This window comes from Girardinichthys multiradiatus, chromosome 10, assembly GCF_021462225.1.
Source record: "Girardinichthys multiradiatus isolate DD_20200921_A chromosome 10, DD_fGirMul_XY1, whole genome shotgun sequence".
In the NCBI taxonomy this organism is placed as follows: domain Eukaryota; kingdom Metazoa; phylum Chordata; class Actinopteri; order Cyprinodontiformes; family Goodeidae; genus Girardinichthys; species Girardinichthys multiradiatus.
In genome coordinates this window covers 26,542,342-26,676,114 of record NC_061803.1, presented here as the reverse complement: position 1 = coordinate 26,676,114, position 133,773 = coordinate 26,542,342, and the positions used below count along the sequence as shown (strand labels likewise).

Below are 133,773 nucleotides of genomic sequence, written 5' to 3'. Positions count from 1 at the left end.
CGAGCATGGCGGTTTGTTCTAGCCCACATGCAATTCAAACAATACTGTAATACTGAGCAGTCTTTGTGACTCATGCGGTGCTCCCATGCGTGTGTGTGGGCTGGCTATAAGAGCCAGAAGACGGTCGACAGCAATATCTGTAATTTAGAAACAGAAATCACTTTTAATTGAAAAATTCAAAACACGATGCTTCAGACTATACAAACCTGTACATGCAGCTGTTCCATTTCTGCCTGCCCACCTAAACCAGATGTTAACTGGTTCTAACGTTAGTAACCTTGGTTACAGAGCGGTGCAGCAGAAAGGAACATTTTCAACACTTCATAAATTATACGTCTATAATGACATAGAAGAAAAATAGGGAAAGGAAGACTGAAAGGGAAAGAGCAAAATAAAAATCAGAAGAGATAAAATTGTCCTAAAAATGACAAAGAGGCAAAGATGGTAGGTTGTCCAACATGGGAGATAGTGAATAAGACATGGCGATTCAACCAACAAAGAGAATGAGAAAAATAAACTAATAAAAAAGGGAATGAAGGTTAAGGCAAAGAAAGGGGTAGAATATAAGTCAAAAAACAGAAACAAGGAAAGGGAGAAAAAGGAAGAGGAAAACTGGGATTGTGACACATGATGTGGAAGCCGACAGAGATATATGGATCAATAATGAAGAGTAAGAAGAGGTAAACAAGTTCATGACAGCTAAACCAGCAGTACTTTGGCATGCCTATGATGCACTATGATGACTAATAGATAAGTGCTGAGATGGGAACTCCACAACCTACTTTTGTTTTCTCTTTGATTTCCTTGCACGGACTAAAGCAAATTAAAACTTGAATGTGAACTGCATACAAAAGAAGTTGGTATTGCACCCCACAAAAAAAAAGGCGAGAAATGTGGAAAATGAAGACAAATGAAGGCAGCGTACAGGCCCTCAGCACTTCCCTTGCTGCCTTTCATCTCTTCTTTTTGAATCTCCTCCAGTTCCTTCAGCCTCAGCTCCCAAGAGTCCCATGCTCCCTCTAAGGGACTCAGAGAGTCAGCCCAGGACAAGATGCTGTCCCCTGGGTTAGGCAAGACGATGTGGGGGTCCTAATTTGGAGCTTGCACTTCTAATGTCTAAGGGCATAAATGCTGAAAAACCTGGAACATGACTTACTGATATTCCTACATGATATATATTTGTAGAGATATTTGATCATGTTTTTAAGTTTTTGTGAATATAAGTGCTTACAGCTAAAGTAAAAGTCTATTAAAAATTACCAAGAAATGCCATAAAAGAAACGTGCTACGGTTAGTCAGCTAAAATAATTTTGCCTCAAACACTTTTTACATTATGTGTGAACTACTTACATGCACTATGTTGCAGAAGGAATGCTTAAACCGAGAAAAAGCCAATAAACATGACAAGGAAACCAGTCTCACAACTGCATTTTTGCACAGCCAGACTCATATCCCCATTGTACTGTTGCGTCTCAGCTTTTTGTTTGAATGCTGTTGAAAGAAATGATACCACAAAAACAGTGATGCTCCCACATCGCCTTTCTACACCTTTAACTCTGTAGCACAGATAATTTGATGAGCACATTAACCATCCTGCCATGTATTTATGGATATGTCAAATAATTCTGTGTATATAAGCGCTACACACCTTATTTAATCCCACATGTGGACCACCACTACAGAATCAACACAACTGCAAGTCAAATGTGGCTGCAATTAACCAATATTATAACTTAATACCACATTACTATGCAAATACTTTACCGAATTTAAGTAAGTTTAGGTTTTTCATAAACCTTCAAACTATCTTTTTATATATGTTTTGGTATCCCCTGTTTTATCTTGATAAAGAAAACAATTGCAGGGTTGAATGTTTGGGCATTCCTCGGGAGGTGTTCCAGGAATGTCCCAGGGGACGGCCCAGGACACGCTGGAGGGACTATGTCTCTTGGCTGGCCTGGGAACGCCTTGGGCTCCCCCTGGAGGAGCTGGAGGAGGTGTCTGGGGCGAGGGATGTCTGGGTATCTCTGCTGAGTCTGCTGCCCCCTGCGACCCTGTCCCGGATAAGTGGAAGATGAGGAGTACGAGTACGAGAATGTTTGGGTATTTTTGTGTGTGTGTGTTTTTTCAAGACAATTTTGTGTTGCAGTAGTGCATATTATTTCTATGCAATATTACAAAAAAGTACAATAGAGGGGCTCAGCATATATTAGTAGACACACATATTATCAAAAGTGATAGCTAAATAAAGCAATCCAAAGAATGTTATTTGAATGAGCTTCAATGGAGATTCTGATAATTTTTAATAACTGTCAGAATACTTCAACTGCAAAACTGCTTGTCGATAACATTACTCAAGTTGCCATCTACTTTGCAGCCTCCTACTGGCACAAAAGAAAAGGTTATTGGACAGTTGTAATACGTCTTGACTGCATTTGATCATCTCTTGCTAAAAAGCTGAAGTATTTTTGACAGATAAAAGTTTAACTTGATCATTTTACACTGAAGAGAGAAATAATACTTTATAACACAATTTCAGATAGGTTTTTTGGCATCTCTTTGTGTATTTAAAATAAACTTAGACTTAGAAAAGCATAAAAACACTATACATGGACAAGTCTACCCTGGACTGGAAAATTCTACACAGACTACAGCATACTTTGGAATTTTTGAAATCTTTATTTAAATTAAGAATTTAAGGGTCTACACATATCGGCGAGTGGAAAAAAATATGCCCCTGATAATTTCACTTAAACCAACCCACACCTTGAGCATATGGCCATATACTGTCTCCTGCTTAATGGCTCAGCACTGATCCTGTTTTCTACTGTCCTTTTTCAACCATTGGCAATAGTGAGAAAATTAACCACAGGTGATTTCGAGTAACTTGTCTCTTCTCTGCACGCATCCAAAGTTTCTCAAACATGTGGCAATTCACAGCAGTGCTTACGACAAGCTTTCACCTTTAGTTTTTGTTGGGACCCAGCCATGGATTTCAACATTAAACTCCAGTACGGACTCTTCTGGAACTTTCAAAATAAATTGCACTTAACTGACTTCCAGCAACTGAGGAAACGGGGGTAGCAGCAGACTTCCCATGATTCCACTGTCTGAATAAGAGCACCCCCTCTCCAACAAGCCGACCTCTTCCACACGGCCTTCGAGAAGGACCAGATTGGGGACACAGCGCGCTGATGTCTCTTTGCTGGCAAACAGACATGAACTCTTCAACTGGATCCAAGGATGTCATACGATCATCGATCATATGCAAAGTTAAGTACGAATGAAATACTGTCTGTGTATCCGGTATTTTCATTCATGAACGGGGAAATTAAGGTGTAAGAATTGCTTACTTTCTCTCTGGGGCCTGCTGAAGCAAACTGTCCCAGAGAAGTTCCCTACAGAGAAGCGGTCTCTACGAAGCCGAGCGGAGCGGTCTCCCAGTCTGGAAGGAAGACAGGAAGACCCCATCACCATGGTAACGGTAACGTGCAGTGTGGTTAGCGGACAGAACGGGCCGTCTTTCATCCACAGCCACGGAGGTTAGCTAGAAGCTAATCGTTTGTTCACAGACCGGCTGACAGAACAGCCGCCACTCCCCACGGCTAAGGAGGTTAGCTGTGGCTAACCATTTAAAGACTGTGGACGTTTCTTCAAACTTCTCTGCCTTGGACAACGTTCCTCACCACAGTTCATGAGGTTAAGTGTTTGGGCAGAATAACATAGAAGAGATTTAGATTGAAATGATCTAAACGTTTTTCATTTTATGAAGTTTGGTTTTGTTTGTGTTGAACTCAACTATCTTGGTGCTAGCAGACTATCTGCAGCACACATGCTCAGGTTGTGTTCTATGTATGTTTTAAAGTTAAGACACACTTTATTAAAGGGTGATTTTAAACAGAAGATTGATCATAATGCGCCGTCCGCTCTTATGCATTTTAACCCTTTTAGTAATGGTATTTTAAAGGTATGTGTTTGATTCTGGTGCTAAGCTAGCACCTCCTTTGTTAGCGTAACTGCTAACAGCTAAGGACATGTGCTTGCTGCTAAATAATATTTACCCAGAAAGGTTAGTTTTCAATCCAATAAATAATGTGTCCCTAACATCATTTTACTAAATTTGATAACTAAGTAAACACCATTAAGCCCCATTTCTCCAGAAAGATTTGGCTCTTTCCAAAATATTCCCTTAATAATATTTCTTCAAATATTATTTTAATAAATAAAGGCAGCTAATGAGACACCATTGAGAATTCATCCAGAAGGTTGGTTTTATTCAGCAGATCATTCTTAAAACATTCTTTTATTAAAATAATATTTTACCTGATCTTGTATTGTGAAGGGTTGTCTGAAGGTATGCTGATTATTGTCTAAGTTGGTTCCAAGACTACCTTAACTTAATTTCCAGATTCTTCAAGATAATCCTTGGTTCTCAAACATAAACATTGCATGGTAATGTTTTATTACTCCTTTTGGTCATGATTTTCAATCATCTTTAATCAACTTGTTTATATTGTACATAGCCCATTAGTCTTCCCTATTCTTTAATTCTGCTTGGTAGTTTAGTTGGATTGTTTTAGCATAGTAAAGAGTTTGTTGATTGAACTATGTTTGACTTTGAGTTGACTTATTTTTGTCAATAAATTCTTGTATTTTAAGAAATTGTGTGAAATCATTCCATGTGTGTGCAGAGTTTATGCTGTTCAATAATGTCAGAGCTCGTCTCACACCTTTCTATTTTGTCCTAATAGCATCACCTTACTGGGCTGGTATTCACAGGACAACCCTTAACAGACCGAAATATTATTTGATAAAATATTAATATTAAATATTAAATAATATTCTCAGATTCATAATCCAAACATTTTATAAAAAGTATTTCTAAAATATCATCCTGGGCTTGTGAAACCCAATATGGGCATCACTTTAGGTTTTGATCTGAATGTTTTATAAGACCCTGAGAAACTACCATAAAAATTTGCAGATTCAGCAAGGTATCTAATAGTTGTTTACCCTCTATCTTGCAATCTGAAAGACTTGGGTTCAGTTTAATCTGTTTGGTTTTGGGTTCTGTGTCATTTAATATTGTCGTTTCCTCATTCAGTGAATGAAACTCACCTGTCTATTGAGTCACTATTCTCTCCTCCCAGTTTAATATATGCTCTCGGTTTCATTTCATCTTTGCTATATTCTTCTGTTGTTCCTCACTGCGGTTGCTTTTATGGACCACTGCTTGTTGTCGGTCTGATGCTACTTGTGATCTCATGTCACATTGCTTCTTCATTGTGTAGGTTTTTGGAAACTATCTCAGTAACCCTATAATAACCCTATAATAACCCAGATGTGTCGAGGGAGGATTTTGGGTCGGACCAAAGTGCAGACAAGAACTCGGTAAGCGCATCTTAGTAACTTCCTTGTTTATTCAAAGTCCAAAAACATAACAAAAACACTGCAGGGATGAAACAAAGACAAGATCAAAAACTTGCGCAAACCTGCAGGTACTCATGGCAAGGCATAGCATAGACAAAACGTAGCATAGTCGAAGCATAGTAATACAAAGCGAAGCATAAACAAAGCATAGACGTGATACGGAACGGGGTAGTAACAGAACACAAGGAACCCGCGAGGAACTAAGCACACAGAACAACTAATATACACAGAGCACATAGAAGGGAACAAAAGGCAGGTAATAAAAGAAACAGGGAACAGGTGTGACAAGGAACAGGTGAAACAAATACAAAGGCTGAAGAAGAGTGAAAGGACTAAACAAACAACTGAAAACATAAACTAAGCAAGAGAATAAATCAGAGGAGGAAATAAAGAACTAGAATAACTATGAACTAAAGTAAACAAAGAAACTAGAGGAGAACATAGAAACAACCTAAGAAATTAACAAAGAGCCATAAGGAGAATCTAAATTACAAAATAAACCATCACAAGAACCCACAAAGTCCAAAATGTCACTCCATGACAAGATGAGTTCCTGCAAAAAATGGTTATAATAATCATTTGCTTACAATTGCAAAGTTGAACATTTGGGCAGTTTTGTGTGTGTGTGTGTGTGTGTGTGTGTGTGTGTGTGTGTGTGTGTGTGTGTGTGTGTGTGTGTTTTTCAAGACAATTTTGTGTTGCAGTAGTACATATTATTTCTATGGAATATTACAAAAAATACAATAGAGGGGCCCAGAATGTATTAGAAGACACAGGGATTATCAAAAGTGCAAAATAAAGCAATCTGAAGAATGCTATTTGAATGAGCTTTAATGGGTACCTGTCTGGACCAAGGACCTATGTGCGCAGCATAATTCCAAAACAGTTTTGGAATATCCCCTTCCAATAGCGTCAACACAGTTATTGACTATTAAAAGTAAAACATGCCTTAAAAGATCAAATTGGCTCTCTGAAGTCTCCAGAGGATTAAACACCACTTTTCTTATTATTCAACACTTAAAGGTTTGAACTTCACGCTAAAAGTACAGAAGATAACCAGCGACATATAATCACTAGACACCGAGCTCGAGGGGCAAAAACTGAGATCTTATATTTCTGTAGGCTTCCATAGCCCGTTTAGCAACTGAAAGTGTCCCTGTTTGTCATAAAAGCAAGAAAAACAGATCAAAGTCTTTATGTTGCTCTTATGATTGAACAGCTTCTTCAGGGCCTTCCTTGCTGTGCCCTGTTTCATCAGACCATTTTTTTCTGTCCCTCATGACACAAACAGAATGCAGCCTACTAGAAGGATAGATGCTGTCCAGAGAAGACTGAATAAAGACTAGAACCCCCTCTCATCATTCCTGAGCCATTTCCCCAAATGAAACTAGCAGCTGAAACACAGATCAATATTTCCATTTGCGTGATGGCAAGAGTGTTTGTTTTGGAATGGAATGATGTGTAGGAGTTATTGAGTTGTGTGTGTGTGCAAAAAACTATAGAAACATTGGGATAAAAAGGAAAGAATGTCTGACTCTCACGGCATGTTTGCTATCTTTTGACTTTCTTGCAGTTCTCTAATTTTCTAATGTCATAGATTTTCAAGATATTTGGCTAATGACAGTAAATAAACAATACTCTGAAACATGAAATGATCTAATACGCTCATTATCAGGTAAGTCAAATTTTGAAACATTTGCAGCAAACATTTGTGTTTGCACCATCCTCCAAATGTTTATTATTATTTAAAAGGTCTTGGCATATATATTTCATTCCTTTGTGTTAATTACTGTCAATAAGTCTTACCATATTAGTTCATTCCTTTAGGTATAGTTTTTTTTCTTGTGTTCTGTTTGCTGTGTATTCTTAGTCTATTTCCCCTCTATTGTAGTTTCTTTTGTGACTTAGTTCAGCTTCCAATGTGTTAATTAGTTTCTCTTCCACAGTTTTACTGCATCCATTCAGCCCATGCTACTCCACATTATCCTATGACTTAATCACCTGTGAACCGTTCCAAATGGTTAGGTTGATGCCCCACTTCTGTTCTGGAGGGTCAGGTTGATGCCTCCATTCACATTCCGGAGGGTCTGATCGACGCAATTACTCCTATTCTGGATGGTATGGCCTCGTCTCAGGCTTTTAGTGCACTAGAGCCTACTCCTTGTCTCCTCAGAGTACCAGAACCGCCTCCTAGCCTGAGCACCAGATCCCCGGCCTTTCCTCAGAGCTCCCAAGCACTTGCTGCTTCTTTACCACCAGCTGCACCCCCAGCGCTGCTCAGCAGTCTACAGCACAGAGTAGCGTCCATGTACTTTTCTGCCAGTGTAGTAGCTTCCATGTCCTCATCAACAGTTTCGTCTGTTCCCAAGATCTCGAACGGGGTGGTCCTGGTGGGCTCGCCTCCGTCTCCTGATCCTGAGTTCTCCGACGAGGAGGTCCAGGTGGGGTTCCCTTCATCTCACATTTCTATCTCTGAGCTCCATCAAGGGTTCTTCCAGCTTGCACCTCAATGGTTCTTCCAGTTTCCACGCTGCTCTCCTGAGCTCCGTTGAGGGTTCTTCCAGCTTCCATGGTGCACTCCTGAGCAATGTCAAGGGCTCAAGTTTTAGGCTGTAAGGTGACAAAATGTAAAACAGTTCAACAGTTGCTAGCAAATTATGTACATGCAGCAACCCTAATTTCAAACCACCTATTCCTTGGAGTGGACTTACAAACATTAGCCAAGTTATGGAAAAGCAGCACTATATGTCAAGTCCTGAAAAGAGAAACAATGAGAGGTGATAAACTGGCAAAATATGGGTCATATACCCCACACTGCAGTGTTGTTATGGCTGACTCTAAAACAAATTGCTCCCACATCACTACATGTAGCCGCATGTTTCAAACTAAAGGTTAAAATAAAATTGCAACGATACAAATAGATGCTAAGAAATGGTTTTGGAACTATCAAAAAAGTTTGAATTATTTTATGATATAATCTCTAGTTTGCTACATCTGATCAGATAATCTCACTGTTTTAGGTCCTACACAGAAAACTATAACAGCTGGAGAAAAGTGACACAGAAAAAATAAACTCTTAAACAGCAGAGCAGACTGAACCTAGAACTTGTTTTTATAGCCTTATATCACCAAGTGCATTGCAAAATGCAATGATAAGCATCGGATGCAGTGCTGTGACGCATGTTGCCAATGGAGTCTAGAGAAGTCAAGATGTGTGATAAATCATAGTCTAATGTTTGGTGCAGAGGAGGTCATGGTATGAGTTGATTTTAAGGAGTTGAGCTTATCCCCAAGTTCCACTGAAACTAACTTCTAATGCTTCAGGATATCAACACATGTTGGACATTTTCTTGCTCTTAACTCTGTGGAACAGTTTGGGGATTGTGCCCTCAGTTCCAAAATGACTACACACCAGAGCACAAACTAGGGTTCATAAGGGGCGGAATAAAAGAACTTGGTGTGGAGAGACTTGACTGGCCTTGACTGGCCTGAGTCCTGACCTCAACCTGAGCATCTTTAGGATGACTCAGACTAAAGAATGCAAGGAAGAATTTCTCATCCAACATCAGTGTCTGGCCTCAGCAATTACGAATGACAAGGCCTATTTAGTATTCCCTCTAAACCAAGAAACAGCAAACAAAATGTGGACATAGTCTTTGATTTAAACAGGCCCAGCTTCGGTCCCACAGCATGTACCCAGAACGGGGTTTAAAGAAGTAACCCAACAGTGTTTAGAGTGTACTCAGTATATAACATGATATCAAATTTAAGTACAAGTAAAACATTTTCAAAATTACCTAATAAATACTCAACAGATGACAAGGATATTTAGCAAGATTTTCACATTTCTAACCTTTACATGTGGCCTGGAATCATATACAGCTTTTGATCGTGTGAATAATTTCAATTCTAGAGAAGTTGATGTACCATGGTGCAGAATGCAACCTCTATACAAGATTCCATATCAGCTGCAAAGCAACATTCCTTTGAAAGTTCCTCCTACACTATCATTGAAATGACCAACACTCTTTTGATAGGGACAAAAAAGAGATTCTGATGACAGATGCCTAGATAGGTGATCATTGTTCGAAAATGCACTTCATATTTCAGTCCCACTCAATACTGTCAAAGATTACTCAAGATTCTTAGCTCTGGTATTGGCAAGAGACAGACTAAACAGTTATGATTAATGTTTAATTAGGGTGAGCCAGAGTTTAAAGAGATGCACTTTCATAGAACTGTCTTTCTGTTACAGTGTTGGTATTTTTCTTCTTGACTTTAGCAAAATGTGTTGTGCTAGCTAAAATTCTTTACAGCAAAGAGAATATGTTGACTGACCTTGATTGAGCAAAACAATGACAATAGTGGAGCTTGTATTATTATCATGATTCACAGGTGCTTGGGTTTAGGCTTTGATCTGTGCTTGTGTTTTCATCACCTCTGAGTTCTTTATTAGTGTTGTTTAAAGTTTTGTGGTATTCAGTTTATTTCTCTGTGTTCATAAGTTTTGCCTTATTAGTTAATTTCTTTGTATTTAGTTTTTGTTTATTCCTGTGTCCTGTTCCCTGTGTATTCTATTTTATTCCTCTTAGGTACATATTTATCTTTCTCCCTTGTAAGGTGTTGCCTTGCGTCTTAGCTAAGCTTCTTTGAGTTTTTTAGTCTCCCTTCCTCAGTCTCCCCGCTTACCTTCTGCCTCAGCTGCTCCACATATCCCGATTGACACACTTGGATCAAATGTCATTCTCCATACCTATCTCAGTATATTAGGTCTGTGGTTCTCATTGTTTTCCACTAAATTCTTCCATATGACTTCCATGTAGCCCGTTACCTTCCTGCTCTCATGTCCTGCTGTTTTTTTCCTTCCGTGCTCCATGCCTTGTTCTCCTTGTGCTGCCTTTTGTAAGTTTGCTTAAAATTTTCTTTTTATAAAGCATTAATCCAATTATCCCACGTTCCTTTATGTGCTTGGCTCCTACTCCAAAAAACCACACTTTATGAAAATTATACAATTTCTATCCCTTAGTGTTGAATGGTTTGCATTTCACCTTGACATTTTTCTTCTACTTTTGCCTTTTCGTAAGCTGATCGGTGGCAAGAAGAGAAACTGTCATTCATGTAAACCAGCGCTGTCCATTTGTTGGCTGACTTTTTTTATGACAATGCGAGAAAACAATGTTTCTTAAGTGAAAACAAAATAACTTAATGCAAACTAGCTAATCTTTGAGAGTCAGGGGGAGAGGGAAGCTACATAGGGAGCATACATAGGGAGGACATGCAAACTCCATGTACAAAGTTCCCAGGTTGGGATTTTAACTCAGAACCTCTTTGCTGCAAGGCAGAGGCACAACCCTTGTCTTCCTGGGTGTGAGTGGGCATTGATTATTAATTACAATTGAGACAACATCAAGTTGTGTGCTCAGGAGAAGAGTAACTGCAAAACTGAGTTTGTTAAATCCCCTAAACTCAACTCACAACTAATTTATACACTTCAAGTGTTTAGACTTATCTTGAGTCTCACTTACCTCAGAGTAATAATACACTAGCGATTAAATAGTTGATACACTCTGTGTATGTGAAATAATAGATAGTGGATGCACTGTAATGCAAAATACATACAATGTTCAAACCAAACCTTACTTATGCTTATGTTTTATGCAATATATTATCCTAGAAATCAGCAAGCAACACATAGGATCACACTTTAGAACTTTCTTTAACATAAATTAAACTCAAACAAATTATACAATTCACAATAATGCAAAAATATTCCAATCTGTAATAAGGTATCTCAGTTCCTAATCATCCAAACAAAATAAAACCCATGCTGCAGGCCTGATGTGATACTTAAGAGTGAGAAGAGTGAAACTTGACTCCAAAGTCTTTGATCCCCTAGAATTTCACCTGACTTTTGGTCCCAGTTGAAGAAAGAAGACGGTGAAGGAATGTTTCAGCTCCTTTACCGGCGGTTTCTCGGTCCATGCCAAAACGGCACTGAGCAGAAAGCCCCAGTGAAGATGTAGTCCTTCAGCACAGTCATAAAAACCCTCAGTTTAGGCTCATCTCTCTGCATTAAACTTCCACTCTGGAAACATTAGTTAGGTCTCTTTCGGTTAGCTGGTTTAGCTTCACAGTACTCAATGTCCATTCACTTTGCTAATGAATGCTAATGCATTAGCAAGCATTTAAAACATGAACTCACGACTACTGTACTGTGAATTCAAACACAGATGTAGAATTGATATCTATACAAAGACTGTCGAGTTGAAAGTCAAAAATATCAGCTAAACACCCGTTTTTTACAAACTTCACCACATTTTTTCTTCTTGGTCAAACCTCAGCTCCTGCTCAAGGTAACTTCCTGTCTTCTCTCTACTCTCCTCCCATTTCCTGGATATTAACCAACGATTGACCAGTAAAGGTCTTATGCTCTACACCATTTTCTTTTTCAAACATGAGCTCTCCAAAATATATAGCAAAGCTTCTATTTGAGATTCAACATAACACATTAGTACATTTTTAAGCATCTTATGCCATACTGTTTTAACATATTTAACACAATGAATTTAACACAGTTCAAACTACTACTCCTTATATGAGCTTATCTTAACACAAAATACCACCATTTTGGACTGGGTTGCAAGTGTTTAGTGCAGTTATTTCAAAAGCTTGCTTCCATGCGTTTTTCTAAGAAAATGTGGATCCTTACCTTAAACCTAAATTTTTTTCCAAAAGGCTGCTAAGCTTTCCAAATCCAGGATGTTCCATAACAAACAAAGGTCAAAAAAAGATAAAATAGAGCACCTTTTTTGTCTTCATTTCATCCGGCCTGTTATCCGCTGGAAAGGCGCACTCTCTTTAATAGACTGGAGAAATGTCTCAAAAGTAAATGCACCTTTTCAATAGCTTCTTAAATCTTTGTGGTTACATTTTATTCTTGAGTCTTATTCCCTCAGTAATAACATCCACTTTGAAGAGGGTTGTTGTTAATACAGCCTGATAGCTCACTGAACTCATACTTGGTGTTTGAGTTTCTGACTGAACAAAAAAGGTTAACTGTAATTGGTTTGTTTAAGCCCTCAGATTTCATAGGTAAATTTAAAGAGGTAGAGACAACCATGTATTTTACCAATATTAGGTCCTTACACAAACATACACAAAGCAGACACCGCACTCAAGGAGAAATATTGTCAGTTGTCTCATGCATGACAGAGCTATAATCTTGACAGAATGAGCCATTCTCTGTTCACATCTGTCAATTAAAAATCATTTCAGTGTTCACAAAAATATTAACATTCTTCATCTACATTCTCCAAAGGTCAATGGTGGGATTTTGGGTTAACTTCCCCACAATTTTTAAGACCCCCATTGGAATATGATCTAGATGGCTGAACACGGGTAAAGCAGGAAAATAAAATGTAATTGAAAAATACAATTTTAAAGTAAAATGTTTACCATCTTGTATTGATTATAGAGAAAAGTATGAATCTGTTGGTATTATCCATTGGCATTAGCGCTGATTATTTCAGTTCAAGAGTTTTCATTTGTGGACCGGTACAAAGAATTCCTTGTAATAGGCTCCAGCCCCCCTCAGCCCAACACAGAAAGATGTTTCCATTTGTGTTTGTAGGTGGGATACAGCTCAAGACGGAGCTTTGCATTGTTCAGAATATAGATTAACAGTTTGTGATTAATTATACCATTCCCTATGATTTACTACATTTATTAATAATCCTGTATCCATAGAGCACAGCTCAAATACTCTGCTGTAGCACTGTGTGGTGTATTGATCATTTGATTACTGTTGCATTTCTATATGACTGCCTCGAGCTGAGAAGGCTCTAAAATGGGCAGTTATATTCTGCAGCTCACAGGGATGAGTTTATGTCTTTTCATGAGGGTCCAGCCGAGACTTAATTGTCAGCTTTTGCAGAATGCTCTATGACCAGCTAGAGAAGATATGTTCTAATTAAGTATATGTGTCAGGGACTCAAGGTGGACAAATTCAAAGATAAACTGAAACAACACTACAGTTTTAGACCACACTATTCCAATAATATACTGTTTTTAAAAATTTATTTTTCTCGACAAACTTTACACAACAATTACAGTGGCAGGTCTTGGGGTATGTCCATACCAGCTTTACACATCTATACACTAACAGTATTTCTGTCCACTTCATAGGAAAGTAGCTCAAGCTCAATCTAATTGGATTAGAGTGTCTGTAAACAGTAATTTCTTTAGTCTTGCTTCAGATTCTCATTTGAATTACCTCTAGACTTTAACTGGGACATTTTAACACATTAAAATGTTTTGATATCTCCCATTCCTGGAGCATTGGCTGTATGTTTAGGGTTGTGGTTCAGCTGAAAGGTGACCCTCTGCCGCAGTCCCAAGTCTTTTCCAACATCCCATGCCCAGTATTTAGCTCCATTCATCTTCCCATTAACTCTGATGATTTTTTTCCATTGATGCAAAGAAAAGGAATCCCCACAGCATGATGATGTCACTATTATGCTTCAAGGAAGGAATAGTATTTTCAGTGTCATCTGCAATATTAGGTTTCCTCCACACATTGAACGTTGCATGCAGACCAAAAATCAGTTTTGATCTCATCTCATGAACCCAATACTGTGTATTGTTTTGTCTCAGAGCTACGTGTATTTGTAAAACCCTAGCTGATGAAATGTTATACAATGGGAAAAGTTTCAAGAGGTATTAATACTTTTTTCAAGGCTCTTTATTGAAAGCTCACTGGTTCTTTAATATACAAATCAAGGCAATGCAACAAAAAAATATATAAAGCTATTCTCAGAAAAAGGAAGAATTTTCCTTTAAATATACTTAAGATGGGTGGGTATTTCCCATTCTCCACAAAGTTACAGAAACTTTTAATTTCAGTCATAACATGTTACATATTTTCTATATTTAAGCATGGCATGTCAGATCTGCAAGCTCCTTCACAGGCTCCTGGCCCCCTTGAAATAAGATTGGTAAAGTGGAAGTTGAATTCCATTTTGATGAGACATCTAAACTCCAAACAGAGCTGTGGCTACAAAGAACATGGATAAAAGCTGCAGATCATTTTTCTTCTGGATATGTTGCAGCGGAGAGCAAACACTTGCGTGGCTTCTTGCTATTGTGGCTGTAACTCTCTCCAGACCACTGGAAATAAAGCCGAAGGCCAGGGAATCATTTCCACACAAACACAAGCACACAGAAACACCGAAACACACACATTCCTGTCACCCTTTCTTTACTTAATGAAGTGTGATGGTCCTGACAGAAGAGACCTGCTCAAAGAAGGTTACTCCATTCATATTCCCAAAACAACACACAAACAAGCACACATGCGTCCAGGCCCACATCAGATCAGTCTTTGCTATATATCTGATAGCATCAGTGCTACATATGCCTGTGTTTGTGCATGCTATGGGCATGGGTTTGCTGTGGCTTATGGAAATGTTCTCCCACCTACGATACCACATCTGTTCCCCCCAGTAAAAGTCCCTTCTTCTCTCTGATCTTCATCCAAATGACATTCCAGCCTGGCCAGCCTCACCCCAGTCCCATGATAAATGAGAGCAATGCGTTTACATAATAAACTGGTGGACAGAGACATGGGAAAGATAGAAAATCTTCATGAACTCTATGTGTCTGTGTGAACTCAGTGTTGTTTCTTTTGGGGGTGGAAAAATCTGTTGTTTGACATGCAGATCGATTTTTTTATTTTATGTTACACGTTTTTTTATTGAAGCAAAAGAGATAAGATACCTGTGTAAAAGAGATTACATTAGTTTAGGCTAACCTGAGCTATTTACATATTAAAGTAGGTAGTTAGCATAGGCTAGTGCTAGTTATATTCAACATTTACACTTGGACCAAGAAATTGATCATAAATTCAATACAGAGGCAATATTTTGTGCAGTGTTTTTTATTAAACATATGCTAAATAGTGTGCTAAATAGGGGTATTGCTTTAGCCAAAATGGGTTCATGCTGTTGGGACGGCAGTTCAGGTGGCTTTAAACTTCTTTCAAATGATGAAATATGAAATGGTAAGATTATTTAGTGATGGTGCTATTGAATAATTTCTTGAATAAACGGATAAACACGTGCTTTCTTGAACAGATGGGACCCCTTCTGCTACCACCTCTGTTTCTTCTATATAAGTGTGCCTGCTCATATGCATGCACATATCCCTGCCCACTGTTTACAAACATTTCATTATGTTGATCATAGAACAGTGTTTCATTGAATATTCTTTTTTGGACTTTGGTTTACATAGTTTTCCAGGGATAATATTTTTTTTCAATACAATTCTTCCAGTTGGAGACAAAAGGATACAATTTAGTTTGATTTCTTTTCATTTCATTGATTTTATGCATTGCAAAATGGTACATTTTGATGATACACAGAGTAAATGTCATCGCCAAAAACTATGTCATATGCAGAAAGAATCCGACAATGAAAAAATGCACTTTTATATGCCCCTTTAGGTAAACAAAAACGCATGTGGCATAATTTGGACTAAATTTAGGCTAAATTAGTTAGGCTAAATTGTGCCAAAATGTCAGCTCAACCTCTTACACTGCCCACTAAAACATTTGAGGAACAAATGTGGTTCAATTACTTCAGTCCTACTTTGCTACAGTTTCAGTAAGATGATTTTAAAAATCTGAGGCTATTTTGGCTTTTTATGGTGTTTTGCATTGTTTATAAAGCAAAAAATGTAGGCAACGCTCCAAAAAATTATATTTACTTTGTTTTATCAAAAATTAGTCTTGAAAAATCTTCACCATCTCTGAAAACAGTAAGAACCCATAGCTCATCATCATCAAACTGAAAATCTTGTTGGGTTTTACTGTAAGTGGAAGCCAAATTTTAGCAAATGAGCACTGCCCACAGCACTCAAGAACTTATGACTTACTTTTCTGAGAACACAACATATTAAGACCTACATACTCCACAAGCACTTAGAAATTTGTTATCTATTGTTGGGCTGCAAAAGACAAATTGGTCTGAGAGTTGTTGCATCTTATTCTTGTATGGTGTCCAACACCAACTATATACCTCCAAAGGCCAGTTATAGTACATTTCAAATATATTCTTACAAGTCAGACAACATTATAAATCAGGCCAACTGTAGCCAGCAGTTCTTGACTTAAATTTCAGATATTGTAATATAATATGTTTTGTATGAAGTGGGTCAGTGTAGTGCTGTTTTTGTACTCATAAATATAAATCTATTTGTCTAACTGGAGTTGCTATAGAAGTAGTTCTAACTTTTTCAAACAGACGTTTTTAAGTTAGATCAACACAGCCTTAACTTTTCTTTTACTTTGAGGTAGCAACTACATTTCAGCTCTGGAATTTCAAAGCAAGTAGATGTCAAGAGAGAAAATCAGTCTCATGTTTCTTTCATTTACCATGAACAAGAACTACATCAGCCATTGTGTTTTTATTTTGACTGGATGAAAAACGATACGGCCTTGGCTCACGCTGGAGCTGTGGGTCAACCAAGTTTTGATTTAGTTTTCCAGTAAAAACTAATGTCACATGTATCCACTCATGGCTACTGGTGGGCTGAAAAACAGAACATGTGAGAACTAATCAGAATTTCAGTAGCAATACATAGTGAACACACCCTCTCCTAGTCCCTACTCACCCGTTTTCCACATAGATTCATCATAAGTGGCCAGGCCCACTGGTTTGGTGTGTAGGGAGGCAACCAGAGCTATGGAGGCAGAGGGGAGCTGAGCAACTAGTTCATCATATTAGCCTAGTTAGATGAAAGCAGAATAGAAGTAATGGCCAAAAATATTTTTATTCCTTCCTTAAAACTCCTTTTTCTCTGCTTTTTCTTCTCAGAAGGTCCTTGTTTCCCCCTCTTATTCCATGTCAAATCTTTGCGTCGTGCTTGGTGAGACAAACATAAGCTGTGCAAGGCAGTTGGATAATTACATGCTGCCTGTTTCTCATTTTGTCCACTAAATTGGAATCCCTGTCAGTGATGGTGAAAGGTAGAGGCTACCATCGCGGAAAATGTGTGTGTATTGGCTTTGCTGTTTATTAAACCAAAACGGCTTTTGACAAGCCCTTGGGTTATTTTAGATAAGCTAAGAAGACACATAATACAAGAGATGCATCAGTCCCAAATAAATATCTGCAAAATATTCCAGCCTGCCTGAGTCAATGTTTTAATCTGCTTCTGGTTAGCTATGTTTATATATATTTACTAAATGTATGTAGTGGATATCTCTTGTTACATCCTAAATATTATACAATACATATACAAGATAATTATTCTTTGGTTTTTATATACAAATGCAATGGTTTACACTGAGGACCCCGAAATTCAGTCACAACACAGGAGAAAGCATCATAAGAAAATAGGTGGAAACTTATTTGCTGTCTGTCTGTATGTCTTTTGATGATCTAGGTTTAAGGTTCAGGATCCCCACTCATATGTCTGTGGGAATAAAGCACAGGTTGGTGAGTTGAACACAATAGAGGAAGTGTGAGCTTGAAATTATCAGCTTCACTAACTATCAGTGCAGAGAAGCGGGCGGAAAACAGCAGTTTCAGTGATGTCAGAGTGGACAAAAGTCTGAGGACTCAGGGAAACTGTCTGATCTTGTGGAGGGAGAGTTTAAAGGAGAAGAATCCTTTAAGCATTCCTCTTCAGTCGGTGTGACATTACATCAGAAACGTCACAGATATAGAATAACTCAACAATCAAATGCTTAATACAAAATCCAAAGATCTTTGGAAGTCAGACCAAGGGTTGATGTTCAGATATCAGACTGGCAGTAGAGATCCCTTATGGGCAAGGCAAGAAATGAATGAATAGGTCAGAGGGCTCAAATTGTGATGTGGACACAGGTTTGACCCAGGACATATGAAAGTGGGGCCCCAGGGTACCTCACGGTACCTCAGGGTTCTTGGGAGGCCGAGACAGACAACCACTAGGTTCACCACTTTTGAGATCAGGAAAGATCTGATGAAGAGAGGGGCCAACTTCTGGCTCAACGTGAGGAGCAAGGTCTTTAGTCTCTCAATTAGCAGACTTGAAATATATAGCAGAGGATCTTTGTAAGACAAGGCAAGTTTATTTGTAACAACTAACCAACTCGTAAACAACCCCTTAAGGTGGACAAGATCAGCTAATTTTTTTCCAGACAAACCAATTCTTGGAATATGTCATGACATTTAGGGAGGACATGTAAGGGTAAGGCGACTGAACTGTAGTTCCTAATAAATTTTTGTTAGAATTTGGTGAAGGAACTTCTGGAGCTTTGTACAATTTTGGGGAACTGGCCAGTTCTTCATGCCTGTCATCTTGCAGGTGGATCCTTTTAGCAATTTTCTTCAGTCTGTGTGCCGGTATGTCAGAGGCGTCACAGACACAGAACAACTCCACAATTAAATCATTAATCCAAAATCCAAAGACATGGTCAATAAACAGGCAATTGCCATTTACAAGGAGGAAGATATAGACATACTTAGCAGGGGGTTCAGGCGAGACTCGGTTGTCGGATGTCAGACCGTGGGTTGATGTTCAGATATCAGACTGGCAGTAGAGATCCGTTATGGACAAGGCAAGAAAGGAATGAATAGGTCGATCACAAGGAGACAGATGAGAGCAGAGAAAAACTGAACTTCTACCAGCACAAGTCCATAGCCTGGTAAGGGGCAGATGCTGGGGAGAGCTTATGAAGTGGTGTGCACAGGTGAAACAGAAAGGCAATTAGGCATGGCACAGGTGGGCTGAATGACACTGACTGAAATAGGGAGACATGGAAGCAAGACGGTGGAGACATGAAAGCAAAATAAATCCCAGGCATGGCATGAAATCCTTAGCTGCTACAGAGCCGCTTTCCCTCATCAAGTTAAATCGCTCTCTATAATGATACTGTATATATATATATATATATATATATGCTATATACAGTAATATACCAATGTATTGTTTGCCAGCTGCCAATAAAACTTTAGTAAGAGTAGGATAAAGAACTTAGCTAATATGGATGACAAACAGCTTGCTGCCGCTGTGTTCTAAACTCTCTTTTCCAGTGGGTGTTCGCAGTATATTTGTTTGTTTGGTTAGAAGTTTACCCGACATATTTGTCTGACTCCGACTAAGGTCTGGTCTGTTACCCTCACAAATGTTTGTGCCAACAAGCCATGTCTGCTCTCCCCAACTAGTGCAGACTATGTCCAACTGGGAATTATGGGTAAAATCTGCCTAAATAATCTTATAGTGTGTACTCAGTTTAAGTGAATCAAAAAATGAAAATAATTTTATAACAATATTTTTTTTAAATAGATGAAGGCAAATTGGTAAATCTACTATACTAACTAAACCATTACAGAAACAATAAATAGTGGAAGGTCATTTTATGGTAATAATGAAAATGAAATTTGTTGGGACCGAAAGATGAGTTATTGACAAATTCTTCCAAATGTGCAAAAGTATGGATTTATTTCTAGACCGAGCATCACTGGTGCTCATCATTTTTGGTCAAAGTCTACAAAACAATCTGAGGATATAGAGATTGATGATTGGCAGGAAGAGGAATGAGGGTGGACAGAGATGATTTATGTAGTGATGAGCCAGAGGTGAGAAGGACTAGTGTTGGACTATAGCGGTGGAAGGTACGTTAGGTAGGTAGGTACTTTAATTCTGATCTACAGCAGTTTAAGGAACTGAGGATCTCTCCAGTGAATTCTTTAGTTAGGACCCCGTTTTGTAGTTTTAGGACACAGGGTGAATTTTATTACCATAGCTATAGGAGAGTCCTGCTGGTTATTTTAGGCCAGCCCCACCCTGGTGTAATGATTATGATAAATTAATATTTATCAAAAATTATAATTAAAAATCATATTTCAGAAAAATAGTTTTCTCAACCAAAAATCATTGCATACAAATAGAAATCAGAGATGTCCTGTGGTGTTGTGATTATGGGCTCGAAGCACTTAATAATTACAATTAGTTATTTATCATTAATAATTGATAATCATTAACCAAAACCACATTAAATGTCACTGTTTAATCAGCTGCTTCACCGAATGGTGGGGGAACGTTGACCTTATTTTGACAGATAAATCACTCTTGCACGAAATAAACAAAAACACTTCTCTTTATATATGTGAATATTTATTGAAACCATATGGCCCTGATATAATTACTATTCTGGTCCAAAAACCTTTACCTAACTAACAAGCACTATTCTACAAAAACAGTAAAATGATTACCTAACTAATAATAAAAACGAAACATATGCGCATTGAGTGTCCATGAAGATCAAACCAGCAGTTTTATGGACAAAATGTGCAATTTGGGTTTACTTGGAAAGAGAAGCCCTCCTAGTGCGCTGATGTCTCGATTGCAGCGATCAGCTGGTAAATGGTGGGACCGCGCCCCTTAGCCACTAGCAGCTGATTGCCCCAAATCTCTAACAAAGAGTCATAAAACTCTGAGGTGGAAACTCAGTGGAAAAACTCCATTTATAAAACTGGAACAAAGGAGTGGTCAGGCCACGAGGCCCTGACTGCTTTGACTGAAAAAACTTTTAAAAGTCCATCTTCTAACTCCTGGCTGATTTGGGATCAGCTGGACAAAAACATGAACATGCACCTTATTGGTTGCATCCGCACTCCATGATTCAGTGGCACTTGCACAGCAAATCAAAGCAGCTCAGCACAGCTCACCTAATTACCTTAATTATGTCTCACCCTGCCCAGACCTCTAAATACACCTATCCGATTTGATATAAAAAGAACAAAATTACTTTGACGTTGATTTCTGCTCTTCTGGAGGATGGGATGTAGGTCTGAAGAAAAAAACTGGGGGGGGGGGGAATCAACTCAAAACGGTCAACTTCTCCTCCATGCAGAATGGGGAAAATATGAGGAACTGTTGAAGTCGACTAAATCAACAAGGAGGAAAGCTCATCTCCTTGGAAACACCTCTGTGGGTTTTCACCTGCGCCGGTGTCGGCAGGGTCTTCGCTTCGATCGATTATGAATTTTCTGACCTTCTTGTACCAGACAGAATTCCAGCTTTCAAGCTCTTCCGGGAATCGCCGTGTGGAGGAAAAGTTTGACTGCGAGCTTTTGTCTCTCCAGATATGCGCCTCTGTTGCGTCATCCCGTGAGACACGCTGGAAATGGCGGCAAAAACAACAGCTTTTTATGGCTCTGATGACGTCAGCTTAAATTTCCATCACTGCGACAAATACTGAGCTGCGCATGTCGAACTGCGCAGCCCAGTTGGTCAATCCAACCAAAATCGATGACTCCAACAATGGGTTAAAATTGGAATACAAAACATGCACAACCATCTCAAGATCAGGAGAGATTGTTTAAACATGCACATATACTTGCATTGTTATCATTGCAGGGTTGTCTGTTTTTCTCAATATGTTAATTGTAAATTTGTGATTTTTGACTTGTTCTGCTTTACACTGGTTAATGATAAAAATGTGTTGTGTTTACATGACAGTTATCAGAAAAAGAAACCTTAAGTTGTTTATTTTGGTGCAATAGTATTTTCAGCAAGGTTAAACTGGTCAGTCTGGGTTTCACAATTACATGCTTTGCATAAATAGCCAAAAAAGTAATCTGCAGCAGCACAGGATGGATTATTAATGCATCAGTGGCCTCTGACCAGTGCCCATCTTTGGAGGTCAACACCATGTCTCTTGTAGCTCGTCTGATTAGTCACATAATCAATCAATTTGACAATTTTAGATTTGTCTTTAATCATTTTTTTATTGCAAAAAAAAAAAAATAAAGGACGCAGATGTGCATTGAATTTTAATAACTATCAAGTTATTTGCAAACACAGACGCTGGTCTTAATGTTCGAGCCCTTGACATTTCCTCGACATTTATTGACATTTGTGGTCACGTGTAAACCACAGGAGCTTAGATTTTATCAAAGACCAGAGCAGTAGCCTGATGAGCAAATGTCAACAGACTCCAGCCATCTGTTACGTACGGTGCCAAACATGAGATGAAGTGTATCATAGGACAAGTTGACACTGATCATTTCTGCCTCAACATGGCTCTATGTCAGGGCACTTTGAGGGCAGAGATGATTCAATGCATAACTGATAAAGTTGGTGCTAAAAGGACTGAAATTAAAAGCCAAATACTTTAAGAAAAGAGACCAATTGCTAAAGTGCATGACGTCCAGTAGGATTTCCCATGTTAGATGCTGGTCAGCTCTGTCACTTGGGCTTCTTAACCAACAAACTACCACAAATAAATAAAAGCAAGCACATTCAGCTTAGAGAAAGATGGTTGGAATCAAGATAGTCTTTAACACGTCGCAGCCAGGGTAACCGGTTATTCTACTGGAAAGAAATAAGCAAATTGCACCAACCGACCTGCCTTTCCTTTTTTTTTTTAGATATAGATATAAAAATAATTATTATTGTTATGATTTGGAGTTGTTTGGTTTTTGGTTGCTGGTTTTTCCTCATATGTTTCCCACAGTTAAGGTTTTGAATCATGCTTCTGTTTATTATTTTCCTGGTCATGCTTTAGTTTTTGTCTTCAAGTTCATGTTTTGTCAAATTAGGTTTTTGGATCTGGTTATGCTTTAGTTTCATGGTTTTCTAATTATGTTTCTATTAGTTTGTATCCTTGAATTTCTGTTGTGCTCCAGTCATGTTGTGTTCTATCCTGTTTGTCAATTAACTTTATTCGGTTCACCTGCACTAAGGAAATCAGTCTTCTTGTTTCACCTTGTTCTTGCTCCATTAATACACTTCTGTTCTGTTCTTTCCTTGCGGAAACATTTCGGATCATGTCACCCTGTGTTCAGCTAGTTTATGCTGTTCATGCCAAGCCTTTCCATGCCTGTATTTGCCACCACCTTCCTAAGTATGTTTCATTTATTAAACCATTTCACTTACCATCATGCTGCCTGCTCCTCTGCATTCCGGGGTCCTCCGTTACACCACACCTGACAATTATAATAATTATTATAAATTAGTTTTGTCATGATCCACAGCTGTATGTGTTTTTGTTGTCACTTATGTTTGTATTTAGATGCATTATGTGCCCATTAGCCTACCTTCCCTCAATTCCCTGATTAGTTTCTCCCTCAGCTGATCTGCATTCAGTTCATTGTACTCACCTGGTTTACATGTTGCTCATTACATATCTATTGTATGTGCCTGGTTATTGTTTCCTCTTCGCTGGATTATCCTGTTTGACTGTTGCTGTCTCCTCAGTTCCGGTGTGTTTCCTTGTGTCCTCTAAGTTTTTCAGTTGCATCATTATAATATATTTTTAACATGCGTCAACATGTGCTGCAAACCCAACATGCGTTTGCAGCAATCTCAAATCATGATATCCTTTTTGGCTACAACGTCACAAAAACACTTCGGAATAATCTTTTCCATCCCTGCCAGAAATCAGACATGGCACTTTTAAACCTAAGGTAACATGTTACTGGTTTACACCACTTTGGAGCTATTTTTTTTTAAAAGGTTGATCTTTCTCACAAATTTCCTAACATGTATACCTTGTTGAACCATATCTTAATAATATACTAACAATAACAGAACTAACATGTAACAGATTCTTAGGTTTTTTAACAAAGCATCCCTTGTTGTCAGGTTTCTAGCAACGGATATACTATAATGATATCCAAGGATGTTTATGTGACTAAATGTGAATATCAAAATGCTGCAAGTAGATCTGAGGTCCATAACGTTGTCTGGAGAAGAGAGGAACAACTTTACAGACATTCTGGTTAGTCTGTAGATTGAATTATTATAATACTATACCTGATCTGTGGTAGGATATTTGTGACTGTGAAGGTTATCAGTCCAGGAGAACTGCAAATTTCCAGGTGGTTTCAAGGAGGAGGCCAAACAGCTAGATGAAGGTAGGTGGAGACCTGATCTGAGGACCAGCAGGAGCCTCTTGAGTGGATGAAAGTCCAGGTAAACTGCATGAAGATGGAGCAGACAAGAAAGTCGCTGAAGAATTGTGTTGGAGCTCTGGTGGAAATACTATCCGGGTTTTAGGTAGGGGAAGATAGAGCTCAGAAAGACAAAAAGGTGTCTTGTAATGCATTAAAGCAAACCAACAAGCAGATCTTCATTATTAAAACTGCGGGAAACAATCTGACAGCTGAAGTGAGTGCCCACTGGTCCTATTAAGCAGTGTGGCTGAACTATAACAGGATAGCTACACGTATATAAGATTTGACAAACTCCCTCTGCTGTACGGACACAAAAAAAAAAAAAAACTTTTCTGGTAGATAATCTTGGGCAAAAAGTTTCCCTGTCACTTTAAATCTGGCTAGAAGGTTGGAGGCAAAAGGCAATGAGTTTAGTTGCTCGTACCAAGATTTAGTTTGTCTTTCAGGTGACAGGAGGCACCAAAGGGACTGAGCCCATAATATCCCTATAATTCTCACTAATTGTTCTGTCGTTGCATGTGTCCTTTCTCTAGAGCCTTATCAAGCTGGCATACACTCACACATGCAAAGATTGGCACACATTTTCTTGCCCATAGAGTATGCATGTGTGCTGTTTCTTTCCACCCATGTTTCAGTAATACAGAAGGCCTCATCCTGTGCCCATGCTCTGTAAGGCTTAGACTTTGAGCTGGCTCATTTGTATCATCTTGGTCTTCAGTCCAAACAATACTTTAAGGCAAAAGCAACAGAGAATCCTCCTTCCTCACAGCTCCCGCAACGTGTCTACCCTCCTTTCCCTCTGAGCTGATGTACTGTAATTAAACAGCTCACATGAACATCCCAGCTCATCTTCTTCCCTAAGCTGTTCAAAGGAGGAGCAGGAGTTTGCACAACGGCTTAAGTTCCCTGGTGACTTCTCCTGCTTAATGGAGACATAATAACAAGAGGGAGAGCCTTGAGGTGTCAGGGGGCAGGTTTGGTTCAGTGGCTCCTTGTTAAGCAAGGAAAGCTATAGAAATAACCCACTGATAAGATTTTGCTTTGCACAAGATGAAAGAAAAGAATGTGACAAAGTAATTCACACTCTCCCCCATCAATCTGTGGAAAGAAAACAACTAACTCTTGTTAGGTGAGTCCCAGGTGAGACAAGAACACATCAAACTGCTGTCTGCATGCACTCCATATTTTGTTTTTCAAAAAGGGAAGATGTGTTTAGCCATAAAGGTAAGAGTGAATAATTTTAGAGCTGAAATTCAGACATTTATTGAGCTTCAGAGTTGTACGGTGTTTTTCAAATTTCCATGAATACAGATCTATTTATACAGAAAACATTTTAAAAATCCTTGTCGTTATGTAACACAAGATAATTACAAACCGTAGTGGAAGGGTTTGTTTTAGGAAGGGTGGAAGACTGTTGTGGTGAACACTCTTCTTATGGGGGCCCGGTCCTGCAATTTTTACCTGCGTCCTTGTTCCAGTAAGCTTGTACTGAAAGGAATTAGTTACATCCTCATAGGGTTTTATTCAGTTCTGCAAAGCACTGTTAACCTTTCTCTTGTGTTAACGTTTTATCACTATCTCTTTTCTGTTAACCCACCTGTTTTTATGTAGTTCTGTTAATTCTCTGTTGTATTTTCTGTTCCTTCAATGTCGGGTCATCTGTTTGTCCAGCTGCTTTGCTGGTAATCCTGCTTTTCTTGTTACTGCTGGTTCCTGAGTTTTTCTTTGTGTCCTGTAAGTTTTAGTCTGTTCATTAAAATGTATCCATTCTCCATGCGCCTGCCAATGTCCTGCTGTACTTTGGTTCTTAGCCACCTCCAATCACGACAGTACAACCCAACCAACTGTCATGATACGCACCAGTATTGTGTTTTCTGTTAATTGCACTGTTTTTATGTATTTCTGTTAATCCTCTGTTATATTTAGGTCTCTGTGTTTTGTTCCCCCGTTGTCGGGTCATCTGTTTGTCCACCTGCTTTGCTGTTAAGCCTACTTTTTCTGTTACTCCTGGTTCCTGAGTTTTCATCCATGTCCTGTAAGTTTTAGTCTGTTCATTTATCCATCCTCCATGCGCCTGCCAATGTCCTGCTGCCACTTTGGTTCTTCGCTACCTCCAATCACGACACTTATGGTAACGGGCCAGGTTAACCCTTGCCTTAAATCAGCCATAAAATACCACAAAAACAGTTATTTATCATCCAACTGGTTTCTACCTATAAAGAGTGACTTATCTATGAAAAGATTGATTTTAATATTTTTGATGCATCCCCCTTGGTTCTTTCTAGTAACAGCGCACCACTCATTTTTAATAATAAAACAATTGTCAAATGAACCTCAAGAGAATAATATAAATTTTTAAAAAGTTATGATACCTGGCTATTTCTGACGCTTGTTAGAACACATCTCTTAAATTTTCAAAAATTTAAAACAGCACTTAATCTCTCCCTCAGGCTCACATTTTATCATGTGAGCCTCTGAACCTGAGTCAAATTAAGGCCACATCAATTTAGGTCAAATCATGTCCTGCACAAAGCAAGTATTCACACCCCTGTGATCTGAACCACATGACTTTGGCATTCCTGGGGGAATCTGGAGGAAAAGATCAGCTTATGTGCAAGTAACCAATAGTATAAGCAACAAGAACTAGCCAATGAGGTTAGAATCTGCTCTGTAAAAATGGCGAAGTAGAGGAACTGCTCGGTTGTTTCCTCACAGACATCTTCAAGCAAGATCAAAGAAGAAGAAAGAACATTGCAGATGGCTTAGAGAACCCAGCAGTTGCAGTCAAATGCTGAGAAACCAGTGAGCCTTAAAGGACTGTGTCATCAAATAAGGTATCTATAACTGTCAGCCGTTTCATTCCCAGACAACTGAGTGAACTTGGTCTGAGTCTCAGGCTTCCAGACTATTTGGACAAAACCCTTTTGCACCTTAAAGGAACTATACCTGAATTTATTTTTGTCTGGTTAAGAAAAATGATTTTTACACAATGTATTATGAACTAAAAGATGTACTTTGATAATAACAGTTGACTAAATGATTGTGCAATCGAGCGAGTCCAGGCTTTTTTTAGTAGGAATAATCAGTGAGCTGGGGACAACACGGGACGAGTGTTCTCTGTCAATGGCACAATGAGGGACGGAGCTTTTGCTAAGCAGCAGCTCCTCTAGCGTGTGCTCGACAGGGTATGTAAACAGAACAGCTTGGCTGCCGAAGCACGAGGGAAGGTAGCGATACTTCCACTGCCTAAAATATAATTTACCTGAGATGTAACCATTTATATGTCAAAGAAAATGAAGTCCCTCGATGAAGCCTTGTTTCCTCCGTAGGACCATGCACAGGCTTGAGGCGCGTGTATAGTCTCACTCGCGTGTTTAGTCTCACTCTCAGTCTGTCAGAGGCTAGGCGCATCCTTCCCTACACATGAACCTATTTAAACATTTGCTAGATGCATAGAACAAATCAGTTCCTGGATGTGCCACAATTTTTTTCAGCTGAATAAAAACAAACTGAAGTAATTATTTTTGGACCAAAGAAGGGGCGATCAAGAGTCAGCACATAGCTTCAGTTACTGCAACTAGAAACCACAGTTCAGGCCCACAATCTGGGTGTAGTGATGTACTCTGACCTGTACCTCCAGAGATCCATAAAGACAATCACTAATTTGGCTTTCTATCACCTGAAAACGTGTCTCAGCAGTTTCTTGAAAAACTCATCCATGCGTTTATCTTTAGTTGAATTGATTGCAATTGATTGATTGACTGCAAGCTTCCTCACAAAAACTAAGAAAGTAGACCACATCACCCCAGTTCTAAAGTCCCTACACTTGCGTCCTGTATCTCAAGCAATAGACTTTATTTATAAAGTTGTTGGTGTTGGGGTTGGTCCCTATTGGTACCTAGACCTGAGAGTATAGAGTATGCATGGGGATTGTGAGTGAGTGTACAACTTCCATTGTTTTTATGTGTACACGTGAATGTGTGATTGTGTACACATAATCACACATTTATGTTTACTGTGCACACCTGTTTTTGGCCCCTTTTACACTGCAGGCAAATGTGGCCCAAATCAGATTTTTTTGGGGTCAAGTGATCAGGTCAGGCAGTTTAAAGCAAGTGGGAACACTCAGATCTGGCCCATATTGGACTTTTTCATGTCACATTTGAGCCAAATTCATATGTGGTCCTGAATCCAACTCGTATCTGATCTTTTGAAATGTGGCTCCAGTGGGAATGACCAAGGCAGATTAGATGTGACTTTAACATCATTTTCCATTGCAATCAGACAGGGAGCTAAAATAGAACTGCACAGTGGAGAGATAGCGAGACGTTACAGCTCGTTAATAAACAGAGATAAAACTTTATTCAAGCCTAAGTGAAGAGCCCATTAGAACCGTCTGGATGTGGGACATAGTTTGCAATGTAAAATTCGTATACGACCATTCAAACAGAGGACTTTAAAATGCTATCAAGGTCACTGAGCATCTGATGATCTTCCCTTGCTGCAGTCCGATACACTGGATTGCATCAAGTATTCTGCCTGTGGATTTGAGATGAGAGGCGCTGACATATATGACTAAAGGTTGTCCTCAATATGATAAAGTTCTGAGCAAACTCGGTCTCTGTAAAGTTGTTAACATCCCTGCCCCACCATTGCTGGCTGTGTCTCCATCCAGTTTGTTGTACTGAATTGGCAGTCAGATCTTCTCCGTGTCTGTCTTGGGCCCAAGGGGGCAGGTCTGTGGGTCCTCACACTTGCTATTGCATATTTTCATGGAGAAACCTTATTTGCACAAGCGTGCTCACACATACACCCACAGGTGTTTGGATTCAGGTGTTAACAGATACATTGATGTTCTATATTGAGCTGCACTAAATACATCTTGCATTTATTAGTACCGTTGTTTTCAGTAACATTGCTGTTGTTATATAGGCGTTTCTGCAGGTGTAGAACCGTCTTTTAGGGTGTTATCTTGTGTTCTTTTCTTTTTTGTTCTTTTTTACCCCACCTCTCTCTCTTTCTTGCTTCTTTTTTCCTTTTCGTCTCCGTATCCGTGTCCATTGCAGTTGAAATAATCCAAAAGCAGTTTTTAATTAGGTTTTTATATATATACTAAATAGTATATAATAAAGAAGTTAGATTAGATTTTCGTTCAGCCCTTAAATATTAAAATTAATTCATTTTGGTCTGTAATCTCACAGATTCTGCACATCGCCACTAGGTGGTACTGTGAGCAAGCTTTCATATGACCTTTGGTCATGCCACATTTTTTTCTGGCAAGAAATGTTCGAAATTTGCCCGAATTCCAACCCTCCTGATAAAAGCTGCGCTTGCTCCCTGTTTTGTGGCAAAGGATTAAAAAAGACAGTGCTTTCAAAATGTCATCTAAACTTATTTTGCATTATTAGACAAAGTTTGAAACTTGTGGAGACTGGCAAGGAATGTCAGTCAGCTAAAAAACCTGTCATTTGGTTGTCAGTGGGCGGAGCTAAAGTGATGCCATCAATTGACCATGCCAACATGTTCAGCATTCGTCCACGATGCTGTCTGTACGTCAAAAGCTGTAGAAGTTCTCTCTGATGGATGAGTCCTTGATGCCCTCATCCAGCCTTTTGATAGCCCAGGGTGCACTTCGATAGAAATTTACCACAGGTAGTTTCAATTGCCAGGAGCTCTACTTTTATGGGTAAATGGTCCTGGTCTGGAGTAGGTCTTTTTAGCTTTCCCTGGGATTGTTGAAGGGGTGGGGTTATGTGCAGTGAGGCATGGCATCAGCAGGTGCTGTAATCGCAAATGTTAGTATACAAATTAATTGTTTTTATACCATTAATTTGTCACAAAGAGTAGTTTTAAGATGTTTTCAGGTGAGAAGGTAGACCTCAAAACTTCATTTGTGTAGTCAGTTCATCAAGAATGAGCCTACACTGAAATGTTTTTTTTTTTGGAGCAGCAGAGCACCACTTACAGACTGGTCTGGTTTATTATTTATCAGTTAAAACAAAAAAATGTTTTATTAACTAGTAGTCTTTTAAACGTAGTAAAGGAGTAATGTCATCTGCTCGAAAGAAGGTGTATTGCAGTTTACTTCAAAACTACCCCATACATTATTAGGCTGGTCTGTGGCCCCTCTAAGCAATGGAAGAAGAAGGACCACAATGCCCTGTATTCCTAGTACCCGAGTAAAACAAATCCTGGAGCTTTAAATCCCGGGACCTTCGATGGAAAAGGGGCTTTTGTACGCGTTCTCTTTATTCATTGGTAAAGGCTCTAGCTGTGGATAGCTGAAGTCCCTAAGCATTTCATTGATGAATAACAGTGACTTTGTTTCTCATCTGTTCTTGAATTTTTCAGACTTCTTGCCTACTTCTTGTTGACATGCAAGTGACTTCTTGATTCTACAGGTCTGGCAGTAAGCAAATAAATCTTGTTTGATTGCAGTTATTTCACGATAACAAAGGGTAGCAATTATTTTTTCACATAGTGGCCTTGTTGGTTTGGATAGGCTTTTTTCCATTTAAAAATAAAACCCTCATTTGAAAACCACGTTTTGTATTTACTCAGGTTATCTTTGTCTGATAATAAAATGTGTTTGATGATCTAAAAAATTCCAGCCTGACATGAAAAACCTGAAGAAATCTGTAGGCAGATTTGTCATTTGAGACTTTTTTCGCAGCACTGTAAATATTAGAATTCCTGTGCTACCACAGTGAGCCAAAAGCTAAAATCTGTTGGGCTGTAACGAGACTGTAACGAGGACTATTATCAGTCCCTCTCCACCTGGCTGTCAGCTAGCGTGATAGAGTCTGTCTCGATGCACTCTACTGCTTCTGACTGCTGCATCCAGTACAGTTTGAGCCAAGATCCAGCACCCCTGTCTACTCAGATCTGTCATCTGCATAGCACTGGTTAAAATGTCACAAGAACAAAACATTAAATGGCAGGACGGTGACAGGCATAAACATGGCAAAATCACTGTCCCCAGACTACTTTTATACATGCTTTGAAGTCACGTGTTTCCCACAGACAGCTTATTCTTTAGATATGTTATCCCTTCTCACAAAAAATAGCTACCAATCAAGTCTAAACAAAAATTCCAGGCCTAACTGTTTTAGATGTTTTGTGATAGGAGCATGTAAAAATGGATTTGTGTTACTCTGCTGAAACACATTTTAAATGTTTTGGATAAAGTTAATAACTAACCACAACTGACAACTAATCAGTGATCCGAAAAATGTGCAGGACACAGAATGTCAATATCAGAGCTGCCAAATATCATAGTTCACAGACTTTCAGGGCCTGTGGCGGAAATCAGATCTTTTTCCCAGAGCCGACACTAGCCATTTTGGTGCCCTAGGCGAGATTATGGTTTTCAACAGAACAATTATGCAGAGAATCACATTCTGTTCACACTGAACAAATCCTTATAAAATCAAAATTATAGAACAATTGGCTTTTTGGGCAACAAGAGGCAACAACCTGTAAATGTTAAGGGGCCTTATATGAAGTACAAAGATATTTATGACTTTTTTTTAAAAACAGTTACTTTATTTTCAACCTGGTATGGCCTCTCCTTTATGGAATGTGTTTAAAATTAAATAAATAAAAATTAAATTAGAAAATAAATAAATAAATAAATGAAACATTATGAAATAAGTATCTACATCAATAAATAATAGACAATGAAATAATGTGACAATGAAATTGTGAAATAATTGAATGCATATTAAATTCTCAGCTCATCAGCTCATTATTATAAAATATATTTCATTTTCCATTGAAAATCAACTTAATAATATAAAATAATTTTCATATAAAATTTTTATCTAATAATTGCAATTATTGTTGAAGTTATTTTTATGTAATTGCAGCAGTTTTTTTTTTCAAAATGTCATTTTTAAAAGTCTCCTTTTATTCAAAAAGCCAGCTTTTATTTTATAAAGGTGATGTTTCCCCATGCCCATTTATTTCATAATGTCTTTTATATAATAAAGCTGATTTTTAATGGAAAATGAAATATATTTCATAATAATGAGCTGAGAATTTCATATACATTCAATTCCTTCACAATTTCATTGTCACATTAAATCATTATCTATTATTTACTGATGTTCATACTTATTTCATAATGTTTTATTTATTTATTTAATTTTGAACACTTTGGCGTTCCAGTCTCCTTGGTTTTTTCACAGAGAAAACTCTGTCCAACAACTATTCAGCAGTAAAGTCACATAAGGCTGTTCTTTCAGGAGGAAAACACAAACAATGAAACAGATCTGACAGAAACTACAGATCATATGCTAACTTCAGCTTTAAACAGCCACAGAACCTGCCTGCAAATGGTTTTGAACTGTAATTACAGAAACATGTTAGAAAGGTTGGCAACCAATCTCAGACACTGCAGATTTATTTAAACATAACCTAATTAATTTAAACATTTCTTGACCTACATACTTTGGATCAGTTGGTTGTGGCAGAACAGAGAAGGGGACATATTTTCTGAATTTTTATTTTGAATACAGAGCATGAAAAGGGCACCAATCAGGGCTGCACATTGTTGCTATTGTTTTTTTCATTCTAGGATTTTTACTTATTTTTTGAGTTATCACAGCAATGTATAAAAACAATAGCATAACAGCACTATCACCCCCTACAGTACTTGGCACTCTAGGCATGTCCATTTGGCCTTATCCCAAGAAATGGCTATGCTTGTCCTCACAAATTAGGGCTGTAACAGTTGTATTTGGGATGTAGAGAGGAGAATGAAGGGGGCCAAGTGAACACTCAAAATCTAGTGGTAAAGGTAATGTAAGAAATAGGAATCAGCATTACAGACAAAGATATCAGCCACAATTGGGTGGTTAGTAACTGCCTGAGGGTTATATCTTAGCATCTAGGTTTCGCCTGGTTCCATCAATAAAAAAGGGCCCAAAACCAACTTTAAATGTACTCACTTTGTGCTGGAAAAAATATTAAGGTGGAGAGCTGAAGGGCCATGTGTCACCCAGTGGTGGGGTTCCAAAAGGTGATATCTAAAGATCTCCTCAGTCTCCATTCAGACTTCAATGTCCCTGTGGATAATGATGGGGTTATCTAACAGGATGTGATGAACAGCCTCCCTGATCTGCATCAAAGCTGCATGGAAGCACTCTCTCGGTCAGAAAAATAGTGTGGACGTGGGCTAAGATTCTGTGGGCCTGTGCCAGTTCATGCTGTTCTTTTTTTTAAACCAGTTAATGCCGTTCTCACAACTTCAGTATTCATTTAAGAAAGACAAAAAATCTCCCATGAATTGCAGCCAAGAAAATAATTTTTGTCAGAGCTGAGTGCAGGTTTGTTGTGCTGTGTGAGTGTTATTTCTCCATTCCTCCACCAGGATTTGACAGGCAGGTGCAGCCGCACAGCTGTTCGGCATCAGGAGCAATCACCTGACGAGCCTCAAACGCTGCTGAGATTGTTTACTCTGCCGATTGTGATCAGACTATCAAACTCTGCTCTGTGTTTGCCTTTGTGCCAACATGCCCTTGTTAACTCAGGTCGGTTCCTCCTTCAAGGTTGCTGTCAACAAAAGCTCTGCTCTGGAAAAATCATCCGTGGCTCTGGCTTTTACCCTGTTGGTTGTCAGCAAACGTGCTTCCTGGGGAACCTGCTGTAGTCCAGCCTCCCGCCCAATAGTAAATACTCCAATGAATTCACCTCAGTCCAAGGACTGCTCTGGATCCATAAGATCAGACTGCAAGATCACTCCTCATTCCACCTGTCCTTCCTGTACACCCTCCAACACCACTCGGTGAAGAGGCAAAGCGATTACCATGGAGGTTGCTAACATACAGTAAAGTGAAAAAATTTAAACACCTTAATATTAAATTCGTTAAGAAATGTTTTAGTGATATTTAAAATTTATTCACTTGCACAAAAAAAATCATATTGTTACTCATTTAAACACATGCACAAAAATCATAGCCACCCTTTTGAGGTGCTTCTTGTCAGCCTCTGACCAATGTCTGAGAAAGATTTGCCCAACTTCTCACTTTTAGGTGTGAGATGTTTTAGGAGTTTCTTTCACGTACATCCTATTTCAGCTTACCCCACAGCACCTCAAAAAAATTAGGAACTGGGCTTTAAATTTGAAATCTTAGCCAGTCCTTAGTGGATTTATTGGTATGTTTTGGGTTGGTTCAGTTCTGCTTCAACGTTAATTTTTCTACAGATGTTTTGCAATTTTTCTCAAGCACTCTCTGATACACTGTACTGAACTCATAATGGATTCCATGATGGTGAGCTGGCCAGATCTGGCTGCAGCAAAACATCCTTAAACCATGACAATGGAATGAGGTTCTAGACTGGAATGTTGTATTTGGTTTATGCCAAACATCTGTTCTGGTGTCCAAATAACTCAGTTTTAGACGCCTCTTGTCATGTGTTGCAGCAACTTCAGATCCACATGTGAGAAACTCCTGAGACAACTCTGAATACAACTCAGAAATTATTTTACAACTATTGAGGGACCACACTTCTTAGCTTTGCTGGCAAAATTTAATTAAGGGTGCTGGAAATAAAGTTTTGATCCATTGTTGAACATTAGGTTCAACAATGAACAATGGAAACTAATGTTTCCTTGGGTTATGGACAAATAGTTCCGATGTTTACATTTGCAGTTGCTGAGAGGATAATAGAGAACATCTCGAGAGGGATTGCATCAGTTTTCATGATGCATTTTGCAGGTTGTGGTCTGTCTGGTCTTTATACTGGAACAAGCAATAATTGTATTTGCATTTCTGGCATAAAGCCAATTTTGTTTGCAGTGTTCATTGCCCCTACCAAGACCATCCCTTGACTGTGGTAATTATTGACGGTACCTCAAGGCGAGGAGGGTATGGGTAAAACATAGGATCAGATGCTCGTCGTCTTGGTAAATTGTAAAGCCCACCAGATTTCTCCGTTTGTATATTTCAAAATCATACCCATGACCCAGAACTTCCTGGATGGGCTATTAATCCCTTCTGGTCAGGAAACAGCTTCGGATCCCCCAGGATGAGTTGGTGAGGGTCTCTAAGGAGAGTGATATCTGTTTCCCTGTTGGACCTGGCACCTCCATGATATGATTTGCTGGATAAAAAGCGAATAAAAATATTGGCGTGGCGCTAATGGTGTAGGGGCGAAAGCGCACAACCATATGCAGAGGCTATGGTCCTCAAGGCAGCTGAGGACCATAGCCGGACCCGGCAACATTTGCCGAATGTCTCCCCCAGTCTGGGTGGTACGCTTCTTTGGGGCTTCTCTATACTGTAACTCTCCCAGATGTGAGGAAAACAGTAAAGGTGGACTCATCAGAGAACAATACATGTTTCACATTGTCCACAGCCCAAGATTTGCGCTCCTTGCACCATTGAAACCGACGTTTGGCATTGGCATGAGTGACCAAAGGTTTGGCTATAGCAGCCCGGCCGTGTATATTGACCCTGTGGAGCTCCCGACGGACAGTTCTGGTGGAAACAGGATAGTTGAGGTGCACATTTAATTCTGCTGTCATTTGGGCAGCCGTGGTTTTATGTTTTTTGGATACAATCCGGGTTAGCACCTGAACATCCCTTTCAGACAGCTTCCTCTTGCGTCCACAGTTAATCCTGTTGGATGTGGTTTGTCCTTCTTGGTGGTATGCTGACATTACCCTGGATACCGTGGCTCTTGATACATCACAAAGACTTGCTGTCTTAGTTACAGATGCGCCAGCAAGACGTGCACCAACAATTTGTCCTCTTTTGAACTCTGGTATGTCACCCATAATGTTGTGTGCATTTCAATATTTTGAGCAAAACTGTGCTCTTACCCTGCTAATTGAACCTTCACACTCTGCTCTTACTGGTGCAAAGTGCAATCAATGAAGACTGGCTACCAGGCTGGTATATATATATATATATATATATATATATATATATATATATATATATTGATTAAAGTTAAAAAATACACCACACCATCAGAAAGGGTGAGATACCTATTTTTGACCAAAACCCAGGCAAATGCAAATATATACGAAAAATGTGGAGCTGAATCCTAATCTATCATAGTGCAAATTCACAATTTCCAGAGAAGAGTCAAACTTTTTCTAAATGAAGTTGCAAAAATAGTTTAAACAGCATCACAAGATCACATCAGACCTGAGAGAAATCTCGAGACAAATCTGGCTCTTCAATTCTGTGACAGAACAGCAGAATAAAAGGACTCTTATCTTTAACACACACACACACACACACACATATACACTTCTAGCTCAACTGCTTCTGAATATTCTTCCTCTCTCCCATTTGGTGTGCCACTGTTCTCAGCCCCCTGTGGCCTCATTATCACAGTCTGAGACCCAGCAGCCATATCTGATAATACAGACAACAGCACACACAACTTAGGTTGGCCTGGTTTAACACAGACTTGCGTGAATCCAAAAACACAGATTGTAAAACACCGAAATACACACACACAGAACTGAGTTATGCCCATCCAAAGACCAGAACACATTCTTGATATAACCCTGCTGAGGAATCACACAAGTCCACAAACCAGTAAATAAAAACTGAAGTTTTCACCTCCCTTCCCAACTCACATCAACACAAGCCCACACAAATATGCAGCCTGCACAGTCAATTTGTTCCAAACATTCAAAACTTGCAAATTACATAACACACCGGCTATTTCAAAACAGGAAGAACACAAATTATCTGCGTTACTTGCACTTCCAGAATGCAGATCATGAGACATAAACAGCCCTCTGAGCAGGTCATATCACTTTTACATTATTCTAATACATTGGTTTTTGACCAAACACTAAAGTTTTGTTCTCGTTACAAAGATTCTACAGCAGTGTAAATTACAAGTGGTACACATCATTTTAGAAGCATTTTTATATGCCGGAGGTAACAGTGTCCAACTGGTTAGCATGGGACTAGATTCCTCATTTTATAACCAGGTAGGATAACAAAGATGTCTCTTCTGTCTTCAACTGAACGAAAGAATCCTAGGTCTACTTTGAAACACTTCTGTCAGATTGCTCCAGGGCATTTAGTCCACCCAGCTCCACTCCAATTGATCACGCTCTACTCCAAACAGACCCTGTTGTGTTTCCATTTCTAGTGATTTATAATTGGGCAAATAACATTTCCTTGAATAATATTTTTGCTAAATAATGCTAGCCAATTAACAACATTAGGAATCAATTGTCCAAAAGGCATATTGACTTCTAGTTTGGCAAAATCTTCTAATGTATATTATTTAATTAGAATAATGTTTTACGTTCCTTTTTAATTGCATTTTGACTGGTTGTTTGAAGACATAACAATTGTTGTTCTAAATTAGTTTTAAAACCAATTTGACCTCATTTCCAAATTCCTCAAGATAAACTTTGGTTCTTAAACATGAAAATCCACATTAAACTGTCATATCATTGTATCAATTTTATTGATTCCTTTGTTCCTTTATTTATACATTGTTCATTAGTTCTTTATTCCTTCATTTTGCTCGGTAGTTTAGTTGAATTGTTCTAGTCTAGTAAAGAGTTTGTTAATTAAGACATGCTTAACCCTATGGAGGGTTTTCTAGTAGGAAACAGTTCTCAGAAAAGCTAAATGTTTTATTTTTACAAATCTTTTGATTTTTACAGATCAGTTCAGTTAGTACTTCTGTAGTAGTTTGAATAGTGGGGAGTCCATGTGGGTCTGGAGATAAGTATTTGGGTGTGGTGCTGGAAGATGGCATGGTGGCAGCTTGGGATGTCTCTGAGGGTTACTTTCCAGACTTAAAACTGCAGGTAACCCACGTTCAAGCTCAAAATTGCCAGTGTGCTGCAGCTATTAGCACAGATGCAGCCATTACCACAGCTGCAGCTGTTAAGGTGTGAGCAGTGAACACAAGTGTGATTGACACTGTTAACGCATTCCTCCTTTATCTGATTGGTTGTTTCGGACCAGGAGCTATGTATTTCTGTAAATGCCTGTAGGTGCAGTAAGATAGGCAGTGTTAATTGATGGGGATTTTAGTTCAGTTAATAATTAGGGATTATTACCTGGCCGTGCTTTGCTCGGTACATTACATCACACCCTGTGCCTCTTTGGCCTGGGGGCTGCTGCTACTGCACTTCACTGACAAACTACCTCTGGGTAGTGTTGTCTTGGAGTGATGCCTTGTGTCTGTCTGCCTGGGGCTGCTGTGGCCTTCTGGAGCTGGATCCACCTGTCCTTTGCTGCTCTTGTTTGCTGTGTGTTGTATGTAGAAGACCTACAACACACTCACCACCCTTACAATTATCCACCTCCAGCTGACAAACTTGCTCACATAAACCCACTCAACCAAAACACATTTATTTCTAGACATTTGCTCATACACAACACACCCACACACCAACACAAATCATCAAATCAATCAAACAATCAATCAGTCAATCAATCAACCTTTATTTGTAGAGCACTTTATGCACACAAAGTGCTATACATGTCCATAAATTAAAAAGACACAAACACCTACAATAAAACAAATAGACACAAAGAAAAATAAATGCTGAAAACCATAATAAAAAAAAAGTTTAAAAAAGCCTAATATTTCTGCTTAACCTAAAATTAAAATTAAAGTAAACTGAAAGAGATGGGTTTTTAAAAGGGACTTAAAATCATTCAAGGTATTGGCTGACATTACAGTAAAAGGATTATTCCAGAGTTTGGGAGCAACAGCAGAAAAAGCTCCGTCTCCTCTGGTTTTTAGATGTTCCTCGCTAGAAACATCTAAAAATAGCTAGGGTTCTAACCTCAAACATCTTCTATGGAAGCGCTTGTTTAAAAGCTCGGTTAGATAAAGAGTTCCTAGACCATTTAAACATTAAAAAATATATATATCTTAAAATCAATCTTAAAACGTACAGGTAAGAAGTGCAGTGAGAATAATACGTGAGTAATCTGCTCACATCACTTGTGAGCAGACAGGCAGCAGCGATTTGGACCAGCGGCAGACAACGTAAAAGAGAGTTGTCCAACCCACCATAAAGAGAGTTGCAGTATTCAAGTCTAAAGGTAATAAAAGCATTATACCTCTTTCAAGACCACTGTACGGTAAATCGGGTTTGATTTTGCTTTGATTTAACCTCAAATAATAAAAGCTAGACTGGACCACTGCAGTGAACTATTTATCGAATTTAAAACCCCCAAGATTCTTGACAGCAAAGCAATTAAAGGAATTCAAAGAACCAACAGTACTGCTACATCCTGAAAGCAAGTCAGTTTTCCCCAAAAACAATCAACTCGGTCTTATTTTGATTCGAATGTAAGAAGTTTATCTTCATCCAAGTTTTAATGTCATTAAAACAGTTTACAAGATTCTGTACTAACTTGCTTTCACTTGCTCTCAACGGGAAATACATTTACAAATCATATGCAAGACAATGAAAAGGGATACCAGAATCAACCCCAAAGGAAGCATAACACCTTAAACTGTGCGCAAAGTTTAGGTTCTAAGATGAAGCCTTGAGGTACCACACAATTCAAAGTTGCCTCAGAGGAGGAAAACTATCGCAACTGGACAGAAAAAACCTTTTCCAGACGGGTAGGAGCTAAACCAATTAATCACTGCACCCTTAACACCAACAGACTGGGCCAGATGCAATTAAAAAACATCATGGTCCACAATGTCAAAAGCAGCAGTCAAATCAAGCAAAATTAAAAGAACTTTGAAATAGACCTAAAGTTTGATAGAACATTAGGATCCAAGTTGGTCTTTTTAAGAAGAGGTTAGACCACGGCATGTTTAAAAGTAGCTGGAAAACATCATAAGGAAAGAGAGGGGTTGATTAAATTAATGATGTAAGGACCAAAGACCTCCATTAATTGTAGTATTAGCAGCTTGGACAAAAACAAAGCTTTAACTTCCTCACTATCTTTAACAACTGTAGGACAGAGACAAATACAAACTAAAATAGCTGAAGAAACAGGTGGTATGAAGGTATCCAGATTGGAATGAGAGGGTGAGGACCTTGCAGCACACACTTTGTCACTAAAAATGAAATTTAAAAACGTTTTACAAAGTAAAACAGAAAGAACCAGGTAAGATGAATCAAAATGATTCAGGAGGGACTTCAGGGAGTTAAATAGAGTTTGAGGCTTGTGGCTGTTAAACTCAAACTTAGAAATAAACTTTCTTAGCATTGGTTAAAATTAATACAAACACAGGTTACAAATATTAATTTGGCCAGATCTGGTCTTGATTTAATTTAGTCAATCTCACAATTAGGATTCTGTCTTGAGATATTTACATCTCAATTATACAACTGCCAACCACCTGCATTATATGTCATGGCCCTAAATGAGGCGAAAGGACACATAAAAAAACAACGGGTTTCTAAATCTTCTTATTCTAGTAAGAAGTAGCCCCAGCCTGGAGACATTGCAAGAGCCAAAACCTTTTATATTTTTTTGAATCTGGGGCCAGCAAAATTGAACTTGTGCTTTCTAAAAGATGTGCTCACAGTTAATTTACAATTTAAGATGTGTCTGATGAATATTTTTTTTTCCACAGGGCCTGGTTGGTTTGGCATTTTGTATTTACTTAGGTAATCTTTATGTCATATTAAAATTTGTTTGATGATCTGAGTGTGACAACAAACAGACACCTTTTAAGTGTGGAAAAACCTTTTTCACAGCTCTGTACTGTAAGCCTGAAATGGGTTTTTCTTATAATGGGAAGATTCAGCACTTTAAAATTACAGCTGTCCCAATAGCTTATAGGACACCTTTTAAACCAGCTGATTCAGCTTACTCGTATGATTTCACAACTCTCGGACAATATGATGCACTATTTGTTTTATTTTTTATTAATTATCGACTTTTACTATGACTGTGAAATGTTATCATCTTCTAATGTTGAGCACCACAAAAGTATATTTAGAACAAAAAAGAGGGATAAAATAAGCCTTTACTGCTATCGTTGCACATCTCTGGCATGTAGGTTATGACTTTATTACCAGCGGGTATAACGAGTTTACTGAGGCCAACCACTAATCTTAGTGCTAATTAAAATCTAGCTTGTGCAGCGATCAAAACAATTACTGGAGAACAATAATGAGGAGACCGATGGAACTTCAGAAGGGAGCGGGATAATTTATTAGTATATGTGTGAGCGAGAGAGAGAAAAAATGAGTGAACAAATGAAGACACAGAGCTTCAAACATGCTCGAGGGAGAGACATGAGTGGGGTCCCAACCTGTTAGACGATGATAGGCTAAGACACAAAGGAAGGGAGAGATACCACTGTGAGAAGATTTGATGGAGGAACACGAGCAAGAAATCACAAAGTGACAAAAAGCCCGGCTGCTCCTGATCTGACACATTCAGAAAAATGAGACTGGGATACCGCAGCTCTATAATAGGGAGTGCAATTATTTTGTTCTTTCTTGATTCTTTTAGCTGTCTATCTATTCCCCCTCCTGTTTTCCTCTCATGGCACTTTTTTATTCTCTTTTAGCAGCACCCCTCCTGCTAAAATGACTCCCTCCCTTCTTCAGGCGACAAGGCTTGTGTGAAGCTAGATCTGTGAACAGAAGCCAAAGGAAACTAGTACAGATGGTGCCGGTGTTCTCACAGGGCAATTCTTTTCACCTCACAGACAATGGAGGCACACGATGGACACCTCCTCACATGATTTCTTCTGCTACTCTCACAGCCTCCAGGAGACATCCTGCTTCAGCATCGGCTCGCCATCTTGCTCTTGTTTCTCATACTCTTTCATAAACATCTTTTTTTATCTAACTGCCCTGTCCAGCGTTTAGATTTGCTGTGCAAAAGATAAGTCAAAAATAATCCTTCTGTTGCAACCTTTATTATTCTTAATTTGACAAATATAACCAGGCAGCATATGCCCCTTTCCCACTTGCTTGATTTGGCCTGCCATTACTGTTTTTTTTCCATAGCGGTACCTAGTTTTTTGGTCTCTGCTCCTGAGCAGGCATGACCAGGGCTGAGTAGAAACTACACGTGGAAACTACTACATGTGACATGAACAGACTGTTGTTCATTGATTGGTCATGGGACGAGGACAAGTCAGAAGGTTTTCGAGGAGGTAGTGCAGGGAAAAGTTAGTAAAACTCAAAATTGACTAAATAACATTAAGGACCTCAATTAGGTTAAAATGAAATATAATTTTATTGTTTACCAAAGTTTCCATCAGCTTTCTTAAATATTTGCTGTATTTAATTACATCCTTTCATTGTCCGATGAGCTAACCCCTTCCTACTTATTTCTAAAGGGATTGCTCAATCCAGCTCTCCATCCAACGGGTCCGGACTTCCCTAAACCTGGAAGGTCTTACTAAGCAGGTTTACTGGACAATCTGTTTAAGCTGGTGTCGGGAGATAACACCCCTAACCTCTAACAGCTTGCATCCAAAAGTCTCGCCCTTCTTCAACTGGTGGTCTGGACGACCGAGTAGCCCACAGCAGTCATCCACTCCTCGACAGTCACTTCTGTTAACGGCTGCTCATTCCCTATTTTACAACTTGCAATTGGTATATGGTTTTGGTTGATTTTAGTGGCTTGGCAGGAGCCCCAAGGGCATTGTTTTAACAAATTTGGCTTAAGGTGACCTATAAAAACCTCCTAAAATCATTTGGAACCAGGCAACAAGACTTTTTACCCCAATGAAAAACCCAAAAATAAGGTGACTCAAATAATTGACAGTCCACAATAAATCTAGAATTTTATATGCTTTCTTTAATTAGTAATGCTTTTGCAGGGGTCAGTAACAGCTTACAAATCATCAAAACTTAATAATTTGAATAATAGAAATAAATCAGTCAACCGAACCTATCTTTTCCTAATGCTGAAACTGGTAAGGCTGAAGAGGCTCTGGAGACGGAGGCTCATCATGGATCCGAATGGAATGATTTCTTCAGTAGGTAATGAGTGATTTTCTTCTTGGGTGAAAGGCAAATCTTCAGTTCTCTTCCTCTAAGTGGACAGGTGCTGATGCTCGGGGTTTCAATGGTCAAGTTGGAAACAATTTTAAAAATAAAAAAAAAACAGAAACTTTATTGGCAAATGTTTCAAAAGTCAGTAGCTTCCAGAGGCTGAATATTTGAAGGAAACCTTTGAGGTGTAATTGAGGTTGGTTCAGGATTTCAAGTAGCCTGAAACTTAGAGCAATCAGTTGTTCACTGACCAAGTTCACTTCAGTTGTCTTGGTAAAAATGCAACAGATTAAATTCAGATTCTCAATTTTGAGTTGCAGATCTTCTCAGGGCACACGGGTTGATCCTCTCTATAATGCAGAATTGTCAGCGGGGCTGCGTCTCCGGTCTTCTGATTCATCTGTAGCTTCTTTCTCCATCCGATTTTGTTTGCTGGTCTTCTGCGAAGAAACAACCTCGTTTCTTTTTTTGGCAGTTTTTATATTAGGCAGATAGCCTCACTGCTCATCCCCTGTTGCCGGGCAAGCTTTCCCATCATTGAGTTACGTGGTCACCGTGACTTTTCGGTGCTGTCTCCAAGCCTCTGTAGACAGAGTCGTAAACAGCCCGCAGCTGGCTCCCTGTGTTATGACTTTTGCCTGTTTTTCAACCTTCACGACTCCCGCTCCCATCCTGGTGCCACGACCTTTGCCTGCTTTTCGAACTTCAGACTGACGAAAAACAGCGTACACCTGGCTTCTCATTTCTCGCTCCCATGCCTGTTATGACTTGAGCTTGCTCGTTGACCTTCCATCCATGCCCAGTTCCCGTGAAGCTGGCTCTCCTCTGCCTCTCCTGTCCTGATGTTACGACTTTGCCTCTGGCTCCCAGACCATGGTGCCCTCTTTATCTGTTCAGCCTCAGGCTTTCTAACACAGTATTTCTCTGCTCCTAGCTCTCACACCAGTTACAGCTAGAAGAACCATAACTTCATTTTTATTCATACATCACAATTGATTAACATTACCCCTCTTCATTACATTTAATAATTGAAGAAAAATTTAAAATCCTCATACATTTTTCTTTGATAATACTTGTAGTTTTCTACTTCTGAAAAAGACAAGACAGTTAAGACTTCTGAAAAAGATAAGGCAGTCACAGTGTGACTCCATACAGGCTTTTGTCCCACTTTCAGAATTTTATTTCTCCAAAACCATGAGAGGTGACAACACAACTGCTTCAGATTATAGTAAAGGGTCATCTATACTATAACCACAATTAAAAGCAACAAAAGCATATACTGGTTGAGCATTAGTAGATACTTTGACCCATTATTTCTCCAAAAATGTACAGTAAAATTATTAAATATTAATTTTTTTTACATAACACATTTATGTGAAAGTTGTAAAAATGTCATTAATATAAATGTTCTGAAGGTTACTTTCCTGTTTTCCTCTTATTTTCTCAACTGTTGCCAGGATCGGGTCCTTTCTGCTCCATTACCGTAATGCACTTTGTATGCGCGAAGCAAATTTTTAAGAGGGAGCTAGTGTCAGCTGGCGGGACCGCGTATTTCTGACTGTCGGCTCACTTGACCACAGTTGTAACTGCGTAAGTTAACTTACGCAACAAAGTCAAAGCTCATTGTAGACTCATAGTTCCAATCAGTGTGACTGATTATCAAAAAAAAACGTTTCACTTATCAAACGGCCAAGATTTGTCTGCTGTTAGCAAGCAAAGCTTCTCTTCCCGTTGTTTCATTCAACTGGCACTGTTACTTCTGTTGTAGGTTGCGTGATTTCCGTTGTGCTTTTGTATTTGTGTTGCTGCTTTTGTATTTGTGTTGCGGCGTTTGTATTTGTGTTGCGGCTATTGTATTTGTGTTGCGGCTTTTGTATTTGACCTGACACCTCTGGGACACCATACTCACCTTATTCCATTGCAAAAACCTGTTTATTTTGCCTTAAATGGTGCCATGTTTGTAAGGAAAGTGTGGGTCCAGCAGCAGAGTTGGGGATTTAAGTTGTGACTTTAAAAAACCTGAGAAACCGCTTTTGGTCAAGGCAATGTGATAGTTTGGGGCAATATCTATAGAAAAACAAGGTTTAACATTTTTGGAGGCCATTTCAATGCAGATAGATACTGAGATACTGAGATTAGATGTTGCAACCACATTTTATACCTCCAGCCTTTGGAACTGAACTCTATCCTCTAAATAGGTCAACAGGTGCCTCACAGAGGGGGGTTTATTGGAATCTATCTCCAGAATTTGGGAATGGAGATGTGTCATGGCCTTCCTGCAGTTCTGACCTCAACTCCATTAAAACTTGTGGGATTAGCAAGGGCGGGCTGTCTTGTGACAAATGCTGGCTGAGGAATGGGATGAATCCCCCGACAGTGTGAAACCAAACTGGTAACCAGCATGTGGAGGAGGTGCCAGGCTGTTGTGATTGTGTTCTCCCATGCACTACTGAGGCCACTGTTTGCTAAATGAGTAAGGTGATTTACAACATGTCTTGGCTTTTGGTCACTGGCAAGGAAGACTCAGCTGGTTTTTCATGGGCACATAAAAAAACAGCTCTACTCTGTTGCTCAACCCACAAATGCATTTTCTTTAGAAATGCGAAACCACTTAAAGGGACATAAATACGTTTTCCATCAATATAAAACATATTGCCAAGAAGCATTGTTACAAGAAATGTTGGACCTAACACAAATGTTCTTACATTTTAACAAGTATTTTTTTGGGACCATTGTCCTGTAAAAATACCTAATTGTCCTCTATTGGTTAGGTTAGTTTACATTGCCGGTAGCTGAGAAGGTAGAACCAAGGAAGATACATTATTTTTCGTCTTTGGCTTTATCTGGGACCGGGTCGTGGGCGCAGCAGACTTAGTAGAGACGCCAAGACTTCCATCTCCCCAGACACCCCCTCCAGCTCCTCCAGAAGAACCCCAAGGCATTTCCAGGCCAGCCGAAAGACATATTCCCTCCAGTGCATGCTGTAGGTCTTGGCTAGAGGGGGCCAGCAGGACCACATCATCTGCAAAAAGAAGAGAGGAAATCCAGTGATCCCCAAACCAGACCCCCTTTGACCCTTGGCTAGAAATCCTGTCCATGAAAGTTATGAACAGGACAAAGTGACAAAGGGCAGCCTCGCCAATAGTCCAACATGCACTGGGAACAGGTCCGACTTATTGCCGGCAATGTGGACCAAACTCCTGCTCCACTTATACAGAGACAGAGTGGCCCAGACTCCATTCTCCTGAAGTGCCCCCCACAGGGCACAAAGGGACATGGTCAAATGCCTTCTCCAGGTCCAAAAAACAGATGTGGACCGGCTGGGTAAACTCCCATGAACCTTCAAGCACCGAGAGGAAAATCACACTGCTCCTCCTGACTATCGGCGGAACTCTCCTCTCCAATACCCTGACATAGGCCTTATCAGGGAGGCTGAAGAGTGTGATCCCCCTGTAGTTGGAACACACCCTCTGGTCCACCTTCTTGTGAAGGGGGATCACCACCCCAGTCTGCCAGTCCAGAGGCACTGTCCCTGACCGCCATGCAGGGACGGTCGTGGCGTGTTTCCAAGTCCCCATTCTCTGCTTCCACTAGGGTAGACATGTTGGCAGGATTGAGGAGATACTCGAAGTACTCCTTCCACCCTGTTCAAAGTCAGCAGTTCCCCATCCCCACTGTAAACATTGTTGGTGAGGCAGTGTTTTCCTCCCCTGAGGCGCCAGACAATTTGCCAGAATTCGTTCAAGGCCAACCGGTAGTGCTTTTCCATGGCTTCACCAAACTCCTCCCTGGCCCGAGTTTTTGCCTCTGCTACGACCCGGGCTGTGGCACACTTGAAGTCCCACAAGCCAACCACAGACGATAGGACTCCTTCTTCTGCTCGACAGTATCCCTTCCTGCCGGTGTCCACAACCGGGTTCGAGGACATTGACAATAGTGGCGAAAAACACAGTCCATTCAGACTTTATGTCTCCAACTTTTCCAGGAATCTGGTCAAAGCTCTCTTGGAAGGGGGAAGTTGAATACATCGCTGGCCAAGGTCTCAGTCAGATGTTCCCAACAGAACCTCACTATATGCTCGGGCCTGCCAAATCTGTCCGGCTTCCTCCTCTTCCGGCCGATCCAACTCACCACCGGGTGGTAATCGGTCATTCAAGTGTCCAAGACATTCGGCCAAAGGTCCGAAGACACAACTGCAAAGTTGATCATCTACCTCTTGCCTAGGGTGTCCTGGTGCCAAGTGCACTGATTAACACCCTTATGCTTGAACATGGTTTTCATTATGCACAATCCATGACTGGCACAGAACTCCAATAATGAAACACCACTTGGGTTCAGATCGGGTAGGCCATTCCTCCCGATCACAAACCTCCAGGTGTCACTGTCATTTGCCACGTGGGCGCTGAAGTCCCCAGCAGAATGACAGAGTCCCCGATAGACACTGTCAAGCAACCCCGACAAGGACGCTAAGAAGGCTTGGTCCTCTGCACCACTGCTTGGCCTGTAGGCCGAAACAACAGTCAGAGACCTCTCCCTGACTTGAAGGCGGAAGGATGTGACCCTCTCATGCACCGGGGTAAACCCCGACATGAGAGGTCTGGGCTGGGGGGCGACACGCAAACCCACCCCAGCCAGCTGCCTCCTCTGAAGGAGCTGGATTCCAGATCTCATCCTGTGCAAGGAGCTGAGCCCAACTATTTCTAGCCAATATCTCTCAACCTCCCTGCACAAGCTCAGGCTCCTGCTCTAAAATCAAAACCTTAAGGCTCGACTAAAAATGTGTAGCTGCCCACAGAGAGAGGTCAAAGACTTTCTTGAGAAAGTTAATTTTTTGCCATATGTGAAAAAAAATTTGCTATTTGAGTACATTGATAAAAATATGTTCAAAGGAAGCTTTCAAATCTAAGAACAATGTACAAGAGGTTAAGCATGGTGGTAGTCTTGCTGCTGGTCCACTGCACAAAATGGAAAGAATTATCTACACAAACACAATTATATACATAAAACACCACCAATATTTGGTTACCTGCCAGTTACCAGCCATCAGCAAGTTTCTGGCATAGTTCTGGCCCCATGTATGACCATTGTAATTTAGAATGAATGGTTTCCTGTCACGAATCTGGTTTTTAAACAAAATCCACAGATTCTAAATTGGGCTGAGGTTGTGGCTTTGGAAAGCCCATTGTAGGAGGTGAAGGTTAGTCTGCTATGTATATAAAAGCCTGTTTAAAGCGTGTTTTAAATCCTCAGGTGTGCACCAGCTACAACAATCTAGCTGATTTTTTTTATTTATTCTTCGAGGTGAAGTTCAACAATTTGGACATAGTCCTTTTTAATTGTTATATCCATCTGTGAAATACAGAGGGGATTAGACTTTTACTATGATTTACATAACCTGCTTGCTTTCTTTGTATGTACTCAGCTTTTCTGTTCCACATTAGTTCAGCAACTAATAAAAGACTTTCTTTCATTTCATCCTTTTTTAACACAGAAGCAAAAATTTTTTATATTTAGAGTACCTTCATATTCTTGAATGCTGCATCCATGGTGTTTCGGAGGTCTGGAATAGATTAATTGTATTTCAATTAATTTCAATGAGGAAAATGGATTTCACATATTAACAATTCCAGTTAAGAGCTCCATCATGGAACAAATTTACTTATGAAGTAGAAGCACCACCAGGGACGTTTTTAGGGTCTGAACCATTGGGGGCTTTAGCCCAGGCACTAAATAGTTTAATTTTCATCAGACAATGGCCCAGTTTATAAGTCACTTAAAGTTAAAGTAACACAGGACATATACCAACTTTCTGCCTCAGCTGGGTTTTCACTGAAAGTAAACTATTGTGAATCAAACTAAAAAGTTTTACAATAATTTAACTTGGTTTAAATTTTTTGTTGTTAGTAGTTGAAGGATAAGGAGAAACAGTTTACAACTGATGAAAATAAACATTTGACTGAAGCAGATGACACATTTCGTGATATTTAGAAAAAACTTTCTGCTCAATCCGTCTGACTAAAGTTGTTCTTAAACTCAGAGAAACTGTTGACTGTGGCTCAAATAAATGTTTCTTTTCTCATCAACATAATTGACCTTTTTAAATTGCACATTCTCACTCTCTCCCACCCCTAAGGCCCATTGGCATAACTTCTTACATTTCAAAAAAAAAAAAAAAAAAAAATGTTCTTAAATTTTAGTCAGATAAGACCATAAAATCAGATTTAGTATTTTAATTATGCTGTGAGCTATCCAAACATTTAATTTCCCTTTGGGATTAATAAAGTATTTTTGAATTGAATTGAATAAACATGTTAAGTCTGTCATGTTGGGGCTTAATGCGTCCCTTTAACAGACATGAACTCCTAAATGTCTTCTTTCGTGAGATCCGGGGCTGTTCTGCAAACATCTGGTGCGTCAGCCCCAGAGGTCCAGGTGACAGGTCTAATTAAGCACCTGGATACCAGTGTATTTCGGAGCTAGTTTACATGCACCGGCATACAATACCATATGATCACGCAATTTTGCTGGCAAATAAAAATAAAGAAAGAAAATTATGGGGTAAGAACGCTGTCAAAAACAATGTGTATGTAAAGACGGAAATGTGTGCATATTAGTCAATACTTGTGCATAAGTAAAATCCAAAAGAGGTATTGTATATTTTCTCTATAAGAATACAAAATAAAATGTTACAGCTTCAAGAAATTACAAACACAAAGTTCAAGTTAACAGTTGTAGTTTATTCTTTATGAATACAATATGCTATAACAATTTGTGAATACGATTTATTTTCTATTAGAATACGAATTTACATCAGCGACTTGGTGTCACGTGATCTCAGGCTCAGAATATAGTGGGTGGAGTTATACAATGATGTACAGTAGGTGGCAGTATGCACCTCTGAATTTGTTGCGAACCGCCAGCAGAAGAAGAGAAGAAGCAGCAGCAGCACTAGCGCCAAGATGACGGACCAAGAGCATATATTAACGACATTAAGACATATATAAACTTTTTAACATTACCTGGCTTTGTACCGTAGTTTCTTGGTCCGTTCTTTTTGGCGCTGCTTCTTCTTCTGGTGGCGGTTCGCAACAAATTCAGAGGTGCATACCGCCACCTACTGTACATCATTGTATAACTCCACCCACTATATTCTATGTTTTAGTTTTGTATTTCATAAAAATAAGAACAATGCTTTATTTATAATACTCTTGGTTTCCTCCCTATCTTCCCTGTGTTCCTAATATTCCTTTTAGACTGAATTATCTCCCATTCTGGCACTACGTTTACTGGCGGTGAGGAGTGTGACAGCGCATGCGCAACGCGAATCGACTAACTATGCTCCAATAACCAGCCTGAGATCACGTGACACCAAGTCGCTGATGTAAATTTGTATTCTCAAAGAAAATAAATCGTATTCACAAACTGTTATAGCATATTGTATTCATAAAGAATAAATCACAACTGTAAACTTGAACTTTGTGTTTGTAATTTCTTGAAGTTGTAACATTTTATTTTGTATTACAGAGAAAATATACCTCTTTTGGATTGGATTTATGCACTACTGACTAATATACACACATTTCCTTTACATACACATTGTTTTTGACAGCGTTCTTACCCCATAGAAAATCAACAATTTAGTCATGCAGAATATATTTGTAAATCAAAATGACAGGGGGGATGGTGGGTGTTATATTGACTGGATTTACCCCTTCAAGCCCCCGGCAAATTACGCCCTTGACAATTGATAGTGTTTTTATGTGTGAAAGCCTCAAGTTGATTACTTCTAGAATTATCATTGGTTAAATAGGCCAAATAGCTCAGTCTATATATCTTTTGTCCAGATGGAATCTGTCTTGTTCATGTAGACGGATGCAAATTTTAGTTTGGGTTTTCTTGACAGAATGATCACATCTAAATGACTTGCACTTATGTATGATTGTTTGAGGTGATAGATTTTCACTGACTTCACAGAACTTTTCCATTGTTCTGAGGTCAGTTCAGTAGTTGCTGTCAAACAAATACTTTTTATGCTGCCAAAGAGAAACTTTCAGCTTCTGGAGAGAAGTGTTTAAAGTTTGAGAAACTTTACCAAGGCAAAAAAGGGAAATGAGCAGCAGGTTTCTTTCACTATGACAATAGCACAATAGAGAAAAGCAGAATGTTGGGAAGCACACACCATCTGACAAAGAGTTTCTCGTCTTTCATCTTTTAATATGTACAGAGAAGATCTATTCTGAAAGGAGACTGAACTCAAAACTTGAATCAAGCATCTTTTTTCATTAGTTACTGAATAACTGCGATGACGTTTAGCAAAACAGAAGCCACATTTTCACAGTTCAGATGAGAAAACATTATTTTAATAAACAATAGAAAAAATTATTTAATGCATGTTGTGCTCTTTTTGTCTTAGCCTCGAGATAAAATTCACAACAGTTAAATTAGTGATGTGGCTGGCAGCAAACAGCTGCTTGTGTGCTATGATTAATTTGCATAAATTACTACAAAAAACTGTTTTTACAGTCTCCCACACAAAACACACACTTGTTTCCACCTTTAGACTTGAACAATGGGATAACAGTATGGCTCAAATTAATTTCTATACAGTTCACATCAGTGGTTTTAAGTTGTATTCCATTAGGAGTCTGGCATTTACTTCTGTTCTGTACCCACTATGAAACATGGTAATGGTAGCATGATGCTGTGGGGATGCTTTTTTCAGCAGGGACAAGGAAGCTGGTCAAAAGCTGATGAAAGATAAATGAAGCAAAATACAAGGGAATTCTGCAAGGCACAGCACCAACTCCAATCAAAGCTGCTCAGAACTATCTAAAGCTTTGGTATTCACTGAGGGTAAATTCAGAAACCATCAGAAATCCGCAGAATGCAATCTGTTCTTCAGATGTCAGGCAGTCTCCAGCGGATTGGTCGTGTCCAGGAGTAGCTGTCGTAGTTCCTGGGGTTCTGTGACAGGCAGAGAGCAGGTGAAGTCCTGGCATACGTAGGCCGTAGCGGAACCATCCAGCTGGGTCATGGAGGACAGTACTGGCAGATGCTGGCACAGGAAGCTTTCTGGATTCCCATCAGTGTGCATCAAAACCTGTCAGAGGCATATAAACAAAAAGCCGTAGGGAGAGTGAGAGTCAGTGGCTTGGCTCAAGAACACTGCATCACACATGCTGGGGACTGTTTAAATCAAAGGACTAAAAAGTGAAAGTGAAGTCTCTATAGGTTGACTCACTGATCACAAAGTAACATAGCTTAACTGTTTCTCTTTTAAGCAAGCAGAAATACCCCAGAAATGAACAGCATCACTATTTTAAAAAGTAAAGACATCTTTCAAAAATCAAAAATTAGTCAAGAAAGTAAGGGAAATCTTTTGTGCCAATTTGTATACATTCACCTAGGGAAGATGCTTTAGAAATACAATCATGTTAAGTTGTAAAAAAAAAATTGGGCACTCTTTAAATATTCACCTTTTTATTAGGAAACGTTCACATATCAATTTCTAATGTAAGTTCTTATTTTGCTTCAGAAATGAAAGTGATTTAAATGCGCTTAAACAACAAAAGTAAAGCTTAAGTTCAATATTAAGATATTATATATGTACAGTGCCTTGCGAAAGTACTCAGCCCCCTTGAACTGGTCAACCTCTTGCCACATTTCAGGTTTCAAACATAAAAATATAAAATTCTAATTTTTTGTGAAGAATCAACAGCAAGTTGGACACAATCGTGAAGTGGAATGAAATTTATTGGATGTGTCAAACTTTTTAAACAAATAAAAAACTGAAAAGTGGGGCGTGCAATATTATTCGGCCCCTTTACTTTCAGTGCAGCAAATTCAATCCAGAAGTTCAGTGAGGATCTCTGAATGATCCAATGTTGTCCCAAATGACTGATGATGATAAATAGAATCCACCTGTGTGTAATCAAGTCTACGTATAAATGCACCTGCTCTGTGATAGTCTCAGGGTTCTGTTCAAAGTGCAGAGAGCATCATGAAGACCAAGGAACACACAAGGCAGGTCTGAGATACTGTTGTGGAGAAGTTTAAAGCCGGATTTGGATACAAAAAGATTCCCCAAGCTTTAAACATCCCAAGGAGCACTGTGCAAGCAATCATATTGGAATGGAAGGAGTATCAGACCACTGCAAATCTACCAAGACCCGGCCGTCCCTCTAAACTTTCATCTCGAACAAGGAGAAGACTGATCAGAGATGCAGCCAAGAGGCCCATGATCACTCTGGATGAACTGCAGAGATCTATAGTTGAGGTGGGAGAGTCTGTCCATAGGACAACAATCAGTCGTACACTGCACAAATCTGGCCTTTATGGAAGAGTGGCAAGAAGAAAGCCATTTCTCAAAGATATCCATAAAAAGTCTCGTTTAAAGTTTGCCACAAGCCACCTGGGAGACACACCAAACATGTGGAAGAAGGTGCTCTGGTCAGATGAAACCAAAATAGAACTGTTTGGCCACAATGCAAAACGATATGTTTGGTGTAAAAGCAACACAGCTCATCACCTGAACACACCATTCCCACTGTCAAACATGGTGGTGGCAGCATCATGGTTTGGGCCTGCTTTTCGTCAGCAGGGACAGGGAAGATGGTCAAAATTGATGGGAAGATGGATGGGGCCAAATACAGGACCATTCTGGAAGAAAACCTGTTGGAGTCTGCAAGAGACTTGAGACTGAGACAGAGATTTATCTTCCAACAAGACAATGATCCAAAACATAAAGCCAAATCTACAATGGAATGGTTCACAAATAAACGTATCCAGGTGTTGGAATGGCCAAGTCAAAGTCCAGACCTGAATCCAATCGAGAATCTGTGGAAAGAGCTGAAGACTGCTGTTCACGAACGCTCTCCATCCAACCTCACTGAGCTCGAGCTGTTTTGGAAGGAAGAATGGGCAAGAATTTCAGTCTCTCGATGTGCAAAACTGATAGAGACAAACCCCAAGCAACTTGCAGCTGTAATTGCAGTAAAGGGTGGCGCTACAAAGTATTAACGCAATGGGGCCAAATAATATTGCACGCCCCACTGTTCAGTTTTTTATTTGTTAAACAAGTTTGACACATCCAATAAATTTAATTCCACTTCACGATTGTGTCTCACTTGTTGTTGATTCTTTACAAAAAATTAGAATTTTACTTTATCTTTGAAGCCTGAAATGTGGCAAGAGGTTGACCAGTTCAAGCGGGCCAAGTACTTTCGCAAGGCACTGTATATTTCCATAGCCTTTCAACACCCTGACAAAACAACCACATTGCTTCTTCCTGCACTTCATCACTATCACTGTAACATGCCCAAACAAATCCCACATGGCAAACACCCTCCTCCTCGCGAAACATACGCAAATAGCAACAAGATGGAAGTAAACATCAGTTGTTAATATCAGTTCAGCGGACCTATGGGGTCAACACTGATATGTTAAAAATTGATTAACATTAGGCGATATCGATGTTAATGCCGATACATCGTGCATCGCTAATATAGACAAAAATATTAATTCCAACTGGGAGAGAAGTTAGGCTGCCCAACCCTAAATAGCTAGTGTTGCCCCTTCTGGGTAAAATGTCTTCACTTGGATGCTTCTTGTAGCCATAACCAGTCTTGGACATATGCCTGAGGAAAGTTGGCCTCATCCTCAAATTCAGCTGTGAGATGTTTGAGGCGTTTATTCCATGTAGTTAAGCCTACAATTTTGTTTACCCCTGAAAATGATAAATTTCAAATTTTTTTGTTCAACCAAGAAGAGATGCAAAGATGGTGGATTCTCAACCAAATACCAAACATCAAAACTCGATTATCGTAATGCTGAGGAGGGAAGAAAGAGAATTCTGAAGCGCACAAGTGCTGCACCCAGTTTACTGTAAATATGTAAGGTCATATGCAAGAAAGAAAACCTTAAACAAGATCCATGTCATTGTGAAGATGTGTAAAATATAAAGGAAATCTTTCAAAATCCAAGAAAGAAGAAGAACTACATTACAAGTACCAAACCCAGATGTAGAAATAAAATAGCTTATCCAGCTAGAGATGCTAAAGTTTCACCCTAACTCAGAAAAGGCGAAGCTAATTACAAAGTTCATTCCAACTATTACTGCGAACTGCAACCATCGAAAGTTGCTGAGAATCAGGTGTTTACACTATGAAGCGGTCTTTGGACATAACATCCTACCTCAAAAATACTTCACTGAAACGCTGTGTGACTGGGTGAATGTGGCCCAAGGGTAAAGGACTTTGAGTGGTTAGTATATCTAGAAAAGTACTGTATAAATTCATTTAATTTCCCATTTATTTCTAAACGGAAAGAAAAAAAAAGGTAAATTCCAAAACACTGGGATAGAGATCGGTTATGACTCTTGTATCCCAGACCATGAGTGTAAATCAAGTCTCAAGATTGCTTAAGTGTGTCTTGAGTCTAAGTCTGTAAAAAAAAGTGTCTCCATCTATGGAAGCATGTCACGGATGAACTGTTACAAGCTTGGACATAGTGCTACAGTGAAGTCCGTGCTGACATGCAAGCACACACGCACACATACATATGCACACCCAACAGAACTTATCTTTTGGTTTCATCAAAACTGGCAGGGTGCGTCATGGGTGCACACACGGTGTTCCTGCCTCAGTTGTCATACCCATCATAGCATGTAATTTTCAGTGTTAAACAATTTCCCGGTTCAGATATTCAACTTAAGCTATTTCCGGGTAAAAGCTCCTGGAAGGAAGTCACGTATGTTCTGTTAAATTTAGTACATATACACTGCTCAAAAAAATAAAGGGAACACTTAAACAACACAATATAACTACAAGTAAATCAAACTTCTGTGAAATCAAACTGTCCACTTAGGAAACAACACTGATTGACAATTTCACATGCTGTGGTGCAAATGGAATAGACAACAGGGGGAAATCTTTGGCAATTAGCAAGACACACTCAATAAAGGAGTGGTTCTGCAGGTGGGGACCACAGACCACTTCTCAGTACCTATGCTTTCTGGCTGATGTTTTGGTCACTTTTGAATGTTGGTGGTGCTTTCACACTCGTGGTAGCATGAGACGGACTCTACAAACCTCACAAGTGACTCAGGTAGTGCAGCTCATCCAGGATGGCACATCAATGCGAGCTGTGGCAAGAAGGTTTGCTGTCTGTCAGCGTAGTGTCCAGAGCCTGGAGGCGCTACCAGGAGACAGGCCAGTACACCAGTAGACGTGGAGGAGGCTGTAGGAGGGCAACAACCCAGCAGCAGGACCGCTACCTCCGCCTTTGTGCAAGGAGGAACAGGGGGAGCACTGCCAGAGCCCTGCAAAATGACCTCCAACAGGCCACAAATGTGCATGTGTCTGCACAAACGGTTAGAAACCGACTCCATGAGGATGGTATGAGGGCCCGAAGTCCACAAATGGGGGTTGTGCTCACAGCCCAACACTGTGCAGGATGCTTGGCATTTGCCAGAGAACACCAGGATTGGCAAATTCGCCACTGGCGTCCTGTGCTCTTCACAGATGAAAGCAGGTTCACACTGAGCACATGTGACAGACATGACAGAGTCTGGAGACACCATGGAGAGCGATCTGCTGCCTGAAACATCCTTCAGCATGACCGGTTTGGCAGTGGGTCAGTAATGGTGTGGGGTGGCATCTCTTCCCTCCATGTGCTTGACAGAGGTAGCCTGACTGCCATTAGGTACCGAGATGAGATCCTCAGACCCCTTGTGAGACCATATGCTGGTGCGGTTGGCCCTGGGTTCCTCCTAATGCAGGGCAATGCTAGACCTCATGTGGCTGGAGTGTGTCAGCAGTTCCTGCAAGATGAAGACAGTGAAGCTATGGACTGGCCCGCCCGTTCCCCAGACCTGAATCCGATTGAGCACATCTGGGACATCATGTCTTGCTCCATCCACCAACGTCACATTGCACCACAGACTGTCCAGGAGTTGGCGGATGCTTTAGTCCAGGTCTGGGAGGAGATCCCTCAGGAGACCATCCGCTATCTCATCAGGAGCATGCCCAGGCGTTGTAGGGAGGTCATACAGACACGTGGTGGCCACACACAATACTGAGCCTCATTTTGACTTGTTTTAAGGACATTACATCAAAGTTGGATCAGCCTGTAGTGTGTTTTTCCACTTTAATTTTGTGTGTGACTCCAAATCCAGGCCTCCATTGGTTAATAAATTTGATTACCATTGATGATTTTTGTGTGATTTTGTTGTCAGCACATTCAACTTTGTACAGAACAAAGTGATCAATGAGAATATTTCATTCATTCAGATCTAGAATGTGTTATTTGAGTGTTCCCTTTATTTTTTTGAGCAGTGTATATATATATATATATATATATATATATATATATATATAAATATATATATATATATATATATATATATATATATATATAAATATATATATATATATATATATATACATATATATATATATATATATATAAATTGGTTACAGGTTTATTTTCATTATGATTTATTTATTTATTGTATATTTACTTTGAAAAGAACTTACCTGAGTTAGAAGTATTTGTCTAGGGTTTTTTTAATTTTTTTTGTCTTCTTGTGAGTGGAGCCTATGGTTGTAAAAGAGGGCTCTGCTCCACAGGGAGTCAGTCAGCTTAGACTTGCCACAGGTCACACTGGAGGTGATGGACTTTTGAGCTGCTATGAAGGTACTGCTGTTTTTAACCTGGCTGGATGTCCATTGTAAATATGCTGCACAGCTGCTCCACCTTTTTTCACTTGAAGATGAGCACAATAAACACCATCTAAGCGAACTCTGGCATTGGCCTATCATTTTGTCCAAGTCATAACAGAGCCCCATCACAAAGCAATACTGTCATTTAAGATTGGCCTTACTCTTTTACACATTTTGTGTCAGGAGAACCTTCCAGTTTGGATCTTTATTTATGTCTTTTTCAAGTAGCCATAAAATTCTATGCACAAACACTTCTGCAACCGCCCCAAAATAACCTTCCCAAACTGGCATGTTCAGTCGTGGCTGATTGACTGTTATGGTCCTATGCATACAAGCCAGTAAGAACAGCTTGTATGAACCGAAACATTGCTAACGTGTCCTTTCTGCATCACATATAGCTACACCACTGACTGGCCTATCAATAAAATTTATTTAAAGATCGAAAGCTATTGAAAGGGGAAGGAATATGGCTCAACATAACAAAGGAGTGAATGGAAGGGTTGCCCTAACTTTGTTTCTGCTTATGGTGGCATGTTACTATGTCAGTGTAGTGTTAGACAGGCAGCAGAGTTAAGTTAAATGGTGCTGCCCTGTCTGTGCCCCAGGCTGCTTCCTGTCAAACATGTGTCATTTCCTCAGATTTAGAACAGAGTGAGATGAGCACATAAACAGTAAGCTCAGATAGAAAGGATAAAAAGGTGAAGATAGAGTAGAATACAGAAAGACAGAAATGACAAAAAGACACCTACACTCTCATGAAGGATTTTATAAGGAAGTCAAGATTATCTGCTTGATCAATTTGTCCTCTTTTCAGGGAACCTAATTTCTGTTGCTCTGACACCCTGGTAATATAGAACTGTTAGGGGTCTTTGATGTGGCAAAGGTTTTATTGCACTTATAATAATGAGCATGTGTTAATTGTAGAGACGTGCGCCTGCAGCGGGCTTACAGGGGTCTCAACAGATTTGTAGCTGTAATTGTAGGAATCAGTGGTTCAGAGGGCCACAAATGCTGTGAAGGCAATTTTGGGGTTTTATTCAGGGGTATCAGAGTAAAGGGGGACTGAATAAAAAATTAAGCCACACTTTTCTGATTTGTATTTGTAAAAAAAAAAATGTTAAAAGAATGTATCTCCAGTTTCAATAAATTATACATGGAAGTTGTGGGAAATGTTCCAGGGCTATAAAAACTTTTGCAAGGCACCGTATGGCACAATAAAAGAACATTTGGGCTGTAATCGAGTGAAAATGTTTTCTCATATCATTGCAATTCAAGATGTCACCTTGGGTTTTGACGAAGGTTTGGCATATGAGGCATAAAGCGCAGGAAAAACTAACATTTAATTTTGGTTAAATGTCACATGGGGCACCAAAGAGGGCTCGCTAGAATAGGGATGTGCAATTAGTCAGTCATTTTCTACCGCTTATTCCATAGTGGGTCGCGGGGGAGCTGGTGCCTATCTCCAGCAGTCTATGGGCGAGAGGCAGGGTACACCCTGGACAGGTCGCCAGTCCATCGCAGGGCAACACACAAACAACCACGCACACACTCATTCATACACCTAAGGGCAATTTAGAGTGACCAATTAACCTAACAGGCATGTCTTAGGACTGTGGGAGGAAGCCGGAGTACCTGGTGAGAACCCACGCATGCATGGGGAGAACATGCAAACTCCATGCAGAAAGACCCCTGGTTGGGAATTGAACCCAGGACCTTCTTGCTGCTAGGCAACAGTGCTACCAATTGCACCACCGTGCAGCCCAGGATGTGCAATTATCAAATGGTTTATTGTTATTGTGGGGGAAACAAATTATGATAAAAATGAGTCATTCTATGATTATAGGGAAAAACTCGAAATTGTTATGTTTTCAAACCCTAGAAAATATTAGTGTTGAAAGTTTGTGTGGGATTGTTACTTGTGCATATGAAACTATTTATTTCACTGTTGGCTTCATGTAGACATTAATGAATGCTGCGTTTTATGTTTCAAAATATGATTGAACAAAATTATTGTGTACGGTTTAGCAGCAGTTTCTTAGTGAATGTGACTGCTGTAGTCATGCAGCCTATTTGATAATGGATAAGGTTTACTTTCAAATCAGTCTTTGTGTGCGCAATCATGTTGGAACACGAATGGGTCAACCCCAAAATTATTTTCATAAATGTAGGCGCATAAAATTGTACAAAATATCTTGTTTTGCTGCAGCAGTAAAAGTTATTTTCATGGGAATCAGGAGCCAGGCCCAGCACCTAAAAATCAGCCCCAACCCGTAGTCCCCTCTGCCCTAAGCTTTACACTTCACACAATACTTTCAGGCCAGAGCTGTTCCCATGGAAACAGACTCATCCATTGGATTAATGGTCGGATTCGTCACTCCAAAGAACACATCTCCACTGCTCTAGAGTCTAGTGGTGGCATGCCTTGTACCACTGGATCCAACACTTTGCATTGGATTAGGTAATGTAAAACTAAAAAGGTAGATGCCATGGAAACCCATTCCATGAAGCTCCCTATGAACTGTCATGAGCTAATCTAAAGCCCACATTAGGTTTGGAACCCATAACTATTGACTATGTAGAAACTTGCTGACCACAGCGCATTATTCATCTCGGCATCTGCTGACCCCGGTCTGGGTTCTGGATGTAGCCCACCATTTTGTCGCTGAGTTGCTATTATACCCAGTCACTTTCACTTTGTAATTATACCACAAACAGTGGAATACTCAGTAGTAAGGAAATTTCACGACTTACTGGACTTAATGCACAGGTGGCATCTAATCACGGCACCATACTGGAATTGACAGAGCTCTTGAGAGAGAACCAGTTTGTAGAAGCGGTCCACATGCCAAGGTGTTTCACACCAGAGGCCATGGAAATGATTGGAACACCTGAATTCAGTGAATTGGATAAGTGTGAATAATTCTGGACAACAACCAAATAACCAATGCTGTTGTGATTTTGAAGGGGGTACGAATACTTTTGGCAAAATAGTGTAGACAATGTATATCATCAATAAATCCGTATTGCTTATTCCTACTGACTAATCACGCACAGACAAACCAGTAAAGACTTAATAATGATTGTGATGGAACGTGGTCCTAATCGAGTGACCGTTGCTATGGAAACAAGAAAGGCTATCACTGCCAAGCCGAACCTTTCTCCTTTGTCTTGACGTCTTCTCTCTGCTGCCAGCTTCGTGCAGACCCACCCTGGGCTCGTACCATATCCCAGCCACACGCCCTCAACTAAAAGGTCACGCTGCAGACTATGACGCGGATATGTGCGTGTGACTGATGGAAGCTGAGAGCAACACAGACAGGCAGGGAAATATAACATGTGAATGTGATGAACTGAAAGCAAAGCGTGTTGTCTTACAGTCAGTGTAGTGCATAAGCGTGAGTCTGTGTGTGAGGCTGTAGCAGACAGCACAGTTGGCTGCACATGAGAGCACAGTCAAACTCCCACAGGGTTAATCCCCCCATACTGGGCATTCCTCAAAAAACACACATCCACATATTCACACATATGCACACACATAAACTCACGACTCCCGCCCGTTAAATGTCCCTGCACTGACAGTTCCTTCCTACTCTGCCTCTCTCATCCTGCCAAAGCAGCTCAGCTCAGACGCTCAGCTCAGAACAGTGTGTACCTGCGCTGACAGTCACTTACAAACACACAAAGAATCATTTTAAATTATGACTCCATTCAGTCTGGACGCGACTCCAGGGCCGTGCTTTGTCAGTGAAGCAGACACTGACAAAGCACGGCCTTGTGAGAGTGACGCACCAAGCACACTTTTTACTGCTGTCGTTACCTGAGAAAGAATGATTACAGTGAATGTAGAAACACTGCTGTAGGTAGATCTGAGGAAATGTATTTCTTCGATTAAACACACAAACAAGAACAAAACAAAGGACCTGTTCTGTCATCAAAGACCGCATTGGCAGTGCTGTCCCGAGACAGAAACAAACAAAGTAAAGTAAATGACACTTTTCAGATTTTATTTTTTTCTTATTTTGAAAATTATGTATATTCCTCCTACGTCATAAATATGTACTACCTGAAACATGAGAGCCCGGTAAAACATAAGCTAATAAGACACATTTTCAAAAGTTAAAAGGCTTATCAACGTTTTAAAAGGCAGGTGAGCAGATTTAATAATACAAATCTAAGGTTTGAAAACAAATTCAAATCCATACAGTTATACTTGTTTACTTGCTGTCCAACACATATCTGACTGAGTACTGCAGTCTTTTTTTTTCACCTTGACATCTGTTGCTTTTCTTATTGTGCCTCACTTTGAGCTGCTGACAGCCTCTATACGACCCTCTTCACTGAATCAGATCAAGGGTTGAAGATGCCTTTGTGTCTGGCTAGAATTAATAGCCTCTCATCAGCCAGGCCCTGACACCTACTGCATACTTCATCAGCTAATGCTGAGTTAAAGATGAAAGGGTCCTTTCATTTGCTGATGTCATAAAAATAATGTCAACTTAAATTGCTTTGGTAAACAAATCTCACATATTAGGTTGCATGGAAAAGGCTAAATGTGTTGTATTTTGATGAAATCCTTCAAAAGGCTATAGATTTTTCAGAACCCCTGCCAATCTAGACTAATTCCTTGTCGTCACTTGAGGTTTTTGTACATTGTTGCTGTGCAAAACGCGCTCATATTAATATTATTTTTATCGAAGCCTTTTCTTCTTCTGCTCCTGATCTTATCTCTTGTTTACTTTATCTGGTTTGTGTTTTAATAATTACTAATAATTACTTCCAGGAAGGCATTTTTTTCTTTTATCTTTTTTGGGTGGGATGTTTCTTTTTGTACTTCACTGTAATCATATAAATTGTACATGATTTAAAGGGAAAAACAAAAATACAGACAAAAATGGGTTAAATCGCATTTCAATAGACTGTTCTGACTGCTCTGAGCATGCGCAATGGTTATGTCACACAGAGCGGACATTTTTATTTGTTTGAGCATTTGATTCTCTCTGTACTGTACACTGCAACACCACTGATCACAGAATTGATCTGTTTGCAGTCTTTCATCATGCATTTCTTTCTGGAAAAGGGAAAGGTTTTTTTTTTTTTTTTCGACAGATGCGTATTTTTATTCCAGGAGAAAAATAAAACGGATGTCTCCAAAATGTACCAGAGGGTGCATTGACAGCACAAATACATTACAGTTCAATCAATAAGTCTAGTAAACAAATTTCTAGTAATGCAAATTGTTCAGTAAATTCTAGCATTCTCTAAGAAAGTAGGTCCTTTTAATGGCAAGTAATAATTTAATATCATAAATATGTTCGCTTTAGGCTTCGATCTCACTTTAGGCCTTAGATCTACATTTTAATAACATCAAAATGTGTATTACGTATGTTATAGTAAAACTATTTACAGGATAAGATATACCGTTTTATTTACGGGTGGAAATACCTATTTCCAATACTGTTTAAACAACTAAAGAGCATTCAACAGCGATCCAGATGTTATTCTGTTTGCGCATGCGCAAATGGACTGAACTTATATAGCGCTTTTCCAGTCATACAGAGCACTCAAAGCACTTTACACTAGAGCCACATTCACCCAATCACACATTCAGATACGCAGATCGGTAGGCAACTTGAGGTTAAGTGCCTTGCCCAGGGGCACATCGACATGTGTCATGAGGAAGCTGGAATCGAACCCACAACCTTCTGATTGCAAGACGACTACTCTTCCTACTGAGCTGACGTTTGCAGAATCCCAGTGGGTGGGTACAAATGATAAAATTCACGTGACACGGGCTCACAGATGAGTTGACGGTAGAGTGGAGGTATGAATTAGGCCTTTAATAGTGCACAGCCCTAAACTTTTTTTATGATGAGCCTTTTAATCCAGTTTAAGCATTCAGTTCTATGTTGCAAAAATATTTGAGTCAGATATAGTGTAAAATACTGTAAAATAACTTTCAATGTTATATTTTAGACTACTTAAAGTAGTCGTCCTTTGCTGTAATGACTAAAATATTAACCTTTGCCTGTCTCTCAATGAACCTCTGGGAAGTTCTTTCAAGACTCTTTGGAAAACCATTTCAGGTGACCCCCTCATGAAGCTCATGGAGAGAATGCTAAGAGAGCAAATCAGTTGTTAAAGCAAACGGTGCCTATTTTGTAATAATCTAAAATATAAAAATGTTTATTTCGCACTTTTTGTTTACTACATTCCATGTGTGTTCATTCACAGGTTTGTTGTCTCTGGTAAGAATCTACAATTTAAATAGTCATGAAAATAAAGAGAACCATTAAGTGAGAAGGGCGTTCTAAAACGTTTGACTGGTAGGGTATTTTACATATTTTTATTATATACACTGACTAACAAAAACATTTCATACGTCTTAAAGGCAAATAATGAAAGTAATGTCAAAATATTGTCAATCAAATTTGTACTGAGTATTTTGACTCTTGTTCATTGTAACGGCTGCAGTGTACTCTGACATCAACCTACGAAGCAAATGAAGACTGATGATGACCCATTTTGTTTATTAATGCTTGATTGTTGGGTTCTGTTTATTTAGCTGCTTCTTGTAACCGCTTGGTATTAGCAGGACATTTCTAGGCCATGGAAACAAAATCTCAATGTTCTAATTTGACAGAAACGTCTTATTAGCATTAGTCTTCATTATGGTGAAAAATACACAGATTATCACCAAATTGTTGCCAGATGGTTAGAAATCCACTATTCTTGGGCAGAGCTGTGATTAATTTAGATTCCTTAGATAAGAAGCAACCCTGCACATGGTTGTATCGGGATGCTTCACTTAGGCTTACCGAGGTGCTTGTCTGGTCTTCTACATAAAAATAATTTATTAAAAAAAGAACCTGTCTTCTGCTGTCATTCCTTGTACGTCCTTCTTTGCTGCCCTTCTTGTCACAAGACCACTGTCCAAAAAGTCTGTATCTTGCTTTGCATACAGATACGTTTACGATGACCTGCCACCAATTAATCAAGCACTGAAACAACCGCAACACATTTTTTACATCATTCCCCCAGAAGAGAAAATCCTGGCAGTTGGTGGACACTCTTGGAGTCCATGAAGTTCTTAATGATCCAGAAAGTTTTTATTTTAGCTGTGAAGCAGTTTCTCTCATCCTTATGTACCTTTTAAGCCATTAAAACTCTCTATGGCAAATAAATCTGCACCTGATCACTTTGCACAACAATCTAACACTAATCTACAATGAAACCACAGATACCAAAGCTACAGAGTTTGCAGAACGCAACAAGTGTCACTGCCAAAACCTTTGCTCCTGACTACTGCAGTCTAAAATATATAAAATCTGAATAACATTAAATCATAATTTTTACCACTAATTACAAAACAAAATTAAGTGCTGTGAGTAAAGATGTCCTCTATTTATAAAAAATGTCTGAAAAGGAAATAAAAAACAATAAACAAACTTAAAGCATTACAATGGTCGTAGATTTACTCAGTGGGTAAAATCCACTTTTTTCTTTTAGAGAAAATGTTTTTATGATAGTTGCACTGTGACTGCCCGGTTGGCTTGTTAAGTATCTGTTTGTACATCTGAGAAATGTTGAGGCACAATGTTCTTCCAAAGATTCCTCCGCTTTGCTTTAATGAAAAGGGGGTCCTGGCATTGTTAATGAACGACATACTTTGAACTGCTTTCCTTCCTTTGACTGCCAAGGAGATGCTGGTTGAGCTTTGAGTGCTTCCAAATATGTGCTGTTACACAAACCGTTTTGTTGTAGTAGTTTTCCACTGTTCCTTTTTAAGTTTACCTGATAGATTTGAGAGGCTTTTATGTGCAAATCAATGTTTTTCTGTATTTAAACTGTGCTGTACACTGTGGAAAATCACTCACACACTTTGAAGCTTTCCACATTTAGTTTTACAATGACAAATATTGATCTATTTTATGTAACAGATCAACACAAACTAACAACATTTTAAAGTGTAAAATCTCACAGTTTTTACCAAATAAAAATCGGAAAAGCGTGGCGTACATTGTAGTCCGTGCTGCTGGGTCACTACTTACTGCTATTGGTCTTTTGGAGTATGTGACAAAGTAACTAACTCAGTAAGATTGGATTGAAAGTATCTGAACAGCGAATTTCTATCTTGCCATAGATTCTCTGTTAGATGTCGGTCTGGACTTTGACTGAGCCATTTTAACAAACCTGTAATGCTTGGATGTAAACCTTTTCATTGTACCTCTTTATGTTTAGGGCTGTTGTCCTCCTAGGAGATGAAGTCTTATGTCTTTTGTAACCTCTGACTGGTTTTCTTACAGGACTGCCCAGCATTTTGCCCATCCAACATCTCATCACCTCTCATCAGCCTCCTTGTTCCGGCTGAAGAAAGCGTTCCTACAACATGTTGCCGCCACCATCACTCTTCACAGTGGGGATCATGCAGTGGTAGCTTTTGCTAATAACATTTTTTTTATTCACTTTGGTCCCATCTGGAAGAAGGTACTTGTCAATTTCTTCCAAAGATCAATTTTGTACTGATCTGACCAGAACACCTTCTTTGAAATGTTTTCTGTGTCTCCTACATGACTAGTGGCAAACAGCAAAAAGGACCTTTAATGGCTCTCTTTCAACAATTGCCTTTCTGCCACTCTGCATTAAAAGGCCATATTTGTTTAGTACACATTTAATAATGGTCCTTGGTCTTCATGATGCTGTTTATTCACTGAAACCTACACAGAACAGCTGGAAAGTACCCATAGGTGGACACTTCATGAATTAAGCAATTTCTGAAAGCAATCAATTTTTTTTTTTTAAAGATATTTTTTCAGCACTAGTGGCCTTTATTTATTTTTTTGACAGTAGGCAGACAGGAAAGAGGTGTAGAGAGAGGGGGAGACATTAGGCAAATATTGCCGGGTCTGGGACGCGAACCTGGGACGGCCACTTCAAGGACTGTAGCCTCCATATATGGTCGCGCGCTTAACCCCTACACCATCAGCGCCGCGCCGAAAGCAATCTATTTTAATAGATTTTATTTAGCACTCCTACTTAGCACTATTTGAAACTACTCAGGAGAACTGAATAGTCTCACAGAGATGTGTATTATTCCACTTCCCAACCATGTAGCCCAGGAGAATTCTGGATCGCAAATAAAACAGCTGAACAAAACTTGTGTGAATTGGTTAACCCACACTAGAGCCCTGATTACACGAGATAAAAACATTTACATAATTAAAATGCCATAATAATAACAGAGATGGCAAGCATGGCCAAGCTCAGCAGTTATGTGTGATGCAATCACAAACTGGCTTCAGTTGTGTTCGGTGAGGGTGTTATTTAGCGAACTGACACATGGATAAGCAAGGAGCTCAAAGGATTAGACAGTATCTCAAACAACAGCACAAAACCTGCCCACTATCTGCAGGATTGTGAAGATGCAGGCACCCCCCCCCCCTCAAAGCTTGTGTGGATGCATTGACACATAGTGGATTACTCGCTGCCAAGTTATATGGAACGTTTGACATCAACAAGAACGGATTAATATAAAATGGATATGTGCAATGCATAGAATGATGATCTTGAAAGAGCAGGGGAACGAAAACAAGATGCGTGACTATTGTGTGGTCAAAACTTCGCCACTGCTGTCAGTCAACCTGTGGTTTTCTCTCCAGCTGGTTATTGAGCGTAGCAGGATCGATTCTGCACAAAATCAAAACAGACCCAGACAAACATACACATGCTCTCTTCCTAAGAGCTTTAAAGAGTGGAAGGCCAGCAAGGCAGAAGATTGAAGCAAGGGAGCTCAGAGATCACCAAGGAGGCCTGTGAGACCACCTGGCTCTAATCCTTCTTTCCAATGTGGCTGACTGGGCTCTCTATTTTCACCCAGTTCATTCATCCCTGCACTCTATGTCACCCCGCTAACTCTTCCATATATCTCTAAGGTCTTGTTACGGATTCCGTGTTGTTTCCCCTCCGCTGATTATTTCAAAATGACTTTCTCCGGGTCTTAAAAAGGCCATGTTCCTCAATTCCCCTGTTGCATTTATCCTCCATTCCATCCTCTAATGCTCTCCTTTCTAAAGGACAAGAGGGATGGGAAACATGTCTGCTCATACTTATTTCCACAGAGAAACACTTGCATCTTGTTTTTTTTTAAATCCTTTATAATCCATGCAATACCTTCAGCTCTTTCTTTCACTCACGTTAGGTGCGACTTTTTAACATCTGCCGTAGGCACCCTCGCTGAAATCGCGCGTGTTTCACTTAGTTTTCCTCCTTCAATAACCTCCAGAGGGGTGGCTAACCACCTGACTGCTTTGTGGAGTTGTGTGGTTAGTGTTTGGGGAGCAAGAGCAGAGGATGATTAATAAGCAGTGCTAACGGCAACATTCAGGCTGACAGCTATTGGATCTCCAGTGGGAGCTCTTGTTCTTGTTAAATCATATTCAACACATGAGAGAGTGCACGGAAATCCGAAAGGAATTAATGTTGATGTACAGAAACTGAAAAGATGCACACTGACTCAAGTTACAGCATAGATAGAGGAAACACGACGTTAGTCTCTCACAAACACGTACACAGCAGAATGGCAGGCATGGGGACATACCAGGATGTGGTTAATTACTGGAGAGACTGCATCTCGATTTGTTTTCCAACTCTTATAATATCAGCACTGGTACAATCAGCAAACCTCAACCCATTTCTAATCAAGATATATTTCTGTTTAATAAAATAAAATTAACCACAATTTAATACAGCAATTACAATCAAGAGTGATGTTTCGGCATAGCTGTAGGCTGTAATTGATTCAAACAAACAAAAAGTGCAGTAGATATTTGGAGGGTTTGTGGAATTAAATATTATATTAATCAAATAAAGTAAAGATTGGAGGGTGTGTTTAGACCAGCAGGAGTTCATTTCTGAGCTCCTGGTTCACCTCAATTAGTTTGTGCCTTCTTAAGACTAGGGAAAAAGGCGAGGAGTAATTGGATTTAAATTAGACATGTTCTCTGCTCATAGCTAACTAATGTTACATGGAGAACAATCCCCTTACGACGTCTTTCTTCTGCAACTTCCATTTATCTCATTTAAACATCCCTAAATCTCTTCCCATTCTTGGCGCTTTAACTATTCCCCTCCTAGACTCCTGCGCACACTTTATGTTTTATCTGTCTCCCATTCTCCCCCCACTGCAACGGGATATCTTCCAGTTAATCTTATGAATTATACAACAGGGCACACATTTTGCTCTGCTAGTCCTGGTGTATGTGTTCGCACTGTTTTCACCAAACAAAGGAATTAATCACAATATGTATTTCATAACGTTCCAAGCCAGAAGCAAAAGTAGTGTGTTGAGGAAAACATTAACCAGCATGTGTGTTTGCTTTAGTAGAAACTACAATTGCTAACATGTCCTGTTGTCATCTTCTATAAAGATCCCAGTGGTTATTTGCAAGAAGCTTGTTTGAAAAAACAACACATCTATTGTCTTGTGTTGTCCACAAACAGAGGAAGGCATAATGTTGCTATAACAAAATAAAAATAACAAAATAATAAAACTTTGATGATTATGTTCATGACAGAAAAGGAACACTTAGTAGCTTGTAGCTGAAATGCAAGATTTTATTCTAATTAATAAATTGCATTAACCAATAGCTTGTTGATGAGAGCTATTTGCTACAGACATGCAACTTCAATCTTAGTGCTTTCAAAACAAGACTTGAGGTCTTAAGTAAAGTTTGGCTGTAAACCTTTAGAACATTTGGTTTTGTTTTGATAAATGGTCATCTTGTTTCTACCAATGCCTGGTTATGATACAGTGTGAAAATATTTATACCCCATGAACGTTTACACATTTTGTCATGTCACAACTATAGAGTTCTATGTATTTTATTAGGAGTTTACAATGGTGGACAACAGTATGCAGCCCCCTTTACTCTGATGCCCTAAAATAAAATGTAACCTTCGGAAGTCATCTAGTTAGTAAATACAGTGCATTTTATGTCTTTTAATCCAATTTTCAATCTAGCTGTTCTGTGTCTGGCCTCGGATGTTTTAGAACATTAATAAACAAAAACATGATGCTGTGGAAATGCTTGCCTTCAAAAGGAGCGAGAGTCAGTGTTGACGAGAAGACCGATGGGGGTAATTACAGGTGAAAACCTAATATCTGCTAAAGACTTGAGACTGGGAGATTCACCTCTCAGAAGGAAGCAATGTTGAGCAAGTTTTGGGCAAAAAATTAAAAGTGTAGGGCTGGAGGAGAAATACCCTAAAAGACATGCAGCTGCTATCGCAGTGAAAGAGCATTTCAATCAAATATTTACTTATGGGGGACGACAACAAATGAACTGCATATTTTTTATTTGTAAAAAAAAAAAAAAATAGAAATGTATAATGCTCCGTCCACCGTAGAATTACAAGTTTGTGCAGGCTTTTTGCAATTTTTAAATCTCAATTTTGAGATATAACCAAATTTAGTAAAGTTCAAGGAAGGAACTGTAGAATTCTTGTTTTTCCCTAAAATATTGTTAAAAATACTAGTACTCAGGTGAGATGTAATTTTACATCATTGTGGAATTATAAAAGAGTGTCTTAGAGACCTGATTTATTTTAAATCTGTGTGGACATCCCAGCACCATTGTATTGTTTATCTTGGTCTATAGTAGCATGCATTTATAGATGTTTAAGCAACAGTTACTGATATGCTGTTACTTTTTGATCTACAATAATAAGCATGATATGAGTAAAAGGTGTGAATAGATTTCATTAAGCTTTTTTTTCAGTATGTATGCTATTAATGTGCCATTGATGATTCAATATTAGCCAATTATGTGAAGAGTGTTTTTGCTTAAAATGCCAATCTCTACCTTTAAAGGCAATTAGAAATGAGAAACTCAGGCAATGTGCAATAGTATCTAAGGGAAACTAGATTTAATCCATTATTTATGCAATAAGTGAATTATTCAATAAGTGGAACTGCAATGTCCTTAACTTATTGACCATTTCTTTTATTATCTTCCCATACTTCCACTATGTCACAGGTTTTGATTAAAAGTGGAGATATACATTTCTAAAAATGCTGAAATCACATATATATGCTTTTAATTTTTAAAACATACTGTGTTTGCATTTAGTGTTTAAATGTAACAAGAATTTGAGATGCAACAATAAAATTTCACAATATGTCGTCAAACTCAGGTGTGCCTTGCAACCAACGTCCAGCTGCGGTTACAATATATTACTTTGTCCAGCTAAATAAGTCTAATCTATTATTATAAACCCAGGAATGAATGTTATTTAAAAATAACACCTTGTTTCTATGTTTGAGGCTCTTATTTTGAAGTATACAAGGACGTTATTGCCCCATTGTGCTCACAGTGTGTCACAAAAACATAAATGAAGTCTCCACCATTTCTAAATGGTTTCTGTGGCCACATTCTGGGTAAAAACTAAACAGTGATAAAAAAGCAGTGTTTGAATACTGCGACTGGCTAAGCGTTTTCTGGTAACAAGACTAAGGTTAGAATCTGATGGCAGATAAGCTAGAAGGCTATTTATCAGTGTTTTAATGAGTCTGGAGTCATCTTTGAAATATTTAAACTGATTAAACCAGAACAGGAATATTCTAAACAATTATTTACTGACGAAAGACTCTTTAAAACACACTTTGAGAGTTCTAAAATCTTAAATCTATTGGTGAAAACTAGAATTTCAATAACCTTTGGTATTAGGAACACCTAATTATTTAAAAAAAAATTTAAAAGACATACTAACTAAAGTTTCAGATTGTTGACCTACTGGCATTGCAGTAACAATTTTGATTTTCAAATTTGAGTCAAAATACTTAAAAAATGTAAAACATTTTGTCGAAGTACTTTAACTAAAACCAAATAACTAAATATGCTAATAAAAGTAACGCTGAATTTAACATGATCATTCAACATATGCAGTACCTTTTTTCAGAACACTGACTTTAAAGATCTGCCATAACATAATCTGAAGATTATCAAGGTATAATAAGTACCTCCCTAAAAATATAACTATACATTTAATTTGAAAGAACCAAACCATGGGGCTATAATATTAGCCTAAAGTCCATGAACGTCCTGGAACAATAAATCAAATGCACCCTTTAGCAGGAGCCTAGGCGCATTTCTGTTTTAGCTGCAGTCTGTGGCTTCCTTAATGTGGTTTGATCAAATTTACCCACCACTTCATATTAGTGGTGGGAGCTAATTTCCACCCCTGACCTCTATAGTTAAGTCTCATTTTATGTTTAGGAATTTATCATAATGTTTATTTATTCTTGTGTCAGTCAGCTGAGCTCATGTGAATCAATGGACTATGGCCATTCAAAGCATTAAGTCCACCATAGTGAGCACCATTAAATTGAGCGACATCTCAGGATTTCCTCAGAAAGATCCATGTGATTAACTGGACTGCAACATGGACGATCATGCAACTAGCACTGCCTGAACAAGATAATGCTGAACATGAATTCCTTTCAATAAAAGACTAATTTTGGTATCAAGCTCAGTCTTGGTCTCTTGTCTCTCTGCAGTTATCTGGAATGGCCTGATGTTACTGCTGCTACTGGCTGATACTGCACAGCTCATTTATAATTCAGGGGGGGCTCCGTTGGCTGAGTGTTTGTGTGTAAGACGGAAGGAGGGAGAGGGAAAGATGGAGTGTGTTAGTCGACAACTCCTGCTTGAATTCATTGTTCTAGTTTTTGGGTGCTTGCTGTTGGAGTTAAAACAGTTCAGTGAGGCATGTAGCTGTGTTTTTACTTCACACAACAAATAATTTTTACCCAGAACAGATTACTTATACCTGTCCCAGACATTTTCATCGGGATACAAGGGCACAGGGAGGATCATAAAATCTGCCACTAATAGATCAAAGTTTAGCGTGAAATGGTGAGACATCATCTTTTTTTCCATGGTTTAAGGTGAAAGCATTGAGAAATATGGTCATGGACAACATAAATGGTGGGATGGTTGACAGTTATCAAGTTCTTCACAAATTAATGGGTGTCAAGACTGGCAGGAAAACTATTACCCATAAAAAACCCTTCAAGGAAACCCTGAAGCTGTGGTTACAATTTAGAGTCGATTCACAGTGCTGGTCCAGTCCAGGGATCAGTAAAAGTGAGAAAATGTACACTTTCAGTCGTCCCGGTTTGCTTTTATAAAAATATTTTTTAGACCAGACCAATCAAAGTCATGCATTTGCAATGAATTGTTTTTGGGGCAGTATTGCACTGATAGAGAAGAACAAAGGCATGAAGAAGAAAGCCTGTTTCATCAGGGTTTCGGTTGCTTCTCTGGTTTTCAAATGTAGTTGTGAGCAAAAATGTCCTCACTACGCCACACAGCCCCACAAGAGATTTTCAAACTCTTTCGCCTTCAGATTCATGCCCTTACTTCTTTTTTCCTCTCCTTTCTCTACTAAAATGCACTACTCTTACGTCACATTGTGTGGTATGCTGGGAACAGCACATATTCACACAGCCAGCGAACCACTCCAGGGTTTGGATAAATCCTGCAGAGACCACAGTGGATCCCTCGTCCGTTTCAGGGTCCGTGTTGGGTTCCCACGGCATGATCTACTCCACAAACCGGACTCTAGCATGGTAAAAAGCGTTCCAAAGGTTTGGTGTGAAAGCACTGTTGGACCTACAACTGTAAGTCAAGAAAAGGCTTTCAGGTCAACTAGTGCTTGGAAAGAGATACTTCTGAAGTTATTACACAAATAAGAGGGATGGAGAAGAACTCAGACTCACCTTTAAAGGGTGCTACTTACCAAAGCCAGCCCCCCCAGGCACCGATCTAGCTCAGTTTCACCCTCTATCTATGTCTGTGTCTGAAAAATTATAGATTTTAAGTATCTACTTAAAATCCAGTATTTGATAAACTGACAATTTTGCAGGTTTTCCCACTTACAAAGCATGTAGAACTCTTTAATTTTTATCATAGGTACTTTTTAACTGAGAGTGATAGGATCTAAAACTAAAATCCAGAATCACATTGTGTGATTTCTAAGTATTTAATTTGCATTTTTCTGCAAACAGTAAGAATCCTGGCTCTCACAGGCCTGTTAGTTCTTCTTTAAAAAGCCCTCCTGTTCTCCACTCATTTACCTGTATTAACTGCACCTGTTTGAACAGGCAAGGACCACAGTCTCAAGGAAGACCATTAAAAATTGCTAATTAATTACTATAAACAATTTTTAAAAAATCACACAATGTGATTTTCTGGATTTTTGTTTTAGATCTCGTCACTCTCAGTTGAAGAGTACCTATGATAAAAATTAAAGACTTCTACATGCTTTGTAAGTGGAAAAACCTGCAAAATCGGCAGTGTATCAAATACTTGTTCTCCCACTGTATGTACAAACTAGAAATAAGCTGATTAATGGTGTCAAAGTTTGCCGAAGTTATAAAAAGTTACAGTTTCTCCATTTAATGGTAATTCTACAGTTTAAAGTCCTTTCAGTAAGATCCCAGAAACGGTGATGGAGTAATCGTAGTTTTTGACAACTGTAGGGAGTGTGCACTGCTGGTAGGCTGACTTAAAGAACACGTTTCCCCTTGTTCACAAGAAACATACATTTGGAGATAATTCCAGGTGCGAAAAACAGATGTGATGGTGCACACTCACCTATTAGGGTAAGACTGTTTCAAAACAATATGAAAAAAGCTAAGGCTACAGAATCATTATAAAGGGAGACCAACCAAATAACCAGCTAAAAACAGCTTGTGATGTTAACTCTAAGCAACAGTAATTTCTAGTGAGGCATAAATTAGGACACCCCACATTTATCCCAATAAAATGCTGAAAAACCCAAATCTGTATTACATCAGGTTAACATGATCAGAATTTTGAAAAAAGTTTTTTTCTGTTTATACCTCAGATGTTTAGTTTGGTGCACTCCTGACTGAAATAAGAATGAGTTCTTAAAGAAGAAGGTTATACTGGCATATGCTAGTCAGCAATTTAAAGGTCTCAAACGAATTTCAAATCAGCCATTGCACAGATGTTTGATTGTTTTAAACATCATGGTATTTTGACACATGGTTAATATACTGTCTGAACCAGATATTGGCCCTTGGCCCTCACGCAGTTACATTAAAACAACTTCAGCTTTGAACTTTTGAATTATATTGCCAACTGGTACAGCTATGGATGTAGTAGAGACAGAATCCTTCGTGCCTTAATATTTAAACAGACCCACCATTCTGTGTCCCTAAGCTGGCAGGACAGGGAACACACACACACACACACACAGATTAATTAAATGCACTGGTTTTGCATATCACTGCATGTTTATACTGTAGCTAGAAAAAAGCTGAATATTTACCTTAAATGGTAAAAAGCAGGAATTGACTGCTGCTTGGAGACTTGCAGTGTCCAAAGCATCCTTCTGGCCACAAATCACAATCTGGAAAAAGAAACGTGAAGGAAGACCATAAAATGTGACAGAAGAAGGAAGCAACGAAGTAGTAATTTGGGAGTGCACAGATAGAGTGAAGCAAGAGGGTGAAAGGTGACATATAAGAGGAAGGAAGAGGGAAGGAGGTGGTACAGGTTGGAGCTTTATTTGTAGCAGTAACGATGGTGGCAGGTGTTTTTCTCTCAAACTGCCTCAGTCCTTGCTCGTTACCCTTACGCCACCAACCCAATTTATCCTCTGCAGGTCATGTATGACAGACAGGAAGCACCCCAACACTGTGCAACACCCAGACCTTGTTATTCTTGCTCATGCCTTTCACTTTAAAACCTTTTCTCCGGCTGACCAAGTAAGGTTGTCCTGCTTGCATGCTGGTTTCAGTGGTTTTAGGCTAAACTGAGGATGTTTTTCAACAGTTGAATATATAACTCATCTTGAACAGCTCACATAACCCATTAAATGCACAGGGGCAGTGAAAACATAAAAAAAGACATTTTCAGATTCTGTGTCTGGGTATTAATTGAGCGTCTCAGTGCAGAGTCGTGTCCTCACACAACCTAGTAAAGTTGAAATGAGGTGGAAAAATGTGGTTCACCCATCTGACTTTGTAAATTACATGAACGGGAAATTCCTAAACATCTGTCAAGTGTGGTATTTGCAACAATAGCAATTGCTGTTTCAGTTGTGTTTTCTTTCGAGGAAAAGTCGAGAGTTGTAGATAAAGGAAAAGCTTTGAGGCCTGGTTTGAATCTGCTAATGTGTGTTCAACCCAAAGCATGGCTTCTCTAACTGAACTGGAAGCTGTTTAAAACAGTGGCAAAATCCCATACAATTCATGATAGCACCTGTGCAGTGATTACATTCCCCAAAACGTTGGACAGAACGGCCTATCTGGAGATTGGAATGTTAAAAAGAAAAATTTGAAACCAAAAACAACCAAATGTTAAAGAAATAGCAGGGCTAAGGAGGAGAAAGCCTTCTTTAACTGCATAATAGAACAGTATGTTCACCGATTAGGCATAACATGATTGAGTATTTCACAATGCCGAATAGTGTGTTGGTCTCAATGTTAGACAGCTGTTTGACTAAAATGTTAATAGGCTTAAGCCAAAATGTAGTCATCTGTGATCTACTATGCATTTAATTGACTAAAATATAAAGTCACAAAGAAACGTGGGACCGGTGCAAAGAGGATCGGGCAGCGGAAGAAGGTAGAGACCTTGGCAACCCGATCTCTGGATGCTTATACTGGCTCTATGAACGTGGAATTTCCCCTCGCTGGGGGGAAGGAGCCCAAGCTTGTACAAGAGGTCGAGAGATATCAGCTTGAAATAGTCAGGCTCACCTCCAAGCACAATGACTACTGACTAATGTTGTTTTTTTCCAGTGCTGGACAAAAGTCAGCCTGGGTACCCAATATGGTATGTGGTTCTACTCACACATTTCAGTAAAAACCAGTGTTAACTTAATCAGCAGTTTGAAGCACAGTTTATAGTTTGTCAGAACCAACCACAAGGACCAGTTCTTGCTCCCTGTGTGCATCAGTAAGCCTTAGCCAACCATGACCCTGTCACCAGTTCAGTGCTGTTGCTTACTTGGACCACTTTGATAGAAACTGACCTGGAAGAAACCGCACAAGCTGCAGTTTTGGAGATCCAGTGTGTAGTTGTCACAATTCAGCCAATGTCAAGCTAATTTCAATCTGCATGCTGGATCTTTTTTCCCCACTTCTAACACATCAGTTTTGAGAGCAAAATGCTAATTTTCTGCCTAATACAGGTCATTCTCAAAATATTAGCATATTGTGATAAAGTTCATTATTTTCCATAATGTCATGATGAAAATTTAACATTCATATATTTTAGATTCATTGCACACTAACTTAAATATTTCAGGTGTTTTATTGTCTTAATACGGATGATTTTGGCATACAGCTCATGAAAACCCAAAATTCCTTTCTCACAAAATTAGCATATCATTAAAAGGGTCTCTAAACGAGCTATGAACCTAATCATCTGAATCAACGAGTTAACTCTAAACACCTGCAAAAGATTCCTGAGGCCTTTAAAACTCCCAGCCTGGTTCATCACTCAAAACCCCAATCATGGGTAAGACTGCCGACCTGACTGCTGTCCAGAAGGCCACTATTGACACCCTCAAGCAAGAGGGTAAGACACAGAAAGAAATTTCTGAACGAATAGGCTGTTCCCAGAGTGCTGTATCAAGGCACCTCAGTGGGAAGTCTGTGGGAAGGAAAAAGTGTGGCAGAAAACGCTGCACAACGAGAAGAGGTGACCGGACCCTGAGGAAGATTGTGGAGAAGGCCGATTCCAGACTTTGGGGGACCTGCGGAAGCAGTGGACTGAGTCTGGAGTAGAAACACCCAGAGCCACCGTGCACAGGCGTGTGCAGGAAATGGGCTACAGGTGCCGCATTTCCCAGGTCAAGCCACTTTTGAACCAGAAACAGCGGCAGAAGCGCCTGACCTGGGCTACAGAGAAGCAGCACTGGACTGTTGCTCAATGGTCCAAAGTACTTTTTTCGGATGAAAGCAAATTCTGCATGTCATTCGGAAATCAAGGTGCCAGAGTCTGGAGGAAGACTGGGGAGAAGGAAATGCCAAAATGCCAGAAGTCCAGTGTCAAGTACCCACAGTCAGTGATGGTCTGGGGTGCCGTGTCAGCTGCTGGTGTTGGTCCACTGTGTTTTATCAAGGGCAGGGTCAATGCAGCTAGCTATCAGGAGATTTTGGAGCACTTCATGCTTCCATCTGCTGAAAAGCTTTATGGAGATGAAGATTTCATTTTTCAGCACGACCTGGCACCTGCTCACAGTGCCAAAACCACTGGTAAATGGTTTACTGACCATGGTATCACTGTGCTCAATTGGCCTGCCAACTCTCCTGACCTGAACCCCATAGAGAATCTGTGGGATATTGTGAAGAGAACGTTGAGAGACTCAAGACCCAACACTCTGGATGAGCTAAAGGCCGCTATCGAAGCATCCTGGGCCTCCATAAGACCTCAGCAGTGCCACAGGCTGATTGCCTCCATGCCACGCCGCATTGAAGCAGTCATTTCTGCCAAAGGTTTCCCGACCAAGTATTGAGTGCATAACTGTACATGATTATTTGAAGGTTGACGTTTTTTGTATTAAAAACACTTTTCTTTTATTGGTCGGATGAAATATGCTAATTTTGTGAGATAGGAATTTTGGGTTTTCATGAGCTGTATGCTAAAATCATCCGTATTAAGACAATAAAAGACCTGAAATATTTCAGTTAGTGTGCAATGAATCTAAAATATATGAATGTTAAATTTTCATCATGACATTATGGAAAATAATGAACTTTATCACAATATGCTAATATTTTGAGAAGGACCTGTATATCCATTATAGTTTGAACCAAGGTGCCAATACGCTTTCCTGCTTTTACCAGGAGCACATATCACTAGAAAATATAATGAATATTATCTTCTGTGTCATTTGCTTCTTTTACAAAAAGCCGGCAAAGCAGCAGGACACTTTTTACCTTTTTCCTTGTCCTATGCAAAAAGTACGCCCTGCTTTAAGAAGACTATCTTTGGCTAAATCCAATGTGAACACTGCTTTTTGAGAATCCAATGTAAACTCTGGCTTTAATTTACATAAATACAATTTAAAAGCATGCATAATATAGAAAGTTGATTTCCTCGGACTGCATCTTGGGAATTAAACAAACGTGCAAACGCTGGTTCTTATGCTGTTCACACTGGCATTGCTAAGTCAATATTACTCTTAAAATTAAAAAAACAAAAATATATCTATGTAAATGGGGCAATCATCTGTATACTGACACCAAAAAACCCAACAGTTTACTAATTAGGTGCCTTAGAAAGTAACTAGTTGAACTGCATTTTATTGAATGTTAACAGAGAAAAGGAACCTGATATAAGTGCATAACACACTTTTCAGAATGATTTCATAAAAATAAAATCATGTATAAGTTTCTCTCCACTCCACAGTTATATGCTATTTTTTATTGATATGCTTGTGTAGATTCTCAATTATCCAGGACATGACAATCTTAAGTGCTGAAGTAGCTGGATTTCTTTTCCAGTTTCTTAAAAAATGTTTCACCTCTCATTCAAAAGACTTCTTTAGAATTTAAGCACATAGGATTATTTTCATTGATCACACAAAAGCCCCAATAAAATGGAACAGAGTATCTTTGGGATGTGATGATAATGAAGACTTGCGAATTGAAGATGTACTTCCTGTGGCGGCTTAACAGGAGGAATATGTTCTACAATAAAAATTACGGAAAAGAAAAAATAAACAGACCTCATTGTTATCATCCTTTAGGTTTAGCTTCAACCACCGTGACCACAAATAATTCCTAACTGCTTATTTACAGTTCTTTTCTAATAGAAATTTTTTTTTTTCAGTGATGCATTTCTTCTTTGCAGCGTTCCTGAACAGAAACGTTCCAGCACAATCAATATGCAGACGTTCATTGTTTAAACAGCTTCTTCCTCTCGTGCTGCATAATGTTTTGTTCAGTTTTACTCAGTAAAAGCTATGTCTATTATGCTTGCTCCATTTGTCATGCAAGCAGAAACACTGACTACTTTCAGTAGGCGGACATGAAAATGAGTTCCAGGGAACATTTAGGTAAACAAACCCGCTCCTCAAGCTAAGCTGTCTTTTAGGCCTCACAACCGACAGATGAAAAACAGATGGATTGGAACTGCACAGTGGTCTATGATGACTACTCCATCAATATTAATAGTAGGTGTAATAGAGAATACAATCCTGACATTAAAAGTATCTTACCTGTCGAAGTGTGTAGTGCTGAGCCATGAGGGCCCGCACCATCTCAGGTAGAGCTATGGGAATCCTGGTCAGACGGTCGGAGAATGCTGCCAGCAGCTGCTGAGACTTGTGGAGCCACTCTTGTCTTCCAGTGAAGTGGGACAGACGCAGAAGATTGGAGGCCGAGACGGAGTTAGCGCTGGGCTCTGCTCCATCCTGATCTGTGACATGCAGGGATATACAGTAAATTCGTTAGGCTTTTATAGGTATAGATTTATGTATTTTGCAACACACCCACTCCATTGGTGTAGACTTCCATAGTACAATCGGAAAGGTGGAGTTATTTCACAAAATAGTAAAAGCAGGTTCCAAAACTCCACAAAAAGAGAAACAATAAAAAGGTTATACACTCACCGGCCACTTTATTAGGTACACCTGTCCAACTGGTCGTTAACGCAGATTTCTAATCAGCCAATCACATGGCAGCAAGTCAATGCATTTAGGCATGTAGACACGGTCAAGACGATCTGCTGCAGTTCAAACCGAGCATCAGAATGGGGAAAAAAGGTGATTTAAGTGACTTTGAACGTGGCATGGTTGTTGGTGCCAGGCGGGCTGGTCTGAGTATTTCAGAAACTGCTGATCTACTGGGATTTTCATGCACCACCATCTCTAGGGTTTAAAGAGAATGGTCCAAAAGAGAAAATATCCAGTGAGCGGCAGTTCTGTGGGCGCAAATGCCTTGATGATGCCAGAGGTCAGAGGAGAATGGCCAGATTGGTTGGAGCTGATAGAAAGGCTACAGTAACTGAAATAACCACTTGTTACAACCAAGACATGCAGAAGAGCATCTCTGAATGCACAACACAACGTACCTTGAGGCAGATGGGCTACAGCAGCAGAAGACTACACCAGGTGCCACTCCTGTCAGCTAAGAACAGGAAACTGAGGCTACAATTTGCACATGCTCACCAAAATTGGACAATAGAAGATTGGAAAAACGTTGCCTGGTCTGATGAGTCTCAATTTCTGCTGCCACATTCGGATGGTAGGGTGAGAATTTGGCGTCAACAACATGAAAGCATGGATCCATCATGCCTTGTATCAACGGTTCAGGCTGGTGGTGGTGGTGTAATGGTGTGGGGGATATTTTCAACGCCACAGCCTACCTGAGTATTGTTGCTGATTATGTCCATCCCTTTATGACCACAGTGTACCCATCTTCTGATGGTTACTTCCAGCAGGACAACACGCCATGTCATAAAGCATGAATCATCTCAGACTGGTTTCTTGAACATGACGATGAGTTCACTGAACTCAAATGGTCTCCATAGTCACCAGATCTCAATCCAATAGATCACCTTTGGGATGTGGTGGAACGGGAGATTTGCATAATTGATGTGCAGCTGGCAAATCTGCAGCATCTGTGTGATGCTATCATGTCAATATGGACCAAACTCTCTGAGGAATGTTTCCAGTACCTTGTTGAATCTATGCCACAATGGATTAAGGCAGTTCTGAAGGCAAAAGGGGGTCCAGAAAGGTGTACCTAATAAAGTGGCCGGTGAGTGTATATTAAGGCTATGCCTAAATGCAGGTTGAAAAATAATTAGGTCAGGCGGTCAGTCATTTTGTTGGTTGGAGCTGGTCTAGCTTAGCTAGTGTGAAAAACAGACACAGCATGAAAAAGCTTAAAAATCTCCACGGCAACATGTATTATACATGGGCTGCAATTGGTATTTATTTCAGCTCGCCATTCCGACGAGTTCAAACAAAAACTGCCCCAGTTTGTGATGTGTTACCACCACCACAAGATGACAGCAATGAATCATAAAAACAAAAATAATATTCAAAATAAATAACTGCTGGTGATAGGCACCAGCGTCCCCAGCAGGTACAGACAATGGACGGACAGACGGACGATATAAAAATGTCCAATGTAAGGATAAGCCAATGTACTTTTCAGTTGATATGTACATTGGCTTGAAACACTAAAAATATAGTCATGCAATTGCCATAAAAAACATTACAAAAATTATAGGACAATTGCTGACTGTCCGACATAGTTATAAAGGTTCCTAAAAATGAAATACATTCACAAAGAAAACTTTTTTGAAGAAACCCCGAGTACGTAAAGTTGGACATTTCTTATTGTTTAAAGATACATAGTAACTATTTAAAAAGGGAGAAAATCAAAATCAAACCCACAATATGTGTGTTAACTTAACATATTTTTAAAAAACTATTTCAAAATAAAGAAAATGAAGGAACAGCATTAATAAAGCATGATACAGGTGTCAGTTATAAAGCATAGTCACTTATTAGTACCCCTATTTAAGATTTATAAATCGGCTTAAAAACTTTTTCTACGGTAACATATATCATACTGGAAAATGGAAACCTTTAATTGCATTGTTACATTCATTTAGTAAAGGAAAAAATGTGTTTTACTAAAGTAGGTTCTACAACTGTTGGTACTTCTAGGTGGTAATACTCCCTCTCTTATAATATTTCAGACATTGGACCAGATAGACACAGCGATCTCTGACTTTTCCTTTCACCAGAGTCCTGGTTCCTTTCTTATGCCATCTTCTTATCAGCTCCCCTAAAGGTTTTCCACAGAATTTAGGTTGAGAGACAGGAATAGCCATTGAAGAATATTAGTTTAGATGTCTAGTAACCCCTTTCTATATTGATTTGCCATAAACTTTGAATCGTTATCCTACAGAAAGTCCAGATCGTTTCCTTTTCTTCTTAGCACGGCCATCTGGAGCATGTGTTCCTAAAAAGCTCAATCATAAACTCATCTTTCTTGTTCGTGTTCCTCAACAAGTGTATGAGTCTGGTATGCCATAACTAGTTGAAGCAATACTAGCAGAATGTGGCAATTAGAAGCGGTGAAGATGCAGGGAAATCAATCAAATAAAAAAAACTTCAAAAACTGATATACTAAAAATAGATACAGGTCCTTCTCATAATATTAGCATATTGTGATAAAGTTCATTATTTTCCATAATGTCATGATGAAAATTTAACATTCATATATTTTAGATTCATTGCACACTAACTGAAATATTTCAGGTCTTTTATTGTCTTAATACGGCTGATTTTGGCATACAGCTCATGAAAACCCAAAATTCCTATCTCACAAAATTAGCATATTTCATCCGACCAATAAAAGATAAGTGTTTTTAATACAAAAAACGTCAACCTTCAAATAATCATGTACAGTTATGCACTCAATACTTGGTCAGGAATCCTTTGGCAGAAATGACTGCTTCAATGCGGCGTGGCATGGAGGCAATCAGCCTGTGGCACTGCTGAGGTCTTATGGAGGCCCAGGATGCTTCAATAGCGGCCTTTAGCTCATCCAGAGTGTTGGGTCTTGAGTCTCTCAACGTTCTCTTCACAATATCCCACAGATTCTCTATGGGTTCCTATCTCACAAAATTAGCATATCATTAAAAGGGTCTCTAAACGAGCTATGAACCTAATCATCTGAATCAACGAGTTAACTCTAAACACCTGCAAAAGATTCCTGAGGCCTTTAAAACTCCCAGCCTGGTTCATCACTCAAAACCCCAATCATGGGTAAGACTGCCGACCTGACCGCTGTCCAGAAGGCCACTATTGACACCCTCAAGCAAGAGGGTAAGACACAGAAAGAAATTTCTGAACGAATAGGCTGTTCCCAGAGTGCTGTATCAAGGCACCTCAGTGGGAAGTCTGTGGGAAGGAAAAAGTGTGTCAGAAAACGCTGCACAACGAGAAGAGGTGACTGGACCCTGAGGAAGATTGTGGAGAAGGGCCGGTTCCAGACATTGGGGGACCTGCGGAAGCAGTGGACTGAGTCCAGAGTAGAAACATCCAGAGCCACCGTGCACAGCCGTGTGCAGGAAATGGGCTACAGGTGCCGCATTCCCCAGGTCAAGCCACTTGTGAACCAGAAACAGCGGCAGAAGCGCCTGACCTGGGCTACAGAGAAGCAGCACTGGACTGTTGCTCAGTGGTCCAAAGTACTTTTTTCGGATGAAAGCAAATTCTGCATGTCATTCGGAAATCAAGGTGCCAGAGTCTGGAGGAAGACTGGGGAGAAGGAAATGCCAAAATGCCAGAAGTCCAGTGTCAAGTACCCACAGTCAGTGATGGTCTGGGGTGCCGTGTCAGCTGCTGGTGTTGGTCCACTGTGTTTTATCAAGGGCAGGGTCAATGCAGCTAGCTATCAGGAGATTTTGGAGCACTTCATGCTTCCATCTGCTGAAAAGCTTTATGGAGATGAAGATTTCATTTTTCAGCACGACCTGGCACCTGCTCACAGTGCCAAAACCACTGGTAAATGGTTTACTGACCATGGTATCACTGTACTCAATTGGCCTGCCAACTCTCCTGACCTGAACCCCATAGAGAATCTGTGGGATATTGTGAAGAGAACGTTGAGAGACTCAAGACCCAACACTCTGGATGAGCTAAAGGCCGCTATCGAAGCATCCTGGGCCTCCATAAGACCTCAGCAGTGCCACAGGCTGATTGCCTCCATGCCACGCCGCATTGAAGCAGTCATTTCTGCCAAAGGATTCCTGACCAAGTATTGAGTGCATAACTGTACATGATTATTTGAAGGTTGACGTTTTTTGTATTAAAAACACTTTTCTTTTATTGGTCGGATGAAATATGCTAATTTTGTGAGATAGGAATTTTGGGTTTTCATGAGCTGTATGCCACAATCATCTGTATTAAGACAATAAAAGACCTGAAATATTTCAGTTAGTGTGCAATGAATCTAAAATTCATGAATGTTAAATTTTCCTCATTACATTATGGAAAATAATGAACTTTATCACAATATGCTAATATTTTGAGAAGGATCTGTATGTATCTGTTTCAGTTATGTGGATGATTGTAATCAGTGTCACCATTTGCTTTAGCCACATTAGCATCACTGTTACCATCCATCATGGCTTGTGCATTGTTTGAGTCATAATCTGACCCAAACATTTAAACATGCAGCCCTTGAAATTGGATTGCTCCCTCTGGCTCCTTTTTGTTATATTCTACTGAAACTGACTTGTATTCCTTCAGGAAAAGGTTGGTCTGACCAGGTGAAAATGACCTGACTGAATCTTTCAGAACTTGCTAATTTAACACAGCATCACCCTGAAACTAGTAGTACTGATCTTGTAATTCATATTCTGTTGTGTTTTTATTGGAATTGTACACTTGATGAAATAGTAATAACCCCTCTAGCTATGTGCTAGAGAAAGCATGAAAAGAAGTCCAACTGCAATGGATTCAAGCATTTAGGATTATTATGTCTTGGATGACCGAGGTCCTAAACCAACCTCATGTTGTTGGGATTATGAATCTGAAAATATTATTTAATATTAATATTTTATCAAATAATATTTTGGTTTGTTAAGGGTTGTCCTGTGAATACCAGCCCACTAAGGTGATGGTATTAGGACAAAATAAAAAGGTGTGAGACGAGCTCTGACATTATTGAACATCATAAACTCTGCACACACATCAAATTAATTCACACAATTTCTTAAAATACAAGAATTTATTTAAAAAAATAAGTCAACAAAAAGTCAAACAAATTTCAGTCAACAAACTCTTTACTAATGGACTATGTACAATATCAACAAGTTGATTAAAGATGATTGAAAACCATGACCAAAAGAGTGATGCAATATTACCATGCAATGTTTATGTTTGAGCCGTACACAATAAAGTTTGTCTTAACTTTAAAAACACACAAACACAGAACACAAACTGAACACGTGTGCTGCAGATATTCTGCTAGCACCAAGATAGCTGAATTCAACACAAACAAAACCAAACTTCTTAAAATGAAAAAGGTTTAGATCATTTCAATCTAAATCTTTCTATTTTTCTGCTCTGCCCAAACCCTAACCTCATGAACTATGGTGAGGAACGTTGTCCAAGCGACGATGAAGTTTGAAGAGAGCTCTGTGAACAAAGGGTTACCACTGGAGCAGTGGCTGGAAGACGGCTCGTTCTGTCCGCTGACCACACTGCACGTTAACTGCCGTAATGCGGCTACTCATTCGTCCTCCTCTCAGGCAAGGAAAACTGCTTCACTCGGCTTGTAGAGACAGCGTCTCTGTAGGGACTTCTCTGGGACACCGTTTGCTTTTGCAGGCCTGAGAGAGAAAGTCAAGCCAGGCGTGTACCTTAATTTCCCTTTTTACGAATGAATACTGGGTACACAAACAGTTATTCACTCATACTTAACTTGTGCATATGATTGCGTGATCTTATGACACTCTTGGATCCAGTTGAAGAGTTATGTCTGTTTGCCAGCAAAGAGACATTAGCGCGGTGGGCCTCCCCTATCCTGGTCCCGCAGAGGAGCAGTGGAAAGAGGTCGGTTTGTTGGAGAGGGGGTGCTCTTATTCAGACAGTGGCATCATGGGAAGTCTGCTGCCAGCCCCCTTTCCTCAGTTTCTGGAAGTCAATTAAATGCAATTTATTTGGAAAGTTCCAGAAAAGTGTGTACTGGAGTTTTAATGTTGTTTCCATGGCTGGGTCCCAACAATGTTAATAGAAATGTGATCTATTCCTACAAACTACAGACCCTGAAATCAACTCTTAAGACAACTGATGAATAGACTAAGTATGCTTGAGGAAATCTTTGGTCAACAAGCCGTTCATATAATCATGAAGACCTTATAAAAGTGTGTTTTGTGTTCTATCCTCCCTCGAACACACATTCATCCCAAAGCTGAAGTGTGTTGTTATGTGCACTGTTAAGTGACCAGTATTTTATCTTAGTTAGAGCTTAGGGGCAACCTACAAATGACCTTTAACCTCTCAACACGTCTGCATCCCAGAAAGGGTCTGATACCTGCATTTCTGATTGTGTGTGAGGAAACAGCTCTGACTTCAGTGTTGAAAGCTGCTTTTACGTCTGACTGCATACCTTGGACAAAACCTAAAAATAGCAACAATAACCCAACAGAATTATTTACTCAAAGCCACATAAACTGCACCACATAATGCATATTCAGTTGTTTTTACGACGAGCATGAATTAAAAATCACAAAGACACACGTGCACATCAATGCATGAGCGACTGGCAAAAATAGCTCTCACCTGGCAGTATGTTACAGCTCTTTGTGAGCCCCATGGCAGACAGGATTTTAACGTACCTTCAAGAGTACACACACCACGGTTTGGAAGGGGAAGTGTCGCTTTCCACAAGTCACGTTTTTCTCCTCTTAAAGAGCCCCGTGAAAAGGAGGTCAGAAACACACACATACTGTTGTAAAGGAAATTGTTGCGATCATAAACAAAGAATAAAGTTAAAGAATAAAACTCCCCCTACACTTTCATCAAGTTTTAATGTCATAACAGTTTTTTTCAACTGATGCACCCTTTAAGTTGATGCATCTGTAACATATTTATTTCACCTGGGAGTACATCTAAAAGTGCAGCACTGCCTCAAGAGAGAGAGAGAACAGTTTGCAGTCTCAGGAAACTCAGCTAACTGAAAAAAAAAAGATCCAAAGAAAAGCGGGACAGAGAGTGTGGATGATTTTAGACTTCCCTTTCCAACACAAACACACACACGGGTGTCCGGCAAGGCTGGGACACGTACAGAGGCAGCGAGGGAGGTAATCTGTCTACTGCTGACAGGCTACGCTGCTGGGACAGGCGTCCAACACTGCAGCGGCTGGAGCGTCGCTAATGGGTTTCAACCCAATGCAACGAGACACCATAATGGCAATGAAAGTCCCCTCAGATGGGAAACCACTCTCACGTCACCTCCGATAAAATATAAGTGGAAAAACTGCTTGGGACACATGAGCACAAATTTACATGCATCCTGTCTGATCTATGTACTGTTTAGCAGAAAAACAGGGTCAGGAGTATTTATAAGAAAAAAAAAGTTTAAGTTATTGGATGCAAAAGCTCTGCCTATGATTGTTTTAAGGAAAAATGCACACATAAACACCAAAGCACTGTACTTTCTAATGGATAGAAAAAAAGAAAGCAAGAGAGCATACAAGTTAATGACAGCAATACCTCTGTCAGTGACTATATCTACGAAAGTACAAACAGACTGGGCCAAGGGTACTTTCTATGAGGAACAGAAATGAAGGTGAGCACACAAAATTAATAGCAGCAATAATTGCATCAGTAATGTCATATAAGAAAGACAGACAGCTGAACACAAAACAATGAGCCAGGATCACATTCTATGTGGAAAAAAAAAAACTAAAAAGAAAGTAACAGTACACAAAGTTCGAAGCTGCTCACCCAGGTTGGATGATAAAAAGCTTTGGAGTCAAGAAATCATTTAACCGGAACCTGTCTAACATGTAGAAAGAAAAAAAAAATTATCTCAAAAAGCAGCACATCACGCCACAGCCTATAGAAATTTAACAACAGATGATAAGCTAAGTCATTAACATCTACCAGTCTGGAAAGGGGGTAGAAAACCAGTTCTAAGATTTTGGGACTCCAGTGAACTACAGTGAGAGCCATAATCCACAACTGGAGAAAAAAAAATGCTAGAGTGGTGAACCTTCAATGGGGATGCCTCAAAATACTCCAAGAGCACAACTCATCCAGGATGTCACAAAAGAACCCACAAGAAAATCTAAAACACTGGAGGACTTACTTAGTGAAGGTCAATGTTCATGATACAACAAAAGCAAAAAGACTGAGAAAAAAGACTTCCAAGGGAGAATTCCAAAGTCAAAACCACTGCTGAGAAAAACAATGCAAATGCTGGGGGGGACGGTTCACACAAATAACGGTTCAGTACGTATTCAGGTTAAAAGTCTCAGATTGATACATGTTTCAATGAATAAAAAAATATATATATACAATTTGTTTTTTATTTGCATCCACAGTAAACAAAGAATCTTTTTTCATTTCTGAAATTAATTTATTTTTCTATGTTCTAAAACTTTAAAAAGGCGGAAGGCATAAAACAGCTTTCTAGGACTTCCTTCTTACACATCTGGAATATTAAGATTAAGATTAGATTAAGATTAGAAAGATCCTGTCCAGGAATGACACAAAAAATCGAATCTATTCATTTGATACTAAAGGCTGGACTATTGTAATTCTTTACTATCAGGATGTCCACAAAATGCAGTTCAAAGCCTTCAGCTGATCCAAAACGCTGCAGCAAAGGTTCTGATGAAAATAAAAAGAGATCATATTTCTCCTATTTTAGCTTCTCTTGATTGGCTCCCTGTTAAATCTAGAATAGAATTTAAAATGATTCTTCTCACATTTAAAGCCCTTAATGATCAAGCTCCACCATACTGTATGTAAGAGATCTGATTGATAACAGAGCACTTTGTTCTCAGACTGCAGGTTTACTGGTGGTTCCTAAACTCCATGGAAATAGAATGGGGGCAGATCCTTTAGTTACCACTTGAAAACGGTCAATGTTAATGTTTAGAAATTCTTTAATAACAATGTGGCTATATTTGAGAATAAAATATGTTTAAATGACTTGAGTTGAGTTGTTTTGATATTTCGACTGTCGAGTGTTTTATCTGTGGGAAAATAATCTGTGGGCTTTCTGGAAAGCGTGTGCCTTATTACACCTGATGTAAATACAGCATTTCAAATGAAGAACACCACACAGACAGTCACACAGGATTCTTCAGGAATTTCAAATTCCTGAAGAATCCTGTGTTCCATCGTAATTGATGGAACCATAAATTCTACTCTTTGGCAGAAAATCCTGAGGGAAAATGTCCAGCTATTAGTCCGTGACCTTAACTTCAAGCAAACTTGGTTGTGTGCCAGGACAATGATGTAAATCACCTCTGAAAGGTTCAAGAAAACAAAACAAAGGATTTGGTACTAGACTTTGGTCTAGCCAAAGTCTGGACTAAAATCCTGTTTAGTTGGTCATGCTCGAAAACCCTATAATGTGGCTAATTTTAAACAATTCTGCACAGAAGAGTGAGGCAAAAATCATAAACAGACATATTAAAAACTTCCAGCCAATAAGTTTTTTTTTTGTTTGTTTATTTTTTACTTGGGGTCAGGTTAGTTTGGATAGGTTATTTCTTTAATAAATTAAATCATCATTTAAAATATGCTTTTCCTATCTTTCTATTCGCTTACCCTATCTTTCTGTTTGTATGGGATTAAAATTACTTTAATTATCTTAAACATGTGTGACAAAAAAGCAAAAATAAAAATAAAATCAGTCACACCACTGGAATTTTGTCAATGACTTTATAAATGAAACATAGCTAAACACAGAAGCACTGAGCCAGGAGTTTGTCAAGAAAAAGAGCACACAAATTCAATGGCACCAATATCTTTAGCAATAACTTAATCCAGGAAAAAGACACAATTGAACACAGAAGCACTGAGCCAGGTAAAGCCAGTAAAACAACAATAAGAAGTTATTCATCCATCTGAGACATGCGTTTGAAAGCAAAAGCGTGACAGGCGACGAGATCCAAACTGGAAGCTTTGGCCCGACTGATCAAAGGAAAGTTGCAAGTTTACAAGGTGTCAGCCTCTCTGGCCTGCCAGTGGCCATCAGTTAGAGAAGGGCAGTGGCAGCTGAAGACAGGCCAGAGTACACATCACTTATATTTATATCCTATCAGAGCTTTTTTCTACATGCTCAAAACATTCAAAAGATATGTTCTTATTTTAAAATGATGAATGCTGGGAAATCCTGTCAGAAATGTGCATATGTGGACATGTAATATGTTTATTTTAGCTTATATATTATAGCTATTCTGTGATAACAAATACTCATTTGAATAAATTAAAACATACTAATCAAACTGCGCTTCTATACTAATGAAAAAAAAATCCTGTCTTGCTGTCAATTAAAAGTAGCGAGTTGTTTAAAATTAAAATTGACTCCAACAGATTATTTTACCTGTTTGAATTAAGGATTACACAAGAAAGGGAAAAGTAACAAATTAGAAGGAAAAAACTGATTTGGCTAGTGAGAGATGAGATGAGTGAGGAAGCGGATTTCAGACTCCAGCTGTACTTTACGGTGCTGTTCCAATCTGTCAAAAGCAGATGGACTGAGAGACAGACTGGAGACATGTTTGACAGCTCTGGTGATCAAAGCAGCTCAAGAGGCAGGGCATCATTCTAGTAGGGCTTTTTATGGGAGAGAGGTTCAACCTGAGTGAGAGACAGTTGCAGTGATCTTAGGGTGAATGGAGGAGTTCAATATTCCACTCTTCTTTTTTTTATCCTTCATCTAGTCACCTATTAGTCCATCTAACTATTGCTGGCAGCATCTTTTCTTCAAGTGTAGCAAATGAGGGAACCTGGCAGGGATATTAAAGTAAAGGCTTCCAGATCCTCTGAGTTTGTAGCAATCAATATGATGGCGGGTAAAGGAAGGAAAGCAACAGATTCATGATGTATGAATAAATTAGTAATTAACTGACAAAAACTGTCTTTTGTGCGAATACCACAGTCCTCTGTTCATACCTCTTCTTTTCACCCAGGTTTAGCCAAACAGTCCTGATGCACAACCATCTGCAGGGTTTGTACGATTCAAACCAATACATTTATTCAGTGTTCTACGCTATTCATCCTTCAGACTGGTCAAACTACAAAGGTCCACTGCAGAAGGAGTTCTAATCATCTACCTGTCCATCAATCCTTTCTTTCACCCCTGGAGCTACTAACCCCTGCAGCAAACTGATGCAGCCAGTTTTTCAAGCATTTCTTATAAAATATTAATGCCACATCAAGGTAAAACCAAGGTTCAACAGCATCAACGATGGTGGTTTATCTTCAACATAGAGGGTGATCCATATCTGCACCATACCTTGCTAAAGTATTCATAACCAATGAACCTTTTCACATTTTGTAATTTAACAACCGCAAACTTTGATGTATTTTACTGGGAATTTATGTGATGGAGCAGCACAATGTCATTGGGAAGGAAAACCATTTCAGGGCTTGAATTTTGCAGGGATAGACTTCTGAAACATGTGGCATTCAATTACAGCTGCAGGTCTTTCAGGGCAGTTCTTTTTATTTAACCTTTATTTATACAGGTTGCCTTGAGATCTAAGTTCTCATTTGCAAGAGAGATCTGTCTGAATAAAACTAAAAAGTTACAAACACAGTAGCAATACAAATAATAAAAACATTCAATTCAAACTAAATAAGCAAATAAAATATAACCTAATAAAGAGAGCAAGCTTCATAGGATAATTCCTCAATTTTTCTTAACATACATTTTCGCTGTCCCAAAGGAATCAACGTAAATAGTTTCAGGTCCTGCTGTAGAGTGTTCCAAGTTGGTCGGGCAGAGTAAGAAAATGCTTTATTCCCCAAGTTCTGATCATACTAACAGAACACTGAAGGGAATGAAGTCCTGAGAGCGAGGTCTGTGGCTGGACTGTTTAAGTGACATGTGGGAGGATACATAAGGTGGGAACAGCCCAAGGATAGGTTTATAGTAGAAAATGTATCAATGCAAGAGTCTGCGGATTGATAATGCTGGCCAGTTCACTTGAGAAAATAAAGTACAGTGATGAGTGAGAGATTTATACCTGGTTATGAACCGTAATTCTTTATGGTAGACAGCATCCAACATATGAAGGTGCATTCATTGCTTTGCCAACTTTGCACATCTAGAGAAGTTTCGGCCTTCTTTGCAAAATGGCTCAAACTCAGACTCATTAGGAAGTAGAGGCAGAGCACGCACCACATTCAGTACGCAGCGGCTATTCATCCTCAATGCAGCCGTCCGTTTGATTCCCAACTTTGTGACCTGTGCAGCATGGCTGACTCTTTTCTGGTCTGATCACTGTGAATGAGGGCCACTAATGCAACAAAATCTTAAAAAAAATCTTAACCTCACTTAGATTGACAGGATTAATCTGTGAACATCAGTTCTCTATTATTTTCTTTTCTCAGCTGGATTATAGTCTGGACGTTGACTGGATCATTCAAACACATGGATATGCTATGATCTAAACCATTCCATTGTAGCTCAGGTTGTGTTTAGTGTGCTCTCCTAGAAGGTGAATCTCTGCCCCAATCTCACGTTTTTTGTAACCTCGTCTTTTCCAGGATTGTCCTGTATAGCTCTATCCATCTTCCCATCACCTCCGACCATCTGCTTTGCTTCTGCTGAGGAGAAGCATCCCAACAGCAAGATGCAGCCCCCACCATGTTTTACACTCGGAAAGGTATAATTAAGATGTTATTTTTCTGGCCCACAGTGATCAATTTTGGTCTAACTCAACTTCTTCTTCCAGGTTTGCTCCCAAACAAACTTAGAACAAGCTTTCGTATGGCTTCTTTCCCCAACAATGGCTTTCTTCCATAAAGGACAGAGTTGTGGAGGGCAGGACTAATACAGTGGGGAGAACAAGTAATTTGATACACTATCGATTTTGCAGGTTTTCCCACTTGCAAAGCATGTAGAAGTCTTCAATTTTTATCATAGGTATTCTTTAACTGTGAGTGACGGAATCTAAAACAAAATTCCAGAAAATCACAGTGTGTGATTTTTAAGTAATTCATTTGCATTTTAGAGGGGAGAGTGGAGCAGATCGACAGACAGATCGGTGCGGCTGCCGCAGTAATGGGGATGCTGTCGTGAAGAGAGAGCTCAGCCGAAAAGCGGCTCTCGATTTACCGGTCGGTCTACGTTCCTACCCTCACCTATGGCCATGGACTTTGGGCCAAGACTGAAAGAGAATGAGATTCTGGATACAAGCGGCTGAAATGAGCTTCCTCTGTAGGGTGGCCGGGCACTCCCTTAGAGATAGGGTGAGGAGCTCAGCTATCCGGGAGGGGCTCGGAGTAGAGCCGCTGCTCCTCCACATCGAGAGGAGCCAGTTGAGGTGGCTCGGGCATCTATACCGGATGCCTCCTGGACGCCTTCCTTGGGAGGTGCTCCAGGCACGTCCCACCGGGAGGAGGCCCAGGGGACAACCCAGGACACGCTGGAAGGACTATGTTTCTCAGCTGGCCTGGGAACGCCTTGGGCTCCCCCCAGAGGAACTGGAGGAGGTGTCTAGGGAGAGGGACGTCTGGGTGTCTCTACTGAGTCTGCTGCCCCCATGACCCGGTCCCGGATAAAGCGTAAGATGACGAGCACGAGTAATTTGCATTGTATTGCATGAAATAAGTATTTGCAAGTAGTAAGCAAGTAAGCTGCTTGTAAGTATCACCTACCAACCGGTAAGAATCCCGGCTCTCACAGGCCTGTTAGTTCTTCTTTAAGAAGCCCTCTGGTTTCACTCATTACCTGTATTAACTGCACCTGTTTGACCTCGTTATCTATACAAATGAGACCTGTACACACACTCTATCAAGCAAACTCCAACCTCTCCACAATGGCCAAGACCATAGAGCTGTGTTAGGACATCAGGGATAAAATAGTAGACCTGCACAAGGCTGGGATGGGCTGCAAGAAAATAGCAACTGTTGGCACAATTCTAAGAAAACGGAAGAAGTTCAAGATGACGGTCCATCTCCCTCAGTCTGGGGCTCCATGCAAGATCTCACCTCGTGAGGCTTTAATGATCATGAGGAAGCATGAGGGATCAGCCCAGAACTACACGGCAGGACCTGGTCAATGACCTAAAGAGAGCAGGGACCACAGTGTCAAAGAAGTCTGTTAGTAACACACTACGCCACCATGGATTCAAATCCTGCAGTGCACGCAAGGTCCTCCTGCTCAAGCCAGCGAATGTTCAGGCCCATCTGAAGTTTGCTAATGACCATCTGGATGATCCAGAGAAGGAATGGGAGAAAGTCATGTGGTCTGATGAGACAAAAATAGAGCTTTTTGGTCTAAACTCCATGAAGCATGGAGGTGGAAACATCATTCTTTGGGGATGCTTCTCTGCGAAGGGGACAGGACAACTACACAGTATTGAGGGATGGATGGGGCCATGTAATGGGAGATCTTAGCCAACAACCTCCTTCCCTCAGTAACAGCATTGAAGATGGGTACTGGCTGGGTCTTCCAGCATGACAACGACCTGAAGCACACAGCCAGGGCAACTAAGGAGCGGCTCTGTAAGAAGCAACTCAATGTCCTGGAATGGTCTTGCCAGTCTCCAGACCTGAACCTAATTGAAAATCTTTGGAGGGAGCTGAAAGTCCGTATTGCCCAGCGTCAGCCCCATAACCTAAAGGATCTGGAGAAGATCTGTATGGAGGAGCGGTCCAACATCCTTACTGCAGTGTGTGCAAACCTCGTCAAGAACGACAGGAAACGTCTGATATCTGTAATAGCAAACAAAGGTTTCTGTACCAAAAATTAGGTTTTGTTTTTCTGATGTATCAAATACTTATGCAATAAAATGCAAATTACAGGTCCTTCTCAAAATATTAGCATATTGTGATAAAGTTCATTATTTTCCATAATGTCATGATGAAAATTTAACATTCATATATTTTAGATTCATTGCATACTAACTGAAATATTTCAGGTCTTTTATTGTCTTAATACGGATGATTTTGGCATACAGCTCATGAAAACCCAAAATTCCTATCTCACAAAATTAGTATATCATTAAAAGGGTCTCTAAACGAGCTATGAACCTAATCATCTGAATCAACGAGTTAACTCTAAACACCTGCAAAAGATTCCTGAGGCCTTTAAAACTCCCAGCCTGGTTCATCACTCAAAACCCCAATCATGGGTAAGACTGCCGACCTGACTGCTGTCCAGAAGGCCACTATTGACACCCTCAAGCAAGAGGGTAAGACACAGAAAGAGATTTCTGAACGAATAGGCTGTTCCCAGAGTGCTGTATCAAGGCACCTCAGTGGGAAGTCTGTGGGAAGGAAAAAGTGTGGCAGAAAACGCTGCACAACGAGAAGAGGTGACCGGACCCTGAGGAAGATTGTGGAGAAGGGCCAATTCCAGACCTTGGGGGACCTGCGGAAGCAGTGGACTGAGTCTGGAGTAGAAACATCCAGAGCCACCGTGCACAGGCGTGTGCAGGAAATGGGTTACAGGTGCCGCATTCCCCAGGTCAAGCCACTTTTGAACCAGAAACAGCGGCAGAAGCGCCTGACTTGGGCTACAGAGAAGCAGCACTGGACTGTTGCTCAGTGGTCCAAAGTACTTTTTTCGGATGAAAGCAAATTCTGCATGTCATTCGGAAATCAAGGTGCCAGAGTCTGGAGGAAGACTGGGGAGAAGGAAATGCCAAAATGCCAGAAGTCCAGTGTCAAGTACCCACAGTCAGTGATGGTCTGGGGTGCCGTGTCAGCTGCTGGTATTGGTCCACTGTGTTTTATCAAGGGCAGGGTCAATGCAGCTAGCTATCAGGAGATTTCGGAGCACTTCATGCTTCCATCTGCTGAAAAGCTTTATGGAGATGAAGATTTCATTTTTCAGCACGACCTGGCACCTGCTCACAGTGCCAAAACCACTGGTAAATGGTTTACTGACCATGGTATCACTGTGCTTAATTGGCCTGCCAACTCTCCTGACCTGAACCCCATAGAGAATCTGTGGGATATTGTGAAGAGAACGTTGAGAGACTCAAGACCCAACACTCTGGATGAGCTAAAGGTCGCTATCGAAGCATCCTGGGCCTCCATAAGACCTCAGCAGTGCCACAGGCTGATTGCCTCCATGCCACGCCGCATTGAAGCAGTCATTTCTGCTAAAGGATTCCCGACCAAGTATTGAGTGCATAACTGTACATGATTATTTGAAGGTTGACGTTTTTTGTATTAAAAACACTTTTCTTTTATTGGTCGGATGAAATATGCTAATTTTGTGAGATAGGAATTTTGGGTTTTCATGAGCTGTATGCCAAAATCATCCGTATTAAGACAATAAAAGACCTGAAATATTTCAGTTAGTGTGCAATGAATCTAAAATATATGAATGTTAAATTTTCATCATGACATTATGGAAAATAATTAACTTTATCACAATATGCTAATATTTTGAGAAGGACCTGTATGTGGTAAGATGCAGTGTTTTTCCATAAATAAACACACACTTTGCGTACAAAATATGGATTTCTTCCCAAAATAAAGAGCAGGAAGTGGGATCAAAGAGCTGATCGTAGAGGTAGAAATGCTTAAAAGGATGAATTGATGTATCAACTTGGCAGTTAACACAGAAACCAGCCTATTCGTTTTATAAAGGGGGTGATGTTAAAGTGGCTGTATATAAGGGGCTGTAGAAGGTAGGGGTGCAGGGTAGCCAAAACTGCAAAGAAAAAACACAGGCTGCCTGTAAAGATAATTCCTGACACCTTGTTGGCTTAGTCACATCTAATCAACCAGAAGGAATTCCTCGAGATAACTTACTAATTCAGAGTGAATTTTAAAACCTGTCAGGAAAGTCTCCTCTCAGAGAGTCATGCATGTAGTGATGTAAAATGGCATCCCAGCTGTTGGTAACAGTTTTTAGTAGCTCTGATTGAGATACATTTGGAATCCTGTAAATTGAATAGGATTGGTCTTCAGTGTCACAACCTGGCTCATGGAGTATGACAAAAAAGGGGAACGACACCAGAGAAATATTTACAAATATTTATTTTAAAACGATGGCTGTCAGAGGGCCCAGTGGCGCCAAAATGTATGGCTGCCCCACTTCTGTCAGTCTGCCCCAGGATAGCTGTGGCTACCACTTTCAGTGTGTGAATGTGTGTATAAATGGGTGAATGACTGATTGTAGTGTAAATATATTTTGGTTGTGTTGATAGGTCTGTACCACACTGGAAAACTTGGAAAACAATAACCTACAGGGCCTAAAATACTGGCTATTTTATTTCATGATCAGAAATGTTTGTTTCAGTATCTACTGTGTTTTTAATGATGGGATATAATCCATGAGTGTAGCGCACCTTCTTTCAGTCGCAGCAGAACTGTGACGTCGTTAGGGTCACTGCAAAAGTAGCCTCCACCCTGGTCATCCCAGAACAGCACGTCCTGCCGGATCTGCAGCTCCTCGGCCCACTGCAACCACTCCGTTTCAAACGTGGCCTCATACAGGTCCAGCAGGCCACTAATGATGAAAGCATAGTCATCCAGGAAGCCGCAGATAGGCGGAGATCTGGGCAATGCAGGGGGAAAAGATAATGAGAGAAGTGGCAAAAAAGAGATGGAAAAGGACATTTATCATTAAGTATTTATCGTTGGGGAAATGTGGAAAGCACTGTGATGAGTTCCACAGGATCCTTTTCCTTTTACACTTCATTTTTTATACACTAACTGCTTGTGTGAACTGCGGAAAAGGAGCAAAACTTAGCAACAAAGGATGATTATCTACTATCAGTACACACTTATACATATTACAAATGTAGTCTACATGGATAATATATGTGTAAACAGATCTGCGTACAGCTAGGACATCTCTGTAGCAGAAGTCATGTGCACCCATCAAGGGCATTACTACCATTCTAATTTCAGAGTTTTAACATTTTATTTAAAACTTTCTTGTCCAGGGTGTAATGATGGTACAACGTTAAGTATTTTCAACAAAAACTAGGTGCAAAACACAAAATTTATTGTAACTCTTCAATGATCCACAGAAGTCAGCATTTTACAGATACTGATAAATAAATATACCCCCGCTAAATATTTAGTTAAATCTCTCTTAACAAGTTGCATTTCATCCATGTTGTTTTCCATCACGTTTGGCTGGATAACTTGGCAGAATAGGTACAGTTCATTTATATTGGTTGTTTTTATACAAAGACCCTGCCTTTAAGCTAAGTTCACAAATTTTCAAGAAGGTCAAGGTTTTGGAAAGACCAATCAGCGTATATGTATTTGGGATCATTGTCCTGGTGTCCCAACTGTTGTTTTAAGATGAGGCTCGTTCTTCATCTTTCCAGGTGTTTCGTGTAATGCACCAGTACTACTGATAATTTAACTTCCCCACAGCATTATGTTACAACCACCATGCTTAACAGTTGGTACAGTGCCACTAGGTTTAAAAGTCTCACCTTGACTCCTCCAAATATACTTCTTGTTATTGTGGCCAAGCAGCTCAATCTTTGTCTCATCTGAGAATATTCTTTTTTCCCCAGAGGGCATTTGGATTGCCCATGTGGGCAACTGACTTAATTCGAGTTTAGAGGTGTTGATCTTGAAGTAGGAGCTGTTTTCTTGGCCCACATTGTAGTTCATGTCCATGTAAAACCTGTGATACTGAAGAAACATGTCTAAAAACAAAATTCTAATTCTTCACTTTAAAGTTGTCAATCCCTTTGTGTGTCACAGTCTCCATGTCCAAAACAAATGTTTACCGCTGATACTGATTCCGATTTACTTTTTCCTACTGATAGTACTGATCACACCGCTTTTTATAAACTTTTATTCCGCTATCCCTGTACTTCCAGTTCTCACAGTGGCACCCCTAGATGAGTGAGTGCACGAGGACGGACTGTGACAGGAAGCCAGATAGTGCTGTGTCAGGAGAGGCTGATGGCTGCTGGTCAAGAGGGTGAAAACCAGAGAGCGATTTGGAGGAGATGAAGTGCATTACTGTGGGAGGTCATAAAGAGCCAAGGAGTCATGCTTCAGTGAGACAAGAAATACAGTGGCTTGTAAAAGTATTCATACCCCTTTACATATTGGCTCATTACAACCACAAACATATATTTTATTGGAATTTTATGTGAAAGACAAACACAAACTGGTATACACGTGTGAAGTGGAAAGAAAATTATACATGATTTCTTTTTTTTTTTTTTTACAAATAAAAACCTGAAAAGGGCATTGTGCAAAAGTACTCAGCACCTTTTACTCTGAGTGCAACCAGAGTAATTCAGAAGTTGCTTAATGATTGCTAATGACTAAATATAGTCCACCTCTGTGTAATCTAATCAAAGTACAAATACAGCTGCTCTGTGATGGCCTCAAAGGATGGTTAAGAGAATAATGAAGAGCAAACAGCATTATGAAGTCCAAGGAAAACACCAGACAGATCAGGGATACTGTTGTGGGGAAGTTTAAAGCAGGCTTAGGCTATAAAAAGATTTCCTAAGCTTTGAACATCTCAAGGAGAACTGTTCAATCCATCATCCGGACATGGAAAGAGTATGGCACAACTATAAACCTACCAAGACAAGGCCGTCCACCTAAACTTACAGGCCGAACAACGAGAGCACTGATCAGAGATAGAGCCAAGAGGCCCATGGTGACTCTGGATGAACTGCAGAGATCCACAGCTCAGGTGGGGGAATCTGTCCACAGGACAACTATTAGTCATGCACTGCACAAATCTGGTGTTAATGGAAGAGTGGCAAAAAGAAAAACATTGTTCAAAGAAAACCATAAGTTTGCAGTTTGCCAGAAGCCATATTGGGGAAGAAGGTGCTTTGGTCTGACGAGACCAAAATTGAACTTTATGGCCAAAATGCAAAACGCTATGTAGGGCGGAGAACTAACACTGCACATCACTCTGAACTCACCATCCCACTGTCAAATATGGTGGTGGCAGCATCATGCTCTGGGGGTGCTTCTCTTCAGCAGGGACAGGGAAGGTGGTCGGAGTCCATGGGAAGATTGATGGAGCCAAATACAGGGCTATCTTGGAAGAAAACCTGTTGGAGTCTGCAGAAGATTTGAGATTGGGGCGGAGGTTTGCCTTCCTGCCGGACAACGACCCTAAACATAAAGCCAGGGCTACAATGGAATGGTTTAAAATAAAACATGTTCATGTGCTAGAATGGCCCGAAGTCCAGATCTAAACCCAATCGAAAATCTTTGGCAAGATCTGAAAACTGCTGTTCACAAAAGCTCTCCATCTAATCTGACTGAGCTTGAGGTGTTTTGCAAGGAAGAATGGGCAAAAATTTCAGTCACTAGATGTGCAAAGCTGGTAGAGACATATCCTTAAAGACTTGCAGCTGTAATTGCAGCAAAAGGTGGTTCCACAAAGTATTGGCTCGGGGGGCTGAATACTTTTGCACAATGCCATTTTCTGTTTTTTATTTGTAAAAAAAAAAAATCATGTATAATTTTCTTTCCACTTCACACGTGTATACCAGTTTGTGTTGGTGTTTCACATAAAATTCCAATAAAATATATTTATGTTTGTGGATGTAATGTGACAATAAGTGGAAAAGTTCAAGGGGTATGAATACTCTTACAAGCCACTGTAGGTTGTTGCATCAGTCAAGTTAAACTGAGACAGCAAGCCTCAGCATGGGTATGACAAGGTTGAATAAATGTAAATGCTTTTGTCAAATAGTTGTTGCAATTTCATTTAAATTAGTTTGAATTGACTTCTATGCTTTAATGAAAACTGCGTATACCATGTGGCTACTATCAAAAAGTGGCTGCAGCACCATAAGTTGTTTATAAGAAGATGGCTTACACTACTGGTAGTAATACTACAACCACGAGGTGGCAGCCCTGTGCCTTGCTTCCATTTCTTTATTTTCTTTGCCAAGTCACACTGATACTGCATTATATTTTTTGTAATTACCAGAATAAAAACTGGATTTATGAATACATTCACCAGCCACTTTATTAGGACCCCTAATACAAACAGTGAATCCGCCAATCACATTGCAGCAATCTTAATGCATTTAGGCATCTAGACTTGGTGAAGATGGCGTGCCAAGCCTCAGAATGGAGAAAAAACAGGGATATTAATGACTTTTAACGTGGCATGGTTGTTTGTGCAAGAAGGGCTGTTCCAAGTGATTCTGAAACTGCGGATCTACTGGGATTTTCACACTCAACCACCTCTCAAGTTTACAGAGAATGGTCCAAAAAAGAGAAAATACCCAGTGAGCAGCTGTGTGGATAAAACTACCTTGTTGACGTCAGAGGAGAATAGGCAGACTGGTTAGACGCAACAGAAAGGCAACAGTGGCTTAAATAACCACTTGTTACAACCAAGGTATGCAGAATGCCAACTCTGAATGCACAGCATGTCGAACCTGTAATAGTGTGGAGGTTATTTTCTTGGCATACTTTATGAACCTTACTACCAGTGGAGCATTATTTAAAATGCCACTACCAGCCAATCAATTGTTGCTGGTCATACAGACCATCCCTTTATGACCACTGAGTTCCCATCTTCAGATGGCTTCTTCCATCAGAATAATGTACCATGTCACAAAGCTCTGATCATTTCAAACTGGCTTCTTCAACGTGACAATGAGTTTACAGTATTCCAATAGCCTGTAGAGCAACCAGATCTCAGTTCAATAGTGCAGCAGAGGGACGACATGGAACAGAGGACTGATATCATGGATGTGCAAATCTGCAACACTTGTGTGATGCAATCAGTTGAATATGGACAAACACTTTGTGGAATCTAAGCAATGAAGAATTAAGGCAGTTTTAAAGGCAAAAAGTAGTTTTGTCTGGTAATAGCAAGGCCACTGAGTGCATATAAAATAGATGTTGGGGTCAAAGTTGTTCCAGTAATCCTTGCCCTTTCGGTAATTTAAGTGTAAAATAAGAACTTGTTTGATCTGATAAACGCAGGGTTTGTGCTCTTTCTGGGTTAATGCTTCACACAGGATTTACTTTCCCAAGTTTATCAGAGTCTGCTGTGATTTCTTGTTTTTTTATTCCAGAAAGCTTCACATGAAATGATATTTCCAATTATGGTTAAAGGTTTTACAGTTATTAAAGTAGAGTAAAAATCAATAAAACAGTGTTCACTTATTACCCTGTACTATCTTTGCTTTTTACACAGCTTTACATTTAGGCCAGATGGTTACTCTGAACATGCTATATTTAATCTATAAGTACCTCTTTGACACAGAAAGATCAGCAGAGGTGCACTGCCTCCGGCTGTTATTTCCTGTATAAACTATCACCGACTTCTGTGTTAATGCAAATGTGATACCAGAATAAAGGTTCAAACCGCCTTTTAATAAACTGCAATTACATTTTTAATATTGAAGGGTTTTTTCAAGGCAGCAGAGAATTGACGCACTTTGGAATGTGTGTTAATTTCAGCCTCTGGGACTAACTTATCTGAATTTAAATTCGATGAAGATGCCAAGAAAGTTCTCTACTCCAGGTACAATCTTAACTGCACATAACCTTAGCTGTATCTTAGGGCAAATAAAGACGCTGCCCATCCTTCATGCAGCTATCCAGGGTTTGATCTGAGGACCTTTGCTGTATGTCTGCTCCCTTCTTTCTCTGTCACCTTTCCTGCCTGAACCATTTTCAGACCTTTTTACCTATTTGGCAGAACACCATCATGTATCGCAGTGAGACAAGTAATCTAGCTGAGGTGACCAAAGAGAAGGAAGAGATCCTTGCAGGCACACAAACACAACATTTTAAAAGCTCTGAATAATACACAAGAGTCTTTTCATTCACACCGTCAGGAGTGTGTGTTAAGTGAGTTGTTTCCCTGAGGTCAAAGATAAAACTCATCGTCTGTCTACTGTTATCATGGCACTAAGACACTAAGAAACTATTTTAAATATTAGCTTCATCATGCCTGGTTAACGTCACTCCTGATTAGTCCATAGAGCTAAAAACCTGCTGGCAAGATCCACTTCACATAAGTAGGATAAGTGCAAAATCCGTTAACTCTATGTATGTCTCAAAATCCTAATTACAAAGACACCTACAGAAATAGAAACCCATTAGGAACTAAGTTCTATTAAATAAGCCAGCTTTATATGACAGGTCAATAGGTAATATGTTCACATTAATGGTAACACAACAACTCACTCCGACAGGAAAGCTATTCTCCGCCTTCCTTCTGCTACTAAAAGACATTCAGTCATCGGTTGTCAGGGAGGAGCCCCAGAAAATTCATGGAACCAACTTCACATCCTATTAACCCAGTTAGTCTCAGCTCCAACCATTCTTCCTGGTAAATGGGCTCACGGCCCATACCTGCCCGGTATGTATGGGAGCTAAACCAGGCCTGAGAAATGAGCCCCTGTAAGCACTTTCAAAGACGACACCATTCTGAATTGGACGGTAATGAATGAGACGGATGCCGTGGAACAAGGCCAGGGTGTTAAGGCACAAAGTGTCTATTTGTTCATGTGTGTGTTTCAAATTGATTATGTTCCATCGAGCAGGTTATGGGACTCTTGGCACATTTTTCTGCTGATTCCATAGCATTTCACACTCACTCATTCACGGTAACTGGGGCACAGTGCTGGCCAACAGAACAAGGCCAACTGAAGTTGTTGTACACGATGAGTAAAAGACTTAGCATTTGACTAAGTGTATGTTCTTAGGCTTTAAAAACATTTACACCATAAAATTAACAAATGCATTCAATAACATGCAGTAGGAACCTGGTTTTCAGCATCAAAGTGGAATTCATAGCTCGCATTGAGGGTTGAGTGATGCCATCTCTTCCTGCCCCCTCCAGTCCCTCAGATGGCTTAGTTGCTTAGAGCTGTGTCTGTATGCATAGGCCATGACAATAAAGCCCCCATTCAAAATGAGTCATATTGTTGAAGAGAAATCACACCAAACATAAGAACAGCCAGAAACCACATGGCTAGCACTTCTGTGTCCCAAAACCGCCACTTTATCATAAAGGTAGACTTCTCTGTATTACAGTGTGGTTACGCAGAGGACATAAGTTAAGTCAAGTTTATTTATATAGCGCTTTTCAGCAACAAGGCACTCAAAGCGCTGTACATGAGGAAAAACATTACGCTGATACAGACACAGAAAAACAAATCAAATAACATTAATAATCCTTCCGAGTTTACTGGTAGAAATTGGTTCCAAGCCACTCTTAATAATAAAGCATCTTATGCTAAAAGAAGATGATAATATTGATAGTCTCATCATTCCACTGAATTCTAACTAGGAAAGCTGAATCACTGGTACTAAACAGCTTTAATCCACATTTTCAGGTGCTAATGATATATTGCTTTTAGTGGTATTGAAGTTGAACTGAGTAATAACCGTCCTTTGTAGTCTAATTAAGAAAGCTGGGTCATTGGTGTAAGAGCAGCTATAGTCCAAATTACTAATAATATTTGGTTTTTGCTGGTAATCCTTCTGATAAAACAAAAAATCTATGAAAAAGTAATGAAATCATGCAATTAGGTGTGGGGCTAAGCAACACACAAGAAGAAAAGATTTTGCAAGAGTGCGATGGAATCCTGGGGGTGTGAATATATAACTGTGAATTAGACTGTCAACACAGATAGAGCACCATTGTCCTAGAGGAGAGAGATGGAAGTTGTCTCAATCGGCCACAAAGTCTTATCTGGGTCACAGTTGTTCGGGGGTGCTGGGAAAGAGCGCCATGTTTACACAACATCCAGGAGATAATTTGTCGACAGCCACTTAGCAGAAGTTGCCAAGGCCACGTTGGGGCACCAGATTTAGAAAAACAATAAATGTTGTGGTTTAAGGAGTTGTGTGGATTTCCAACCACTTTAAGAGTTTTTACTGTTATCTCACAATTGCGAATCCAAATATCCAAATTTCTGGGACTTTCTCGCAGTTCTGGAGCAAACAACTTTCTCCATGATTAAATCCTTTCACCTCTGAGTCCAAAAGCCACTTCCAGGCTACGATTCTGTTCAAGAACCATATCCAGCTTGCAGCTTAGCTCTCTTAACAACTCAGTCTGAGCATTGATCTCTCTGCAGATTCCATCCAGCATCGCAGGCAGCTTTGGGATGCTTTGAACAGCTGCCCACGTTTTGCTACTCACTCGATAAGTCAGGTAACCACCGGCTCCAAAAAGCAGAAATCCTGTTATCAAAAATCCAAATATACAAACGTCTTCTGCGTCCTCAATCGACATTGTAGTCAAGCACACAATCTTCCAGTGTCGCCAGGAATCCATCGTGTGTCCAGAGAAGAATGTACTGGCTGGGCAAGAAGGTTCTCCTTTCCCCTGTCTTCCCGTGGAAAAAATTTGATCAATTGCGTTGAGAGACCAGCTGACCAAATCCGTAATTTGCAATTTTGGAAGATATGTAAAGTGAGGTTCTAGGAAAAACACAGACAAAAGCAGATGCAGAAGCAGGCAAGACGGAGGGAGAGAAATCGCGTGCATCCTCCACTGAGAGCAGAGCAATAAAGCCTTTAAACAACTACTGGAGTGGCACAACCTGTCTTTCAAAAATACACCTTGACTACACTACTCTGGATGTTTTTTTTATAAATGTCTTTCAAAAGCAGATAAAAAACATCTCCACATTAAAACAGTCTCTGGGATTCCAGCCAAAAATGTTGTAATACATTTACTACGCCAGAAGGTAGCGAAACTTGGATAGTAACTGCTTAAAAATTTTAAAAGAAAAAGATAAGTACATTTGTGAGCATCCAATATGACTTCCTTACTAAATTTATTTAATTTATAAACGGCATGAGACTACCGGTTTACTGGAGTTTGTGTTAAGCATTTTTTACTGGTCACAATAAACAGCTTTGCTTCAAAAATCCAAAAAGAAAAAAATTGACAGGGGAAATGTCTTCTTTAGTTTTAGCCATAATCAATTTACACTGTAGACTTGAATGTAGTTATACATTTTATTACCACTGAAAACTAACACCTCTCAAAGGTCTTGATCCAGATTTTTCTCCATATCAAATGGTTAAATTGAGTAAAAATTTATATTCAGTGGGCATCAAGTTAGGGGATAAACATTATCCCACATCTAAAAAACAAAATCTATTTGTGTACGCTCTGAATAAAATAAGACAACCTGGAAATAATTTTAAAAACTCATAGAACTTTGACAGATTTAAAGATTCAGATCATTTTATGTAAATGGCTGTCTTCTGATAGACTTCCCAGCTATAAGAAATTTTGTCTGCATCATGAGTCATTCAACAGGCCTCTAAAATCAAATTAAAATATGGCCAATCTTGTTAAAATATGCAGCACGATAGCAGCTAAAATAGAAATCCAATAACTGAGCTGCTGGATAAGAAATACAGCTTTACAATAACTGGGTTGGATGAGAGCATATTGGCTGATTTCTGTGTGTAACCTTATTTACCCAGATATTATGGTTTTCTGTTTCATGTTAACAACCATGTTAGGGCAGCACATCTATTAGCTTTCTACAGTTTTTAGATATATGAAAATAGAAAGGTTCTAAAAAGAGCTTCACAATGCTAAAAGAAGAATTGGGAGCCATTTCACAATCTGTTACTTTGTGTTGGTCTATCACATAAACCCTAATAAAACACATTAAAGTTGGTGGTTGAAATGTAACAAAATGTGAAACAGTTCAAGAGGTATGAATGCTTCACAAGGCACTGTATCTTACATCTGTTGCACCTCCATCTGGTCTCCGCGATAACAAGATCGGAGTATGTTCTGTTGATCAGGGTCCCACAGGTGCTCCTTTAGGAAGTAGCCTGCTTGTACCGCTCTCTCCACCATTGCCTCATTCCCCAGCACAGCTCCAACCCGAGCGAAGGCAGACAGCATCAGGCCTGAACGGGAGGAAGCAGTAATGATGATGCTTGTGGGGGTGATTAGCTACAAAATAACTGCAGCTCATGTTAAAACATCACGTTCCATGCCAAGGTGCCAATGTGAGGCCAAAGTCCCAGCATAGATACTTTCTCCCCTCTCTTTGAAGTTTCCCCCGTTCACCCTTCTCCCATCCTTCGCTACATCCTTTCCTTCCTCCATCTATCCCTCCGCACCTCTTTCATGTATAGTATCAAAGCCAATGGTGCACAGCCCGGTCTTCAAAGTGCTGCCGCACAGGACAGGTGATTAATGGAGGAGTTTGTTCATTAGAGAGGAGAAAAAGAGGTTCGGGACTAATTGGAAAGTTCTTGGGATCGCAGGGCCTCATTACCTCACTAACATACTGTCAGGAGACATCAGCTAAAGGACCTAAACTCATGGGTGAGTATGAGTGTTTATGCTTGTGCTTTGTAATTAACTACATTTTAGATCATGGGCAAAACAATGCAAATGGAGCGTCAAAATTAGCACCACATTAATGTAGAAAAACAAAAGTTTCATTACTTGATGCATATTTCTACACTGAGGAATCTAAAGTACAGAGCCTTGAAAAACCTTTCTACAGTTTGTCACAAATCTGAAAGGCAAACAAACAAAGATCTAAAAAGTATGGCATGCAGTTGTGATCGCACACCTTTACGCTCATACCCTTAAATAAAATCCAGTGACACCCACTGCCTGTAGAAGTCAGCTAACTAGCAAACAGAATCCGCCTTCAATATGAATCCAACTGTTCTATGAAGGTCTCAGAGGTTTGTTAGAGAACATCGGTGAACAAAGGCATTATTGCTGAAACTGAAATTATTTATCCTGCACTGAATAGACATTTCTCATTGTTAAACATGGTGGTGGCAGCATCATGTATGGGAATGGGTTTTTTTCAGCGCAGATTACTAGTGCATTCTGTCATCTTTTTTTTTTTTTTTTTTTGGGAAGACGAACAAGAGGTCCGATTTGCAGTTTGTCAAAATACCATGAGAAGGAGACAGAAATATTATACGGTTTGGCCTACATACAAGGTACTCTCTGGGAATCGATACAGGTAGTCAACGGTATCAGTTTGTGTAAGTGGTTATAAATGTTAGTTCATTTAATAATAAAATCTCAAAATCTTTCAATTTAGCATATTTATTTGTCTATATATAAACTTTAATGAATATATCAAAACAAAACCCAGTTGTTTGTATTGCAACATCTCAGTTGTTTCAAACATTTCTTCAACATTAAAACCCTTAACTGACTACGCAGTGTAATGCACAGATTAAAACCCAGCCATGCTGCTGGCTGCAGACGGCGAGTAACGAATGCAGGAGTTGTAGCCGTAGATCTGAAGCTGACCAAAATTGTCTCTTCAGCCTTGACAAAAATCTTAACCAGGTCAGTGTATGTACACACACACCCAGAAGAATATAGAAAATGGCTGGGCCCATGGTTTCCTCTGACTGCAGCCTGTTTAAGCCGTCTACATATTCAACAGAACATTCTCACGGGAAAAAAACTCTGAAATGTGTATTTATCTTCTACCTACTGTATGTATATATTATGTCTATATCTATCTTTTTTCTGTATCTTTAAGTCTCTCCATCTTTCTTATTTCTCCATATTTCTGTCTTTTTATCACATCTTTTATCTCTTTGTGTCTCTTTCCATCATTCTTTTCTGTATCTATCATGTATGTATTTAATTACCAAGCTCAGTCTTATAGATCCAGGGGGATTATTTCACGTCCGACAGCCAAGCCAGGTCAAAACTTTACATTCAGTGGAGACAAGACTTTAGCTGCGTGTCAGGGGCAGAGCATAAAACACTTGGGCTATTTTGTGTACTTTTACCTTCGCCATATTTACCAGGAGTAGGAGAGGAAGTGCTGCCATCAAAACTAAATTTGGGGCTTTTTAAAATCGCAGAAATACTTGCCTGCTTTCTAGGTTTTAGTGGCATGTTTTTCTGTCTGCTGTCGGGAGCTTCTGTTCACCTGCTTGCGAGCCCACTTAACTCAGCGTCAGTGAGGTGGGGGGCGGTCTGGTTTGCAGGGCGGGGCGCCCCCCTTGAATAGTGGTAGGGAATCGCTGCAGATGCTTCCTCAGATTAAAACTATTCCCGCCACTGGCCTTGCACATTGCATCACAAATACTGCAGCGAGTGTAATCTGCAATTGAAAAGTGGAGCCATATTTTCGAGCACTTTCTATCAGCCATGCTTTGCTGATAGGAAGCGCTCGTCAGCGGCTACTGACGTCATTACGCTCTTGTGCGTGCAATGCTGTGTTCATATCCGGCATGGAAAATGGCCCACTCTTCCACTCCCTCAGTGTTACAATGATGCGTTTAGGAACCGAAACATGGTACCGTTTGATTTTACGTGAATCGGTACTCAGTAGTACCGACGGAATTTGGTCGGTACCTATAAAAGTACCAAATTCGGTACCCATCCCTACATCTATGCACTACTTTGTGTTAGTAACATGAAGTCCTAATAAAATACATTGCAGTCTGTGGCTGTAATATGACAAATAGTAAAATAAAATAGAGATTGGAATCCATTTGTGGACCTAAATCTGCTGTTTCTACATTTCTGTGCCTTGTTAGACTTGTACTTTACCATTCCAGGAAGCCAGCATCTTGGTGTCCAGGTGGGGTTGAGGGCGAATCTTCCTCACTTCTGCCATTCTGGCTCTGGCTGAAGTCATGAGTTCATTGACTTTCTCAACCGCGATGCCAAAGTGAGCAGCTGTTAGCTCAACTGAATAACAGACAATCAGCACATTCTTCCCCTGCAGCTCCCCATGTGGGTCCTGGCAACAGAGAGCACAGAACATTCACGGAAACTGACCTTTGGTGCCTGCGACAGATGCCATGTCAGTGCATCAATGAGCCTTACAGCTTTGCCAGATTTAGCTCACAAACTACAATTGGACAGACTTTCAAAAGCAACTATGGCCATAATAAGCAAATAACACAATGAGACCTGTTCAGGTGCAACGTTGCCTTGCTCCTTGACTCCATAGTGATGCATAAAGATGTCTGCGAGCGTGGCAGCTCCGACTGCGCCCTCTACCACATCTGGCAAAAGCTCCCTCACTTCTGATGCTGTCCAGACACAGAAGGCCCCCTCTCGCTTTTCTAGCCCCCCTGATACTGGGACCGAGTCGGCATCTTCTGCACTGTAGAAGCCTCCAGACTGGAAAATAGAAATAACAAAGGGCAAACACAGCACTAATAATTAGAGTGATAATAAGGTGTAAAAAAAGATCTAAACTAAATTCATCCTTTATTGCAGCCGAACAACTTGGCTGAACGTTTATAAGATTCATCCTTTAACCTTGAGTACATTAAGTCAGTGGGGACAGAGTTTTCCATATTAGAAACAACTGTTTATAACACATTTCCAGATGACACTGTACTTGTGTATGACTGAAAAAGGTTTCTACAAACTTCTAATTAGGGTCCCATGACTTTTTTCATTTCATAGCGAATTAATATATGAGTCAAAGACCCATTTGTTTTAGCAACCTGCCACAGGTTGGGCGATGATCAATATGTACTCTGAAAGGTAAGAGAGGTAGAAATAAATCTGCACAGCCAACTGAGAACAAAAGCAAAGACTGGCATCCCCGGACCACCAGGTCTCCATAGGAAACAAGAGGTGCTACCCACATGCTGACAGGAAAAAAACATATCCCCACCACTCCGTGTGAACTTTAGTATCTCACCCGACATACATCCGGTGTGGACAGTAAGGGCAGTTAGTTTTATTAAAAACTGTGGTGGGCAATAAGTTTTATTATTGAAATTTCATTAGCAAACATTTTTGAAAATATGTGCCACTTTGTGTTACAATAAAATACAATGACATTTGTGGTTGTAATGTGACAAAATGAAAAAGAAAATGTTCAAGGGGTGAATATTTTTGCAAGGCACTGTATGCCTGAGCACTGACAAAACATTGCTCTTAATCTAAGCCTAGGGAAGCACTAACATTACTACCATATTTGATGGTAATTAATAAAGACCTATAAAGCCATGTAAGCTCTCTGGTTTTAATAGAATATAACAGGCAACATCATTTTTACAGTTAAAACGAGAACTCAGGGATTCTGCCTCAGTAAAGGACGCCCTGACAAAGTGAGTCTCCAAAAAGAGGATAGAGTCTACAGAAAATTACTCCAGGGCATGGTCATTTTTTAGAGTGTAATTACTTAATAAATCTTGGAGAATTGTATAATAACAGTATGGTTTTAAACGATAACAGTATGGTTTTAAACGTATGCTCTGTTCACTGCTATGCCCTCTTTAATCAAAGAGGAGAAAGGTTGACCTGTACTGGAGAGTGAGGCTTTAATAGGCCTTTTGTCAGCAAGGTTCCACCTGGTGCCTTAAGGGATGTATGAGCATGCCAGCAGTACTCAAAAGCAACTAAGATAGTTTTCACAGAAAAAAAAAGTAGCAGTCGAGGTGTCGATGGTTCACCTTGTCACTTAGGTCCCTGGAGACATAGAGCAGTATGTCCTTAGCCACATCTGCATACAACTGCTCACCTGATACCTAGAGAGAAATGGAGAACACCTCCATTAGGGCCATGATTCAACCGGTGCGCAACCTTAACGGTATCATCCTGTGATTTGTCAACAGGATGTTCCCAGCAGAAAACCTACAAGAGTGCCTAGGCAGCTGCTATGTCATCATTAACCACAGCAAGTCTGTGTGGCTGTATTTCAGCTTGTGTTTGTTGGTCTTTGTTAGTGGGTAAGTCTACACAGAAAAACAGGTCAGGGCGGCACAAGCTCAGGAAGATACCACAAACTCTGGCACTCAGTTTCAACTAGTTTTTACCTAATCCCAAACAAACAAAGCAAACAACCACCCTATTTTGGAATGTGAGATGCTCTGCAAGTCTCACACTGAGTGTTTTGGCTGGCCGAGTGAAGTGCCAGCAGAGCCAAGATAGTCTTAGAACAACACAGTCAACTCATCCCCAAAACATCACAAGACCAAACTGCATTGAACAATCAGGTCTGTAGAGGCCTGAGCCTGACTGTCCCTCCATCCAGGACTTGTACAGCCGTAGGGTCAGGAAACAGGCTACTAATAGCTCTGCAGAGCCCACACACCCTAGTTACAATTTGCGTGGACTTTTAACTTTGTCCAATAAAGCTGATTGTTAGGAGAATATAGAAACCCAAACCTGAAAAGCAGTTATGTAAGCCACAGCCAGCTGAGCCTGGTCATAAAGCATCTTCTCAAAGTGAGGTACGTGCCAGGAGGAGTCTGTGGAGTAACGATGAAAACCCTGAAAAACAGCCACAGAATGAGGAATACAGTTACTAATTAACAGTGTAAAAAAGACATACAACAAGGACCAATGCTGTATGATTAAGAAAGTGAAGCTCTAAGTGTCTAAATCAGAACTGGGATGTTCACAGAAAGAACAGAACACAAAACAGATATACACTGCTCAAAGAAAATAAAGGGAACACTGAATTAACACATCCTGGATCTGAATGAATGAAATATTCTCACTGATTAATTTGTTCTGTACAAAGTTGAATGTGCTGACAACAAAATCACACAAAAATCATCAATGGAAATCAAATTTATTAACCAATGGATTTGGAGCCACACACAAAATTAAAGTGGAAAAACACACTACAGGCTGATCCAACCTTGATGTAATGTCCTTAAAACAAGTCAAATTCAATTCAATTCAAATCAAATTCAATTCAAAAATACTTTATTAATCCCAAAGGGAAATTAAATGTTGTTATAGCTCATATTATGAAGGTTTCCTCAAAGAGCCGTTGTAGATGCTGATGGCTGTGGGCAGGAAGGATCTCCTGTAGCGCTCCGTCTTACAGCAGATCTGAAGAAGCCTCTGACTGAAGACACTCTGTTGTTGTAGGACAGTCTCATGAAGAGGATGCTCAGGGTTCTCCATAATGTTCTTCATTTTATGAAGAATCCTTCTTTGCACAATGATCTCCAGAGGTTCTAGAGGAGTCCCCAGAACAGAACCAGCCTTTTTTATCAGCTTGTTGAGCTTTTTAAGTCCCTGGCTCTGATGCTGCTTCCCCAGCAGATGATGGTAGAAGAGATCACACTTTCCACAACAGACTTATAGAAGATATGCAGCATCTTGCTGCAAACACCAAAGGACCTAAGCTTCCTCAAGAAGTACAGTCTGCTCTGTCCCTTCTTGTAGATGGCTTCACAGTTGCATCTCCACTCTAGTCTGTTGTCCAGGTGAACACCGAGGTATTTATACTCCTCCACCACCTCCACTTCTTCTCCCATGATGGAAATAGTTTTTGACATATTCCTGTTTCTCTTAAAATCTACAATCATCTCCTTTGTTTTAGTCATGTTCAAAATGAGATGATTGTTTCCACACCATGCCACAAAGCGGTCCACCACCTTCCTGTACTCAGCTTCTTGTCCATCTCTGATCCACCCCACGACTGCAGAATCATCCGAGTATTTCTGCAGATGACAGGAGTCTGTCTTGTACTGGAAGTCTGAGGTGTACAGAGTGAAAAGGAATGGTGAGAGTACAGTCCCCTGTGGTGCTCCTGTGCTGCTGACTACCTGGTTAGACTCATAACCCTTCAGTCTCACAAACTGTGGTCTGTTTGTCAGGTAGTCTTTAATCCAGGAGATTGTTGAGGCCTCCACCTGATTCTTCTGGAGTTTCTGACAAAGCAAATCAGGTTGGATTGTATTAAATGCACTGGAGAAATCAAAGAACATGATCCTCAGTGCTGCTGGCTTTGTCCAGATGACAGTGGGTTTGTTGAAGCAGGTGTATGATAGCATCTTCAACTCCAACTCCACAGTGATAAGCAAACTGAAAGGGGTCCTGATGGTTTACTGTTTGCTTACTCAGGTGGGCCAACAGGAGTCTCTCTAGGACCTTCATGATGTGAGATGTCAGGGCAACAGGTCTATAGTCATTGAGGACTGATGGGTGAGTTTTCTTTGGTACCGGAACAAGTCAAAATGAGGCTCAGTATTGTGTGTGGCCTCCATGTGTCTGTATGACCTTCCTACAACACCTGGGCATGCTCCTGATGAGACGGCAGATGATCTCCTGAGGGATCTCCTCCCAGACCTGGACCAAAGCATCCGCCAACTCCTGGAGAGTCTGTGGTGCAACGTGATGTTGGTGGATGGAGCGAGACATGATGTTCCAGATGTGCTCAATCAGATTCAGGTCTGGGGAACGGGCGGTCCAGTCCATAGCTTCACTGTCTTCATCTTGCAGGAACTGCTGACACACTCCAGCCACATGAGGTCTAGCATTGTCCTGCATTAGGAGGAACCAAGGGCCAACCTCACCAGCATATGGTCTCACAAGGGGTCTGAGGATCTCATCTCGGTACCTAATGGCAGTCAGGCTACCTCTGGTGAGCACATGGAGGGCCATGGGATCCTCCAAAGAAATGCCACCCCACACCATTACTGACCCACTGCCAAACTGGTCATGCTGAAGGATGTTGCAGGCAGCAGATCGCTCTCCACGGTGTCTCCAGACTCTGTCACGTATGTCACATGTACTCAGTGTGAACCTGCTTTCATCTGTGAAGAGCACAGGACGCCAGTGGCGAATTTACCAATCCTGGTGTTCTTTGGCAAATGCCAAGCGTCCTGCACGGTGTTGGGCTGTGAGCACAACCCCCATTTGTGGACGTCTGGCCCTCATACCATCCTCATGGAGTCGGTTTCTAACCGTTTGTGCAGACACATGCACATTTGTGGCCTGCTGGAGGTCATCTTGCAGGGCTCTGGCAGTGCTCCTCCTGTTCCTCCTTCCACAAAGGTGGAGGTAGCGGTCCTGCTGCTGGGTTGTTGCCCTCCTACAGCCTCCTCCACGTCTCCTGGTGTACTGGCCTGTCTCCTGTTTGCTGAACTCTGTTGAGATATTAACTGCAACTATGTACTCTGATTGAGTGTTTCGGCAATATTACTCAAGGTTGCTTTCATGTAAAGCAAGGGATGAATGTGTGGAATAGCACCTCTTGCTCACTTGAAAGTATGGAGGGGGATATATGATGCAGTCCTACACATAAAACCTATGGGTTAAGCTGAAAAGAAGAGATTTAGGACTTTGGACAATCTAGACAGATCTTGCAAAAAAAATGGCTAAATGCTTGACTCCACTCAACCTGTGACCGTTTCCATTAATAGCTTTTCACATGCATTTCATAACAACCTAAATACCCTTTAAACATTTGGTCTTTTTCAAGTTTTTGCTGTTCCTTATTTCCAACCAACTGTTAGAGACTACTATAACAAGATGTTTTTTACTTTTTTCCTTCGTACAGGTTTGACAGAAATAGCACGACTACACTCATACTGAAAAACCTGACTGTATAAAAAATGTGCAAACATTTATAATAACTTCCTACATTCACAGCCTGGACACAAACCTGTGCGACGTGGTCATGGATGCCTCCCAGCGCCATCATTCGGAGTGTGTGCATGGCCATCTGCAGCGCCTCAACCCCCTCTGAGGTGCGACGATTTGCGGACCAATAACACATGAGGAACATAAGATTCACTGTGGAGGCACAGAAAGACCAAATCAAATGAGTTCTCATGCAGCTGCTGTTATCTGTGAAGCAGTTCTGAACTATGGTGACACCACAGCACTGGACAGGAAGAGCTGAGCTTTGGCTGCAGTCACATAACTTGGAAACATGGCACCTTCTCGCCGGGTCATGCAGAGGTTTGGGTGTTTTTACTTTTACTGTAAAATAAAAAAGCTTCCAAATTATAACAGAACAGTTTTTGTGATTAACAGTTTAGGGGGTAGGAGTATTTCCCTTTCCAATTGTCCCTAGTATCTCTGGAAAGTTGCTGCAGCCAAAACAGAGGCTGATGAGCACCCTGGCTCCTGGTGAGCCTACCTGGTGAGGGGAACTTTGGAGCATCTCTAAAGCCTCCATACTCTTCCTCATAGGAATGGGCCAACTGCTGGAAGCATCGATTAGCAACATCTGGGGCCAAGGGAGGGCTTTCTCCTGGGTTTGCAGTAATAGTTGTCCCTTTCTTTAGAGCATCGATGATCCTCTGCCCACTGGACTCTAACGTTGCTCGGTTGTATTGCCACTGAGAGAAAGTCACTTTTTAGAGCGTCTAAATGCATTTATATGTACAGTGCCTGAACTTTTCCACAATATTTAATGTTATAATCGCAAACTTTGATGTATTTTACTGGGATTTACAAATCGCTGACGTGATGATAACCGAATCAAATGATACAAGGTTCTCCTTGAACAGGTTTTCCTACAGGATTTTTGTGTATTTAGCTCCATATATATTCTCATCAACTTTGATCAGCTTCCTTCTCCCTGCTGAAGAAAAGCACCTCCACAACATAATGCTGTCATTACCATGTTTCCTGCCACACAAATTGCTTTGCATGTGGGAAACCTTTTTCAGTTTTGGTCTTATCTGACCAGAGCCACATGTTTGCTGTGTCCCTTACATGGCTTGTAGAAACTTGGTGTTACTTACTGTGTTCCTTGGTCTACATGATGCTGTTTGATCACTAATTTTCTCTGCCAAACCTCTGAGGCGTTCACAGAACAGCTGGATTATACTGAGACTAAATTACCAATTACTAAACGTGCAATTTCGTAATTTATGAGGTGATTTCTGAAAGCAGTTGAAACCACCCCACAAAATACACCAAAGTTTGTGGTTGTAACATGAACAAATATGGAAAGGATCATTCTTCAACCTGTCTGAAGGGCTAACAGAGTTTAACTTGGACATATTTTCAGTTTACGTATTGAGTCTTTGAGAAAAGTGGTGCCACCTGTTCAATGATTCTCATCAGAACTGTCTTGAAGCCGGGTCTTCTTCCTTGGTCCCTTGGGGGAAAGTATGTGCCTCCGATAAAAGGTTGAAGGTTGGGAGTTAACCACACACTCATTGGCCATCCTCCACCTCCACTTGTTGCCTGACATAAAAACATAAGAATTTGTGAAATTTTTAGAAACAGCATTTGTGGAGAAAACCTTAATGTCAGTAGAGATGTACACAAACCTGTACAAAGGTCATGTAGACCTTGTCAACATCAGGTCTCTCTTCTCTGTCTAGTTTGATGCAAACAAAGTTGTCACTAAGGATTTTTCCAATTTCTTTATCCTCGAAACACTCCCTCTCCATAACGTGACACCAGTGGCATGTTGAATAGCCCACTGGTGATCAGAGACAAACAATAATAAAGAATTGTTTCTACAGGAAACACAATTATAGAAAATGTAAAGCACAGTGAATAGCGAAAAATGTAAAGTAGTCATTTTTGTCTGAAAATTGATTCTATAGGCAGCATTTTGGCACTTAATCTAAATCTTTTAACAAACGGTGTTGAGGTTGTACATTATCTTAACCTTGCAACGCCACGGCCTGTTCACATCTTGTTAGAGATCATAAAGGACTTTTTGACAGCACTCATTGGATTGACCAATCCTCCTGATAATGGGAGTCCAAAGAACTTAATGAAGATTTAAGGAGAGTTGGAGGTTTTCCACAGTTGGGAAAGTCTTTTGGAGCTCTTTCTAACAACAGCCAATTCCAAGATCATCAGGTCAAACTGGGTGCTGATCAAAAAAAACAAGAAAATCTCCAAAATTGACGACGTCACGCTTGAATAAAATTTGCAGCTGCCCACATGGGAAAGCCAGATGCCTTCTGGCTTTCATCTTTGTATTTACATTCTCTTGTAATAATCTGTCAATGTGTATTATAACAACATTCACCAAAATCTCAATTAAAGTTTTTCTTTATGATATACTGTGAAGGATAACTTCTGACATTTATTTCTTTTGGGGTCATTAATGTTGAACTGATTGCAACACAACAAAACCCAATAATTTCTGTTAAAGTAATAATAAAGTTAAACTAGGCTTCTTACCTGATAAGAAGATAGGCTTGTCTTCCCTCTTTGCCTTTTCAAAAGCTTCCTGTCCCCATGGATACCTGCACACACGAACAAATGATATACTTTTCAATATACCAGTTTAATAAAAATGGATAAATGTCAGGTTTAAAGGGACTCACCAGTCGACAGGGTTGTGAGCATGCTGTAACAGATACGGCGATCGCTCTTGGGCCAACCTGTTTGTATGCTTGTGATGATTGGACGATGGATGGTCACCCCCTGATGCCATGCTGATGAACACAGACAGACTGTATAGACAGCAAAACGTGTTTGCAAAAATACAGCCTCTACCGCCAACAATCAGCAGTTTCATTTTTATCTCAATATAAACATTTACCTTTTTGTTACTTTGACAAGTAAGCACAAAATGTAAAATGGACAGCATGAAACTTCATAGTTTACTAGAGTCATAACTATGCACTTACCTCTGAAGTTATTTTGTGCAGAAAAAATAAAAACATGTCAGGTGTAGTTACTCATTATTTCATTCCTATTACGCAGCTATCCGGGGTTATGTAGTAATATCTTGGAAGTTGGAGCTGACACATGCAATTTGAGTGATTTCTAGTTGCAAGTCCAAAAAAGGAACATGCTAACAGACACATGCTGTGCAGCATAGGGTGTGCCACTGATTTAATGAGAAGAAAACTGCCATTGTATATGCATTGCAGCCATAATGGAAATTGAACTCAACTTTCCAAGAGAGAATTCCGACTTTAGGTGTTGTTCCTGTTGTATTTCTAACTGGGAAGTCCGAAAATACGACATCAGAGTACAAATAGAATGCATAATTATTAAAGACTTGCCCGGGAGCGACTTGATACAGCTGAAGAGGCTCAGCCTCTCGTTGATCTGTCTGTCACAACTATACCAGCTATATGTGGAAGATTAATTGCACAAACGATGGGAACAAGCTCCTCTTCTCAAAGCCATTTGATTTTGAATTGTTCTTCAGTTATTAGTTAATAGTTAGTTACTATGAATTATTTTAGGATAATAGCTACAAACAGCTTAAACAGCTTTTACTTGAACAAGCCACTCTCCTTAGGATGCAAAAGAGTTCACAACCCTACCACCACAATGACATACATAGGAGGCTACAGTGCAACAGAAATGGAAGGAGTGCCCAGACCACAGTCCACAGTCACTCAATCAGATTCAAGTGTGTACTTCAACTAGACTACTGTCAAAATCTTAAATGTTCGTTTACGCCTTTCTGGTATGCTTTTAATCATTGTATAACATTAGTGTGTCTGAGTTTAAAATAGAAAACTGATGACTGGATCGTTTCTTTTAGGATTTTCTGCTAGGATGCACAATGCATGCTTTCATCAATTAAGGCAAGTCGTCCAGTATCTGAAACGGTAAAGAAGTCCCACACTACTCCACTTCTCCCACCATGTTTCTGCAGGTTGATTACCCTCAAGGATCAATAAACGACCAAACTAGGAAAAGCATTAGTGGTAACAATAAGTCCACAGTCGTTTGGAAACTGGAGGAACCGACTCTATTAGGTGAACTGAGCCAAATGTTTAGGATCTCAGAAGGAGAACCCTATTTCCCTTCGCTTTTTCGTGCGGTACCAGGTATCAAACTGCCTGTATCGAATTCCATTTAATTGTTGTACAATTAAGTATTCGCCATCATTAAAGCATGATCGTACACCTTATGATAGATTTTAAATTTCCCCTAAACTCGGCTACAATATTTAATTCACAAAATCTTTAATCATTTTTTTTTTTTCATGTGAGCCGCACCGGTATCGCTATTCTCAGAGTTAGCGGATATACGTAAGGATGTTCTAATTGAAACCAGTCACAAAAGCTAATGCGTGGTATTGGAAATAAGTGTTGTTTTGTTGCATTTCTACCTGGGCCGAATTTAAGGAGATGATATTCTAGCTTCAACTAATCGTCTTTGTTCAGCATTGCACTCTTCTTGATTTAAGTCAGGGTTTGGGTAATTTTAAATACGTGTTTTTTATATGGAGTTTTGCGTAGCTTGTTGAAAGCGGCGTCAACTGTCATAACTCCAAAGGAAACACAATTATATTGACGTACTTTTAAATATTCTGTTAAAGGTTAGTTAGTAAGTTAGGCCAAGCTAGCTGTATTACCTGAGGTAGCGGGCCGGCTGTGGTTGGAGGAACCGCTGTGACTTAACGCTCAGTGGGTTGGGAATGTCTTCGAAACCTCTTGTGGGACCACCTGAGCTCCGCAGTGGACAGTCAGCTCCCAAAAAGGCCGCAGCCAGAGAGCGTATAGTCCCCGCTGTAGTGTTTCTAAACACCGACCAACGCCATGCTTGTCTCAACATCCTAATCCACTAAGTGCATTACTTAAGCGCGCTAATGTTAGCTGTTTTGTTTACACACAGCAGCCCAAACTTCCTGACATGGGATAGACTGACTTACTGTATTACCGCCATTCGACACAAGATGGCGCTCGACGCCAAATAAAATGACTGCAATGAAAGTTCCTGCGCAGAAGCCCGGAATTTGATTTCAGCATTTTCCAAACAGAAAAAAAAAAAAAGAAGAGAATTGAAAAAGATTTCTATGTCCATTGTCTAGTTGCTGTTTTATCCCCCCCTCCTTTGTGAATTTCCTTTCTTAGGTTGTCTGCTCCCTCCTGTCATCCCATCTTTCTTTCCTTGTGTCTGTCCTGACTTTTTCCTTATGTCCACCCTGCTTTTCTTTCTTTCCTCCTTGTGTCTTACCTACTTTTTGTCTTTTTTGCATCCTACTTCCATTCCCATCCTGTGTCCATTCTTTATTTTTTCTCCCTTCTGTAATTTCTTTCTTATATCCTTTTTTCCTCTCTTTACTCCCTTTCTGCCTCCTTCCTATTTCCTTCTGTTGTTCCTTTCTTATGTCCTACCTCCATGCCTTTTTTGTGCCGTTTCTTTTGTTTTCTTTCATCCCTTGTCCATCCTTCTTTGTTTCTTGGCTTTGCTTTCCTTTGTTCTGCCTTTCCTTCCTTTCCTTCTCATTCTTTTTTTTTTTTTTCATTTACTCAATTTTGGAAATTAGAGTCTGGATATTTGTGCAGTTTAACTGAAAAATGAAAACCTTGTGAGTTCTACATTTTTGTCCAAAGCAGATTTACTCAAAATATTTACTTTGTTGTTTTGTCACTCACTCACTCAATCAAAAAAAAAAAAAAAAAATATATATATATATATATATATATATAAACTCACCGGCCACTTATTAGGTACACCTCTCCGACTGCTCTTCAACGTAGATTTCTAATCAGCCAATCATATGGCAGCAAGTCAATGCATTTAGGCATGTAGACATGGTCAAGACGATCTGGTGCAGTTCAAACCGAGCATCAGAATGGGGAAGAAAGGTGATTTAAGTGACTTTGAACGTGGCATGGTTGTTGGTGCCAGACGGGCTGGTCTGAGTATTTCAGAAACTGCTGATCTACTGGAATTTTCACACACTACGATCTCTAGGGTTTACAGAGAATGGTCCGAAAAAGAGAAAATATCCAGTGAGTGGCAGTTCTGTGGGCACAGATGCCTTGTTGATGCCAGAGGTCAGAGGAGAATGGTCAGACTGGTTCGAGCTGATAGAAAGGCAACAGTAACTCAAATAACCACTTATTACAACCAAGGCATGCAGAAGAGCATCTCTGAACTCACAACACGACGAACCTTGAGGCGGATGGGCTACAGCAGCAGAAGACCTCCCCGGGTGCCACTCCTGTCAGCTAAGAACAGGAAACTGAGGCTACAATTCGCACATGCTCACCAAAATTGGACAAAAGAAGATTGGAAAAGGGTTGCCTGGTCTGATGAGTCTCGATTTCTGCTGCCACATTCGGATGGTAGGGTCAGAATTTGGCATCAACAACATGAAAGCATGGATCCATCCTGCCTTGTATCAACAGTTCAGGCTGGTGGTGGTGGTGTAATGGTGTGGGGGATATTTTCTTGGCACATTTTGGGCCCCTTAGTACCAACTGAGCATCGTGTCAATGCCACAGCCTACCTGAGTATTGTTGCTGACCATGTCCATCCCTTTATGAACACAGTGTACCCATCTTCTGATGGTTACTTCCAGCAGGATAACGTGCCATGTCATAAAGCACGAATCATCTCAGACTGGTTTCTTGAACATGACAATGAGTTCACTGAACTCAAATGGCCTCCACAGTCACCAGATCTCAATCCAATAGAGCACCTTTGGGATGCGCTGGAATGGGAGATTCACATCATGGATGTGCAGCTGACAAATCTGCAGCATCTGTGTGATGCTATCATATCAATATGGACCAAACTCTCTGAGGAATGTTTCCAGTACCTTGTTGAATCTATGCCACAATGGATTAAGGCAGTTCTGAAGGCAAAAGGGGGTCCAACCCAGTACTAGCAAGGTTTACCTAAGAAAGTGGCTGGTGAGTGTACATATATATACATATATATATATATATATATATATATATATATATATATATATATAAACAAGAAATGAATTCTGTTTATGTACAAAAAATATTAACATAGGTCTCTAACAAAAACATAAAAGAGACAGACACGTTTTCAACGTCCTTTCACGCCTTTCAAGTTGAGCTTCACAACTGTTGCAACGAAATCACTTCGAGTCACCACGTCTGAGGCGATGATGTTCATTGGCGTCTTGTTGTATTGCTGTTGCACCCATCGTAGCATCTTTGGCAGACCCCTCCGCACAACGTTGGTGAAGTTGTCACAAAAGCGAAGGACGTACTTGAGAATGCTGGAATTATGTGGTAGGGTTGGATTCAAGCCACAGACAAAGAAATCTGGATAATAAGGGTCATATCACAGGTGTATCTTCAGAGGCACAGAATGTAGAGTAAAATCAATACATGGTAAAAATACATGAATTTTTTGGTGTGAGGGTTGCAGCGATAGCAGCAGAAACACAAGTTCTGGTCAATGAAAGAGAACTGAAAAACCCTAGAATCAACTTAGCCAATAAATGATTCTAGAAACAAGGAATACTCACAATGGGGAGACTTCTCTTTTTCCAAATCCTGACTGAGTTTGGCAATAATTTTTGCACGGTCCATACTGTTGCCATAGTAATATTTAATTTTTCTCCATATCAGAGGCTGATGAAATGCCAAATGGTCATATGAAACTATTATGTTTTTGCCTTGATTCCAGCAAGTCTTCAATGTGGGAGTGTCCTGTGGTGATGCAGTATTATTGTCAATTAAATGTTCTTAAATTCTAGGGCAGTTATTTTTAAGAGATGTATGACCAAAAGATGAGGTCAAATGATTTTAAGAAAAAAAAAAGCATTACCGTATTCAGGATGAGTTTGGCTCCAAAGAGGTTTGTGATGAACCTAATGAGGTGGCTGTGAAGTTGTGCAGAAATCGTTTGGTCAAATCCCTCAAAGTGGGATAAAGACAAGATAAGGATTTCTTTAAGATGACTTTCTGCCCACACGTTTATTTCCCTGAGTACCGTCTGATTATGGGGAAAAAAAAAAATCATAAATCATCATTCAGTCACACGCAATCAAATGTTCTTCGGTGTATTTAAAACATGGAGCAAACACCCGAGAAGCATGTATTTCCTAGCCAGGATTCAGGCTTTGTTCGGCCTTAACCTGCAGAAATTGAGTGTTTACCTCCACATCTGTCTGAGTGTACAGCCCGTGGTGAAAGTAGAGCCTGGTGGGATCCGTGTCTTTTGGCTTGCGGGCGATCCTAAGGTCAAAGTAGCGAACTCCAGCATTCAGCTGCTCAGTGATGCTCACCTCCTGCGATAAAAAAACAAAATTTCCATCTATCTCACAGACAACATTTGAAGCTGTTGCAGTTAAAACTCTCCATACCTGAGTGGATGCCCATGTGTGCACTATTTTTCGTAGACAATAAATTCTGCTAAATCTTTTCAGTCCGTTAGGCTCGATGATTCGGGAGTTGACATCTAGATCGTAACTCATTGAGTCATGGCTTCCTAGGAATAACACAAAAATAACACATAGGAAAGTATTGCTCTGGTTTTATAGTGCCATACTATCAATTTCCAGGGGATTGCCACTTGTCTTTAAATTTGGTGTACTGAAATGTTTAGGATAATTTAGCTGGAGTTGGCAGGTTGATTAGTCAGTGACTTTCTGGTAACAGTTTTTAGAGGATTTTCTTACTTTTCCATCCGAAACACCCATTCCACAAACTTCAATGGATTTATCGAGATTTTACAGCTGTAGCTTTGGCTGTTTGTTTAGGATTGTTGTCCTTCTGAAAGGTGCACATTTACCCCATTCTCAAGTTTTTTGGAGATTCAAACACAATGGTCCTCAAATCTTTTTACATGTGGACCATGGTCATGAAGTTGAAAGTACTCACAGGCCTCAATTTCTTTTACAAGTCAAAAACACAAAAAATATTTTTTTACTAACCCTAACTCTTGTTTAAAAACTCCTGTATGTAGCCAAGTTTAATGAATGGGTGTGCCCATGTCTGCTTTGGAGGAAAACCCACTGGACATTTGTTGTTCTATTTCCTATTGAAAAGCATTATTAATAAAGGAATATTACTTTTATCAGTACATTTTCCTCTCAAAAAACAAATTAACGTTTGGTAAACAAAATGTGAAAAGTTTAAGGGTTGTGAATGTTGTTGCCAAACGATGGAGACTGTTGAGAAGATTATCTCAGTTTGATTCCACTTTGAAGCACTTGAAACTCCATTATTCTGGGGTAGAGTTAGACATGTAGTCTTTAGATTTAGATTAGAAGTTAGATTTGAAACATGTTAGAACATGATAATTACCAGAACACAAAAGTTGTTTTTATTATGACTTCAAATAGAAGTGTATGGCACAGTGATTGGAGTTTCCTACCTGGTATGGCCAGTTTGTACAGAGGGGTGGTGTGAAGCTTAGCTGGTAATTGCGACATCCAGTCAGAGTAGCTCATGGCTTTTTATCCTTTAGTTTCCAACAACCATCACCTGACTCCTAATCTTCCAAAACAGAGAGATACAAGGCAAGAGTAAAGCTCACCGGCCTGAAGAAGTAAAGTTCATGAACATTAACGAGAATGTTTTTAAGATCCTTCTCACCCTGCAAAAATAATGTATTCCTTTCTTCCTCCTTGAAGCTGTCAAATCTGACAGTGTAGCTATAATTTAGTATGCACGAGTAGCTGGATTGTTCTTGTTACAAGTCTCCAAACCATTGTGGGAGGAGTAAAACAGTTGTTTCTCCTGTTGTTCAGGTTTTCTCATTACACTATAATAAAACTTCCTCATACAATCACTATTTCCTACTGCCAGAACAAACGCAGCAGGTCTTTCAGCTTTCAACTTTACAAACTCTGTTACTGCATCAGTTCAGCCACTGGCCACGTAATATTTTATTCATTCAGGGGGGAAAGTCTAATTCTGTCGTGAAAAATGGTTTTCAATCTTTTGTTACTTCTTGCACTTCAATTTTTCACTAAATCTCCTTGGTTTTGTAGTGAAGTTAAATCTGGATCCAACATTATTAATTCTAAATACAAATAATGTATTTTTTTAAATCAACATCTAAAAATAATTATTTAGAGTCACATTTTAAAAAGCTGGATGAGTTATCAAAGACCTTGACTGTCAGGTGACCAGCTACAGAAACTATTGAAATATTTGTCTGAGACAGACCGGTTGAGCCACGAAGAAGGTTCCGCCCTCTTCATACTGTCTAACCCTGCTTAGTCTGGGCAGTTTTCTTTCTGTTACCACACAGAAAGTGAACACTAGATGCAAATTTTGACTCCTGAAAAAACATACAAATATGTTGAATGACCAAACACTCTTTTTCTAACTTTGCTTTGTATTTTTGGATAGGAGATGACACCCGTTCCTACTTGCTTGTTCTCCTTGTAGATGTGAACAGCAAAAATAAAGTACAATTATGTGGTCCCTTGCAAAAGTAAGTCCTGAAACATCTTCACTTTGTCATGTTACAACCACAAATTTAATGTTGTAGAGTGAACATCTTACAGAGAACCTATGAAGTTTCATTGTCCCTTCCTAATTCTGAGAGGGTTGCTCAAACCAGCACTCCATAATGGGTCTAGATCTTCCTAACCTTACGAGTATTACACTGAACAGGGTTACTGAAGAATCTATTAAGATGGTGTCAGGGAATGAAACACCTAACCTTTTACAGCCTACATCCAGAAGTCACACCCTTTATCCACCAATGGATTTGCCAGACTCATAGCCCCCGTAGTCAGTCAACTCACAAAGTACACATCTGTTAACGGCTGCTCACTTTCCTAATTTTAGCCAAAGTCCGGAATGAAATCTGACTGAAAATATGCATGATGACCGGCAGAGAATTGTGAAGAAGAGACAATCTCATTTTAAAAACTTTTGTACGGTTAGGTGGGCTCATAGTGTCAAGTTACAGACTTAACAGGAAATATTACTAGGTTGGAAATCTTTTAGAAATTAGTTATTTTTTCTCTTTTTTCCAAAGTGCCAACTTACTTTTTTTAAGGCTCCAACACTTAAAATACAGTGGCTGACAAAAGTGTTTACATCCTTATTAAAATTTTGTTTTATATGTAGTAGGTTAGTTGATGGTATAGTCAAATAAATATATGTTATAAGGTAAGAGTTGAATTAAAAGTTTTGAAAATTCCTCCAACTGTGCTCTCTTGTTTGAAATTCATTTAAAGGTTGTAAACAAAAACATAAAGCTGTATAAGTGTCATAATCAAATTAAGGTAGAAGTCCTTTTTCCTAATCAGGACATAAAAACAAACCCCACCTATTGAGAACAGGAAATTAGATGTTTTCCAAGTGGATACTTCACTTTGACTCTGTTATTCATATCATTTTAAAACTGCTGACAGATAACAGGTTGATTTCAAAGCTAGCAGAAAGTCATTCATTTGGTGTAGTTGGTGTAACTTTCAAAGGAAAGGTCCAGTTCTGACTTTGACTGACTTTGCTGTTTCATACTGATCTTAACTGAATGTGACGTACCAGTGCATCTTTTGTGTTATTTGGTACCTTGAAAATACACCAAGAAGCCAAAATGGCTGTTGTCAGGGATATAGGAGCTGGAACCAGTGATGGAATCGACACCAATACTGAACACCTTCCATGACCATTAACCACAACTCCACAAGCATGATGAGATGAGAAGAGATGAGAAGAAGGTAAGTGGGACAAAGAGTGTAATTCATTATTAAAGAACAGATGTTTGTTACCATAAGCGCAACATGAAGGTTCAGTTCCGCGAAGAATGTTGGGATGAGGAGTGGATGGATGGAGAGAAGGGAGGTAACAGCTTTTATCTGACCCAACTGAAGTTGTATAGACACACACACATGAACAAAGCAGGCTATTTGTGGTATTGTGTGAAGTCCATTGAAACAATTCTATACTTGAGATGAAAAAAAGAGTAAAACAATGAAAAACAGATGAAGGCTCTATCTAAAGTCCACGTTATGGCTCATAAAACCTATATGCCTCTATATGTCAGGTAAAGTTTATTTTAAAAATAAACATTTAAAAAGCTATAAAATAGATGAAAAGTCAAAGAGATATTTGACAACCAACCTGTCAATCTCAGACTCAGAGAGTTACTCCCTGGACCTCCATTTTCATCACCAAATAGTAAGTCTCTCCTTCAACCTGTCACTCAACTCCACATTCAACATAACCTCACCTCCAGCTAATACTTACCTTCTCCTTCCACTGTTCGTCCAGATCCTGGTGCAGAACCCTGAAGTTCTCCACTTTGTGTTTCTGATAGGTATTATTTAATCAACTCAGAGGTAAGGAAAGACACAGAGTCAGTTTTACTTGCAAGGGTAGCTGTGCACTACAGACTACGAAGTATTAGCCCCCTCTCTCTTTATTTATACATGCTTGGTCACACACAGTTCAAACATCATTCAGAGTGGGTGTGTGTGTGTGTGTGTGTGTGTGTGTGTGTGGGGTCAGAAAGATTTTAGAGAAAGGAGTGAGGATTGGTGCCAGTCCCTAGATGTTGCTGATAATAGCATAACTCACCCTTCTCTCTTATCTCTTTGTCTATGACATGTGGGGGAAGAAAGCACTTAGAGCAGACACAAGTGATAAACAATATAAAAAGTCATAAAAACCCTAACAGTCCCCCCTGTTTTATCATGAATAAGTCATGAGTAAATACATGTAAAATGAAACACTCTGTGTAAGCACAAACCCACAGGACGGAAAACAGATTATTTTGTGGGAAACACTTACTCCCTCCGCCAGGCGACCACCAATCATGGCAGAGTAAAACAATAATAAAGCAAAGAAACAAAATGTAAGAATAAAAAGTAAAAGAATTAAAACAAGCCTTGTTCATATCATCATTGCACTTTTTCTCACTTCACTTAAACAGCAACTTTTTTCAATTTTCTGCTATAAGGTCATTTTATGAAGTACAATTATGAATACACTCAGGCATGGAAGATATATTCATTTACAACATGTCATCATAATCATCTGCTTTTGGGTTTAGTGTGGTGTCAACATTTACACACAGTATTTAAAGAGTATATGGGTGTTATCACCACTTAAAAGAGTTTGTGCTTTATGACCCTAGACTGTTCTCGGGTTCAGAGGTGAGAAGGTTACCTAGGAACAACATCTGCTCTTCCAAAGGCATCACCCTAACAAATGGCCTTAACCATTAAACTTCTGATAATGGCTTTTACAGCTTCCTCCACTAAAAGATGTTCAGGGGAGTGAGGCAACCCAAAGGTCATACACTTTGGAACACTTAATAAAATAATTTCCATTACAACTCCTTCCTTCTGATACTGAAAGCAAACAGTTTTTTCCTCAAAGAAAACAAATTATTACAACGGCAGAAATGAACACATTTCAAATTTGTGCCATAATGATAGATATCAAGCAATAAACATGAAAGTTAGATAAAAGCATCCAAGATTTCCTCCTCAGAGTCAGTTTCGCTGTCAAAGTGGGAGAAACGAATTTGGCTGACCCTTGCTGTCCAGGCAAAGGAGCGCCTAGTAGCCACCAAATGTTAAGAAATTAAGGAAAATAAGCATCATGGCGCATGTTTGACTGTCTCTCTGTTGCAGACGTCGCCAGTCCATCATCCAGAGAAAGGTTATGTGCAATGTGTAGAGGTCTTCCCTGTATGTTTTCTATGTGTGTCTCACTGTGGTGTGTGTGCAGTGAGGCAAATGACCTTATGATTTTTAACTTTCAAGCAATGCGATGGCCTTAAGTAGATTCTGAAATAACGTTACACTGCCCAAGAGATGGTGCCCTTGTAAGAACAGTGTTCTTCAACCACCTCTTCAATCACTCGCCAGTGATCAGCTTACAGTTCTTTGTCTTGTGGTGGTCTACTGTCCTCAAACCTTTCAAGCCGTGGATGATCCAGTTGGAAGATGACTTGTCCTGGAAACCAGATTAAGCTGGAGGAGCTGGAGCTTTCCTGCAGCTTTCCTGGGTGTCTAGTAGGATCTGATATGGGCCATTCCAGCACCTGGACTTCCTGTGTTTTCTCCTAAATTCTCTGAGCAGAATCCAGTCGCCAAGAATAAAGGACCGGAGGGTGGAAGTGGCTGTTTCTGGTAATGTAGCCGTCACCGTCTGTGAAACTTGAGAAAACACAGTGGACAGGTTTTGACAGTAAAACAACACCCTACCTTCACACAAAGATGTGGAAAAAAATTGATCTTGGAAATATCTCCATATTACTTTATTCTGACATTCCCCCCTTTTGGCGTAGGGTCCAACCCATGCGACAATCCAGCAAAAGGTTTAAACAAGAATGTTCTAGTAACCAAGATCACATTACATAGAACCAAAGAAATGAATTCTGACATAACTACGTGCCCCTATGAATTTAACGAAAACAACATAAATAAAATCCAGATGTTTTTAACTGTAACTCAGTTCCATTAACAACAAAACACAAACTTCAGTCGTTGTACAGTTCAACAATATTTCACTTAGAAATAAGTCACATATCATCCTGATTTATCTTGTATGAAGAAAAGTTTTAGATTAATGGACATCTAATGTAATTCAGATGCATAAACCCTACAAATTCGAATCTAATAAATAATTCCAACCAAGCATAAAATCATAACTCTGATTCTTTATCAGAAATATATTCCTTACTTTTGGCATATCTTGAACTGTCAGTTAGCTTAATGGCACGAGGGAAAACTTTCAATCTAATAAATCATCAAAGATTATATATGCAAAACATATTCTTCAAACTAGTTTAAACTATTTCATTAACCTTTTTATAGTAAAACACATAAATCTAAAAGTCATCCTACATCCAAAAAAAAACATGTTATTAAGGCAACAATCACTACAAGCATTTTGATTCTATTGTCTCTTAAACAGTGTTAAAACTCAGGAAGGGAGGTGCTGAGCGTTACCATGACAACAAAGGCATGAACCAACCTGGTAGGTGGGCGGAGTCAGGCAGAACTAACCTCTGATTGGCAGCCTATGGGCAGGACCCACAGTTTCTTCATCCCATCCCATATTATTGAACCTTAAACTGCAAAGCTATTAACATGCACCTACACCAGAAACAAGCTGCTTCTTAACTCTCCTGAAAACTCAAAGTTTTAATCAATCTGGGATTTAGAAACATTATTCTAAACATGGATTATTGTTTCATGCAACATATAAACAAACATTCATTCCAACAAACAAAGACAAAACATCAAAGACAAACAAATGGCCAAATTTGAAGCTTCAAGAATTAAAAGAAATTTTTAACAATCTCTTTTCAGAATATGTTTTCTCAACCATATCTTTTAATGCTATAATTGATCAATTTTGTTATGACAATCTTCGGGATCCTTTTTAAGATGAGTGCACAAAGTATTTAGAAGCACAGCAACAGTTTTCTCTTAAATGAATCCACAGTTACTGATGCTGAAACATTTTGCTAATTCTTTGACTGTAACTCTGTAATAATAATAACTACAATCCTGAGAGTTATTGTTATAATTCTCTTTTTGTTTGGCTCAATTTGATCGCAGCTGCATTGCAGAATTTCAAGTTAAATGCAAAGAAGTATTTTAATTCAATTCAATTCAAATTCAAAGATACTTTATTGATCCCCGAGGGGAAATTAGAAAAGTCGGCGTTGACATTTTTATGGTATATCCAAACTAAACAAAACTGCAGTGTTTGACTTAATCAGAAATTAAGATAAGAAGCTTGTCTCCAAACTGGACTTTTTCCCACATAGTGTTTCAAAAAAGAACAAACATAATTTTCTTTAATTTGGGCTATTTAAATTTTGAGAGTTGGGGAAAACTTATTACTAGAACCCCTCTTTTACAATCCAAATGCTGATAAATGTTCCAATATTTTATCTCTTAGTAATCTGAAATTACCTTGTGTACCTTTCTACTCCTATGTATTCCTTTAATCTTTAAACCCTAAGAAATCAAACAGGGAGACTTGAGTGTGAGCCGACCATCCTCTTACTGTTAAGAGGGCCTTTATTTCTTTTCTTTTCCTAAAATGAAGGATTTTACTTGTCTTGATTCTGTTATAAAAATCCTAACCTTGGTTCCAAAACTAAACTCTTCAACCCCAATCTGTGTTCCCCAGAGTAGACATTTTGAGTATTATTGCATTTCAAAGCCACCAAATGACTGGAACTCATCATTGGCTTAGATCTGTTTTAATAGGTAATCGGTCTACCTTTAATTAAATATTATAATTTTATGGACCCAAAATCTATGGCTTACGGGCTTCAGGAGTCCAGGAACCACAAGTTGAGTACTACTGCATTGAACAATGGTGTTAACTTTCTGCAGAGATTGAAGGATTGGCTAAATATATTATTTCTGCTTGGACAATAATCAGATTTAAAATTATTAGTTCACAGCTCCTAATTTACCTCAGATCATATTTGCTCCTATTCCAGTTCATAAGAAGCTTCAGACAAACATTATGCTAAAAAGCCAAAAACAAAACAAAAACCAGATCTGTTTTAAAATAAAGAAAAAGCATGCTTAAAAAACTTGGTACTGTGGTGGAAAATAACTCCACGGTTCTGAAGGCCTTTTCATGCAGAGTCTTTTAGGAAACATGAGATTTGTTTAATTTTTGTGTGGTACCACTGTCCAATCAGATTCTTTCTAAATAATCCCATTTTTCATTCTCATTTAAAAGGTTTGTTTTACCAAGGAAAATGTTTTTAACAAAACCAATTTCTCTCAAAGTTTTAAAAGTTTTTAGCTGGTTATATCTTAGAAAACAACAAGTGTTTTAATATTCCTATGCAACACAGAACTGATCAGGTTTCTCTTTCCTTCCCCAAAGGGAGAAAAAAGGAAACTGCAGAACCAAGCCTTTCATAGTTTTTTGTCAGGTCCTGATATAAGGTACAGTGTAAATCAACACGCTGCATGAATCAGAAGAGGGAAGAAAAAACCTAATATAACCTCTTCCCAGCAGCTGCTGTGAAAAACAATGAATTTGTACTTTCCATAAGTGTCAGTTAGCACTTGCAGACAAAAACTGCACCAAACTGTAAGTACTGTGTCAGAAACTGTATGAAGACCATCTGCAGTAGAACTAAGCCTGTTTTAATGAGTTCTCTACCCATTAGATTTATGGGATACAAACTCTGACAACAGAAAATAATATCTGAAGGAGAAACCCATCAGGTTTTACGCATGCGCTGGGTTTTAAAAATGCTCCTTCATGAGATCTGTCCTGAGAATAACATAGAAACACTTGGTTACTGCTGAGTTTTGGAGATGTTGTAACTTCCTCTGCTTTTTAATAACTTTTAATAACTATAATAATTGACCCTGAATATTCCACGACAAAAGATAACTTGTTTCTCTAAAAGAATTAACTGGAAAGTATCAAATGAGTTAAGTTATCACCCTTTTAAAGATACTTTTCTAACCCTAAAATAATATTTTAACCCGCTATATCTGTCTACGTCAAGCAAGCGTCACATGAGCAGCAGTTAATAAGCGTTCTTCGTTGCAGAAAATAGGAAAAGATTTATGCAAATGTGTGTGTTTGTACGTTACCCCCATCAGTTTCTAAATCGCTCCAGAGTCAGACTGTCACACACACAGTCCTCTATCAGTCCAAAAAACAACCAGGCCCTTCCCCGGTCTGTTGGTGAGACATTGAATCATTCTTTGTCCACTTTAAC

The 133,773-nt window shown here is 39.7% G+C and overlaps 2 protein-coding genes across 9 annotated transcripts; both read right to left on the bottom strand.

Annotated features, from left to right (window-relative positions):
- Positions 1-51,501: 51,501 nt before the first annotated feature.
- On the bottom strand, positions 51,502-121,974 carry spata20 (spermatogenesis associated 20). 7 transcript variants are annotated; one of them, XM_047377300.1, is made up of 16 exons: positions 120,722-121,974; positions 118,725-118,853; positions 118,579-118,643; positions 117,708-117,862; positions 117,478-117,621; positions 116,564-116,765; positions 116,084-116,214; positions 112,846-112,950; positions 112,131-112,205; positions 110,629-110,841; positions 110,263-110,455; positions 107,450-107,618; positions 98,096-98,304; positions 80,286-80,485; positions 75,381-75,461; positions 51,502-52,408 (listed from the first exon to the last, which is right to left on the bottom strand). In XM_047377300.1, the coding sequence occupies exons 1-16, from the start codon at positions 120,919-120,921 to the stop codon at positions 52,214-52,216; spliced, it is 2,466 nt and encodes an 821-aa protein (XP_047233256.1). In that variant the 5' UTR covers positions 120,922-121,974; the 3' UTR covers positions 51,502-52,213. The 7 variants fall into 7 exon arrangements, with proteins under 7 accessions (XP_047233256.1, XP_047233260.1, XP_047233257.1 ...); XM_047377304.1 differs by having other exon boundaries at positions 117,708-117,757; XM_047377301.1 differs by having other exon boundaries at positions 118,725-118,835.
- A 1,063-nt stretch (positions 121,975-123,037) lies between these two features.
- On the bottom strand, positions 123,038-125,776 carry LOC124875600 (PI-PLC X domain-containing protein 1-like). Of its 2 annotated transcripts, none has more exons than XM_047377845.1 (7): positions 125,679-125,774; positions 125,458-125,574; positions 124,445-124,569; positions 124,238-124,369; positions 123,907-124,074; positions 123,605-123,788; positions 123,038-123,398 (listed from the first exon to the last, which is right to left on the bottom strand). In XM_047377845.1, the coding sequence occupies exons 2-7, from the start codon at positions 125,531-125,533 to the stop codon at positions 123,157-123,159; spliced, it is 927 nt and encodes a 308-aa protein (XP_047233801.1). In that variant the 5' UTR covers positions 125,534-125,574; positions 125,679-125,774; the 3' UTR covers positions 123,038-123,156. The 2 variants fall into 2 exon arrangements, with proteins under 2 accessions (XP_047233801.1, XP_047233802.1); XM_047377846.1 differs by having other exon boundaries at positions 123,092-123,352; positions 125,679-125,776.
- Between the last annotated feature and the right edge of the window lie 7,997 nt (positions 125,777-133,773).

Bases quoted from the DNA above. Each gene is read 5' to 3' on its own strand.
- LOC124875600 (XM_047377845.1), bottom strand. From the start codon at position 125,533: ATGAGCTACTCTGACTGGATGTCGCAATTACCAGCTAAGCTTCACACC. The intron at 124,570-125,457 runs GTAGGAAACTCC...TGTTATTCCTAG, and splicing joins GTACAAACTGGCCATACCAG to GAAGCCATGACTCAATGAGT. The intron at 123,399-123,604 runs GTGAGTATTCCT...CTTATTATCCAG, and splicing joins AAAAGAGAAGTCTCCCCATT to ATTTCTTTGTCTGTGGCTTG.
- spata20 (XM_047377300.1), bottom strand. From the start codon at position 120,921: ATGTTGAGACAAGCATGGCGTTGGTCGGTGTTTAGAAACACTACAGCG. The intron at 112,951-116,083 runs GTTTGTGTCCAG...GCTGTTTTTCAG, and splicing joins TCCATGACCACGTCGCACAG to GGTTTTCATCGTTACTCCAC. The intron at 112,206-112,845 runs GTTTGGGTTTCT...ATTTCTCTCTAG, and splicing joins CTTACATAACTGCTTTTCAG to GTATCAGGTGAGCAGTTGTA.